This window comes from Nannobrachium achirus (assembly GCF_963921795.1).
Source record: "Nannobrachium achirus genome assembly, chromosome: 6".
NCBI lineage: Eukaryota > Metazoa > Chordata > Actinopteri > Myctophiformes > Myctophidae > Nannobrachium > Nannobrachium achirus.
In genome coordinates this window covers 26,317,221-26,419,607 of record NC_137815.1, presented here as the reverse complement: position 1 = coordinate 26,419,607, position 102,387 = coordinate 26,317,221, and the positions used below count along the sequence as shown (strand labels likewise).

At 43.8% G+C, this 102,387-nt stretch overlaps 5 protein-coding genes and 2 long non-coding RNA genes across 7 annotated transcripts; 4 read left to right on the top strand and 3 right to left on the bottom strand.

The window, feature by feature from the left end:
• Positions 1-6,189: 6,189 nt before the first annotated feature.
• camk1a (calcium/calmodulin-dependent protein kinase Ia) lies at positions 6,190-68,637 on the top strand (the record flags this gene model as incomplete). Its single annotated transcript, XM_080728890.1, has 11 exons — positions 6,190-6,275; positions 56,440-56,571; positions 58,916-58,990; positions 59,390-59,528; positions 60,200-60,326; positions 64,068-64,143; positions 65,300-65,412; positions 65,510-65,588; positions 66,980-67,067; positions 67,434-67,620; positions 68,546-68,637. The coding sequence occupies 11 exons, from the start codon at positions 6,190-6,192 to the stop codon at positions 68,635-68,637; spliced, it is 1,194 nt and encodes a 397-aa protein (XP_080585016.1).
• LOC308287658 lies at positions 19,212-24,558 on the top strand. The gene is made up of 3 exons (XR_013962152.1): positions 19,212-19,323; positions 21,971-22,110; positions 22,931-24,558. It is a non-coding gene; the product is annotated as an uncharacterized lncRNA (long non-coding RNA).
• Positions 27,149-32,993, bottom strand: LOC308287659. The gene is made up of 3 exons (XR_013962153.1): positions 32,882-32,993; positions 29,597-29,736; positions 27,149-28,776 (listed from the first exon to the last, which is right to left on the bottom strand). It is a non-coding gene; the product is annotated as an uncharacterized lncRNA (long non-coding RNA).
• LOC308286326 (chemerin-like receptor 1) lies at positions 51,434-52,573 on the bottom strand (the record flags this gene model as incomplete). The annotated part of the gene is made up of 1 exon (XM_080727324.1): positions 51,434-52,573. One exon carries the CDS (start codon positions 52,571-52,573, stop codon positions 51,434-51,436), a length of 1,140 nt encoding a protein of 379 aa, XP_080583450.1.
• Positions 68,638-80,468: 11,831 nt separating the features above from the next.
• LOC308286949 (electron transfer flavoprotein subunit alpha, mitochondrial-like) lies at positions 80,469-81,479 on the top strand (the record flags this gene model as incomplete). The annotated part of the gene is made up of 1 exon (XM_080728071.1): positions 80,469-81,479. The coding sequence occupies one exon, from the start codon at positions 80,469-80,471 to the stop codon at positions 81,477-81,479; it is 1,011 nt and encodes a 336-aa protein (XP_080584197.1).
• A 2,320-nt stretch (positions 81,480-83,799) lies between these two features.
• On the top strand, positions 83,800-84,063 carry LOC308286948 (SLC35A4 upstream microprotein-like; the record flags this gene model as incomplete). Its single annotated transcript, XM_080728070.1, has 1 exon — positions 83,800-84,063. One exon carries the CDS (start codon positions 83,800-83,802, stop codon positions 84,061-84,063), a length of 264 nt encoding a protein of 87 aa, XP_080584196.1.
• A 2,288-nt stretch (positions 84,064-86,351) lies between these two features.
• LOC308286947 (protein FAM3C-like) lies at positions 86,352-95,132 on the bottom strand. Its single transcript, XM_080728069.1, has 8 exons — positions 94,736-95,132; positions 94,575-94,610; positions 91,107-91,227; positions 90,766-90,824; positions 89,478-89,528; positions 88,893-88,971; positions 88,088-88,214; positions 86,352-86,710 (listed from the first exon to the last, which is right to left on the bottom strand). The coding sequence occupies exons 1-8, from the start codon at positions 94,818-94,820 to the stop codon at positions 86,624-86,626; spliced, it is 645 nt and encodes a 214-aa protein (XP_080584195.1). The 5' UTR covers positions 94,821-95,132; the 3' UTR covers positions 86,352-86,623.
• Between the last annotated feature and the right edge of the window lie 7,255 nt (positions 95,133-102,387).

Below are 102,387 nucleotides of genomic sequence, written 5' to 3'. Positions count from 1 at the left end.
TAGGAGCAGTGTCCAAAAATGTGTTTTACAAAAAACGGCCTGATGGTGGCACTAGATGGGACAGATGCATGTTGATGACATGACTGTAGAGATACTGTGTACCGCTTTGCATGATTTTAGGGCAAAATCTGTTGGAGCAGTGTCCAAAAATTTGTTTTACAAGAATCGGCATCATGGTGGCACTAGAAGAGGGCCATGTGAGAAATGAGGGGTGGAGGTTGTGGTTTGGCAGCGAAGGAGTGTGTGTGCAAAGTTTGGCATGGATTGGGCAACGGTGGCGGAGATATGAGTAGGGGGGCCACAACTTGTTTTTGAGACCTGCTTTAAACTGAATTGTGAACCGTGGTCTTTCTTATAGCCACCTTATTAAACTGTTTCAAAACCTAAAGAAGAGTATATTTAAGCTTTAAGCACATCATTGTTATGTAAATCAGTGATACGATGGCTGAAGGGTTTTGTGTAACAATCACATTCAACCTCAACCACTTAACCCATTTAGGCCTAGAATTATTGAATGCTTTAACCAGTGAAAAATAGCAGATATACAAGCTCACAGTGCGGCACCGAGTGCCGCGCTGCGAGCTTGTAGATCTGCTAGTCATGAAAATGTGTGCAAATCTTTGAATATATGTATTTTCAAAGCGAACGTTTCTAACTCAAATTTTGCTTCTGGGGGGTCCCTGGAACTAAATATTTTGAGATGCGGGTCCGTGGCCAAATATATAATTTTGGGGGTCCTTCACATGAAAAGGTTTGAGAACCACTGACTCTCAAGAACAGACTAACTGAGCTCCAGTTAAGTGAAAAACACCATTTCTTTGATGATGGCTAACCAGATTGCTGACATAGAAACATAGGTTTTACAAAAAACCTTAGAAGGATTCAAAAGACACTTATAGAATCGGGTCAAATTTAGAATTTTCATGATTTTTCAAAAAATGCAGATCTACAAGCTCGCAGCGCCGCACACGGTGCCGCGCTGTGAGCTTGTATATCTGCGATTTTTCAATAGTTAAAGCATAAAATAATGATACACAATATAGAGTACCCATTTAATCCCCATTATGATTGAGCGGAGTCCCTCGGGGCTCTAAAGGGGGCCCATCGACCAGCTCACTGTGAGCTTGTCCATCTGCTATTTTCAGCCAAAGCTTTCCCCACAACACGGATGCTGGGGTTTAAGTGGTTTATATTAATGGGTCGCCGACTCGCCGCGTTTGAATGAAACAGTGATACGAGATCCATTGCTACCAGGAGAACCTTAACTAGATTAAATATCAGTTTAACTTTGGGGTCCCCAATCGCCATGGGTACCAACCAATCTAGCTTCACATAATTGGTCCTCTCTAATGCTTTTTACAACATGGTACCATTTCTGCCTACTCACTCTGTGTCTCAGAGGATTGCCTTTGGACAGGTCAGAAACCTGCCTGATTGATTGATTGATTGATTGATTGATTGATTGATTGATTGATTGATTGATTACTTTATTAGCAGTTCACATTTGTGACCGGTTAGCTCAGTCGTATAGAGCTCTCGCCTTTGGACCACAAGGTCATGGGTTCGATTCCGGGCACCGCCAACTCCGCGTATGAGTAGCACGGCTTGGGTGCGGCAAGTCGTGCGGCAAGTACTGGGAGCTGATGGTAGGTGTGGCGCTCCACCTCAGCAATACATTTCCCAGGGGTCTAGCGCATTGTAGCGGGGACAGACTCCTGCGTGTTACCGGCTGATACCGACAATAAGCTCTCCCGAACCTACTTTTGCACAGGACAGTACAGTTCAGATACAAGGTCTACTAATAGGAATAATGGCTTGTTTACATTGGGGTCCTTTTGTACTCAATTCATATAGAGACATTAAATGACATAGTCAGCATAGGCAGTTTTATTAATGCTAGAACAATTGCTTCTATTTCAGCGTGCTAATCTTCCAGGAATAGAAAGTGTGTATTTTATATTAGCGTGGAATCACAGGGGGTACGGTGGCACAGTCGGTAGCGCTGTCGCCTCACAGCTAGAAGGTTGTGTGTTTGATTTCCGAAAGGGATGCTGGGGGCGTGTTCTCTCCTCCACGTCATCAGTGCCCATGCCCTATAGTTGGAGTTGGCGAAAGGGCCTTTCTGTGTTGAGTTTGCATGTTCTCCCCATGTCCCCTAGGGTCGGTACCCTCACAAAAACACGCAGTATTCCTGGTCTCTAGCAACCATATTGTACTTCAGGGTTACGTCGTTTTTGAGATTCTTCACGTTCTAAATCTCGTCTCGCGAGACTTCCGAATCCCTTTGCATCCAATAGGATAACAACAAGGTAGCAAAGCGATTTAGCACGGAATTGTTCTTTAAGGACCCCAACCCTAACGATATGTCAACCTAGGCAGGTGTGAGTTTGAGTCAAGCCAATGCAAGGTATTATAATTATATTCTCCACCTTTTTATTCATCTTGACAGTATGGTATATTCCCAGGTTCCGCAGGTCGAGCTGCACAGGTGCAATGCATTATTGTTAATTGTGGCACATGCCACGTTTAGCTGCACTCGAACAACTGTTCCAGGCTGCCATATTCAGCCCAAGAAGCCGTAGAAACGGGGGGAAAAAAAGAAAATGAACTTCTCCGCCTTCGCGCGCGTTCAAGACCCCAGTCATGTTGCCATACCTTAGCTTTTTCTGACCTGACGTGCATGCGTCACGCGTGCGTTGGCATGATGGGACAGAGCGGGACGGGTCCTGTCTTGTTTGCATGTCGATGAGGAGGACGGATGATTAACCATTCTCTGCAGGTTGGCACGCAAACTCAAACAGCGCTGAGTTGGCAGAAGTGGACTTTGCACCGCTTGGCACTGCTGCCACTCCCACTTGCTCACCTAAAGCCTCGCTCGGGGGTGTAAAGTAACTAAGCACATTTACTCAAGTACTGTACTTCAAGTACGATTTCCAATTTTCCATACTTTTACTTCTACTACAATCTCAGAGGCAAATACTCCACTACAATTATTTGAAAACTAGTTATTAGTTACTTTTTTAGATTTGGATTATTACGCTATTACAAAATATATACATGACCCACTTCAGCCCTATATACATTTCGGCCATTTGAGAATAGCTTTTCTGCTTAGTCTCCATGGCGAGAGTAATCAAAAGAAAAGAAAAGTCATTTTGGGCGTGAACTACTCCTTCAAGTAAAAAGTGTGAGTACTTTTTCCACCACTGCTGACAGGGCTCCAGTCTGCTTGACTTGTTTGAAGTGTTATTTTTAGCCAACCTATGACGAGTAGTTGGGAGTTCCCCAGTTCACGACGGAACTACTGGGAACATTGAAAAATGACGTGACAGAGGAGTCCCATATCGCATTAGAGTAGATGGGTGATTTCTTTTTTGACCCAACTTGACGTAGCGTGACAGACAACCAGTGTTGTACAGTCTGCTTCTAGAAAGTACTTTATCATGCTGCTGCGCAGGGACGTGCTGGCCATTGGGAAAAGCGGGACAATTCCCGAACGGCCGGTTCATTCCCGGCCGGTCCAGGCCGCCCATTAGGAAAAAATTAAAAATAAAATGTCAGCCTTTGTTCTATTTTGGGGGCTGAGTGGCCAACAAAGTAAATTGTCACTGTCGGGCAGAAACCTCGTATGTTTCAAATTTAATTTATACATTTTTTTCGCAAAGCAAAGCCCTGCTTCATCATACAAGGCCGTTGCACAAAAGTAGTGAAAACAGCAGATCTACAAGCACACAACGCCTCGCACCGCGAGGCGTTGTGTGCTTGTAGATCGGCTGTTTTCACTAGTTTAAATCATTTTTTAAATGATAAATACATAACAAACGGTTTTGGACATACAAGGCTTCCACCCGATAACGACAAAATATAACTCATATAATTGGCCCACTGGCGTCACTTGTCATGATCTGAAATGGTAAATCTTTGAGTAGCAGCAGCGCTATAGAGAGAGATGTCTCTCTCTCTATAGCGCGCAATGAGGGCCTCTCCAACTCTTTTTCCCGGGCTGAATCAGGGGCCCAGCACGTCCCTGCTGCTGCGTGTCTACCGGGTGAAAGAAGGGAGAGTCTACACTCGTCCGAGACAGTTTGCCCTCCTGGCCCAAAAGTTGTGGAATAAACTCCCTGTCGCACTTAGAACAACGGACTCACTCGCTAGCTTTCGCCGTGGACTGAAGACTCACCTTTTCAGACTCCACCTAAACCCTTATCACTACTGAAACACTCAATGACCATACATGAAGCTAGTTAGCATTTGTTTTTATAGGTTTTTTTAGAACCTTTTTTTTCTTGACTGATTATATTGTTTTCTAGATAGATATTCATTTGCATTTCTTATATTGCTGTTGATGTACTGACATATTATCTTGTTTATTATTGTGATGTTTTATCTGCTTATTGTAAGTCGTTTGGATTAAAAGCGCCTGCTTAAATGCCTAAACTGTAAACTGTACACTTAATAATCAATATCCAGTTATGAATAATTCATTGAAACGTATACAGTTTGCAATCTGTCAAATGGTCTCTTTCAATTCAATCACAGCGTTAAAAACATGATAACCTGGACAGTGACGGCAGACCAGGCACACACAGGCAAAACAGTCGCACGCACGCACGCACGCACGCACGCACGCACGCACGCACGCACGCACGCACGCACGCACGCACGCACTTCTGATTACAACCCAGCATGTAACAATGCTGCTAACGGTGGAATTTATTTTTCTCTCCTAAGCCCTTTAAGTATTTTGTCAATGTTCAGCGGTCCAATTAACGTGATGCTTTCATTGACAGCTCCACTAAGATAAAAAAAGCTTTCCTGTTTGTGGTGTCATTAACGGCTGCCAAAATCCAATGTTGACTACCGGTCCCTGATCCAACATTCTTATGCACTGTTCTATTGTTGTCCTGTATTTTATTTGCTGTGGTTATGGATTTTGGACCAAAACATATTTTTTTAACCACTTAAACCCTATATAGTTGACCAGGGTCCCCCAGGGTTCTATACTAGATCCGTTTTCTTTTACACCAAATCTCTTTTGATGTAATGGTGTGGTGTTGTCACGTTGTATGCTTGAAGATCGTCTATTTTGGGTGAGCTGATCAGCCATCTCTGGGGAGCTTTGTGTAGCAGAGGGGAGCAGAGTCTCTCCCTGATGACCTGAAAAGCTCCCTGAAAAGCCTGACGTACATCTCCCCCAGCCAAGGGGGAAGTCCCCTTTAGGCTAGTGGTTAAGATGTTTGGCTTTAGCACGTTGGCGGGAGACTATCTATTTTCGCCTAGTGTTCGTTGCAGAATAGGGATGCGAGGGTAGTGGTGGTGACCCGATTTGTGCAGTACACAGACATGCACACTCACTCACACGCATGCACACATACACACGTACGCATGCACACACACTATCCATAAGCTCCAAGTTTGAGAAACCACCCGTATTGTAATTGTACAGCACATGAAGTCCACATACTATCCTTGACCAGGGGTGTCACAAGGGGGGGAAAAGTGGGACTGAGTTACTAGTGCCCAAGGTGGAGGAGCCTGGAATTATGTTATACTTTAGCTATCGGTGCCGCGCTGTGAGCTTGTAGATATGCTATTTTTGAAAAGTCGTGGAAATGTGTGCAAATCTTTGAATATAGCGAACATTTGTAACTCAAATTGTGCTTCTGGGGGGGGGGGGGGGGTCCCTGGAACTAAATATTTTGATATGGTAGGTTCGTGGCCAAATACATATCATTTTGGGGGTCCTTCACATGAATAAGTTTGAGCACCACTGATACATAGAAACAGATTTTTCAAAAAACCATAGAAGGATTTGAAATATTCAAAGGCTTGTACACATTTTTACGATTTTTCAAAAATAGCAGATCTACAAGCTCGCAGTGTGAGCTTGTATATCTGGTATTTTTCAATAATTAAAGTACCCAGGGCCCAGAATTTGGGAAGTACATTTTGGTTCCGATTGCGGAAACGGTTTCAGATGTAAGGGAATCGATTCATGGGTTTGGTTCCAGATCCCAAACCTATACTCTCAACGCGTCTCATGGTGACGTGTTTCTTCAAATCAGTTTTAAGTGACAAAAGATATGCTTAGCCTTGGTGCCCTGACCCTGTTCCTGTGTGTTTGTGAATCCAGTGTCCTGTGCGGCCGTGCTGCAGTACTGGCGTGGCGGATCGGATCATCGTTGTAGAATGCCCCTCGGAGAGGACGGAATCACATGGAAGAAGAAGACATCCGACATCAAAGAACAGTATGACTTCAAAGAAGTGCTGGGAACGTAAGTCCCTGACATTGGTGTGTGTGCGACCGTGCGTGGCTGTGTATGTGTGTCAAGCTTTTCTTGTGTTGCTTTTAGAAATGGATCTTAAAGTGGAACGTTTGTTTAAAATTAGCATCGCCGTTCAGCCTATTATTATTTTAATCCCATCAGTTCTTATGTCCATGACCAGCTGTTTCCCAGATGTTATCGGTATACTACTGCACGCTGAGTTTTTGCATTTAGATCATATTAATTTGGAGGTCTATGAAATCGTCCACCTCATGTCCGTTGGTCATGCTACTGTGTCAATACACAACATTATGTTGTTGTAACTTCAGTTCCTCCCTCCCATTCCATCCATGAAGGCTGGGCACAAAAAAGTTGTAACTAACACATTGGTGTAACACTCACTCATATGGGTCTCTTGCGTGTCGCTGATTGTCTCTCTCTCTCTCTCTGTGTGTGTGTGTGTGTGTGTGTGTGTGTGTGTGTGTGTGTGTGTGTGTGTGTGTGTGTGTGTGTATGTGTGTCTTCTCGCCGTTGGGGTGTGTTACTTGTAACCAATAACTGTAACATATCGTCGTTGTCGGGTGGAAACCCTGTATCTCCAAGTTTCAAATGTGTACGTTCTTTCGCAAAGCAAAGCCCTGCTTCATCATACAAGGCCGTCACACAAAAGTAGTGAAAACAGCAGATCGGCTATTTTCACTATAGTCTAGATCATTTTTTAAATGATAAATACGAAACGAATGGTTTTGGAGATACAAGGTTTTCATCCGACAACGATGATATGTTCTATAAGGCACAAGCTGCTTAGTACAGACATGGCAGCAATACTTTGGTCATAACAGTAGGTGGATAAAGGTTGTTTGTTGAATGGGTGCCCACATGGACAGTGTGTGGGTTGGATTGCTCTCTGCAGAGGGGCAGAATTAAGCCGGGCAGAATTGAGCCCAGATGGTCCGGAGGAGAAGTGACCAAGCAAATATGCTCCTTGTTGGACAGGGAGTGTCCACGTCATAAGTTCTACCCAGGAGACAAGGGCAAAGAGACAAAAAGCTAGGGCATGGCAAAGATGGGAGTCCTCATGGAAAAGAGGCATTACATTTTGCTGCGAGGCGTTGTGAGCATGTAGATCTGCTATTTTCACAATAGTTTTTACACAGGTTTCTACGGTTTCTTGGGCTGGATATGGCAGCCTGGAATGGTTGTTCAAGTGCATGTTAGTAAACGTGCCACAATTAACAATAATGCATTGCACCTGTGCAGCTGACCTGCGGAACCTGGGAATATACCATTTTGTCAAGCTGGGAAGAATACAAGTCTGGAGAATATAATCATAATACCTTGTTAAAGTGACCATTTTGTTAAATTTTGCATTTGTAGTTATTTTACTGTAATTTAACAACATAATAACCAGCGCAGATAGACAGAGAGACATTCATGGATTTATATTTTAAAGTAACTTTTATTTTCCCCCCTGGACCCCAGGGTATGGCAGCTGCATACCCTTGCCATACCCAATTGACGCCCCTGGACCAGACATTAAAATTTCTGGTTCACATCCAAGTTCCGGAGCTTGAAACTGAGCTGAGTTAGCCACTTAAACCCTGGGACCGTAGAACCCAGCCCCAGGGATCTATAGATGGATCTTTGGTTTACAAACATTGAGACTGCACATGCCGGTGCCAGTTTCATGTAATCCCAACAGATCCCCAAAGTTGTTGTTGTGGGGAGCATTGGTTTCTGTTCATTCAACCTCCTATTGTGTGTTGGCTGGTGTGATGCCCTTAGCGAGACATGTAAAGTATACTTCACCCCGCAGCAGTATTGTGTGCAGAGAACAGCTGACATACAAGCTCACATCGTGTCACGGCTGTGACCGAGCTTGGAGGTCTGCTGTTCTCGGCCATTCTCTGCACGCAGCACCTTTGCGTGGCGAAGCATGAATTAGGTTTGAGTTGATACAACTGCGCAGTCAAGCAGGTTTTGGTGCCGTGACTGTAGGGAGCGCTCCCTCTGTGACTGGAGGTGGGGTTTGGGGGACAACTGCTTTCAGAATCGCTATTACACACAAGTTGACACAACATGAAACAAGGGTCGTCGTTGTCGGGTGAAAACCTTGTATGTCCAAAACCGTTCGTTTTGCATTTATCCTTTTAAAAATGATAGTGGTGGGTTTCTTTGGCCCCGGGTTGCGAGCGCATACTGATTCTTTTCAGTGTGATGTTGTCTGTTTCTGGATAATGCATCTATCGGCATCTACCTATCACGTTTTCCCTGGTGGTTAGATGGCGATCTTTCTGCCCATAAATGTGAAATATTATCAGACAAGACAATCCATGAACCTAAATTAAGATTCCATCTCATTATCTATAACAGTTAGCTATGCATATACGTATTCCTTCCAATACAAGTAAACGCTAAATCAGCATATAACTTTGAAGAAGGAACATAATGCTGCTCTAGGCATATCCACTGTTGCATTTAAACAAGCACTTAAAGTGACTTCAAAGCCATGCTTGTCAAATTTGATGAAAGCTACCAAGATATTAAAATAAAAAGTTACATAACAAGGATTCAAAGAAGGAATGTCCGGGAGAGTGCATGCCTGTGTTTCATAAAACATGAAAAGAAATCTTTAGCAATGCTGTAGCTCCAGTCAGCAGAGATTTAAGTCCATTTTTCCTATAGGCCAGGGGTCTTCAACAGGGGGTCCGGGACCCCTAGGGGGTCCTCAGAGTTACTACAGGGGGTCCTTCAAATCTTTGTGTGATAGAAACCTTTTTCTCTTAACCGCTTGAACCCTAACTTTAGCCAAAAATAGCAGATCTACAAGTACACAACGCCTCGCGCTGCGAGGCATTGTGAGCTTGTAGATCGGCTATTTTTGGCAAAGAGGTTTGTGTAGAGGGGAAAAAAGAGCAGACTAAGTACAGAGTGAAAGGTCGTGACGGTTCAAGTGGTTAAATATCTGAAAACACAAATTGACATGAATCCAAAATACACTGATGATTGTGCTGTCAAACAACAAAACTATATGGAATCTATGAAAAGGTTGTTGGGGTCCCTGCTTCATCTCTCTCTCAACTAAGAGGTCCTTGGCCTGAAAACGTTGAAGACCCCTGCTATAGGCCTATTGTTATTATTTATACTCCACTACCTCAGAGAAAAAAATATTGTACTGTTGACTCCACTACGATATTTTGATAGTTACAAAGTGGATTAACTTTATTATTACAATTTATTTTGATTATTATATAAAAAAATAAATCATCTATTTTGAAAATACCTCACACAACGTGTCCTGGTGCTTGGGTGTTTTGGAGGCCCACTTGCGTGCCCTCTCGGCCCACCACTGAGTTAGAGCAGTGGTTCTCAACCTTTTCAGGCTGTGGACCCCCAAAATAATCATATTTTAACTGGGGACCCGCCCCCCCCCCCCCCCCCCCTGACGAGCACTAAGAGTTGAGGAATTACATTTTGTATAACACAGTTCTATTGTGAAAATAACAGATCTTGCGAGGCGTTGTGAGCATGTGTCATGTGAGCACATTACTAATATTTGACAATTTGGCCAATGTTGAATTTTTCATTTTAGAGGTATTAAAAAGTCCTTAAATTGTCACCTTAGAAATGTGCAGATACTGTACCCTCTATACACTAAACCGTATGGTGGTTTGTTTTACTGTTGAGTGAGAAAACATTGTTGCACATTAAGCTAATCGTCTGGGGACCCCGCAAAATAATTTGGGGACCCCCCATGGGGGCCCCGACCCACAGGTTGAGAACCACTGAGTATTATGGGCCAGTCATAGGGCAGCATTAACATGTTGACAGAAAGCTCCTTAGGAAGAGAAGATTACGTAAAGGGTTTTATCCAGGAACCCCGCTGTGTGGAAAGTCAATTGATTTATGTTCAAAAACGTTATATTGGGAGCGGGCTAATCCCTGCTATTCCTCTATACTCTCTGCTTCCATACTGTTTGGAGGCAGATTTAGGGCGACCTCTTCCTCAAGGTCGACTTGGATTATTGCTGTTTCCTCGCTCGCTGTTCTCTCGTCGCATGGTTCCAGCGCTATTCTTTTGACCGTTCTGTTTTATTTCCCTTTGCCCACGTAGCAAAATCCTCAGTGTTACAGTTGCAGTATGGTTAGAATAAGTATTGAACAGTGTGGTGTAAAGTACCTAAGTACATTTACTTAAATAATGCACTTTCAATAATGCCCACACACCAAAATGACTAAAAAGAGAGAATTCTTTCCCAAAGCCAGTGACGCGCCTGTCACTCACTTCCCGCACCGCCTTGTCTTGACGTTGCCAGGCTGTCACTTGCTTTAAAGTCCCTCCCTCCCTGTAGCCTGTAGACTAGGGTAGCAATTATTATAACTCTATGGTGGCTTTTAGCATTCTTTTATAGAAATCTGTGCCACTACGCCTTTTTAGCAAACTGTTGGCACCTTACGGGTCTGTAACTCTGAGAGTGTACAAATGGAACCAAATGGATTTGGTTCCATTTGTATGTTAGCTCAGAGTTATAGCCTAATATAGCACATGGGAATTTACTGTGTGGATTGGGGGGGGGGGGGGGTCCAAGGAGATTAAAATTCTGAACAAATGGAGGTCTGGGGCCTGATGGATATCAAACTGTTTTTGTAATTAAGCAAAAGGTTGAGAAACACTGCTTTGGGAGGCATAGATGATCTATAGATTAAGCATTAAGCCCTCGGTCTAAAAGCTCATGGAAAAAAGTCTCTACGCCCCCAAATATGTTGTGAGATCATAGCTATCTGGTTGCCGCGGAGACCCAACTGTTTCCACTTGGATTCATCAGTGTTACTATGACGACGGGGAGATGTATTCTTTTTAACAAATGAATGTGTAACAGACACACTTTGAGAGATCCCCACTCACACACCCATGCTCTTAATAGACACCTCTAAAGCCCCTGAGAGTCAGTCCCAAGTGTCTCTACTCCACTTCAACACTGGAGAGGGTGAGGCAATGGTTTCTACATAAAGGTTCTACACCATGCTTTTAAATATAATAAATATCATATTGTTATGTCAAGGGTCTTCAACGTTTTCAGGCCAAGGACCCCTTAGTTGAGGTGGGAGCGATGAAGCAGGGACCCCCGCAACATATCGTATAGTTGCAGATTAAAAATGCACATGGATTATTTCTTATACAATTTAGACTTGACAGCACTATCATCTGTGTAGGCTGGATTATATTTATTTATATTTAACCACTTGAACTGTCAATACGTACTAGTCTGCTCTCCTTTTCCCTCTACACCAAACCTCTTTGCCAAATAATAGCTGGTCTACAAGCTCACAACGAGGCGTTGTGAGCTTGTAGATCTGCTATTTCTTGGCTAATGTTTCACTAAGAATAGGGATGCTAGGGTTCAAGGGATCACACAAAGATTTGGAGGACCCCCTGTAGTAACTCTGAGGACCCCCTAGGGGTCCCGGACCCCCTGTTGAAGACCTCTGGTTTATGTCCCAAAAACGAAAGGTTTGAGGCTAAATTACCACTCCTGAATGCAGAACCATCATTTCTGCCTGGCTTTCAGGGCATTTTCAGCTGCAGTACCCCTGAGTGGGAAGACTGCGCCCATAAACTGAGAAAGACACAATGGTCAGAAATAGGACTTTGAGGATAGAAGGTGCTAGTGGGACATATATACTTAAGTATTGTTATTTTGATTGACTTGTTTTCAGTCCCATGGTACAACATCAATAAAGCATGGAATTGTGGACAAAATCCATAACAATATATTTTTGGCTCAAATGCCAAATAAATAATGGACCTTGATATGAAAAAGGTTGAGGGGGAAGACTACGTAAATGGTAAAATAAATGGTAAATGGTGCATTTATATAGCGCCTTTATCCAATGCGCTTTACAGAGATTGTGCATTACATTCACCCATTCACACACACATTCATACACCGATGGCGGAGGAAACCATGCAAGGCACCAAGCCTGCTCACCGGGTAGCAACTATAGGGGTTCAGAGTCTTGCTCACTAACTCTGGGGCAGCCCGGGATCGAACGTAAAAACGTATAAATATCATGGAGATGCAAGGTTTCTCCGCCGACGGCGAGGGCACATTGTTGTGCACGGAGGCCATGCACGGTCTGGGAACAGGGGCGTCAATTGGGTATGGCAGGGGTATGCAGCTGCCATATTCTGGGTCCAGGGGGGAAAATAAATATAAATCCATGAATGTCTCTTTGTCTATCTTATGTTGTTAAATTACAGTAAATTAACTACAAATGCAGAATTTTACAAATGGTCATTTAACAAGGTATTATAATTATATTCCCCACACTGTATTCCCCCCATTTTGACAAGATGGTATATTCCCAGGTTCCGCAGGTCAGCTGCACAGGTGCAATGCATTATTGTTAATTGTGACACGTTTACTAACATGCCAAGTTTAGCTGCACTTGAACAACCGTAACAGGCTACCATATCCAGCCCAAGAAACCGTAGAAACCTGTGTAAAAAACTGACAAAACTAGTTTTTGTCAGTTGTGAGGCGTTGTGAGCATGTAGATCGTCTATTTTCACAATAGAACGTGTTACAAAATGTAATGCCTCTTTTCCATGAGGACTCCCATCTTTGCCATACCCTAGCTTTTGCTGAACTGACGCCATTGTCTGGGAAGCACTTTGTGTTGCCAACAGTATAAAGGTCAGCGTGTGTAGTAATATAAACATTGCGTTTACGCTGAACTAAATACTGTTGGAGAGCTCTCATGGGAGCCTCGGTGTGTTTATGTGAGGTTGTCTGCAGCCAAAGGCTGGGGACGACCTCGGTTACGGTAGCCACAAGGAATACAATAACACTGGCGGACAGGTCCTTGAGTGTGAGCGAGAGAGCAAGGCACTGCTGAGCCCTGCTCAGTGTGGCTGGCAGCGGCAGTGTGTGGGATGCTGGTTGTACTGGACTGCCAGTGGTTGGAAAAGTACTCACATTTACTTTAGGTAAAAGTAACAATTAACACTTTGAATACCATCATTTTGCCATACACATGTTAGGTACTCCATGTGTTGAAAAGTACAAAAAGCAGTGGTATAAAAACATACTTAAAGTAGGAAAGTACTCATTATGCAGAATGTCCCATTTCACAAGCTTTCAAATATATACAACTTTTGAAAAGAGCAGGTCGCGACGCATTGTGAGCTTGTAGATAGGCTATTTTCAAATGGCCGAAATGTATAGGGCTGAAGTGGGTAATGGATGTTTTGTAATGATAATCAGTGGAGTAAAAGTATAATATTTGCCACTTTGATCTAGTGGATTAGAGAGGTAAAAGTACTGGACATTTGGAAGTAAAAATACCTCAAAACTGTACTTAAGTACAGTACTTGAGTATTTTATGAGTCAATTTCTTCTACCCTAAGCAAAGATTGTCAAAGAACACCAGCGTTCTAATCTGGGGTAGAACTAGAATAAATAATGGATAGGAAAAAAGTCGAAATGTATAGAAGTGTATGGAGAATCAGGGTCTGGATGTCAGGATTCCTGCCCGCCTGTCACGTCCTGATTCTGTCCCCAGCCCCTCCCCTCTCCTCTCTGGACTCTGATTCCCTGGAGTGGACTCACCTGCGGGTGTCAGCCGTGCCTAGTTGGCTAACGAGCCCCAGAGACTATTTAAGACTGTCGGTAACTGCTCTCTGTGCTGAATCATCAAGTATTGTTGTTTGCCTTTCTGGGTTTCCGTGTGTTCCCCTGTGTCCTGAGTTTGTCCCTGTGAGGCGTACCTTTGTTTGTTCCTGTGTTAAGAATAGCCGTCGTTAAACTGTCCTCCTTAATTTTCTGTCTTTACTCTAAGAGCCCGTTCAGACGGGGTCCGACATGTCCCCTTTCCGACATGTCTCCTTTCCGATCTCTAACCCTTACCCTAAACCTAACCTCTATGGAAGTGTCGCCACTCTGACAATAAGAAGTCAACATGTCGTAATGGAGACATTTAACCGTTCAGACGAAGACAATTTCTATAGAAAACGTCAAAATAAAATATCAGATAATGCCTTCCGTTTAGACGACAACATTGTTTTCAGGGGTTGAAAACGCAACAAAGTGAAACCACCTCCCAGGGTGGAAATCTTGGAGAACGCCCTGCCTCGCATCTCCATTCTAAACGGTTAAAAACTGTGAAACGAGCAAAACGTATGACATCATGGCTAACGTTGGTTCAGCTTAACACTGGAGAATGTAAACAAAGCAAGCAAGACAGCTGTGATGGGAAGTAGAGCGGACGTTATGTCACTTGTCTCTCGGCAGCGTGTCGCCGCCACCTAGTGACATGGCATGCACACTACAGCGTTTCATTCATTGATGCGTCTTCCTATGAACACTGGAAAAAAAGCATCGGCACCTCGCCTTTTTCTCTAGAGATCGTTGTTGTCACCTGTGATGTCACAGTGATGTGTCAGGGGAACCACAGTGTCAGGCGTTACCTGTCCAGACGGACAAAGCTGTGTTTTACCATGAAAGAACCAATTTTCTTCTTGTTAGGAGGAACGGGACATTTTTCTATTTCTCAAAATTCTACTCTAGTTGTGGGGTTATATGGCTCTCACTGTCAAAATTGTATTATTTCGTTTTTCAACTGATTCTGACAGGAAATTAGGTCTACTAGCCAGGATAAAAAATCTACCCTGATCTGCTCACTGCAAATACCCACAGTGGCCAAATCAAGTTGGGCTCCCATCGACTTTCTATACAGGAGGAAAATACCCAGAAAAAATCAAACCTCGGTTCGAAGTGGAGCGGTGAATTTGAGCAGCTGTACCCTATGTGAGTGAGTGAGTGAGTGTAAACTGTGCCTGTGAGTGAGTGGTGAGTGTGCCTGGCCTGCACAAAACAGCGCCCCTCCTTTAACTAGTGTGTTGTGTGTGGCCACTCAAGGTATTGCCCAGGCTACGGACAGGGCCAGCCAGCCAGCCACCCACCCAGCCAGCCAGCCAGCCACATACCCACGGATATACCTGTTCATTGGGAGCGCTTTCACCGCTCCAAAAAGATCTGCTTTAAGTAGGATGTGAGGGGTCTAACTAGGGGTTTGACATGATGCTGAATCCATTGCAAGCATTTGTTTTGCACATAAAACATTCAGATTTTTTATCCTGGCTAGTAGACCTAATTTCCTGTCAGAATCAGTTGAAAAACTAAATAATACAATTTTGTCCAACCTCAGCCTTATTTTTACTGGACTATCTCACAAGTAATTCAAGTACACAAGCAGGCCAGGGTACTTAGGTATAATCTTCTTTTTTTTTTTGCGGAATTGAATTTAAAAAAATATTTTTTCCTTCAATCGCCTGATTTTCTAGCCCCCAAAAAATCAAATATTTGTTCAATTTTCCAATTTTCTAGCCCACAAAAAAATCTGGAAAATGCTTCAAGGCGATTGAAGGAAAAAATATTTTTTAAACTTCAATTCCGCAAATAACCCAGATTATACCTTAGTACCCCCCTGGCCCACGCACAGGCGGTGTAGTGCACAGTTGCGGTTACAAAAATGGATTAGGCTGCTATAAAAAGAAAGCTTTTGTGGGCCTCGCAGGCAGATTGGGCTGCAGGGAAACACCTCTCTGTCTCAGTGAAATCAATAGTCTGATGCGGGCTGTCTGCCCTCAGGTCTCTAACAGATTGATGGTCCAGCCTCTACCGTAGAACAAAAAGCCCCATCGTGTATTATTAGTAGCTGCTATATCAGCAAGCAGCCATCAATTAAGGAGATGGATGGCCTCATATTATTTTTAAAATACATCAGATGCTCTCATGTGGCAGCAGTGAGATGAGATAACATCCAATATATGGTATTTCAGTCTCTTTCGTCAAGTATATTGCATTAGCACGTGTAAGTGGATCTGACTAAGAGTGTCTGCTAAATGCCTGAATTGTAAAATCTTTATGCTGTTAGAGCATTCTGCTGTTAGAGCAGTCAATCTAGTTTTTAGTCCCATATTTGCAGCAGGGCTCCTAGGATAGCGGTGGCGGTCTGTCCATCAGTCGTCTAACTCTTTGGTCCCAATTAAGATTATGTCAAAAAGCAATGGTTTGGAATTTGCTGTGCATTTACTGATCCCCAGACCCAAGAGTTCAAATGAATTTTCCGACAGTTCAAAACAACAGAATCTACACTGGGATCACTTTGATACCCGATCTCTGATTGCAGATTTATCTCAGAAAACATTACAGTATGTCAAGAAGAAATATGCCAAAAGTTTGGTTCATCAAATAATATCTTAAACACCCGAAATTCTTATCTGATCCACTCACATAGGCATTATGGGCCCTGTTTCCATCCATACCCAGCTATCCCTAAACTTCTTTGCCTTTTTTTTTTTTACTATTTTGAACAACATGTTTAAATATAGCCTTTCTACATCGACACGTTGTGAGCTTGTAGATCAGCTATTTGAACTATTTAAAAACATTTTAGTTTTTTAGTTTTTCAAAATAAAATGCATAAAAGTTTAGGGTTAAGGGGTAAGGCGTGGACGAAAATAGGGCCCTAAATGTTTTACTCTTGGGCCCATAGGATGAAGCACGCTGACGTTCCTCTAGACCACCTTTGGGGCAGGTTGTCCACTTGCACACAAGATATCTCAAAATGTAATGTGGCGGACTGAAATGAAACTTCATGCTCCCCGGAAAAGTTTGTGATCCCATGACCATTCCTCTGACGCCACCTTCAGGCCATAAGGTAAACTTATTTTTAATTTTAAGCCCCTTGAATGATAGTGCAGGCTCTGGCTAGTGGCTACATCAATCACTTCAGTTCTAATCTGAGTTCCCAGAAGTTCTTTTTTCGCCACTAGCCTAGGGGGGCGAACTTCTGGGCTGAAACCATTATATCTCTGGGCCGGAAGATGGCCCAGCTCAGAATCTGAGCTGCACAAGTATGGGTAGCTGGAGGCAAAGAAAACCACTTTGGCCCAGTTGGGTGTAAGGAGCAGCATGGGCTTTAGGGGCTGCTAGCGGGGCTAGTAGTCTTGTTGTTTCAAGGATTTGACAGTACCTCCGTGGGGTTTTTGGCATCAGACAGAGAGAGGAAGACAGACAGACAGACAGCCAGACAGCCAGACAGACAGACAGACAGACAGCCAGACACACAGACAGACAGACAGACAGACAGACAGACAGACAGACAGACAGACAGACAGACAGAGAAAATATAAATGCACTCATTCTGCAGCTTGTAAGTGATCAAACTCCCTTCACCTCCCCAGGCTTCTCCTTGTGCCATCTATAAATCCACCATGTCAGTATGTTCATTGTGTGGATTCCTATGGATTGTATGATGTTATATCTGTATTCTGTTCTGTGTCATGCTGGCACAGATAAATCTGTAGTATCACAACAGTCACTTGCAGTCACTCCACTCATTTTAATCTAAATAACACGTGAACAAGTGACAAACATATATCTGCATATCGTCCCTGTCGGGCAGAAACCTCGTATCTCCAAGTTTCACATTTGTACGTTTTAGTAAAGTAAAGCCCTGCTTCATCATATAAGGCTGTCGCACAAAAGTAGTGAAAACAGCCGATCTGCAAGCACACAACGCCTCGCGGTGCGAGGCGTTGTGTGCTTTTAGATCTGCTGTTTTCACTAGTTTAGTTCATTTTTAAAATGATAAATACAAAACGGTCTTGGACATACGAGGTTTCCCCCCGACAAGACGATATCTATCAATAGCAGGCATGAACAAGTGATACGAGGTTTGCGTCGGTCTAACACTGGGACACTGTGATAGCAGTATAGGGGAAGGTGTGAGACAGTGTTTGCCCATGAGGACAGCTGGGATTAGATCATTACACAACGTGTGCACCATGTGTGTGTGAGTCGTGTGTGAGACATGGACGGACGGAGTGAGTGAGGAGTGAGAAAGAGTGTGCGTGTGTGTTACAGCACAGAATGTTTGGCAAAATGACATGCCCTGAAGAGGGATTGAATTGAGCACCCGCTTCGAACGTTATCAGAACATAGAATGTCCATTATCAGCCTTTATTAACTGCATAGAATGCGCCCATTATGGCCATATTGCCCATACTGAGGAACTCATTATGTTTTTATCAGACATAGTCTCTGTTGATTATGGTACGTCCCATGGAAAATGCCCATACTCTCGTTCAGGCACTATGTTTTAATCAGACATTCTGTCTGTTGATAATGTAACGTTCTATTACATCACATCGGCCGATATGTCAGTCACGTGACTGCTGTTTTTTTTTGTTTCGTTTTTTTCAACACTGCTCCCATAACCTTTATTCTCAGTGTTATATGCAATATTTTACGAAAGTTTCTGCATTATATTGTTCACTGATACAAGACTGACAGTCTTATTATAATTATCTTCAAAATAGCGTTGGTACTTTCTCCCTTTTTAGTCCTTACGTCAACATAAACATTCAGATTTCAAAGATACGGCGTTTGCTCAATAGCCAAGGATGTTACAATTATGGACGGCCCCTCACATGTACGCATAATGTTCCGTGTTGTTTAATAATAATCATTTTTGATCCGATCGGTGGCTTTTAACAACGCGACCCCATCGGCCGTTGGGGTGTATTGCACCTTATAACTCCTATCACTGATCTGATTAAAATGCTTTTTACTAAACAATACAGAATGCACTCGTGCCGAGGTTGGGCCGTATATAATTGTAACATCTGTAGCCCCGGGGAAATAACTCTATATTTGAAATCTGAAAGTCTTTGTAGATGTACGGAGGGAGAACGTGCAAAGATTATTTTTTTGAAGATATCACGTTGGGAATGCGATTGATCCCAGGCTGAGACTGACTACTGTATCCGGTTATTTCCACGCGTTACGACGCGTTGGCACAGACAGAGTATTTCCGTATCCTGTCCAGGGCGGAAGTAATGTGTAACGCGAAATTATCACACTCAGACTGAACCACCCGGGACCAACCAGGAGGCTAAAACAGAGGCTCGTGGATTGTTGTTTAACTCGTTTCACAAGAGAAAAGAAGCTCGCTTTCGTGGATATCTTCATATAGCGACTCCATTCAGGTAAGAGACAATAGGCATCATCTAGAATGACTCAATGGGGGTGTATTGTTAAAATGTTAGGCTGTTCTACAGTAGGTCTGTAATGTTTTTTCTTTACCTTGCAACACATGCTAACTCTCATGCTAACTGAAAGCTATTAAAGCTAACAACAACAACAGCTCCCTCCCTCAGCCAGGGACCCCTTCTTAGCTGAGAGAGAGATGAAGCAGGGACCCCTTAGCTGAGAGAGCAGGGACCCCTTAGTTGAGAGAGAGATGAAGCAGGGACCCCTTAGCTGAGAGAGAGATGAAGCAGGGACCCCTTAGTTGAGAGAGAGATGAAGCAGGGACCCCTTAGCTGAGAGAGAGATGAAGCAGGGACCCCTTAGTTGAGAGAGAGATGAAGCAGGGACCCCTTAGTTGAGAGAGAGATGAAGCAGGGACCCCTTAGCTGAGAGAGAGATGAAGCAGGGACCCCTTAGCTGAGAGAGATGAAGCGGGGACCCCTTAGCTGAGAGAGAGATGAAGCAGGGACCCCTTAGCTGAGAGAGAGATGAAGCAGGGACCCCTTAGCTGAGAGAGATGAAGCAGGGACCCCTTAGCTGAGAGAGAGATGAAGCAGGGACCCCTTAGCTGAGAGAGATGAAGCAGGGACCCCTTAGCTGAGAGAGATGAAGCAGGGACCCCTTAGCTGAGAGAGAGATGAAGCAGGGACCCCTTAGCTGAGAGAGATGAAGCAGGGACCCCTTAGCCGGGAGAGATGAAGCAGGGACCCCTTAGCTGAGAGAGAGATGAAGCAGGGACCCCTTAGCTGAGAGAGAGATGAAGCAGGGGACCCCTTAGCTGAGAGAGAGATGAAGCAGGGACCCCTTAGCTGAGAGAGAGATGAAGCAGGGACCCCTTAGCTGAGAGAGAGATGAAGCAGGGACCCCTTAGCTGAGAGAGATGAAGCAGGGACCCCTTAGCTGAGAGAGAGATGAAGCAGGGACCCCTTAGCTGAGAGAGAGATGAAGCAGGGACCCCTTAGCTGAGAGAGATGAAGCAGGGACCCCTTAGCTGAGAGAGAGATGAAGCAGGGACCCCTTAGCTGAGAGAGATGAAGCAGGGACCCCTTAGCTGAGAGAGATGAAGCAGGGACCCCTTAGCTGAGAGAGAGATGAAGCAGGGACCCCTTAGCTGAGAGAGATGAAGCAGGGACCCCTTAGCCGGGAGAGATGAAGCAGGGACCCCTTCGCTGAGAGAGATGAAGCAGGGACCCCCTTAGCTGAGAGAGAGATGAAGCAGGGACCCCTTAGCTGAGAGAGAGATGAAGCAGGGACCCCTTAGCTGAGAGAGATGAAGCAGGGACCCCTTAGCTGAGAGAGATGAAGCAGGGACCCCTTAGCTGAGAGAGAGATGAAGCAGGGGACCCCTTAGCTGAGAGAGAGATGAAGCAGGGACCCCTTAGCTGAGAGAGAGATGAAGCAGGGACCCCTTAGCTGAGAGAGAGATGAAGCAGGGACCCCTTAGCTGAGACCCCCCCCCCTAGGGGGTCCCCGGAGTTACTACTGGGGGTCCTCCAAATCTTTGAGTGATATAAACCTTTTTTCTACTCCTTTTTTATATTAACTACTTGAACCCTAGTGTCCATATTCTGAGAACTGTAGCCCAAAATAGCAGATCTACAAGCTCACAACGCCTCAATCAGCTGTTTTTGGCAAAGACCTTTGGTGTAGAGGGGAAAAAGAGCAGACCAAGTACAGAGTGAAAGGTCAAGTTTATTAAGTATTGACAGTTCAAGTGGTTAAATATCTGAAAACACAAATTGACATGAAAATACACTGATGATTGTGCTGTCAAACAATGAAACTATATGGAATCTAATCAATCTATGAACAGGTTGTGGGGGTCCCTGCTTCAATCTCTCTCAACTAATGGGTCCTTGGCCTGAAAACGTTGTTTAATCTGTCAATTATTTAAGCAATTAATCAGATTGTGGCATTTGTTTAGCTATTACCTTATACATTTCTGATTAAAGAATAGCTACACATTTGTCAGGCTAAATTGTAACCGTGTTCTTTTCAAATAGGTAATTTAAAAATAAATATTCAAGGCATATTTTTAGCAGGGTTCCCACGGTCATGAAATTACTGGAAATATTTTGAAACAGTCCTGGAAGGTCCAGGAGAAATAGCTATGCATTCTTTGAATATTAGAGGCAGAAATTGTGAAAATAGCCGATCTTCATGCTCACAACGTTGCGAGGCGTTGTGAGCATGTAGATCTGCTATTTTCACAATAGAACAGTGTTATACAACATTTCTCAACTCTTTAGTGCTCGTCAGGGTGCCGGGTCCCCAGTAAAAACATGATTATTTCGGGGTCACGGCCTGAAAAGGTTGAGAACCACTGGCATACACTACCTGTCTTTGGGCATTGTGCATAGGAGTAAGCAACATGTTATTGAGCTGAATTATTGTTATATAGTCCTGTATATTGGGTTAAATATTCTGGAAAAGTTTTGGAAATTAATTGGAAAACATTTGTGGGAACCCTGAGTAATGTGTGTGTGTGTGTGTGTGTGTGTGTGTGTGTGTGTGTGTGTGTGTGTGTGTGTGTGTGTGTGTGTGTGTGTGTGTGTGTGTGTGTGTGTTTGTGTTTGTGTGTGTGTGTGTGTGTATTACTACCAGCGGGGCATCCTGGCCTACCAGTTCAAAGAAAGGCCCAAGAACATTCGCTTCATCGACGAGGAAGATGCAGGCTGCCACGGTGCCCCAGCCCCACAGACCAGCTACGTCACCATCATCCCAGCCAACCCCATAAGCACCAGGTAGGCCTGTCACAATTATTACCAGGGTTCCCACGGTCATGAAATTCCTGGAAATATTTTGAGATTAGAATCATATTTTTCCAGTACTGGAAAAGTTTTGGAATTGATCAAGGCTCCTGGAAGGCCCTGGAAAAAATAGCTATGCATTGTCTTTGGTTATTGATTTGGTTAATACCTCTGAAATGGCAAATTAAACATGGGCCAAATTGTCAAATATTAGAGCCAGAAATTGTGAAAATAGCCGATCTACATGCTCACAACGTCTCGCAGCGCAGTTTTGGAAATTAATTGATAAAAAGCTGTGGGAACCCTGTTTTAGTTCTTTAGCACGGTATTAATAGAAATTCCAGCGATTATGTGCCGATTTGATTACGATTACTAAACTAGTAAGACGCCTCAGGGCGACAATTCTTGGCCATCTGGCCAGTGATGTATATCGGACCAGTTACCCATATACTATATGGAGATCCATGTACTGTACGTCCCTTTTATGCCCATACATGGAGATCCCTGTCTGAACCAGCCGCACATAATATGGGCTGTCTTCCTCCACATATGGGCAATTCCATTATGCAGTTCTGTTAGATATGGGCTTAATCAGGAATCTCCATATATGGGCATAAAAGATTCTGGGGAATACCCATATATGGACTTTTACATAGGTGATGTCACCGGATGTATCAAGGGAACCAACCCATATGTAAAAATGTGTACACACACACGTCTACACGGAGATAAGCTGTGACATTTCTCATGGCAACCTTAAGTCGCAATTAGTTGGGGCACTCCAAATTTACACAAACTCTGTTTTTCTCCACAGATGAAGCCCAAACATGCCAGGAAGGTCAACGTTGCGGCTGACTCTGGATTGCCACAGTGACCTCCGAGAGAGCAGCATGGATCTGTCTACAGCAGGATCAGCATGTGCGACCACTGGAGCACTTTTGGACTGAACTCTTTACATTTGGATTTGGTGGACAGATTTGTGGAGTATTTATCTGCAACTGCCTGAGGACAATGAAACAAAATGGACTTCCAGGAGCTGCTCACCAGCTTCTACCGGAATGGAGAGCACCTCCCACGGTCACCAGCCCATTCGCCTATAACTTATTCGCCTTAACAGATTTCGCTCTTTCACCGTGCATGGAGGAGAGTCTTTTCACGGCCGTTGAAGAGCCATTTCGCCTAAATGTTCAAGGGTCCGTCTTTTTTATCCATTTTGCCTGGCTGCCACGCTGTGGGCAGACAGACAGACAGGTAGACAGACAGACAGACAGACAGACAGACAGAATTTGGCACAGAGCAGAGGAGCGCGAACCAGACACCACTTCACCATAATAAAGCAGCAGTAGTAGGCTATCTTCCAAATCAAATTGTCAGGAGGACATCATGTCATGACTCATGACCTTGCGCAGCAGTGCACGTATCAATTAATTAATTATTTAGACACTGATTCCAAAGCTCTAATCTGTATGTCTGCTCAATTCTGCTGTAAACATAATGTTGGCCTTCGTTCCATTTTGGGGGCTGGGCGGCCAACAAAGTAAATCGTCACTGTCGGGCAGAAACCTTGTATCTCCAAGTTTCAAATGTGTACATTTTTTCGCAAAGCCCTGCTTCATCAAACAAGGCTGTCGCACAAAAGTAGTGAAAACAGCCGATCTACAAGCACACAACGCCTCTTTAATTACTTTATTAAATGATAAATACAAAACAAACGGTTTTCTACCCGACAACGACAAATTATAACTCAAGTAATTGGCCCACTGGCTTGTCACTTGTCATGATCTGAAATGGCAAATCTTTGAGTAGCAGCAGCGCTATGGAGAGAGATCTCTCTCTATAGCGCGCAATTAGGGCCTCCAACTATTTTTCCCGGGCTGAATCAGGGGCCCAGCACGTCCCTGGTTCTCAACCTGTGGGTCAGTACTCTGTTAACTGTTACTCTTGTTGCATCGAGGGCAGACGTTTTGAAAATGGTGCATTATCTTGTGGAAGAATACATGGAAAATATATATATAAGCTGTATCACAATACACAATCTTATCACGATTCTTTCTCATGTTGGTTTTTATGTTTATCTTTCAAGTTACTTAACAGTCAACCTCCTACAAGATAACAAAAAATAAAAGGGAAAAAGGATGAGGTTTGACAACTACTGATTTAGACGAAATTGCTAATTCTCTGTATTAACAATTCAACATGCATTGTATCACGATATATACTGTATATAATATATCTGAAGAGGCGTATCAACGATATGTATCACCAAATGCCAATTGTCTTTGTAAGCTTCAGGTGGTTGTTATGGTAACGCCTGCTGTCAATCAAATTGTTGCCTTCATCTGTCAATCACTGTTGGTTTTCGACCGTGTTATGCTGTGCTGGTGCTTTTGTTTTAAGATCTTTTGCATGTTACTGTTTTTGTATCAATAAATGATTTTTCATATCCAACTTAATATCTACTCTCTGGACTTACTAACCACACACTACATGCGTGTATGTTTTATGCTTGTTTATGCTTGTTTATGCTCGCAGTAGGGCTTATTGGTAAGCCGTGAGTCAGATGATAAACCTTTGTGCTGTATACAGTATGTCTGCTTTACAGTAACAATTAGTGTGCTATTACATAGTAATAATGCAGTGATACAACTAAGCAGTTAAAATTAGCCAAAAATAGCAGATCTACAAGCTCACAATGCCTCGCGCTGCGAGGCCGTGTGAGTTTGTAGATCGGCTATATTCGGCAAAGAGTTTTGTGTCGTGGAGAAAAAGAGCAGACCAAGTACAGAGTGAAAGGTCAAGTTTATTAAGTATTGACGGTTCAAGTGGTTACAGTAAATACTCTGATGATTTTGCTGTCAAATAATGGAACTATGGAATCACTGAAAAGGTTATAGGGGTCCCTGCTTCATTTCTCTCTCAACTAAAGGGTCCTTGGCCTGAACACATTGAAGACCTCTGCTGTAGAGCTCTGTAGACCCTGATATTAGATAGGTGATAGTGGAGGGTTTAGCACACAACACTGTAGAGCTCTGTAGACCCTGATGTTAGATAGGAGGGTGTGGAGTCTATGGTTATCATTCACTATAGGTTATCATTCACCATCGTCGGCAGGTTAATATTCACCAGTGTCAGCAGTTAATCATTCACCAGCGTCGGCAGGTTAGCATTCACCAGCCTCGGACTAATGGGACATCGGACTAATAACATTAAAAAACGCTGCACGCCCCATCTACTGTATCTGTTAATAGACTGAATGTCCTTTTGGACATTAGGATGTCCTAACCCTAACCCTAACCCTAACCCTGTCCGCCGTCTGTCTGCACTGATACTAAACAGTGTCACCACCCACCACCATGGTAATAGCCGCATACTGAAACAATGCACAAATTATATTTGTCATGACTGACATCACTGATACTAAACAGTGCCCAAAATGACTGACATCACGGAGTTGTCACAGACTGGCATGGGCACAGAACACCAAATATGGGCATAACAGAGAGCCAGATATAGATATACAATGGGTATTACACAACTTTATCTGAGCTTTATGAAGTTTATAATGAAGTTCATAGTGTATAATGACATCTTATCATAAATACATAAAACTTAATGAAGTTCTTTCTTTCTTTCTTTTTCCTTTATTAATTCAGGGGAGCCCATTGAGAGCAAGCTCTCTTTTTCAAGGACACCCTGATCACATCATAAAAAACCACACAAGCAATGTAAAATACAATAGACAATCAAACCACAGTATAACGTTACAGATGCAGGAAGTACATAACATATAATATAGTTCTTACACAAAACATGTGCATTCACTATGTAGTGTGCCCTCAAGGAGCACTTTAAATGTCCCTATAGAGACCAATCGAACCAGTTTCAGAGATTCCTGAAGTTTATCCCACTTGTGTGGAGCATAATACTTGAAGGCCGTCTTTCCTTGCTCACTATTCATAGTTGGACAGGAATACCTAATGAATACCTGTGAGCGAGTTGCATGTCCAGTGACTATTGGTTCTACCAATGTGGATAAATACAAAGGAAGTTTACCACAGAAGGCCTTATAAATAAATAAAATACAGTGTTGCTCTCTATGAACTGTGAGAGATGGCCAACCTACTTTTTCATATAATAAACAATGATGGGTAAGATAATCATCACCAGTTATAAACCGCAAGGCACGGTGGTAGACAGCATCAAGAGGCTTCAGTGTGGAGAGTGAGGCATGCATGTACACAGCACATCACCATAATCAAAGACCGACATTATAACAGATTGTTCAGCGAGAGAGAGAGAGAGAACAAAGAAAAGTCTGACGATTTGATAACCCTAACCCTACAGCCCATTAGTCCGAAACTAGTGAATGCTTACCTGGTGAATTCTAACCCTAAACTTAACCCTAACCAATGTAGGACTAATGAACCTTTGTAGTTATGGGTAGTCCCCTCAGATACAGGGGTCCCCATCCTAAATACTACAGGGTAGTATCAACATCTGTTGTTCATTGGCTAGTTGAAAATAGCATATCTTCTAAGGTTCTGGGTTCAACGTTAAACGTTTTCAGGCCAAGGAGGTCCCTATAACCTTTTCAGTGATTCCATAGTTCCATTGTTTGACAGCAAAATCATCAGAGTATTTACTGTAACCACTTGAACCGTCAATACTTAATAAACTTGACCTTTCACTCTGTACTTGGTCTGCTCTTTTTCTCCACGACACAAAACTCTTTGCCGAATATAGCCGATCTACAAACTCACACGGCCTCGCAGCGCGAGGCATTGTGAGCTTGTAGATCTGCTATTTTTGGCTAATTTTAACTGCTTAGTTGTATCACTGCATTATTACTATGTAATAGCACACTAATTGTTACTGTAAAGCAGACATACTGTATACAGCACAAAGGTTTATCATCTGACTCACGGCTTACCAATAAGCCCTACTGCGAGCATAAACAAGCATAAACAAGCATAAAACATACACGCATGTAGTGTGTGGTTAGTAAGTCCAGAGAGTAGATATTAAGTTGGATATGAAAAATCATTTATTGATACAAAAACAGTAACATGCAAAAGATCTTAAAACAAAAGCACCAGCACAGCATAACACGGTCGAAAACCAACAGTGATTGACAGATGAAGGCAACAATTTGATTGACAGCAGGCGTTACCATAACAACCACCTGAAGCTTACAAAGACAATTGGCATTTGGTGATACATATCGTTGATACGCCTCTTCAGATATATTATATACAGTATATATCGTGATACAATGCATGTTGAATTGTTAATACAGAGAATTAGCAATTTCGTCTAAATCAGTAGTTGTCAAACCTCATCCTTTTTCCCTTTTATTTTTTGTTATCTTGTAGGAGGTTGACTGTTAAGTAACTTGAAAGATAAACATAAAAACCAACATGAGAAAGAATCGTGATAAGATTGTGTATTGTGATACAGCTTATATATATATTTTCCATGTATTCTTCCACAAGATAATGCACCATTTTCAAAACGTCTGCCCTCGATGCAACAAGAGTAACAGTTAACAGAGTACTGACCCACAGGTTGAGAACCAGGGACGTGCTGGGCCCCTGATTCAGCCCGGGAAAAATAGTTGGAGGCCCTAATTGCGCGCTATAGAGAGAGATCTCTCTCCATAGCGCTGCTGCTACTCAAAGATTTGCCATTTCAGATCATGACAAGTGACAAGCCAGTGGGCCAATTACTTGAGTTATAATTTGTCGTTGTCGGGTAGAAAACCGTTTGTTTTGTATTTATCATTTAATAAAGTAATTAAAGAGGCGTTGTGTGCTTGTAGATCGGCTGTTTTCACTACTTTTGTGCGACAGCCTTGTTTGATGAAGCAGGGCTTTGCGAAAAAATGTACACATTTGAAACTTGGAGATACAAGGTTTCTGCCCGACAGTGACGATTTACTTTGTTGGCCGCCCAGCCCCCAAAATGGAACGAAGGCCAACATTATGTTTACAGCAGAATTGAGCAGACATACAGATTAGAGCTTTGGAATCAGTGTCTAAATAATTAATTAATTGATACGTGCACTGCTGCGCAAGGTCATGAGTCATGACATGATGTCCTCCTGACAATTTGATTTGGAAGATAGCCTACTACTGCTGCTTTATTATGGTGAAGTGGTGTCTGGTTCGCGCTCCTCTGCTCTGTGCCAAATTCTGTCTGTCTGTCTGTCTGTCTGTCTGTCTACCTGTCTGTCTGTCTGCCCACAGCGTGGCAGCCAGGCAAAATGGATAAAAAAGACGGACCCTTGAACATTTAGGCGAAATGGCTCTTCAACGGCCGTGAAAAGACTCTCCTCCATGCACGGTGAAAGAGCGAAATCTGTTAAGGCGAATAAGTTATAGGCGAATGGGCTGGTGACCGTGGGAGGTGCTCTCCATTCCGGTAGAAGCTGGTGAGCAGCTCCTGGAAGTCCATTTTGTTTCATTGTCCTCAGGCAGTTGCAGATAAATACTCCACAAATCTGTCCACCAAATCCAAATGTAAAGAGTTCAGTCCAAAAGTGCTCCAGTGGTCGCACATGCTGATCCTGCTGTAGACAGATCCATGCTGCTCTCTCGGAGGTCACTGTGGCAATCCAGAGTCAGCCGCAACGTTGACCTTCCTGGCATGTTTGGGCTTCATCTGTGGAGAAAAACAGAGTTTGTGTAAATTTGGAGTGCCCCAACTAATTGCGACTTAAGGTTGCCATGAGAAATGTCACAGCTTATCTCCGTGTAGACGTGTGTGTGTACACATTTTTACATATGGGTTGGTTCCCTTGATACATCCGGTGACATCACCTATGTAAAAGTCCATATATGGGTATTCCCCAGAATCTTTTATGCCCATATATGGAGATTCCTGATTAAGCCCATATCTAACAGAACTGCATAATGGAATTGCCCATATGTGGAGGAAGACAGCCCATATTATGTGCGGCTGGTTCAGACAGGGATCTCCATGTATGGGCATAAAAGGGACGTACAGTACATGGATCTCCATATAGTATATGGGTAACTGGTCCGATATACATCACTGGCCAGATGGCCAAGAATTGTCGCCCTGAGGCGTCTTACTAGTTTAGTAATCGTAATCAAATCGGCACATAATCGCTGGAATTTCTATTAATACCGTGCTAAAGAACTAAAACAGGGTTCCCACAGCTTTTTATCAATTAATTTCCAAAACTGCGCTGCGAGACGTTGTGAGCATGTAGATCGGCTATTTTCACAATTTCTGGCTCTAATATTTGACAATTTGGCCCATGTTTAATTTGCCATTTCAGAGGTATTAACCAAATCAATAACCAAAGACAATGCATAGCTATTTTTTCCAGGGCCTTCCAGGAGCCTTGATCAATTCCAAAACTTTTCCAGTACTGGAAAAATATGATTCTAATCTCAAAATATTTCCAGGAATTTCATGACCGTGGGAACCCTGGTAATAATTGTGACAGGCCTACCTGGTGCTTATGGGGTTGGCTGGGATGATGGTGACGTAGCTGGTCTGTGGGGCTGGGGCACCGTGGCAGCCTGCATCTTCCTCGTCGATGAAGCGAATGTTCTTGGGCCTTTCTTTGAACTGGTAGGCCAGGATGCCCCGCTGGTAGTAATACACACACACACAAACACAAACACAACACACACACACACACACACACACACACACACACACACACACACACACACACACACACACACACACACACACACACACACACACACACACACACACACACACATTACTCAGGGTTCCCACAAATGTTTTCCAATTAATTTCCAAAACTTTTCCAGAATATTTAACCCAATATACAGGACTATATAACAATAATTCAGCTCAATAACATGTTGCTTACTCCTATGCACAATGCCCAAAGACAGGTAGTGTATGCCAGTGGTTCTCAACCTTTTCAGGCCGTGACCCCGAAATAATCATGTTTTTACTGGGGACCCGGCACCCTGACGAGCACTAAAGAGTTGAGAAATGTTGTATAACACTGTTCTATTGTGAAAATAGCAGATCTACATGCTCACAACGCCTCGCAACGTTGTGAGCATGAAGATCGGCTATTTTCACAATTTCTGCCTCTAATATTCAAAGAATGCATAGCTATTTCTCCTGGACCTTCCAGGACTGTTTCAAAATATTTCCAGTAATTTCATGACCGTGGGAACCCTGCTAAAAATATGCCTTGAATATTTATTTTTAAATTACCTATTTGAAAAGAACACGGTTACAATTTAGCCTGACAAATGTGTAGCTATTCTTTAATCAGAAATGTATAAGGTAATAGCTAAACAAATGCCACAATCTGATTAATTGCTTAAATAATTGACAGATTAAACAACGTTTTCAGGCCAAGGACCCATTAGTTGAGAGAGATTGAAGCAGGGACCCCCACAACCTGTTCATAGATTGATTAGATTCCATATAGTTTCATTGTTTGACAGCACAATCATCAGTGTATTTTCATGTCAATTTGTGTTTTCAGATATTTAACCACTTGAACTGTCAATACTTAATAAACTTGACCTTTCACTCTGTACTTGGTCTGCTCTTTTTCCCCTCTACACCAAAGGTCTTTGCCAAAAACAGCTGATTGAGGCGTTGTGAGCTTGTAGATCTGCTATTTTGGGCTACAGTTCTCAGAATATGGACACTAGGGTTCAAGTAGTTAATATAAAAAAGGAGTAGAAAAAAGGTTTATATCACTCAAAGATTTGGAGGACCCCCAGTAGTAACTCCGGGGACCCCCTAGGGGTCCCGGACCTCTGTTGAAGTAAAGAACAGTGCTTTCTCAGCTAAGGGGTCCCTGCTTCATCTCTCTCTCAGCTAAGGGGTCCCTGCTTCATCTCTCTCTCAGCTAAGGGGTCCCTGCTTCATCTCTCTCTCAGCTAAGGGGTCCCTGCTTCATCTCTCTCTCAGCTAAGGGGTCCCTGCTTCATCTCTCAGCTAAGGGGTCCCTGCTTCATCTCTCTCTCAGCTAAGGGGTCCCTGCTTCATCTCTCTCTCAGCTAAGGGGTCCCTGCTTCATCTCTCTCTCAGCTAAGGGGTCCCCTGCTTCATCTCTCTCTCAGCTAAGGGGTCCCTGCTTCATCTCTCTCAGCTAAGGGGTCCCTGCTTCATCTCTCTCAGCTAAGGGGTCCCTGCTTCATCTCTCTCTCAGCTAAGGGGTCCCTGCTTCATCTCTCTCTCAGCTAAGGGGGTCCCTGCTTCATCTCTCTCAGCGAAGGGGTCCCTGCTTCATCTCTCCCGGCTAAGGGGTCCCTGCTTCATCTCTCTCAGCTAAGGGGTCCCTGCTTCATCTCTCTCTCAGCTAAGGGGTCCCTGCTTCATCTCTCTCAGCTAAGGGGTCCCTGCTTCATCTCTCTCAGCTAAGGGGTCCCTGCTTCATCTCTCTCTCAGCTAAGGGGTCCCTGCTTCATCTCTCTCAGCTAAGGGGTCCCTGCTTCATCTCTCTCTCAGCTAAGGGGTCCCTGCTTCATCTCTCTCTCAGCTAAGGGGTCCCTGCTTCATCTCTCTCAGCTAAGGGGTCCCTGCTTCATCTCTCTCTCAGCTAAGGGGTCCCTGCTTCATCTCTCTCTCAGCTAAGGGGTCCCTGCTTCATCTCTCTCTCAGCTAAGGGGTCCCCTGCTTCATCTCTCTCTCAGCTAAGGGGTCCCTGCTTCATCTCTCTCTCAGCTAAGGGGTCCCTGCTTCATCTCTCCCGGCTAAGGGGTCCCTGCTTCATCTCTCTCAGCTAAGGGGTCCCTGCTTCATCTCTCTCTCAGCTAAGGGGTCCCGGCTTCATCTCTCTCTCAGCTAAGGGGTCCCTGCTTCATCTCTCTCAGCTAAGGGGTCCCTGCTTCATCTCTCTCTCAGCTAAGGGGTCCCTGCTTCATCTCTGTCTCAGCTAAGGGGTCCCTGCTTCATCTCTCTCTCAGCTAAGGGGTCCCCTGCTTCATCTCTCTCTCAGCTAAGGGGTCCCTGCTTCATCTCTCTCTCAGCTAAGGGGTCCCTGCTTCATCTCTCCCGGCTAAGGGGTCCCTGCTTCATCTCTCTCAGCTAAGGGGTCCCTGCTTCATCTCTCTCTCAGCTAAGGGGTCCCTGCTTCATCTCTCTCAGCTAAGGGGTCCCTGCTTCATCTCTCTCAGCTAAGGGGTCCCTGCTTCATCTCTCTCTCAGCTAAGGGGTCCCTGCTTCATCTCTCTCAGCTAAGGGGTCCCTGCTTCATCTCTCTCTCAGCTAAGGGGTCCCTGCTTCATCTCTCTCTCAGCTAAGGGGTCCCTGCTTCATCTCTCTCAGCTAAGGGGTCCCTGCTTCATCTCTCTCTCAGCTAAGGGGTCCCTGCTTCATCTCTCTCTCAACTAAGGGGTCCCTGCTTCATCTCTATCTCAACTAAGGGGTCCCTGCTTCATCTCTCTCTCAGCTAAGGGGTCCCTGCTTCATCTCTCTCTCAACTAAGGGGTCCCTGCTTCATCTCTCTCTCAGCTAAGGGGTCCCTGCTTCATCTCTCTCTCAACTAAGGGGTCCCTGCTCTCTCAGCTAAGGGGTCCCTGCTTCATCTCTCTCTCAGCTAAGAAGGGGTCCCTGGCTGAGGGAGGGAGCTGTTGTTGTTGTTGTTAGCTTTAATAGCTTTCAGTTAGCATGAGAGTTAGCATGTGTTGCAAGGTAAAGAAAAAACATTACAGACCTACTGTAGAACAGCCTAACATTTTAACAATACACCCCCATTGAGTCATTCTAGATGATGCCTATTGTCTCTTACCTGAATGGAGTCGCTATATGAAGATATCCACGAAAGCGAGCTTCTTTTCTCTTGTGAAACGAGTTAAACAACAATCCACGAGCCTCTGTTTTAGCCTCCTGGTTGGTCCCGGGTGGTTCAGTCTGAGTGTGATAATTTCGCGTTACACATTACTTCCGCCCTGGACAGGATACGGAAATACTCTGTCTGTGCCAACGCGTCGTAACGCGTGGAAATAACCGGATACAGTAGTCAGTCTCAGCCTGGGATCAATCGCATTCCCAACGTGATATCTTCAAAAAAATAATCTTTGCACGTTCTCCCTCCGTACATCTACAAAGACGTTCAGATTTCAAATATAGAGTTATTTCCCCGGGGCTACAGATGTTACAATTATATACGGCCCAACCTCGGCACGAGTGCATTCTGTATTGTTTAGTAAAAAGCATTTTAATCAGATCAGTGATAGGAGTTATAAGGTGCAATACACCCCAACGGCCGATGGGGTCGCGTTGTTAAAAGCCACCGATCGGATCAAAAATGATTATTATTAAACAACACGGAACATTATGCGTACATGTGAGGGGCCGTCCATAATTGTAACATCCTTGGCTATTGAGCAAACGCCGTATCTTTGAAATCTGAATGTTTATGTTGACGTAAGGACTAAAAAGGGAGAAAGTACCAACGCTATTTTGAAGATAATTATAATAAGACTGTCAGTCTTGTATCAGTGAACAATATAATGCAGAAACTTTCGTAAAATATTGCATATAACACTGAGAATAAAGGTTATGGGAGCAGTGTTGAAAAAAACGAAACAAAAAAAAACAGCAGTCACGTGACTGACATATCGGCCGATGTGATGTAATAGAACGTTACATTATCAACAGACAGAATGTCTGATTAAAACATAGTGCCTGAACGAGAGTATGGGCATTTTCCATGGGACGTACCATAATCAACAGAGACTATGTCTGATAAAAACATAATGAGTTCCTCAGTATGGGCAATATGGCCATAATGGGCGCATTCTATGCAGTTAATAAAGGCTGATAATGGACATTCTATGTTCTGATAACGTTCGAAGCGGGTGCAATTGAGCAACGTTCGAACCCATCGATTGATTGATTGATTGATTGAAGACTTTATTAGAAGTTTGCATAGAAAAAGGTACAGTTTCATGACGTTACAGTTCACTTGTACAAGGTCAACTAAAAAGAGATCCTAGAAAAGACTACGCTTATTTCCATAGGAAACCATTGAAGTATCTCATATATAACATTGAATGACAGACGGATAGAACACAGTACTATGCAGTAGATATAGTAAAAAAAAAAAAAAGTAAATAAAAATAAAATAAACAGTGCAAAAAATATATACTGTAGGTAAATACAAAGAAGGGTCAGGGGAGGCTGGGCTAGGTTTGTTATTGCCAGTTGCGAATGGCTGCCGCCTGTAAGTGGTTTTTCACTGAATGAAATCGTTGCTGTGCTCAAATGTCCTGTCGTCTGCGCTGTTATTATTAGCACCAATTGCTGTGGAAGTTACACAGCGATATGTGCTCAATCTATTGTCCTTGCTGATTGTAAATCACTCTGGATTAAGAGTGTCTGCTAAATGCCTAAATTGAAAATTGTAATTGAAATGGTAAATTGTATGTGAGGCATAGACTTTGCCTGCCATGTGGAATTTATCTAGTGGACTATGTGGTCAAACCTGACACATACTGATACATAGGCCTATGCGCCCTACGCTTATACTCGCTTGCACTTGTGCTACCCACCTGTCTGTCTAATCTTATGTACAGTACCTTCCGTTTAACCTCATGTACATACTGTACCAGCTGGATTAGGCTATATGCATATATTTTTGATGTATGCCTGTCCTCTACATATTCCTGTGTTTTCTTTCTTTACTCATTGCTCTCCGTGCCCCCCCCCACCCCCTTCTTTTTCCTGAAAAAAAAAAAAAAACGTTTTTACAACTGTAAGCATGCGATGTGACGGTAAAGATGATCCTGATTGTCATGATTCCGATCCTACAGTATAGCTGAAACAGCGCTTAAAACATGGCCTTCTCATGGTTGTGGTGGTAAATTATTCAATGTCAGGGTCATAAAAAAGGCTAAATCTAAAGGCTAAAGGCCAAAAAATAAAAACTTTTTTTCAGGACCCAGCCGGGAGGATCACATTCTCTGCTGTCGAAGCGACCAGCTTGTGCTGAAAAACAAAACACAAAAACAAGAAAAACACTGGAAGCGGAGACGGAGAGCGCTGCTGAAGCCCTGGGAAGAGGAGAGCTCCAGCACGTCATTAGCATATCGTGTCTGTCGGGCAGAAACCTTGTATCTCCGAGTTTCAAATTTGTACGTTTTTTTTCCGTAAAGTAAAGCCCTAATTCATCATACAAGACTGTCGCACAAAACTAGTGAAAATAGCAGATCTACAAGCAGCACACAACGCCTCGCCGGCTATTTTCTCTATTTTCAAATATTTTTTAAAAATGATGAATAAGAGCCGGTTTTGACATAAAAGGACATACAAGGTTTCCACCTGACAACAACGATATCGTCTCTGTTGGGTGAAAACCTCATCCAAATTTAAAACTGTTTCTTTTCAAGATTCAAATTCCAAATCATCAGAAGTATCAGATCCGCAAGCTCAAAACACGTCACGAAAAGCACCGTCTTTTGAGCTTGCCGATCTGATACTTTTTGGTTCTTTTGTGTGAGGCTCTATAGTGCATGCATCCCTGTTCTGAGTGGAACATTGGCCAAAAAATAGCCGATCTACAAGCTTACATTGGCTATTGGCTATTTGTGTGTTTAAATGTCTGAAAATACACATTGCTCCAACACGATGACAGTACGGTCAAACAAGTCTACACTGTCTAAGAAATCTAATGAACATTTTTAATCTGCAACACAATTTTATACAATAATAGTGGGGGGTCCCTGCTTCATGTCCCTCTCAGCTAAGGGGTCCTTGGCCTGAAAACGTTGAAGACCCCTGCTCTAGTGTGATCAAGTAGGGTGTTCATTTTACGGAAAAACACATACTGTAGTCAAATTGTTGGAGATAAGAGGTTTCTCCATCCGACAGCAACGACACAGAGATGCATGGCAGAGAGGAGCTGGAAGCTCATGAAAGGCTTTTCGCTGGACACGGCCCCTTATGTGGATAACTAAAGCTCATGACAGCTAGATAGATCCCCCCCTTCTCCAACCCCCCCCCCCCCCCCTGTAGCCCCCTAAAGCCAGTGAGCTGAGCCCCCCCCCCGCCCCCGCCCAGTCTGATGCTCTGTCTCCAAGGAGAAAAAGACACACTAGATGGCCGGGTAATTACAATGTGGCTCACGGCAACACTGGAGCTGTGTGTGTGTGTGTGTGTGTGTGTGTGTGTGTGTGTGTGTGTGTGTGTGTGTGTGTGTGTGTGTGTGTGTGTGTGCGTGCGTGCGTGCGTGCGTGCGTGCGTGCGTGCGTGCGTGCGTGCGTGCGTGCGTGCGTGCGTGCGTGCGTGCGTGCGTGCGTGCGTGCGTGCGTGTTTGTGTACTTAGAATGGTTGCTCTATGGTTCCTATATTAAACGATATGAAAATGCGTTGGGGAACATTCACGCATCAAACACGTTATGTATGTATGACTATTGGACTGCCGGTCAGCCCCCAGAATCATGCGGTTACGGTGCTCGCCTTCGCTGTGGTACAAACCAGTCCAGTGGTTATGGCTAGGGTCATCAATATGGCTGTGGTAAAGACTTGTCCTTGTCCGTAACCAATTTTTGATTTTCTGTTTTACACACCATTACAATGTTTTTACTTTGATCGTGAGACCCAAGTACTGTGTTTCTGGTAATATCATTGTCCAATGTCCAATGTCCACACATTTTATGTCTGTGGCAAAATAAATATGTTGTCAAAAATTTCCACCAATGTACAAATGTACAAACCAGGGCTTCTTCACCTTTTCTAGATCAGGACCCACTTGAAAATCTGGAAAGTGTTTGCGGCCCACCCATCTGACCACTTAACACAGTGAAGTGGTCAGATATAGGTGGGCCGCGTGCCTTTCCACTCTCCAGAGCACGTTTATTTGAATGACTGATCAGTCGATAGTGTTGCGGCTTGGAAAAACAGTGACGGGGCACCCTGGGGTGCCGTGACGGCAGTCCAGGGGTGCCGCGAGATAATTTGATAATAATTGGAATTTATTTGGACACTTAAAACTATTCAGTATCATTTTAAACTTGAAGAACAAAGTTATTTTCAGTCAGTTCTAACCAAAATGGCTATTATCTCAACATTTTCCTCGCAACATAATCGCTAAAATATGCCATAAATATGTAGGTGATGGGAGTGAAAATTATGAATATAATGTAGGGGTTCCTCGGATGAAAGAAAATATTTATAGGGGTGCCCTGAGCCAAAAAGGTTTGGGAACCCCTGCTTTATGGATATCACAATGAAAGGTTCTGAAGAAGAAAACTTAATGATGTTTAAAAAATATTAAATCATTAATGTGATAGCCTATTATCATTCATTTCAAATCGTCGTGTTTGGACAATTATCTGGAGGCCCCGCGGGCTGAGAATGGCTGGAATAAACTGATGAAGTATGAAGTGCACACTGCCACAGGGGAGAGAATAATGTGCAGTCATCATGACAGACTCTTCCTCAGTGTGTGTGTGTGTGCGTGCGTGCGTGTGTGCGTGCGTGCGTGCGTGCGTGCGTGTTTATCCTGTCTGTGCATCTATGAGCTCCATGATGCACAACTTTCTTGTCACACCCTGCTCCAAGTCTAATTAGTTAGGCCAGGTGTGACTGTAAACCATCAGCCACCCTGCGATTGCTCTAGGCCTGTCACCGTCATGAAAAAGTTATTTTGGTATTGGACATCGGAACATAATACAAATCACTTTTCTGTTTGCCTCATAGGCTTTGTAAATACAAATTGCACAGGACATTGTACAAATACTCAATATAAAAATAAATGGCTGACCAATGACTGGAACCAATAATTAACAAACAATGGACAAATTGACCTTATTTAATAATGACACACTTTCAAAATGTATAAAGCAATAGCGGAAATAGCAGATCTGCTGTTTTTGAAATTGTTTTGAAATATGAACATCTTTCAACGTGGAAACAATGCTGACAATTATGTAAAAATAATTGCGACATGGCCTAACGGTTGCGTGTTGAAAGTATCTTCCGCAACACTGCTGATGGCATTTGTGTGGTCTCAGTTCACAACTTGTAGTGGTCCCTTCAACCTGTTCTGGATGAGGATCTTGGAAATGTCGAAAAGCTTTTGCCTCAGATGGGCGATCCGTGTGCATTTTCTGTTTATCTTAAGCCGGATATGAATTCATTAATTCATTAGCTTCTGCCACGTTATTTTCAGTGATTTTACCTTTATTTTCGACGGCAACAGTAACGCACCATGTGAACAGATGTAAACACAAGCTGTCTGTGGGGTAGCGGCAGTCGCCAATTGTCTTTTCTTTCACCCGGAAAAGAACATTTATTTAGTTAGGGTCGTTAGAAAAGGGCTCGTTTTGACCAAAAACGCAATCTGGGAAAATAATCAGAGATAGATGCATTTTTCAACTATTTACATGGAGAGGACAGAGCAGAGAATTTTGGGATGACCTCATTTCCAGGTGCATTGTGGGAATCGTAGTCGCTGCATGACTCACAGTCTGGGTAAACGACCGGAAAAGCTGTTTGACGACTTCAGTCGTCCATGGTGGTGTATGTGTTTAACGTTATATTATCAACAACATTGTAGTGTTCTCCGAGTGTTGTGGGCAGGGACATGCTGGGCCCCTGATTCAGCCCGGAAAAAAAGAGTTGGAGAGGCCCTCATTGCTCGCTATCAGTGATGTTAATAGGTTTTTAATGTAATGAGTCCCGGGACCCAAGAAGGGTCTTTCGGATGAGTCCCAGGGATATTTTATGGGTCCCACAAAAATTCAACGCGTCATGTCGTTTTTGACGAAGTGCAGCATTTAACTTGAATTGGTTATTATATGGTTATGTTCATGTTACGTAGAAATGTGTCTGAAAGAAATTAACCACAATTCAAAATCTTACAATTTTAATACTTCCAAAGAATGCAGACTAGGGATGTGAAAATAAATCGACTCGAAAATCGACTCACGCTCACCGCGACTCAAAAAGTACGAGTCGACAAATAAAAAAATATATATATTTTTTTATTTTTCAAAAGTTTTTCCCCCAAAAAAGGTTTTAATCGTTCAAAAATGTTATAAGCGTTAATGTTTTCCATATGTGAGAGACCGTGTGTGTGTGTGTGTGTGTGTGTGTGTGTGTGTCGGAGACAAGTGCATGTCTGTGTTGTGCATTCGCATGCATGCGGCGCTAGTCAGGTCCGCGGACTACTGGTTGAGAAACACTGCTGGACCGGGCTGATGCGCGCGTCATAGCAGTGCGCGCTGACTTGCCTGACTGTATCAACTCTATGGACTGGATGCTTTTGTTTACCTCCTGCCTCTGCATGCATGCTTGACACGAAAGCTCGCTTGTTAATGGCAGCGTCGCCGTCGTGTGCGATGATCGCAAAATACACGTTAATGCGACACTCGGGGAGAGAGCGAGGCAGACACTGCTCCACATTTGATACACTAGCCTTAGCTACACTAGCCTGGGGTGCGCTAGCCTGAGCGCCCCCACTACGTTCCATGGACTCTGTAACTCCGCTTCTAGTCTCTAAAGAACAGACTCCATGCTAACGCAAGGAAGAGCAATTATTTATTAGAATTATTATTAGGGCTTTGATGCAAGTTCTGAAGGGTGCAGCTGCATACGTTGTGTTGCTTGTTGTGTCGCTGCAGTGTAGACTGAGACGTCACGTTTCTGCGCCGTGCCATACACGTTCTGTGGGGGAACCCTTTTTGGTGTATCACCTAACATGCTGTGCCACTATGGTCAGAGAGCGGCCCGGTGCTACGCTAAAACTCAGGCACCAATTGAATTCTGTGACCATCTACTGGCGCACAAAATGGCGTCGGTGGACAATAGAACGCACTGTCGTTAGTTCTATCGTCTGTTTTAAGACTTTCTACGCGGATTTCATTTGTGTTAACGTAGGGTAAAGTAGCATGCCTTCACCCATGAACAATGGTGGCGTCTGTGGACTTTTTAAAATATTTTTCTTTTTCGCGACGTGGTAAATTATTTTAACGTGGACTCCAATGGAGGCGATGCGTCCGTGGGACCCCAGGACAATGACGTGAATGCGTCTCTAGGCAACGTGAATGCGTCAGAGACGCGGGACGCGCACGTAATGACGTCACTGCGCTATAGAGAGAGATCTCTCTCTGTAGCGCTGCTGCTACTCAAAGATTTGCCATTTCAGATCATGACAAGTGACAAGCTAGTGGGCCAACTACATGAGTTATATTTCGTCGTTGTCGGGTGGAAACCTTGTATGTCCAAAACCGTTTGTTTTGTATTTATCATTTTAAAAATTATTTAAACTAGTGAAAACAGCCGATCTACAAGCACACAACGCCTCGCACCGCGAGGCGTTGTGTGCTTGTAGATCTGCTGTTTTCACTACTTTTGTGCAAACAGTTTAATTTTTACTTTTGTGCAAACAGTAAGATTTTTTCCTAATGGCCGGCCTGGACCGGCCGGGAATGAACCGGCCGTTCGGGAGTTGTCCCGCTTTTCCCAATGGCCAGCACGTCCCTGGTTGTGGGGCCCACTTGCAGCATCCTCGTGGGCTGTAATACGACGGACACACGGCGGCCATAACCTCTGAACCACTGCTGTCAGCACGAGAGTCTGAACGTTCTGCTGGCGTTGCTTTTCTATCATCCTATTGGCCTGTCTGTCTCTCTCCCTCTGCTTGTCTCTCTCTCCCCCTCTGTCTGTCTGCATCTCTGTCTCTCTGCCTGCCTATCTATCTCCGCTATAATACTTGTCTGTCTGTCTGTCTGTCTGTGTGTGTGTGTGGTGGTAGTGTGGTCTTGTCTTTGTGTTGGCCATTAGCGCTAAATGGATTTTCACTGACCAGTAAACAGAGCATCGGTACCCTTGACCCCGGGATGAAACGGAGAGTGTAAACATGTTGCACACAACCGTTCCAAAAAAAACTAAAACACTTTTCACGGGTCGATGGGAGGAGATGTGATTTAGTAGTGAAATCGTTTTAAACAGAACAAAGCAAAACTGGCAATGTGTGAAAATAGACTGTCTCTCTCCCTCTGTGTGTGTGTGTGTGTGTGTGTGTGTGTGTGTGTGTGTGTGTGTGTGTGTGTGTGTGTGTGTGTGTGTGTGTGTGCGTGTGCGTGTGCGTGTGCGTTGGAGTCAGCCTAAGGCTTGATTATGCTTGGTCGAGCGCCGTGCCATGCCCCCGAAAATAGCCGGTCTACAAGCTCTCGGCGCGTCGCAGTGCAATGCGTTGAGAGCTTGCAGATCGGCTATTTTCCTGCCAGCGACGTATATGAAGCCCTTTTACCATGCAGTTGTTTCTGCAACACTGCTTCGTTGAGCACTAGACGGTATAGGCCAGCCCTGTGGAACACACACACACACACATACACATACACATACACATACACACACGCACGCACACACGCACTCACGCACGCACGCACGCACGCACACACACACACACACACACACACACACACACACACACACACACACACTCACACACGGCCTATTTCGGTCTGATAAGGGGTTCATAATAATGAATAGTTTATAACCAGTGAAAGCATGGGGATCATCCTCCAGCCACACTCAGCTGCTTGCCTTCGCCATGGTGCAGTCGCTCCTCCTCTCATGGTGTGGTAAACCCATTTAGGCCTAGAATTATTTCATGCTTTGACTATTGAAAAGTAGCCGATATTCAAGCTTGCAGCGTGGCGAGTGCTGCGCTGTGAGCTTGTAGATCTTCAAGATTTGCTTCTTGGGAGGGGGGGGGGGGGGGGTCCCTGGAACAACATATTTTGAGATCGGGGGTCCGCGGCTAAATGCATGTAATTTCGGGGGTCCTTGACATGAAGACATTTTGAGAACTACCGATGTAGAAACATGCGTTTTTCAAAAAAAAACTTAGAAGGATTTAGAAGACAGTCAAGACACTTATAGAATGGGGTCAAAAATATTCAAAGACTTGTACAAATGTTCAAGCTTTATCAAAGATAGCAGATCTACAAGCTTGCAGTGTGCCACTGTGAGCTTGTATACCTATCTGCTATTTTTTAATAGTTGAAGCATAAAATAATGGTTAAAGTGGTGAAAGTCCAAAGTGACACAGATTTGCGTTCAGGCCTAAATGGCTCTCATCGTGTGGTTGCTCGCTGTTGACAACTCACTGTTACAGAACCGTGAAGTCCATATTATCTTTAACCATTCAGACCTGTTAAACATATACCTTTGTTATACCTTTGAATCCTGGACAGTATCTGTGTCACATTAGTTGGTACTATAGTATCTAGCAAGATTTTGGTGTGGACAGAAAAAAGCGGTCCAATTAACTCATTTTCAAATGTGCCATAAATGGATTCTGTGTATGGTAATGAATACAAATACTCTACAAACTCCTGAAGCCTGAATCAAGAATTAACTTTATTTTCACATCACTGGTTTACATGTGTATAGAAGTGGGTGAGATACTATTGTTTGCATAAGCTCCATCATGTTGTTATTATTCAGCAATAAAAGGCAGAAGAAATAAATGGAGAGCAGGGAGAAATATAAAAACTCAAACTTTAAAGATGCACGTCAAAGAGAACCTCCAAACAATTAAAACTGTTACTCCTACATATTATTTTGGATATTTTTCATAGTCATTTCAATCTTGGAGAACGAAGTTCCACATACAAAGTACATTCAAAGACAACCCAAAACCTAGCAGACGGTCAAGACAAGGCAGTCCGTCTCTTCACGGCGACTCCCGAAATCATCCTTGAAATCCTGACCCATGACCACGTACAGCAGCGGGTTCAGGCAGCTGTTGAGAAGTGCCAGGCCGGTGGTTATGGGGATCCCGATGGCGAGCACATGATGCATTGTTTGACTGTAATGAATCAGATCCATGATATGAATCAGATCCATGATATGAAAGGGGGCCCAGCACAGGAAGAACGTGGCGATGACAGCTGCTATGATTTTGAAGGGGACGGGGCGACCTGATTGGCAGGCCAGCGAGCGATACTTGATGATGACAGAATAGCAGGAGACGATGACAGTGAAAGGGCCCACGAATCCCATGAGGAGGCGAAGGATGCTCATGGCCCCAAATCGAAACGCCACCAACTGATGCACTTCAGGTGTGCTGTAGTCATCGGTGGGCGCAAAGTTGTTGTAGCACCGGACCTCACCATAGCCGGAGGGCCGTGTTTCCCTAAAGATGAAGTCAGTGGAGCTGAGAGCCAAGGCCAGCACCCAGACACCCAGACTCACCAAATACGCCTTTCTGACGCTGCGGTGGTTCTGGGCCCACACTGGAAACACCACGCATACACATCTGTCAACACTGACGACCACCAGGGTGTAGATGCTGGCATACATGTTCATGAAGAAAACGGTACCTTCCATTTTGCACATGAAGTTTCCAAAAGGCCAGTGGCGGTCCAGAGCTGTGTGTGTGATTCCCAGGGGCAGGGTCGCTGCAAGGAGGAAGTCGGCCACGGCGAGGTTGAGGTACCAAACGGTGCTGACGGTCTTCTTCATTTTGAAGCCCGTCACCCAGATGACGACACCGTTCCCCAACACGCCGAGCACAAGGACCAGGCTGTAAATGACGAGGTTCATGATCTTGAAAGGATGGGTATGTTGTTCAATCTTATAGTCATCCCCAAAGTCACATGAATACCAGTCGTCATCTTCCAGATAGTAGTCTTCCCAGGAAGAGCTGTTTCTACCGGACAGGTCCACCTCTTTATTGTGATCAACAGGGCTTGTGGTCATAATCTCCATTATCGTCCTAAAACCTAAGAAAACACAATCTGGGAACCCATCGTCAAAGAAGAAAGGGCGACACCTATCGGTCTGTCTCTCTTCCTTTGAAGTAGCGTAGCTTTCTCTGAGGCTGTCTCGAGAGATTAAAGAAAACAAAACAAAGGTACATGCTTTGTTTTAACACGCCATCCATTATTATTAACATACACAAACAAATCTAAGAAATTCCATAAATTAAAACAATAGTAAATAAGAAGTAGTGAAATTAGCTGATCGACAAGCTCGCAACGCAATATAATCATGATATAATATAATCATGTTTTTATCACAGTATAAAAAAGAAATGTGTACTGAAATGTGTAGAACACAATTCTTTTATTTTGTGAAGTCCACATATGTGTTGACATGCACTCTGTTTGGTTCAGGGATGAACCCATAGACCTGGAAAGCCTTTATATTCTTATACCCTTCAATCTGGGAAATGTTGTTTGTCAAGGACCCCCATATTGATTTATATCGATCTGGCTGTGGACCCCCATCTGAAAATGTTTTGTTCCATGGAGGGACCCCAAGAAGAGAAGATTTATGTAACAAAAAAACAAACATAATTTTTTCTATGTTTTTCTTTTATTGTGTGTGTGCACTTTGAGTTGCATTCTATGAAAGGTGCTATAGATAAAGATCATTATCATTACCATAAGCCTTTTTTTTCTGTTCATTCAGAGCTGGCAGACTAACGCCTGATTTACCTACAGTACTTCTTTCTGTCAACAGCATACCCACGAGGGCTTGTAGACCAGCCAAGCTAAAATAGCGCTAAATACTAGATAGAGCTGATGAAATTTTCAACAAGTGTTCTTATTCATGTTCACTCTTAGGATTTAGAACAGTGGTTCTCAAAAAGTAGCAGACATACTAGCTTGCAGCGCGTCCCTTCATGTCCTGCTGTGAGCTTGTACATCTGCTATTTTTGAAAAAGCCTTTAAACACAAATCTTCTCTGCTAGGGGGGGCAGCCAAATACAAATAATTTAGGGGGTTCCTTGTCCCAAAAACATTTATGGAAAAAAAAAAAAAAAAGAAAAAGAAAAGAATACTAATAATGATTTAGAAGGCATTTTATAGAATTGGCTTCAGGTTTTCATGGGTTAAATAGCTCTATATTCTAGATCATTGCATGTCTACATAATAAAGACACTAAAATAAAAGCATACATACCTTTCAAAGTCTCTTCAGAGTGTTGAAGAGACGTCCGTCAGAGAAGTGTCTTGTTCAAACTGTGGTCCCTGAGCACTGAGGAGCACCTATACACGTAGGCAGTGGTGGAAAAATACTCACATGTTTTACTTGAGTAAAAGTATCAATTCTGCAACGTCGCATTGTCTTCGCATATTTGCCTCTGAGATGTAGAGTAGAAGTAAAAGTACTGAAAATGTCTGTGACATTCTCCGTGAACATGTATGTTCATGCAGTGCTGTCAGGCAGAGACCTCCTATCTCCGTATTTAAACTTTTTATCTTATTATTTCTTTTGTAAATTAACACCTTCTTGTACTAGTGAGCTTGTAGATCAACCATTTTTAATGATATCTATTATTATTTTGTGTGTGAGCGTGTGTGTGTGTGTGTGTGTGTGTGTGTGTGTGTGTGTGTGTGTGTGTGTGTGTGTGTGTGTGTGTGAGCGTGTGCGTGGGCGTGTGCGTGTGCGTGTGAGCGTGTGCGTGTGCGTGTGCGTGCGTGCGTGCGTGCGTGCGTGCGTGCGTGCGTGCGTGCGTGCGTGTGCGTGTGCGTGTGTGTGTGTGTGCCTTTTCATCAATGAATATTGAATATTGATCCATTGGGACACCAGGTCCTTTCTTCCATTTTCTGATAAGTAACCGTTTTGGACTGAGGTATATTTTTATACCCCTTTATAATTGTGCCCAAAAATAAGCCCGCTTTTAGGTTAAAGTTCACTCTTGTATATAGCCGGGGGGAGCATTCTGTGAGACAAGTGTTTGTACCCAGTAATTAGTCTGCATTCTTCCAGCCTGAGCTAGCCTGGCCCTCTGACTAGATTGACAATTCTGGGTCTCACCTGTGGTTAGAGAAAAAGATGACCAGCAGTCAAATACTCACCCCCAAGCTACTTGCTACAGTTTTTGAAAGTTAGGCTTCTTGCGGTCTGGTCAAGAAGGGTCACGCACGCACACACGCACCGATGTACCACTGCATATACAGTATACTGTACACACACTGTACATAAATAACTTCTAAATAAATACCTACACACATCTATTTTGCAAATACACACGTACAGTACATACAGCTTAAATTAACATATTCACACATGTATCCAACATGAGACATTTAATCTACTGTATAGATGAAAATATTCATAACTGTTCTATTCTTTCTTAGAACAAGCTCATCTACAGGCTCACAATACATCGCGATCATGCGACGCATTTCCACCACAGGTTTCCATCCAACAGTGTCTAAATATGGCCAGAACGGACCAATGCAGCTATAGTCGTAACTCCTTTCAGCGCCATTGGGGATTTCCATTCTTGCAAGTATTTGCATGTTGCAAGTAGTTGCATGTAGCAAGGGGTTGCGTTGGGTGGCCTGGCCTTAATGATGTATTCTCGACCCCCAGATGACGCACAGGAACACACAAAAAGCAAATCTTGTTTGCATCATTTTAACCATTTGAATGACTAAAACAGCTATCCGTTGGAATGAAAACCTTCTTCAACATTCATTCAAACTGTGTTTACCCATTAAAACGGGGAACGTGTCTGTCATTTTAGATTTTAGTTAAACGCGTTATTTTATACTTTGGCATTTAAAAAATGTATCAATTTATGTAAATCTTTGAATAAATATGTTACAGTATGGTTAAAAACTCCTCCTTGAACCGGCACCTTATCGTGGTGGAGGAGTTTGAGTGCCCTAATGATGCTAGGAGCTATGCTGTCGGGGGCATTTTGCCCCCAGAAGGGTCACCCATGGCAGATTGGTTCTAGTTGACTGGGGCCAGACAAAGAACGGTTCAGAAGACCCCTTATGATGAGCAACAACATGAGTCCGTGTACCCGGCCCGGAGGGTTACCGGGGCTCCGCCCTGGAGCCAGGCCCGGGGTTGGGGCCCGTGGGCGAGCGCCTGGTGGCCGGGCCTTAGCCCATGGGGTCCGGCCGGGCCCAGCCCGAACCGACTACATGGGCACATCCCCCAGTGGACCCACCACCCGCAGGAGGAGCCAGAGGGGTCCGGTGTTAAACGGATCGGGTGGACCAAGGCGGGGGCCTTGGCGGTCCGATCCCCAGTTACGGAAACTGGCTTTAGGAACGTGGAATGTCACCTCTCTGGCGGGGAAGGAGCTGGAGCTGGTGGAAGAGGTTGAGCGTTTCCGGCTAGATATAGTCGGCCTCACCTCGACACATAGCTCCGGCTCCGGAACCCAAGTCCTTGAGAGTGGTTGGACCCTCTCCTTTGCTGGAGTTGCTCCGGGTGAGAGGCGGAGGGCTGGGGTGGGCTTTCTTATAGCCCCTAGGCTCTCTGCCTGTACGTTGGGGTTTACCCCAGTGGACGAAAGGGTTGCTTCCCTGCGCCTTCGGGTTGGGGAACGGGTCCTGACTGTTGTTTGCGCGTATGCGCCAAACGGCAGTACAGAGTACCCACCCTTTTTGGAGTCCTTGGGACGGGTACTTGATAGTGCCCCGACTGGGGACTCCATTGTCCTACTGGGGGATTTCAACGCTCACGTGGGCAACGACAGCGTGACCTGGAGGGGCGTGATTGGGAGGAACGGCCTGCCCGATCTGAACCCGAGTGGTGTTCAGTTATTGGACTTCTGTGCTAGTCGCAGTTTGTCCATAACTAACACCTTGTTCAAACATAAGGCTGTCCACTTGTGCACGTGGCACCAGGACAGCCGAGGCCGGAAGTCAATGATCGACTTTGTAGTCGTATCATCTGACCTACGGCCGTATGTTCTGGACACTCGGGTGAAGAGAGGAGCAGAGCTGTCAACTGATCACCACCTGGTGGTGAGCTGGATCAGATGGCAGGGGAGGACGCCGCGCAGACCTGGCAGACCCAAACGAGTAGTGAGGGTCTGCTGGGAACGCCTGGTGGAAGAACCTGTCCGGACGGTCTTCAACTCACACCTCCGGCAGAGCTTCGACCGCGTCCAGGGGGTGGAGGGGGACATTGAGGCCGAGTGGGCCGTGTTCCGCTCCGCTATTGCTGAGGCGGCTGTCGCGAGCTGTGGCCGCAAGGTTGCCGGTGCCAGTCGTGGCGGCAATCCCCGAACCCGCTGGTGGACACCAGCGGTAAGGGATGCTGTCAGGCTGAAAAAGGAGGCCTACAGGGCGTGGCTGTCGTGTGGGTCTCTAGATTCAGCTGATTGGTACCGACGGGCCAAGCGGTGTGCAGCCGCGGCAGTCGCAAAAGCAAAAACTCGGGCGTGGGAGGAGTTCGGTGAGGCCATGGAGGAAGACTATCGAACGGCTCCGAAAAGGTTCTGGAGTACCATCCGGCGCCTCAGGGGGGGGAGGCGGCAACTTGCCCACACTGTGTACAGTGGGGGCGGGGAGCTGCTGACCTCAACTGAGGAGATAGTCGGGCGGTGGAAGGAATACTTTGAGGAGCTCCTCAATCCCACCAGCACGCATTCTGTGGAGGAAACAGAGCCGAGGGGCTTGGGGCTGGGTTGTCCAATCTCCGGGGTGGAAGTTTCAGAGGTGCTGAAGCAGCTCCGCGGAGGCGGAGCCCCGGGGGTGGATGAGATCCGCCCTGGGTATCTCAAGGCTCTGGATGTTGTAGGGCTGTCTTGGTTGACACGTCTCTGCAACATTGCGTGGACATCGGGGGCAGTGCCTTTGGAGTGGCAAACCGGGGTGGTGGTACCCATCTTTAAGAAGGGGGACCAGAGGGTGTGTTCCAACTACAGGGGGATCACACTCCTCAGCCTCCCCGGTAAGGTCTTCGCGAAGGTACTGGAGAGGAGGGTCCGGTCGATAGTTGAACCTCGGATCGAGGAGGAGCAATGTGGTTTTCGTCCTGGCCGTGGAACCATGGACCATCTCTTTACCCTCTCTGGGGTGCTAGAGGGGGCATGGGAGTTTGCCCAACCAGTCCACATGTGTTTTGTGGATTTGGAAAAGGCTTACGACCGTGTCCCCCGAGGTATCCTGTGGGGGGTGCTCCAGGAGTATGGGGTTGATGGCGCGTTGCTAAGGGCCATTCAATCCCTGTACCGAAGGAGTGTGAGTCTGGTCCGTGTAGCCGGCAGTAAGTCGGACCTGTTTCCGGTGGGAGTTGGACTCCGCCAAGGCTGCCCTTTGTCACCGGTTCTGTTCATAATTTTTATGGACAGAATTTCTAGGCGCAGCCGGGGGGCGGAGGGTGTCGAGTTCGGTGGCGGGAGGATCTCATCCCTGCTTTTTGCGGATGATGTGATCCTCTTTGCTGCTTCGAGCAACGACCTCCAGCTCTCCCTGGGGCGGTTCGCCGCCGAGTGTGAAGCGGCCGGGATGAGGATCAGCACCTCCAAGTCCGAGGCTATGGTTCTCAGCCGGAAAAGGGTGGAGTGCCCACTCCAGGTCGGGGAGGTGGCCCTGCTTCAAGTGGAGGAGTTCAAGTACCTCGGGATCTTGTTCACGAGTGATGGAAGGAGGGAGCGGGAGATTGACAGGCGGATCGGGGCAGCGTCCGCAGTAATGCGGACGCTGCACCGGTCCGTTGTGGTGAAAAGAGAGCTGAGCCGCAAGGCAAAGCTCTCGATTTACCGGTCAGTCTACGTCCCAATCCTCACCTATGGTCATGAGCTTTGGGTAATGACCGAAAGAATGAGGTCGCGAGTACAAGCGGCCGAAATGAGTTTCCTCCGCAGGGTGTCTGGGCTAAGCCTTAGAGATAGGGTGAGGAACTCAGACATCCGGGAGGGACTCGGAGTAGAGCCGCTGCTCCTACACGTCGAGAGGAGCCAGTTGAGGTGGGTCGGGCATCTGGTTAGGATGCCTCCCGGACGCTTCCCTGGGGAAGTGTTTCGGGCACGTCCAACCGGGAGGAGACCTCGGGGTCGACCCAGAACACGCTGGAGAGATTATATCTCTCAGCTGGCCTGGGAACGCCTCGGGATCCCCCCGGAGGAGCTGGTGGAAGTGGCTGGGGAGAGGACTGTCTGGGCTTCCCTGCTGAGGATACTGCCCCCGCGACCCGGACCCTGACCGGAAAAGCGGAAGAAGACGAGTACGAGTACGGGTACGAGTACAGTATGGTTAAAAAACAAGCTAGATTGAAAAAAGAAGCTCTTGTTTTCTAGTTGTAGGTATTTTCTATGAACCCCCCCCCCCCCCACACACACACACACACACCACCCGCTTCACCCCTGTCATGATTAGCTACCCATTGACACCTAGTGCATAGTTAATATAATACACGGTGCTGATATGTGTAAGCAACACTAAAAGGTGACAAATATGTGACAAACATCTGACAACACAAGTGTTAGGTCAGCGCTAAAGCTTCACAGTGTTCACAGAGACGGCACACCTCCGACAGGGTCAGAGTACTTAAAGGGCCACTTCACCTCTGGGACAACCCTATCTTATTTTATTGTTGTTTGGGACATGATCAACACAATCCTGTCCTTTAAGTACAGTACTTGAGTAAATGTACTTAGTTACTTTACACCATTGGTGGTATGTAAGTGTGGCGGAGAGAGTCGCAGCCCCAGCCTGAAGCCTCAAAAGTCTAGTATCTGCTCTCGTTCCATAGGGATGTCCCTTTGGAGTGATGGTTAAGATATTGGACTTTCATGCGGGAGACCCGGGTTCGAAACCGGGTGGGGAGGTCTGGATCACCTCTGTTACATTGGTGCTGTGACCCGGATCCGGGCTTCCCCATAGGAGGAGGTCAAAGGGGGGTGAGTGTGGCGGAGAGAGTCGCAGCCCCAGCCTGAAGCCTCAAAAGTCTAGTATCTGCTCTCGTTCCATAGGGATGTTCCTTGGAGTGATGGTTAAGATATTGGACTTTCACGCGGGAGACCCGGGTACGAAACCGGGTGGGGAGATTCGGATCACCTCCGTAACATATGCATCTATGAATAATGTTGGCAGGTATGCTTTGAAACATTCTTTACAGCTACCCAATTTAAAATGTGCCATACATGGATTCTGTGTATGGTAATTAATACAAATACTGTACAAACTCCTGAAGCCTGAATCAAGAATCAACTTTATTTTCACATCAATGGTTTACATGCATAAAGAAGTGGGTGAAATACTATTGTTTGCATAAGCTTCATCACAGGACAGGGATCCGGGGCCTTTTCCACCAACAGAACCTTGGTTCAAGAACCAGTGCTGTTCAACTTTCTTGGAACCTTGGTTCGTTCTTGCGAACCGGCTTGCGTTTCCACCAGATTGAACCAGATTGAACGAGGGATCAAGTATTTTGTGGTTCCCGTTCCGAACCAACTTTTACGGTTCGGAACCAACTCGGTTCTCGGTGGAAAAGCTCACCTCTGGTTCATCCCATAGGCGGGAGAAAGAACCTGAACCGGTTCTTTGTCGGTCGAAAAGCGCCCAGACTGAGAAGAAAAGCCATTTACAGTTCCATAATTAAAGTATATTCTAAAGACAACCCTAAACCTGTCTATCAGACAAGGCAGTCTCTTCACCGGTGCTCCCTGAGATTGTGGAAGTGTTGGTCTGAGGCAGCTCTTCAGTGAAGGTGTTCTCCATCACCTTTAGGATAGACTTGCACCTGCAGAAACCCTGGCCCAAGACCACGTACAGCAGCTGGTTCAGGCAGCTGTTGAGAAGTGCCAGGCAGGTGGTTATGGGGATCCCGATGTCGACAACGTGAAACATTGTATCACTGTAATGAATCAGATACATGATATGAAAGGGGGCCCAGCACAGGAAGAACGTGGTGATAACAGCTGCTATGATTTTGATGGGGCGGCCTGATCGACTGGCCAGCGAGCGATTTTTCCTGAGCTTGTAGATGATGACAGAATAGCAGAAGACGATGACAGGGAAAGGGACTACGAATCCCATGACGAAGCGAGAGGTGATTATGTCCCTGAATCGAAACCTCACCAACTCATACACTTTGGATCTTTGTTCACGTGTAGTGTAGTCACCGGTGGGCGCATAGTTGTTGAAGCACACGACCACATAATACTCATAGGGGGAGGGCCGTGTGTCCCTAAAGATGAAGTAAGGTAAGCTGAGAGCCAAGGCCAGCACCCAGACACCCAGACTCACCAAAGACGCCTTTCTGACACTGCGGTGGTTCTGGGCCCACACTGGACACACCACGCATACACATCTGTCAACACTGATGACCACCAGGGTGTAGATGCTGGCGTACATGTTCAGGTAGAACACTGTACCTTCCACTTTGCACATGAAGTTCCCAAAAGGCCAGTGGCCCAGAGCTACGAATGTGATGCCCAGGGGCAGGGTCGCTGCAACGAGGAAGTCGGCCACGGCGAGGTTGAGGTACCACACGGTGCTGACGGTCTTCTTCATTTTGAAGCCTGTCACCCAGATGACAACACCGTTCCCCAACACGCCGAGCACAAGGACCAGGCTGTAAATGACGAGGTTCATGATCTTGAAAGGATGGGTATGTTGTTCAATCTTATAGTCATACCCAAAGTCACATGAATACCAGTTGTCATCTTCCAGATTGTAGTCTTCCCAGGAAGAGCTGTTTCTACCGGACAGGTCCACCTCTTTATTGTGATCAACAGGGATTGTGGTCATAATCTCCATTATCGTCCTAAAACCTAAGAAAACAAAACAAAGGTACATTTCATTCATTGGGTTAAATTGATACAGATTACGACACAATATGAACACATTTAGCTGGGGACCCCCTGGAACCCATGCACTAAAGCACTTGCAATGATCCAGAGTTTCCCAAACAGTCATTACAAAAAAAAAAAAAAAAAAACGTATAGAATTAATGACTTAAAAGGCATTTTATAAAATTGGCCTCAGGTCTTCATTGGTTAAATAGCTCTATATTCTAGATAGCTATCATTGCATGTCTACATAATAAAGACACTCAAATAAAAGCATAGATACCTGTTTCAAAGTGTTGAAGAGACGTCCGTCAGAGAAGTGTTTTGTTCAAACTGTGGTCTGTGAGCACTGAGGAGCACCTATACACGTAGGCAGTGGTGGAAAAAATGGTTTTACTTGAGTAAAAGTATCAATTCTGCAACATAGAAATACTGTTAAGAAAACAATTTAGAAAGTGTTGAACATGTTGGTTCATGCAGTGCTATTGGACAGAAAAATATGGAAATATGTGTGTGCGTGCGTGCGTGCGCATGTGTGTGTGTGTGTGTGTGTGTGTGTGCGTGCGTGCGTGCGTGCGTGCGTGCGTGCGTGCGTTGGTGCGTGTGTGTGTGTGTGTGTGTGTGCGTGCGCCTGTGAGTGAGCATGCAAGCTTGTGCGTGTGTGTGTGCGTGTCAACAACAACTTGTGACCAAATAATAACTACGTCAGATCCATTGGAACACCAAGTCCTTTCTTCCATTTTCTGATAAGTCTCCATTTTGGCCTGAGGTATATTTGTATACCTCTCATAATGTTTTAATATTAGACACAAATCAAAGTGCACTGAAATAAGACTATTTATTTCTGCATTCTTCCTCTCACTCTGACTAGATTGACCAATGACCATTCTGCGGTTAAGAAAACAGACGACCATATATAATAGATTCCTAATCATTGGATTTCTCCAGAGTTGAGACGTAAGATGACACACCCTCTCAGATGATAGCATGCCAGCCAAATAAGGACATACGTAGGTATTCAAAGTCCTTTATACCTCAGGGTAGGGTGAGCTTGAATTTAGCAGTGAAAAACTATGACGAAAAATATTTTCACTAACTAAACTAAAACTAAGCTATGATGACTAAAAAGACGCCAAAGATCATGCCTGTCACAATTATTACATAATTGTCTAATCGCAATGATTTGACATAATTGCAATTATTTGACATAATCGCATAATCGTTTCCATGTTCTTTCATTTCATTTCATTTCAACTTTCATTTATTTTCAAACTTAATAGCAGAGCTCCCAACGTGTTGTGATGCTTGTAGATCGGCTATTTCCATAATCAATGTTATTTTTTTAAGTATAAAGTTGTTAAATATGTCAGTCATTTCTTTGTATATTTAGGTTATGCGTCATATATGCCATGTGCAAATTCAAAGCTTATAGAAGCCAAACATAAATGTAATTGTCTACGACAAAAACACAATTAAATCGTTAATCGCAATTATTTGAGTGACAATCAATCGTCACGTAAAATGCCATAATCGTGACAGCCCTAGTATGCGTTTGTGTGTGCGTGCACGCACACGCGTTTGCGTTTTGTCAGATATACCACATCTGACAAGAAGGCTCCGAGGAAAACAGAATAATGTTGGGAACGCAGCGCGTTAGGCAAAGTGAAGACATCAGCCGTGAAGCCTGATCCAACCGCCCTCGCACACTCTGCAATGTGATGAGCGGAACAGGGAACACTTGCATTTTACATAAGAAACTGTTCCTTCTGACATGCAAGCTGGGCCCGTGGGGGTGGCTGCAAACCACGCACTGCTAGATGTACCCAAGTACATTATACTCAATTACTAGCTGGACTAGACCTGGAATTATTCTATTGAGAAATAGTATATATATAAGCTCATATAGCGCAGCATTCCGTGCCGCGCTGTGAGCATGTAGATCTGCTATTCTTGAAAAATCTTGAAAATGTGTGCAAATCTTTTAATATATAATTTTCAATGCACACTTTTGTAACTCAAATCTTTGCTTCTGGGGGTCCCTGGAACAACATATTTTGAGATGGGGGTCCGCCCTACAGCAACGATATAGTTGTATTGCTACCTTTACTTAAAGGGGTACTGTCACCTAAAAGGGTACTGTCACTTTAAAAAGTCATCTTAAAATATGAGTTAATATTTTTATGATGTCATTAGCAGTAATCCTGGTCTCTATATACTGCCTCCCCCTGACCAGCCCAGGGCGCCTGACGGAGGGGAAAGGAACTGGTTGGAATAACGTGTTCCTTCCACGCGCTACGTCCATTCCGGGGAAATCCCCGCTGTCAGGTGAAAAGAAACAACTTGGACTACTCATGCATTGAAGGAAGCACGAGGTCAGTCCGTAGTCTCCCCAGGTGTCATTGTGGGAATGCGCAGTTATAAACCAATCAAATTAATTGACTGTACTTAGACTACTTACTGTACTGGTCAGCTGTTGTCGGGGGGCTAGGGGCAGATTACACTGTGACATGAGTTTCAGACTATTTCAGAGCGTTTTCAGAGAGACCACGTGACCTACTGTATCATAATAATTTCAGGCGTAACAAATCTGAGTCCACTTCTTCCACCTCTGTAACCACGTACATTCTGTCCACGCCTCCACCTAAGGACAGTACTGCCATGTTTCTGCATCCGGAGTGGTCGAGCGTCTGTACCAAACATAGCCGGCCATGTTCGGGGGAGGGGCGCCGGGGCGGGTGGGGAAGGTCATGCCACAGGCTGGGCGGGCGGTCAGCTGGGGGGACTCCCTAAACTCAGTAAAACTAACGCTGGTGAATGCTAACCTGCCGACGCTGGTGAATGCTAACCTGGTGAATGTTAACCTGGTAGGACCAATGGGAGGTCGTCTCCACCTTAACCGAGGTGCTTTTTTGATACACTCGGACTGAAAGACCTTCAAAAGAGGGACTCCCGTCGGCTGGGAGTGTGGAGCGGCAGTGAGGTGGACGCAGGTGATGATGTCCTCCCGGTGGGGGCTCCACACTGCTGGCAGGTGAGCCAGCGTAGGCCATGACAGCACTGGCAACACAGAGATGGGTGGGGAGGGATTCATTGGCACGACGGATAAAGTTAGGAGGAAAAAAGGGTGTCAAAATAAACTCTAAAATAAAACTCTAAATACAAATAATAAGCTGAGTTTTTCTCTTGTACAATTTGTTTCTTTGGCAAGCGACTCGGTCTGATGGTGATAGCATAAAGTTGGCTTGCTCGAGTGCATGGGCATCCTCCCAAGCACAGTAAAGTCCTTGATTTTTCCATTTGTATTTCTGAACGTGTAAATGTAACCAAATGGACCCTTTGGTCCCTTTGAGTTCAATTAACAGGCTGTACTGGCAACAGCGATCCATAATGGAGTCCATTTCCCCCCTAAAAAACAACTACAAAGATGCACCCTGCATTGACTGAAGCCATTATGGATAAAAATAGGGCTGTTATTTTAGTGGCCTGTAGTGCTGTTTCTGTGAACCTGACTTTGTACAGAATGTTGAATTCTACGGTAAAACGCCCTGAAAGCACTGTTGTTAATAAATAGTCACCATGTTGAATTATTCATCTTCATGACCCTCACACACATGTTGCACGCACGCACGCACACGCACACGCACACACACACACACACACACACACACACACACACACACACACACACACACACACACACACACACACACACACACACAGATGTAAACTAATCTCTCTCTTTCTCTCTCCTTGTTTCTGTGTGTGTGTGCATGTGCGTGCGTGTGTGTGTGTGTGTGTGTGTGTGTGTGTGTGTGTGTGTGTGTCTCCCACCAGCGGTGCGTTCTCGGAGGTGGTGCTAGCGGAGGAGAAGAGGACCCACAGACTGGTGGCCATCAAGTGCATCCCCAAGAAGGCCCTGGAGGGCAAGGAGAACAACATAGAGAATGAGATCGCTGTGCTGCACAGGTGAGAGAGAGACGATGTGGGCACTGGGGGTGTGTTTTCTCCTCCACGTCAAACTGGCCTTTCTCTGTGGAGTTTGCCTGTTCTCCCCGTGTCTCCTAGGGTAGGTACCCTCACAAAAACATGCAGTAATCCTGGTCTCTATAATGCCTCCCCCTGGCCAGCCCGGGGCGCCTGACGGAGGGGAAAGGAACTGGTTGGAATAACGTGTTCCTTCCACGTGCTACGTCCAACCGGGGAAACTCCCCCCTGTCAGGTTATAAGAAGCAACCTGCTCACTCCTCATGCATCGAGTTCAGGGCTCTCCCCAGGTTGGCTGAGGAAGTGTAGAGCCCAGGATTACAGCTTAATTGGCACCAGGTGAAAAATGGGTTGCAAAATTGTGGGATTAAAAAAATCTATTTAATAATATTAATTGTGAGGACCATTGTCCTGGTTCTCACTATGTTTGTTTTATGGGTTAACAAAAGATTTGTGTTGGTAGGCTTAGAATTTGGAAAAGATTCAGGTTGGGGTTGGGGTCGCACACCAACCACAGCCGATCTACAAGCTCGCATCATGTCACGGCGCAACGCGTTGTGAGCTTGTAGAGCTGCTATTTTTAGTGCAAGTCAATTATACTGTACGTATACTGTACTGTATGCGATGCGCTGTCTGGCTACACTGAGCCTGTGGTATGCGCCTGGACAGGTAGGCCAGAAGGCACCCCAAGATTTTTTTAAATGGGTAAAAATCTCATGTATAAAATTGCCAGTCTAGAACGTGAGTGCGTGTGTTCATGTGAGTGTGCATGCGTGTGTGTGTGCGTGCCTGCTTGAGTGTGTGTGCATGCTTGAGTGTGTGTGTGAGTGCGTGCGTGCTTGAGTGTGTGTGCGTGCTTGAGTTTGTGTGTGTGTGCGTGCTTGAGTGTGTGTGTGTGCTTGAGTGTGTGTGTGTGTGTGTGTGTGTGTGTGTGTGTGTGTGTGTGTGTGTGTGCGTGCTTGAGTGTGTGTGTGTGTGTGTGTGTGTGTGTGTGTGTGTTTGTGTGTGCGTGCTTGAGTGTGTGTGTGAGTGTGTGCACCGGAAATGTCAGGAGTAAAGAAGATAGACCTATTTTTAGTGTCCCTGTTGCCACAGCAACTGCACTCAGAGGCGGAGTCACTGTGGAGTCCCCTGCAGCACGCGCGCACACACACACACACACACACACACACACACACACACACACACACACACACACACACACACACACACACACAAAGCATGCACACGCACGCACGCACGCACGCACGCACGCTTGTGAGCTTGTAGATCTGCTATTTTCATCTGAATCTGCTATTTTCATCTAGATCTGCTATTTTCAAACATACTAATAGCCTACTTTAAGTATAGTTTGATGCCAATACTTTCGTACTTTACTCAAGTTCATTTAGAATGTCTGACTTTTACTTGAGTATTTCTATACTGCAGTATTGATACTTTTACTTGGCAAAAATACATTGAGTACTTTTTCCACCACTGACTGTAGTGAGTCAGATAAACACACAGACAGGATGGGGTGAGACACATAAACAGACAGACAGACAGACAGACAGACAGGTTTGTAGGGTGGGAGGATGGGGGTGAGACAGAGAGAGCATGGGGGGAGGGGATAATACAATTAACCACATGAACCCTAGCATCCCTATTCTGGGCTTTCTGTCGAAGATTTTTCACCCTTTCCCCCCTTTTCCTCTCGCTCCATTGGATCCCTGTCTAGTGTCTACATTGCAAAACGCTGATGTTGATTGGCCTACAAGGTAGCCAAAGGCAACCCTCAGAAGTGCAGACTCACTACCCCTTTTAAACCATAGTAGTCGGACTCTGAATACTCTTCAGACTCCACCTCATCCCGTAGCAGTTCTCATTCCTTGTATCCCTTCTTGCTACCTTACTCAAGAGCCTGTATAGAACTTCCAGCCGTGTACATGTACAATCTTTACTCTAAACATACCCAACATCATCTTAATACATCTGTCACTTTCTCCTTTTGCATAAATCATTTCATGCCCGTCTCACTGTTATCACGTCTCTGCCGCACATCATAGAGGTTATTGTTCCGACATTAATCTCACTTATTATTCTTTCAAACAATACAGATTATTTATTTTTTTGGTTTGTGCTTGTTTGCCCATCATTTATTTAAGGTTAAAAGTTCAGGTTTCTCTCATTCTCCAGTTCTGACCAGCACCTTGGGGGTTCCCACGGGTGCCTTGCATGCCTTTCCACCAACCACATTTCTTACTTGAGTAAAAAAGTGGTGCTTTTCCCACCACTGTTCTCTGTTGTATGACGGTGTATAATTAAATCAGGCTGTCTTCTGCTTCAGAATCAAGCACCACAACATTGTGTCGCTGGAGGACATCTTTGAGAGCACATCCCACCTTTATCTTGTCATGCAATTGTGAGTACACTTTATTCTCCCTGGTTCTTCGTTTTCTGTTATATAGTTCTTATTTGTATGGTATTGAAGGAAGCAAACATTCAAATATACTCACAGTTTGGGCTGGGCGAACGTTTGGAAATAGTGCAAATAGTAGATCACTATTTGTGTATGTCTATGCCACAATTGTACAATTACATTTTGTCTAATTTGTCTAATTATAAAAAGACTATTCAATTGTTTTCATGTCAATATTAAGGTATGTGTATAGAAAACAAAAATGCTTACCTACATAAGCAAAATTAAGTCGGGTTGTGGTTTACATTTTCGGTTAATTGTCCAGCCCTATAAGGCACATTGTCTTCAATCGGGTGCAGTTATTTGCAACAGTGAGTGTGATGCTGCGCTGTCACCTCGCAGGGTATCGGGAGGAGAGCTGTTTGACAGGATCGTGGAGAAGGGGTTCTACACAGAGAGAGATGCCAGCCAGCTCATCCGCCAGATCCTGGATGCTGTCAAGTACCTCCATGACATGGGCATAGTCCACAGAGACCTGAAGGTACACTACCAACATGAGTCCACACACTTGAACCATATGTCAAATCGACCGGCATCATCAGGAATCATGTGCTTCCATTTTTCTAAGAGATATATTCTATCGTTTAATTCATAATTCATTTATTAGTGAATTAATTTTCCACGTTCACCTGAATGGGAAAATGCAACAACTATTATTCTTCAACGTTATTCTTATTTTTCTCTCAGAAACCGTAGAATTGTCATCTCCACTCCATCCACTTCCTATTTTCAAATGGCAATAACTATGGATTGCAATGGCCAAATGAGATGCGTTTCTTTTTCTTTTTTTCATGAAACCAGAGAAAGCGTGTGCTTGTCCGCGATTGATTGGGGGATTGATCGAAAATTTGAAAAGAATTCTGTGACTAGTTGAAAGGGTAAAAGAATCGCTTCTAGTATTTTAAGGCCATATATCACAAACGCAGAATCCGATCAGCACCACATTTGGATCATACGTTGCATGGCATCCAACGCTATTCCTCCCAGTGTGTCCCTCAGGTCGCGGTGGCCGCAACCCATGACTTGCATCAGTGCAACCACTCTTGCGATTCCCCAAAATTGCACCTTTCTAGTTTAATTTCCTGTCACTCACCAATTCCAGATATTTGCCATTACTCCGAGTCCTGTCTGATGCCCTCCTCTTCCTTGTAGCCAGAGAACCTGCTGTACTATAGCATGGAGGAAGACTCCAAGATCATGATCAGTGACTTTGGGCTGTCCAAGATCGAGGACACAGGCAGTGTCATGTCCACCGCCTGTGGGACTCCTGGATATGTGGGTAAGATCTGCACCCATCTCTCTCTCTCTCTCTCTCTCTCACTCTCTAGGTCCAGCTAATATAGCTCATATTCAGTGTAAGTGTGGAGCACGTAGAGACTCTCATGTTGACCATAGAGTCAACTGCTAGTGCTTCACAAGTACAGTATATTGCTCTTACTTTAAATGGGTCAGTGACGTGACGCCCCAAAAAACATGTTTTTTAAAAAACTTTAAATAGCAGGCATAAAAATTATTTACTTTTGTTCTACTCACTCTCAACTTTATGGAAACACATTTTGTTTTTAGATATTTTATTGGAATCAGACTTTATTGAGCAGTTTGTTGTACTTGTGCCTAAAACCGTCATCTGGTGTGACATGACAATAATTGTTCATAAAATGAAAATGGAGTACACCTTTCTTAAGTTACTCACTTTATCAAAGTCCTTTATCATAACTAACCTGTGATCCACTATAGTTTTGTGAAAATTAATTGAATCTGTATATTTTTTTCATAATCAACACTCTGTGTGAGGCCCATGTTGTCGATCTTTCAACATATTTTAATTTTATTCTGACAAAAACTTTCTTTAAAATTACACAAATATTTGTGACTCTTCCTGATACTATTTTCTATGTAAACCATACACATTTTTTCGGTTTCATCATTAATAAAGGTATGATTTCTCACTATTTGGAATGTCACACCAGATGACTTAGTGTCACACCAGATGACCATATCTTCATGTGTCAAAGCAAACTGTGTTTTAACCTACCTATTAGTGAGTACTGAACTTTACTGATTGATTAAACAATTACCCAGGAAAAACAGCAACAGTAAAATTGCTTTAACATTAAATAACATGGCCTTAATATTTCTGAACAGGATAGTATTGTTGGGCCTTAACATAGGATAACAAAGAATTGTAGTAGTAGATGGATGATGAGGATGTGCACAGGAATGCTACGCACACCTAAGTCTTCTGCCGGCCCACGGCAGAAGGATCTTAAAGAGACAATAAGGTGCATAGCCACACTGGGAGCCAAGGCAACATTTTATTAACACCAATTATTGGAAACAACTCAGCATTCAGGTGTATTACTTTCCGAAGTCTCCTGAACTTGAACACAGCATTTTGAGTTGAACACATTTATTTACGAATCATGTCGTTACACCACATCTCCACTAGCTAAAGAGTGCTGGGTTGTGCAACTCCGAAAATAGCTGATCTACAAGCTCTCGCAGCACAATGCGTTGAGAGCTTGTAGATCAGCTATTTTCACTATGTTTGTCTCGGGTCCTACCTTATCTCATTGTCCAGTCCAGTGAGTGAAAGTACAAAAGTATTAGATTAGATTAGAATAGACATTTAGACTGCATTGTACATCAGCCAGTCACATTTGGTGAGGGTATAGACATTTAGACTGTATTGTACATCAGCCAGTCACATTTGGTGAGGGTAGCAAACCGTTTGCCCTGTTGCGGTTCTGCTATGCCACAGACAACTTCCTGCTCTTTGTAGAAAATGCAGTCTCGCCCCTTTGGCCAGACAAAACCATTTTTCATTTTTCCAAGTTGATTCATGCAGTTTATCTCTAGCCCCTCCTTATTAATGGTAACAATCTGCCCCACATATGGCTTTCCCTCATATTTGATTATGACAAACTGTCCTTGTGTGTATTCATCTGAGGAGGTGTCTGAATCCTCAGCTTGGGCCTCTCCAATAGATGCACTTGTGTCCAGCACCTGAGTAGAAGACCTTCAGGAGGAGACATTTAAATGTAATTTATTTGTCAGGTAGATTGTTTTTAGTAGTAAAATGTAATTACTAGCAAGTCCTCAAGTTTGCCAAGTATGTTATACTCACTGAGCTCCGGAAGCTGTTTTGGGCCTGCAGCTGACCTGGGAAGGGGGCAGTTCCGCAGATGGGCCACCACTTAGTTAAGGAAGAAAAGGAATGAATGGATGACATAAGTTACTTTATTGTCATTAAACAGGTACAATTACAGGTATCATAAAATTGGCAAAGAGAATGATTTAGTTATACTTACTCATCACTTGTCTTGTCACCTGGCACCTCAGCCCTGGAGACTTGGTCGAACTGTAATTTCCGTGGGTTGTGACAGGTGCAGATCTGAGGAAACTGGCAGAAACAACTCAGGTCTCTGTAAACTATCTTTCCCGGGAAGATAGAAAGAACCTGGTGCGTAGTGCTGATGCCAGTCACTGGACGCACTGATGCAGGGTGTCAATTGCATTGTCTTGTTTTCCTCGGAAATCATCAATAACTGGCTTGATGTGTGCCCACACAGCACGCTCATCATGGCGTAAGGACTGTGAAATGGTGGCATAGCACTGGGAGCCACTGACTGAGTAGGCAACTCCGGTATGCACTGTTGCCTGCTGCCTATTGCCACCAAAATGAAACGCCTGAATCTCTGTGTTTAGTTTACATGCATAGTTCTCATTGATTCATTCGCCCTTCCTCCATATCCATTCATTCATCACTATACAGTATGTTTGTGTATTTTGGAAATAATAAAATCACATTTTCTGTACCACCCATTTTCTGTTGTCAAGTGTCTTATATTAACTGCTTATAACGGATAGTTATTATAAAGTGTTACCACAATATAAGGTTTAGGTTTCTGTGAAGGGGTTTCTGCTCTGTCTGATGAATTTGCTGTATCACCGAATGAAGCTAAATTAAATTATGTAAAAATGTTTAAAACGTTGTTTTAAACATGTTAAAATGTTTTAAATGGACAAAAGAAACATGGGACTTGTTATTTATTGTTATGTCTGTAGGAAAATACAGTATATATCATCTGGTGTGACAATCAAGTCATCTGGCGTGACAAGCAGATATGTCACACCAGATGACGAAGTGTCACACCAGATGACGTTTTCTGCATTTAGGACTACCTTGAGGCTACCAGGTACACATTAGCATGCTAACAACATGCTAGCTATAACAAAACAACCTAGATTTACATGTAATTATGACCAAAGTTTCAAATAACTTTTGCTTTATTAATGAAAAAGGTGTCACACCAGATGACATCCAGAAGTGCCACACTTGTCAAAGTTTCAACAAGATGGCATTTCATGAAAATGTTAAAATCATAACTCACCTCAGACACCTGTCTTGCAGTTGTGCTGGGAGTGCTGAATAGCCTTACAGAAGAAGGACCTCTCTAGCCCAGTAGGTGTCCAAATTATTGCCTGTTTAATTTTTCCAAACTAGTGTCACACCAGATGATTTTGGTTTGGGGGACAAAATCTTTTTGATCAGAAATGACTGAAAACATTATGCTTGGACTTTGAAAAGATATAGGCTCACAAATAGACATTTTTTTTTGCCTAAATTCATTTTTTAGCAATTCTTTTTCTTAGTTTTATTCAAGTTCCCACTTTGAGAAACAAGGTCGGGACAGTCACACCAGATGACATTTACCATGTTTGGTTGAAGATTCTGAAGAAATGAGGAATGAAATGTTTTAATCTTGAGTAAGTTCACATAAAGCTTAATGTCCTGCACAATATTCAGAAGGTTTTTGACAAATATATTTTTTATTTATACATGTTTGACACCGAGGACAGCGAAAACGCTACGTCACGTCACCCACCCAAATGCAGCAGAGCTGCACACACTGGCTAAGCTGACCTCAACAGGCCCTCACCTTTTACATAACCACTACCGTTCTCTTTTCACGTTTTGTTGTGCGTGCGCGTGTGTGTGTGTGCGTGTGTGTTGCAGCTCCTGAGGTACTGGCTCAGAAGCCCTACAGCAAAGCAGTGGATTGCTGGTCCATAGGGGTCATTTCTTACATTCTGTGAGTCCAACAGTTATCTATCTATAAATGCATGGCATCTCTGTTTGTCTGTCTCTCTGTCTGTCCCTGGCAAATCTTGGGATCTGTCCAACCGATCGACTTCAAACGTATTATTTATGTGTCGGAAAGGACCTGAAGAAGTGTTGTGTACCCTGACAATGGGTACTCTGACAAGGGGTACAATGTTGTGAACATTGGATATTGCATGCCTTTCCAATGGGCATCAGCCTATAGTAATTGATGGACATTGATGGACATTTATCAAACAACAACAGGCTTACAGTGGTTCTGGATAACAAGTAAGGCTATAGGTACACAGCTGCCCCAAGACTCTGGAACAGCTTGCCCTTCATATCTACTCAGACCCAGGGTTGTCATTTGGGACATCAGGGGTTGGCAATCGTCACCCCCTAGTGTTCACATGTAACCTCACATGCAGTTAAGTCCCCATCTCTGAAGTGTTTTAGCAGATTTCTTCGCAATCGAGGCCCGTCCACCTACACGTGACACATACAATTTGGCCTTTTATTGTATGCAACCATTGATCTATTAACCACTTTCAACGTGGCATCCTAATTTCGGGAATGTCATTATGGGTGAACATTTTCTCCTTTCGCCCCCAAACAAACAGCGAAAATAGTGGATCTGCAAGCTCTGAAAACGTCGCTTGGCCATGCGTATAGGGCTTGTAGATCCACTATGTTCTCTATTTTAGAAATGAGGCTATTGTAACTTACCACCCTTTATTTATTTCAGAATTTACTGGCCTTCAATTCAAGTGGAGCTCGACACCATGGCATTTGACATGTTCTGTTGCTGTACACCCTTGTTTCTTCCTTGTGTGTTAAGCATGCTTTTTGAGTCATGGATATCGTTGCCATCAGGGCAGAAAGCTCTTTTCTCCATATTCAAACGTTTTGAGTTTTATGTAAATGAATGCCCTACTAGACCATACTACAGCGTCACACAAAAGTATCATCAAGTACAGACACACAAGCTCAAAATGCAGCGTGAAGTGACACGTTTTTAGCTTGTGAATCTGCTACTTTTCCTATTTCTTTATTTGAATCCTGAAAAGTAACAGTTTTGGACATGTGAGGTTTCCACGTGACAAGAGACGATTTGCATTTTTAGACGCTGTGTTACTCTTCTTCAGGCTATGCGGGTACCCGCCGTTTTACGACGAAAACGACGCCAAGCTGTTTGAGCAGATTCTGAAGGCAGAGTACGAATTTGATTCTCCGTACTGGGACGACATCTCCGATTCAGGTACCCACAGATCTCTGACATAAAGCAGAGATATATGCACTTGTGCAGGTCGTGAGAGTGGATTGTTTGTGAGGACAATTCCTTTTTTCGTTTTCAGCCAAAGACTTCATCTGCAACCTGATGGAGAAGGACCCCTTGAAGAGATATACATGTGATCAGGCCCTCCAGCACCCATGGTAATAAGAGTCACGTTTGTTATACCCTCTTCACCAAAGTACATGATTAGTCCAAATTGTTGCCCCAACTCATATTTGGTTTTCTGATGCCACTAAAAATGAAAGGTTTCATGGTCATGATTCACTAGGATCCTGGGTGGCTTGATTCTAGGCTTAAAATAATTCATATAAATATTTTAGCACTGGTCAAAATAGCAACAATAAAACATTAAAGCACATATTACCAGTAGAAAACTCACAGAATCATAGGCCTAAAGATAGCTCTCCACTAAATAGACTACTACAGATTACTACAGGCAGCAGTCTAATTGAGTTGCTGAATGCACATGGGAGCCGACACCGACAGACGGCTACTATGTTGCTAAAAATAAGCTTCCCTACAACCTGCGACCCGAAACGACTCATTGAACAGCAGATTTTCGGCACACAGATGCTTTTAAACACTAGTCAGTGTGATGGATTGCTGCTACCTGAAGTCATAGTGCTTTCTTGGGTTTAAAATGAGTAGACCCTGTATCTGATTTGTACTGTCGTGTCTTTTCCTATGCGAAATCAAACAATCAATCAAGCAAGCAGTTTCCAATTGAATCCACCACCAGCATTTCCTCTAAGTCTATCTCGTTGGAAATCTGCCTGTACAGTTGCTTCCAGGCTGTGGAGGCAGTAAGATAAACGCATATTTGCAGAGTTTGGTTAAAACCTTAGTCATAGGGTGTGATTATTAACCCATTTAGGCCTGAACACATTATGACGCAATATTTTATGCTTTAAATATTTAAAAAAATAGCAGATATACAAGCTCACAGCGCGGCACCGAGTGCCGCGCTGCGAGCTTGTAGATCTGCTATTTTTGAAAAATCGTGAAAATTAGAATTTTGACCCGATTCTATAAGTGTCTTTTGAATCCTTCTAAGATTTTTGGAAAAAACCTATGTTTCTATGTCAGCAATCTGGCCAGCCATCGTCAAAGAAAAGGTCCTTTTCACTTAAATGGAGCTCAGTTAGTCTGTTCTTGAGAGACTACTATGTCAGTGGTGCTCAAACCTTTTCATGTGAAGGACCCCCAAAATGATATTTAATTGGCCACGGACCCGCATCTCAAAATATTTAGTTCCAGGGACCACCCAGAAGAAAAAATTGAGTTACGTGAGACGTTCGCTTTAAAAATACATACCGGTATATTCAAAGATTTGCACACATTTTCATGACTTTTTTATAGCAGATCTACAAGCTCGCAGCATGGCACTTGGTGCCGCGCTGTGAGCTTGTATATCTGCTATTTTGCACTGGTTAAAGCATTCAATAATTCTAGGCCTAAATGGCAACACGTATTCAGTGGTATAATAATGTACTGGGGGAATAGATCCATCTTACCCTCTACCTCTTTGCAGGATCTGTGGAGACACCGCTCTGGATAAGAACATCCATGAGTCTGTCAGCGCTCAGATCAAGAAGAACTTTGCTAAAAGTAAATGGAAGGTCAGTGTCTGACACTATGGTAAAAATACATGTCCTCAAAAGATTTATTGGGCCATATCAAGTATGTGAACATGTTTGAAAGTGAATTATGCCTTTAAACCAGTGGTTCCCACTGGTTTACTTTTTTAGCTCAAGACCCAATAGAGAAATTATTACTGACGAGCACTAAGGGTTGAGGCATTACATTTTGTATAACATGTGAAAATTGTGAAAATAGCTGATCTATACACAACGCCTCACGTTTGATCTGCTATTTTCACAATTTCTGCCTCTAATATTTGGGGGTCCCGACCCACAGGTTGAGAACCAGTGCTTTAAAAAATCCTCTGCCTCCGGTTGTCTCTCCACACACACACACACACACAGCAAGCCTTCAACGCCACAGCGGTGGTCCGTCACATGCGGAGGCTACAGCTGAGCACCAGCCTGGAAGGCGCCAGTCACATGACCCCCGGCGGTCACATGAGTCCCGGCAGCCCCTGCCGTGGTCACCTGCTCCCCGAGGAAGAGGAGGAGGACGAGGACGAGCTGGGGAACGGGGAGGAGGAGAGCTGTGAGTTGTACCGCCTTGACAAGAAATGACAGGATCGCAATCATGATCATTTTGGAAAATAAATATATATGAGGAATGTTGATAATAATATCCTCTTGGCATATGCCTCGATATTATGAAGTCACTCCTCTCTGATTGTCTACAGGCCCACAGCTTGTGACCCCTGATTGGCTGCGGGTATAAACACAGACACACAGACAGACAGACAGACATAGATTTGGCTAATTGATAGATAGATAGATCCCAAATGCTTCTCCAATGAGCGCGGGGGTGGGGGTGGGTAGAACTTTGTACTGCCTTTGTACTGTCTGCGGCACAAATATGCGAACTCACTATATATATATAAATAATGAGGATAACATAGTGTTCTCGCCTTTCAGGCGAGAACACAACTAAGGTTTTCAAGTAAATGTAGTGGAGTATAAGTACAATACTTGGATCCGAGATGTAGTGGAGTTTAAGCAAAAGCACTGGAAATTGTTAACAGTCAAGTAAAGTACAAATAGCTCAAGATGTACCGTATTTTCCGGACTATAAGGCGCACTTAAAAGCCTTTAATTTTCTCAAAAAACTACAGTGCGCCTTATAGTCCAGTGCGCCTTATATATGGATCATTCATTGACATTGACATTCCCTTTAGCACAGCTCCATCTGTTTGATGCATAACGCAACGGTAGCGTCTATTATGTGCGCCTTATAGTCAGGTGCGCCTTATATATGAAAACAGTTTGAAAATAGACCATTCATTGACAGTGCGCCTTATAGTCAGATGCGCCTTATAGTCCAGAAAATACTGTACTTATAGTTACTTTGCACCTCTGCTAATAACCCATTGTCTCAATCCGTCCTGTTGTTGTTGTTCTCTCTGCCCCATCTCGTCCCCCTGTCCCTGTCCCCCGTCCCCCTGTCCCCGTCTCCTGTCCAGTGTCCCACTGTGAGGACGGGCGTCGAGGCAGCGTGGACCGGGACAGCCTGCGGAGCTGCACCTACTGCTGCCGACCGGCCAGCCGCGTCTGAGGAGGACACCGCCTCCCTCCGTCCCTCTGTCACTGTGGTGGATGGACACACCACCACCTCCTTCCAAATGGAGCCTCCTGTCCTATAGCCCCGCCTCCAGCCCCGCCCCCTCAGCACACCCACCAAGTCTTTGCCGGGATTGCAGAGTAAGAGCCCCAGGCAGCGTCCACAAAGTCAGCACTTCCCAAACTCGCGGGGTCGGGCCCCCGGTTAGGAGGGGTCCCCAAAGGATTTTTTGGGGGGATGATTAGCTTAATGTGCAACATTGCTTTCTCACTAAACAAACCAACGTACGGTATAAGTGTATACATGGTATCGGCACATTTCTAAAGTTACGATTTAATGACTTTTGAAACGATTAATACCACATTGGACACATTTGTCAAATGTTACGTAAGAAAGACGCAAACGCTGTCTCTACAAGCTGACTGTTAGCTTGTAGTTTGGCTTCGGTTTTCACAATATTTATCAGAGTCAAACTAAATGTAATGCCTACAATTCCAAGTGCTTATCAGGGTGAGGGGGTCCTAAGTTCAATTCTGATTCTTTTGGGGCGTTTTGCGGCCTGAAAAGGTCGGAAAACCCTACACTAAGTCAAAACCTGGAACAAAAACACCTCCTGGATGAACATAAAAAACACACATTTCCTGTTTTTTTTTTTGGGGGGGGGGGGGGGGGGGGGGGGGGGGCTAATAGCGCCTGGGTTCTGGGCATGTCATTGACAGGCGAACATTCTGCAAAAAGCAGCCAATCTACCAGCTCACGACAGCGCCAATGTGTGGCTAGCTTGTAGATTGGCTATTTCTTGGCAAAGCGATTTGGTGTAAAGGGGGTAGAAAAAAAGGAGGGGACCAAGTACAGACCCCTGGGAGACCCCACAGTCAACAAAGTATATCATATCGTCGTTGTCGGGTGAAAACCTTGTATGTCCCAAACCGTTCGTTTTGCATTTGCCATTTTAAAAATGATTTAAACTAGTGAAAACAGCCGATCTACAAGCACACAACGCCTCGCACCGCGAGGCGTTGTGTGCTTGTAGATCGGCTGTTTTCACTACTTTTGTGCGATGGCCTTGTATGATGAAGCAGGGCTTTACTTTGCGAAAGAACATACAAATTTTAAACTTGGAGATACAAGGTTTCCACCCGACGACGACGACGATATGGGTTGTTGCTCGGAGCGTCCACATCAGGTGGCAAGACGTGAATGAGGTTAAAAAACGCTGGTCGCTGGTTAGAAAGTACACGTATAGCAACGCCACGGTATCGAACACAGTCTCAGGAAGAAAGCAAAACCATACAGCCGTATCACGGACGAAGAACAGGCCCGGAGGCAAGTGTTCTCTCAATTGTTTTCCCATTTATCTCTCATATCTACCTCTATTCATGTGTGTCATTATCTAGATCCATCTGACCCATATACAGTAGGCTCTGTTGCAGAAACCAGAGGAAGAATGATTGTGTCTCTTCCCGCATGTGTGTGTATCCACTTACCAACAGTCTTCCTACAGTATATAGGAAAACCAATCACTGAGCTTGTAGTTATTGCCATAAACAGAGTTAGTGCTATTGTTTTTTGTTTGTTTTTCCTCCTCCATTGTCAACGCCACTGACACCTTTCAGTTTGTTCAGGTTCAAGTCCAAGTTACTTTTATTGCCACACAACCAGGTTGGTGGTATTTAGTTTCAGCACATAAAATGTTGCAGCTCTGACAATGTAGACATTTGCACCCATTGTCACTTGACAGTGGTGGACAGTAACTAAGTACAGTACATTTACTTGAGTCGTACTTTGTCCAACATGGCTCACTGTCTTTTTTTTGAGCGGTGGTCACACCGTCTCCATAGCGTGGCCGTGTGTGTATCCGTGTCTGTCTGTGTGTGTGTCTGTCTGTATGTAGCCTCTGGTGTATGTAGCCTGAGTAGTACCCTGGGTGACCAGAGAGGTGCTGTTGAGTCTAGCCTGGCCTGTGCATCAACTGCAATACACACACACACACACACACACACACACACACACACACACACACACACACACACACACCCCCCCCCCCCCCCCCCCCCCCCCCCCCCCCCCCCCCCCACCGCTCAGTTCACACGCGTGTGATTTTTCCTTTTTTTTTAGCCTTCATCATCATTGTCGTCAAGTATTGTTAAAGGGGTATTTCACAGTAAAACACTTCTGGGTTCATTTTAACGTCCTACTCGTGCTATTGTGTGCACTCCAGACAGTTTATAAGTTGCCTGATTCAATATTTAGATATTCGATATTCATTATGATCAGACGTGCCCCTCTCCTATATAAGCCAATTCAACTTCAAACTTTTTAACCATGTAAGACTAATTGAAAACACATGTCCATGGTTCTGGTGACTGAAACCAGGATTTTTTTTTCTATTGTTCTTTTTCTAATCCTAGACATTTAAAATTGAAAATGTTAATGTGGAGAACATTTCAATAGGCTTATATAGGGGGAGGTCTGGTCTAATAATAATAATTGAATTGAACGATGTCTGAAACTGTCTGGGTTGCACACAAAGGCCTGAGTAGACATTAAAGGCATAGTGTGTAACTTTCCTGTGCTTACATACAAAACAACAAACACATTATTACCAATCATTTCCCTCTGTACCAGCAGTCATCAACTACTAGAGTAGTGTGGTGGGCAGTGTTGATTTTGACAGCAAATGTTAATTTAGTTTTAGTCTTAGTCTTTTGAATTCAATTTCATTTAGTTGTATTCATATTTTAGTCGTTTGAAATATTTGAGTTTTAGTCATATTTTAGTAATTCGATTTTTTTTTTTTTTTTTGTCAACTAAATATAAGATTTTAGCCGACTAAATCTACAGTTGATTTTGTCGACAAAAAAATATTTTGGCAGGCCTTGATGGTGTCGTAATGCCTAATTTTACACTTGCCGGTGTGCTGAAAACAGCAGATCTACAAGCTCACAACGCGACACAGTGTTGCGTCAGAGCACAACACCCGAGCGCAAACCAGGCATAAAACGACTTGTTCCTCCCTAATGTTTTAGTCTAGTTTTCATTTGCTGACATTTGTTTTTCGTCATCTTAAGCCCGATTCACTTATGTAGGGACCTCTGGTGATTTGTAATAATCACAGAGATTTTTTTTTTAAGTAACACAGGCCAAAGGTTCATAATATGCCTTTAAAATGTAACCTATTTAGCAAACCTTTAAGGTTTAAAGCCTATAGTAAAAGGAATGCTTGCGGTCACATTGATGATCAGCCGTTTGTTTTTAATTTGGCATACAATAAAGAATAAATCAGGTTTTATGGGTATGTTCCCTCTATTCTGTCTCAGTCTGGGTTCGTGAGGAACGGTTCTATGGCTGCATGTCTTTGCTGGGAGTGGGGTGGGGAGGGGAGGGGAGGGGGGCTAAGGGGCGGGGTGCTGGGAACAGTGAAACGTATGAATATCATAAAGGGAGACTTGTTTTTTTCTTATGGCTGTTCTGTTATCAGAGGTTCAGACTGAAGTCCCTGTCGGAGCCTAGAGGAATGGGACATTTCCTTTGTGGGCTTGTGGCCACACACAGACTTTAAGGGTTCAATGTCTATAGCGCCCTAACTATAATAGTTATCGCTTATTAATAGTTATAGTTATATAGCAAATTGCTTGCTCAGGGTGGGGGCCTCAGACCTGTGAGGTATCCGCTCGGGTTCACCTCGGGTACAGGTTCTGCTCGGGTTCTCTCTCTCCTCCCCCCCACCCCCCCTCCCCTTACCTCCCCCTTTCCCTCCCCCCACCCCCCCCCCCCTCCCCTCCCCCCTACACGCGCATGCGCATGCAGCGCCTGTGTGTGTGTGTGCGTTCGTTCGTTGCTTCGTTCGTTCGTTGCTTCGTTCGTTCTTGCACATACGCATGCAGGACCTGTGTATGTGTGTGCGTGTGCCCCTTGTCTCTCCCTCCCTCCCCCCCTTTCCCTTGTCTCTCCCTTGTCTCTCCCTCTCTCCTCTCTCTCTCCCATGGCTCTTTAGCCTTTTTAATGTGTCTTGAAATAACTTGTTATGATTTGACACTTTAATAAAATTGAATTGAATTGAATAGTCAAAGATGATCATGTGAGCGTCCACACGCGGTTGAACGATAGTGTAACAGTGGCACCGAACATGCTGCAAACACAGTCCAGCTGTGTCAGAGCCCACACACAGAAGCAGAGAGAGAGAGAGAGAGAGCGCTTGTGCATCTGCTTTTTTCATTTAATCTCCCCTTGCCAGCGATTTTGAGCGTTTTTACTAAGCTTTGAAGATCCATAGACTTTTTTTTCTAACTCGCATGTAAACAAAGGAGGTGACGTTGGAACCTTCTATTTTTCTTAAAAAAACAAAACAAAAACAAACATATCCGCATTCATCCAGTCTTTAGTTAGGGTCCGTAGAAAAAAGCTTATTTTGACCAAAAAACCCATCTGGGAAAAGATAAATAGACTTTTCTAAATCCATTTGCATGGAAGCCCGGGTAAATTTCTGGATGACGTCATTTTCCGTTGCATTCTGGGATTTGTAGTCCTGGTATCACTCACGGGTGCAGGGGAGCGCTCGCTAGCTATCATAATCCTGTATGAAATTTAAAAAATTGGCGCGATGGACAAAGGACAAATTGACACGATTTCTCGTCGTTGGCATTGAATGACTTTGCCTATAATTTCTCATTAATCGTAAACACGGCAAAAGTTTGGATTCATGGGAAATTGCCAGTCATAAGGCCCATGCTGGATCTGACAGGGGGCCGGGGGCCATGATGATGCGTGGCCCCCTGTCCAAGGGACAGGGACCTCAGTGTGGACTCTGGGCCTGATCTGTACGGTGCACCTCTAGTGGAAGACATTTTTGGTCTATACTGTTTGCATGTCAATATGACCTGGTTAAATATGTTTACAATGAATGACGATGATCAATAAGTATGAACATGACATGAATATTATTACTCTGTTGTATTGAAAAAAAAATTATGTGATACTGTAACCTGAAACTATATAATGTGAAAGTGAGTAAGTCCAGAAGTAACGTGGTTTGACAGAAGTACAACACAGCACAGTCTGGACACAGAGGTTGGAAGGAGTACAACCATTTGCGTTTCTTTTCTTCTTCTTCTTTTAATTTTACTGGAGTGAAAGTAGCAATACCACAATGTAGAAACACTCAGTTACAAGTAAAAATCCTGTATTCAAATTTTACTTGAGTAAAAGTGCAAAAGTATTGGCATCAAACTATAAAAGTAGTCATCATGGAGAATGCTCCATTTCACACGTTCTTTTCAAAATTTGTCAAAATCTTTCTACAAACTCACAACGCGTTGTGAGCTTGTAGATCGGCTAATTTTCAAATATAAAAAGTATAAAATAGGGTTAATGTAGAGTATATTTTGTAATAATATACATTTGCAAAGTAACATAATTCTTCAAACATTGTAATGGAGTAAAAAGTACAATATTCGTCTCTGAGATGTAGTGGAGTGGAAGCATGAACCATTGAAAAAATTGACAATCTCAAGTAGAGTAAAAGCAACTCGAAACTATACTTAAGTACTGTACTTGAGTAAAATGTACTTTGTTGCTTTCCACCACTGGAAGCTAATCCATAAGTTGTTGAATATGACTTAACCATGGGTTATTTCCACTTTAAAGACAGTTACCTTGAGTCAATCTTGAGCAAAGCATTCATAGGGAAAGGTCCACTCCATAGTACAATACAGTAAAAAAGTAAACAAAAAGGCAATCGCTCTGGATTTACATGACTATAGTTGTGTAAAACAGTGCTTCTCAACCTCTCCTGGGTCAAGGCCCACTGGAATAGCCTCCGCGGCCCACCCATCTGAACACACTTAACACACTGCAGCATTTCAGCGCATGTCTATTTGTTTCCCGGCTTGGATCAATGGAAGTAGCATTAAAGGTTCACAAAAAAGGTCTACTTCACCTATTTTCAACTTTATATCTTCAGTTGGTCCTCACTAATGCTCATTAAAACATTGGCACCATTTCTGTCTTCTGTTATGACATTTATTTTTACATTAGTTCCTTATTATAATGCTATTAATATTGCAATACCCCCCAGGCTCAACAGAGGGCCCCGACCCACAGGTTGAGAACAGCTGGTGTAAAATATGCAAACTGTGTTTGAAGGGCTTTGTGTCAACTGTAAGATAGTGATGACTTTGATGTTGTTGCTGTCGGGTGGCAACCCTGTGTGTCCAAAACCCTTACTTTTCAGGAAGTGGAATAAAATAACCTCTGTTCCAATGTAGTTATTATTCAGTCACAAGCTCTTGTTAAAGGAGAATTCCGGACAAGCCGGTTGCTTTCCGTAATCTGATGATATAATATCCCAGAACAAGTGGCCTATAAATAGGCTATTATTTTCCCACCGCAACTCTGATTGCGAGCAGTTGGGTTTATCGGTAAATCTCTTATTTGTATCGCTCGATTTCGTGTTTGTAGATATCTATACTTGGTAATGACTACATAATGTCCACAGTGTTTTTACTTCCTGAAGTCTTGCTGAACGAGATTTCACCCATGACTATGGCGGCTCATTTGGAACACAAACACTGTGGAGAGTATTTAGTCCTTATGAACAATACATATCTACATAATATACAAATAAGCGATTTACTGATAATAATACTCTTCACACTTGTATTGGTTCAATATTCATTTTCGTTACTTTTGCAGGCCACTCTTTTACGAAGAAGTATAGGGTGTTAATTTACTAAAAGAAAAATACACTAAAGCTGGAGATACAAGGTTTCTGCCCGACAGCGATGATAACCTGGCTATTATGTTATGTTTGGTCATTATGTTGAACCTTAGGATTGGTTTCCACTTATTTCTTTCTAAGGGGCTTATTTAACCATTATAAACACGTATAAATAGATTAAGGAAACACATGTATATTATTATATATATACTACAAGTATATATTGTATATCCTTTTTTTGTAAAAGCTGTTTTGAGCTACAAATGTATGGATGCAATGCATCATGGGTTATTGATCAACACGGCAGAAGAAAAACAATGATTTGTAAACACAGGGACATGATTGCAGGAAATGAAATAAAACTTCCTTGTCTATGCATTGTGTGTTCTCTCCCACTGTCTGCCTCTCGCAGGGAAGCTATATATTCTGTCTAGTAGCTATAGTGTGGGAGTACAAACATTTAATTTGTACTGAAATTAAAATGAAACTATCTTCTGTACTCTCTGGGCGCTTGGGTGACGCAGCGGTAAAGTAGCTAGCTATCCACCGCCACGGAGTCTGGGGGTTCGAATCACCGTAGTGAATCCGGCTTTGTCGGGTGTCTATACAAACACAGAGGCTGAGCTGGGAGGGTGATGTTTGTCACTGCATCTAACACAGTATCTCTGTAGCCATTAAACAAAATGGGTATTTCTTACATTGATGCTCCTACATATTATCATGCAAGCACCAGTTAAAGTTACTTTCCATCCCACATCCCATAACCCACACACTGCACATCATTTCGGAGCTCATATCTTTGAACGGGTAAGGGCTAGTGTATTATTATTTACATAAGCAAGGCCTGCTATGAATACATATGAAACGATTTCAGCTGCTCAAAGAATGTACTTACAATACAGTACAGCACCCAAAACCACGGTGACAAACAACAGTATCAGATATCATAGTGGAGGAGATTACAGATAATCTCACCCGGCCCATTCAGGTGTGGCCTACTTCCTGGAGCCAAAGCCTGGTTCAGGTTAAAGTTGCGCCCGTGCCTGTGTGTGTGTATGTGTGTCACCAACACAATAACCAGGCATACCAATACGGACAGACACACAGTGCTGAGGCCATAGTAGGATGGCAACTACCGGTACCAAGTCGGGGAAGGTCACAAAGTACATTTTTACTCAGTACAGATTTGAGGTACTTTGTGTGTCCCCCATGTCCATATATGGTCATTTCAGTCCAGAATGAACAGGTTTTATCTGTCCGTAAATGTGTGTCCCATGTCCCCCCCCCATGTCCATATATGGTCATTTCAGTCCAGAATGAACAGGTTTTATCTGTCCCGTACGTCCAGAATATGTGTGTAGTGTCCGTCCCGGTCTGATGATTGGATGATTAAAAATGTCCCTAAAAATGAGGATTGGTCAAGCACATGACAATCCGGCCCTCCAGATAAAATCATTCATTCATTCACAATTCTGAATTCTGTAGCTCTAGACAATTTTATACTCAGATTCACCAAATTGTCATGTGAAGCTTGACCAATCCTCAATTCTGCATGCACGGGACACGGGACAGACACAATTGACCAATCCATGCTCAGTATTTAGTCAGACGTGTACAGGACAGACAAAGCCACACCTTGGAAGCGGCGCTTCACCGCTTCAAAAAGTAACTAAAATAAAAACTCTTAATCAAATAAATTGTTATTTTTCCTTCATTTCTTATGTACCACTTCTTATGTTCCACTCCCAGATGTTTTTCCGCCAATTGCACCTCATTGGCTAAGGGCCCTGCCTTTGTACTGTCTGAGGCGGACTTGGTAAATAAATAACGAAGTAGTGTTCTCGCCTTTCAGGTGAGCCCTCAACAATAAAGACATGGTGTGGCTTGCGTGTATCAAAACAGCAACCTGGTATCGCAGTGGAAGCTTGTGATTGGCTGAACCGGAGGTACGGAGAGCTCCGTTGTGTTCACCTGGACCGCGCGGAGGTGACGAAAATTCGGGGGGGCTGAAGATTTACTATTCTGTCCATAACGGCACATAAGTCGGTAACGGCACTAATTAAGAACCATTATCATAGTTAAAATATTCCTACATTTACAGTAGTTTAGGCATTTTGGTTTGATAAGGTTGTGGGCAGAACAATTTGTCCTTGTTTGTTATTTGACTATTTTTACTTTAATTATAATTAATAAAGACACTTCATAGTTAATTAGTGATTAAATAGCCTATGTCATGATTGCTAGATCAGATTGTGTTTATAATATAGCGCCGGCGCATAATTAAAGACACTTCATTGTGAATTAGTGATTATAATAAATAGCCTATGTCATGATTACTAGATCAGATTGTGTTTATAATATAGCGCCGGCGCGCCTCCGTCATCTCCACCGAAAACAAGCGCTCCCCCCTTGTTCCATTGTCGGAACCTGGTTGCTGTTTTGATTCACGCGTGTGGCTTCCATGGTCTGCCGTCATGGTGATGATGTTATACTGATGACATCATTGTCGCACATCGGTGTTGCTAGGCATGCTGGCAACCGATTGTGTAGTGTGTGAGGTCAGAGCAGAGCTCTGCTCAGCATATATGAGGTGTGAAGTCACTTCGTTCCACCGAGACTAGAAGATTAAGTGTCCCCGTGTACAGTATATGAAGATAGTGTTGAGAGGGAAAAGCATACAGAACTTTGGGAGACAAGGATTACAGGGAGCCTCAACAGAACCTACAGCTCAGTCCCCATCACAGGCCTTGTATAGCAGCAGCTTTGACCATGAACCGCCACTCCCAACCTTCCCAGATGAAGGTCTCCTGTTCTGAGTGCACTTTTGTGTCCCATCCGAGTTGCGACGACATCTACTGCCAAACACAGAGGGATCATGGAAAAATCTGTTCAGAGGCAAGTCTGCAAAAGGTCAGCCCCGTGACCAGCCGTAAAGAAGGAGACACAGACCCTAAAAAATCTCATCGAAGTCATCAACAGTTGACAGAGAGTTCAACTCAACCAGCATATGTAAAGGCACATCAAGAGGTTTACACCGGAAAGAGGGATAACATCTGTAAACAGTGTGACAAGAGTTTCAGTAATTTGAAGACACACCAGCGTACCCACACAGGAGAAAAACCTTACCACTGCAAACAGTGTGACAAGAGTTTCAGTCAGTTAGGTGACCTGAAGACACACCAGTGTACCCACACCGGAGAAAAACCTTACCACTGTAAACAGTGTGACAAGAGTTTCAGTCGTTTAGGTGTCCTGAAGAGACACCTGTCAATCCACACTGGAGAGAAACCTTTAACCTGTGAACAGTGTTACAAGACCTTTAGTCGGTTTGATGAACTGAAGACACACCAGCGTATCCACACAGGAGAAAAACCTTTTCACTGTAAACAGTGTGACAAGGGCTTCAGTCAGTTAGGTGGCCTGAAGAGACACCAGCGTAGCCACACTGGCGAAAAACCTTTCATCTGTAAACAGTGTGACAAGGGTTTCACCTCCTCAGGTAATCTGAGGAGACACCTGCCCCTCCACGCCGTAGAAAAACCGTACCCCTGTAAACTGTGCGACAAGAGTTTCAATGACTCAGGTAATCTGAAGAGACACCTGCGTATCCACACAGGAGAACAACCTTTCCGCTGTAAACAGTGTGACAAGAGTTTCACTTTCTCAGGTAATCTGAGGAGACACCTGCGCCTCCACACCGGCGAACAACCTTTCTGCTGTAAACAGTGTGGCAAGCGTTTCACTTTCTCCGAAAATCTGAGGAGTCACCTGCGCCTCCACACTTGAGATAGACGTTCCATTGTAAACTATGTGACAGTTTTAGTAGGTTACATTAAGACACACAGGGCTCTATTTTGACTTGTCTTACCCATTTAGTGCCCTTACTTTGAAGGGATGAAGGGGCCCAGAGTGCCCGGGACTTCCTCCCATAGGCCGCCTCTCTTATTTTGAAGTGCCGGGTGGAAGTTGCGCAGATATTTTGTTATTTCTTTCTTTCAACATTCACCCGGATCTAGAGTAGAAGCTGCGTGTCATGGCGGCACTCGGTAGAAAGCCACCATGCGATCGCTATTTTGCCATGATAAATGCCAGCCTTGGGATCAAAATGTCTTATTTTGAGTAAATGAGGATTCATTGTTACAAGATCAATGGATTTCTATCGAGGAGCTTCACTTCGCGTGCACGCCAACGTGCATGCGTTGTAAACAACCCGCCGCCATTACCGATGTTCACTGGACAACACAGACCCCGCGGTAAGGAGAAACAACTTTAATGTATTTACAGTATATTTCACTGGCATCAGCACTGGCATCACAAGGAATGCTGGTCCCTCATTGGCTGTTGATGATGATGTTGCCAGAAATGCTGGTCCCTGATTGGGCTACGGGCTTAAATACACACAGCTACCTACCTACTGTACCTATTGACGTCAATGGGGTCTGCTGTTGATTACCATTTACAATGTAGATAATGTAGTAGGTAGGGTGGTCTCATGTGGCCTCCGGTCAAAAACATGTTGCGATAGTTACTGGTCAAATAAGCCAACTCTATAGTTTTCTTGGCTCTGACCTTTATTGGTAACTAAGAAAGCTAACCTGACTGGGAATTGGCGTCTGCAAAGGGTGAAGGGTGAAGGGAAGCTCTTTACTTATGTCATGGTGAGGGATTCTTGGGAGAAAGACCCTTGTTTGTCCCTACAGCAATCTTACACTCAATGATTTTGGCTATCATGTGCCACACTACCATTCTGGTGCCGTTCTTGAGAGTGCCATGCCATTAGGCCATGAGGTGCGCTCACCAAGTGACATCACCACTGGCATCATCAGGAATGCTGGTCCCTCATTGGGCTACGGGCTTAAACACACACAGCTACCTACCTACATACCTACCTACCTAGCTACATACACAGCCGAGCGCAGTACTTGCGTGCTCTGCTGGCGCAGGTAATAAACAGGTGTTTGGCAAATCGCAATTGCCAGACATGCATGGCAACGGTTTGTGTTGTGTGTGACATCAGATCAGCCTATACAAGGAGACTGGCACACAGAGATAGGGAAGTCAGTCAGCCAGACAGACAGACAGGGAGACAGTAACCAGTCACACATCCATGTATACGTCATTAAACAGGAGTGTGTGGCGGCTGAGCGGTCTCTTTCGGAGGTGTCAGAGCACCCTAGTGGTGGCAGAGCACCACAATGACAAGCTGGCCCCCATCACCCTGAACGCCATCACTGCCGCCAGCACAGTGGGACAGGACGTCACGTGTCTGGTAGCCGGGACCGACTGCGCCAAAGTCGCCGAACAGATCGGTGCGGTCAAGGGGGTCAAAAGAATACTAGTGGCTCAGCACGACTGCTATAAAGGGCTTCTGCCGGAGGAACTGACGCCGCTGATTCTGGCTTCCCAGGATCGGTTCAACTTCACGCACATCTGCGCCGGAGCCTCCGCCTTCGGAAAGAACCTCCTCCCCAGGGTCGCCGCCAGGTTGGACGTCGCCGCCATCTCGGATGTCGTCGAGATTAAATCCCAGGACACCTTTGTCCGGACCGTCTACGCCGGCGCCGCCTTGTCCACGGTGAGGTCCGGCGACGGCGTCAAGGTGTTCACCGTGAGGGGGACCGCTTTCCAAGCCGCGCCCACCGTGGAGGGAGGAGGAAGCGCCGCCGCCTCTGAACAGGTGTCTCCGCTGCCTCCCCCAGTGGGGACGTCCCAGTGGGTGGGACAGAGCCTGACCAAGAGCGACAGGCCCGAACTCACCAACGCCAAGATAGTGGTATCTGGAGGCCGTGGCCTGAAGAGCGGGGACAACTTCAAGTTGCTCTATGACCTGGCGGATCAACTGAACGCCGCGGTGGGGGCGTCCAGGGCCGCGGTGGACGCAGGCTACGTCCCCAACGACTTGCAGATCGGCCAGACGGGGAAGATTGTCGCGCCCGAGCTGTACATTGCGGTCGGCATATCGGGAGCCATTCAGCATTTGGCCGGGATGAAGGACAGCAAGACAATCGTCGCCATTAACAAGGACCCAGAGGCGCCGATTTTCCAAGTCGCCGACTACGGTTTGGTGGCTGATCTTTTCAAGGCTGTCCCAGAGATGATTGAGGCTTTGAAGAAGTGAGAGTTGATAATTGAGGCGAATCGCTGGCTGGCAAATCCGAAGATTAAAGAATAACTAGAAAGAAGCAATTGGAAATTGCAAGTGTGGTTGCCGTGACGTGAGTCACACTTCCCATTCAAGTCAATGGGGAAAATGTATTAATTAATAAATTAATGGCCATATACTGTATATAGATCTCTGTGTCAGTCCTTGTCACTTTTATGCTCATATAAGGAGATCCCTGATGTCATCAATATTTAGCCCATATCTTGGAATTAGCCTAGCTGCAGCTAGACATCCCCACACGTTAAAACAAGGAGGGGATGTATACTGCAGTTACTAGTTAGCTGCATTAGTATATAGGCTGGCCCCAGGCTATCTTGGAATGCCCATAAATGGACATAGTCTATGACTTCAGACATCTATGATCTATGATGTCAGTCATCTCCACATTTTACCATTCAAGTAAAGGGAGAAAATGAATACACTGTATTAATATAAACATCTAACTCTATAATGTATCTCTTAGCATAATGCACCCTGACGTGTCCCGATGAAGCCGGTCGATTCGGCATTATGGCTCAAGTGCATGCTACCAAAACCGGGAGGAGTAGCGCGGCAAAATAAAGTTTATCTGGAAAGTCGGACAAGTACTAGTCTGGTTGCCCTGTGAGGGCAACTACTCTAATTAGGATAATTCCTGATTTAGGATAATTGTCTCTTTTTACCCCAGGGCATTTGGTCCATCTTGCCCCATGGCCACCATTTTGGCAAAACCTGGCTAGCTTAATGCTTCAGGCTGACCTTTATCTAAATGATTCACGCAGTTTTATACATTGGAATATCAACAACATGCATGATATACACGTTTAGATCTCTGTACATTTTCTTTAACATAAAATCATTATAACAGAAAAGTAAAAAATCAAACCTCGGTTCGAAGTGAAGCGGTGAACTTTTATTCTATGTGTTCTAGAGTTATGAACTCTGTGATCTAAACATTCTTTATATTCTGAATGAATTAATGATTTTATCTGGAGGGCCGAATTGTCATGTGAAGCTTGACTAATCCTCAAAGTATCCAATCATCATCAGACCGGGACGGACACTACACTACACACATACGTCCGTCCGTCTGTACGTACGTACGTACGTACGTACGTACGTACGTACGTACGGACGGACGGACGGACGGACGGACGGACGGACGGACGGGACAGATAAAACCTGTTCATTCTGGACTGATATGACCATATATGGACATGGGACACACATTTTGTTTTTGAAAAACCCTATTCATTCTGGACTGATATTCTGGACATACGGGACAGAAAAAACCTGTTCATTCTGGACTGGAATGACCATATATGGACATGAGGTGACAGACATTTTGTTTTTGATAAAACCTGTTCATTCTGGACTGGGATGACCATATATGGACATGAAACACACATTTTGTTTTTGAAAAAACCTGTTCATTCTGGACTGAAATGACCATATATGGGCGTGGGACACACAAAGCCACTCATTGGAAGCGGCTTTCACCGCTTCAAAAAATAATAATCTTTGACCAGCAAAAACACACTCATGTGTCTGTCAACTCCACAGCCAGGTGGAAATGATGGTTGTGTCCTTATTTTAAGGTCACATGACAATTCTGGAGTATAGTTTTAAAGATATAGGGGGTGGTTCACCACAGGTTCAACTTACCCTGTTCTCTCCTAAATGTAGTGGAGTAAAAGAAAGTACAATATTTTGATCTGAGATGTAGTGGAGTAGCAGTTAAAGTACTGGAAATTGGAAATACTCCAGTAATTTTAAAGTACCTCGAATTTGTACCTACCTTGTACCTACAGTACAGAGTAGTTACTTTACACCACTGTGTTCAGGACATGCCTGTGCAAATCAGCACTGATTGCGACCGTAGGTTGCATTTAGTATGAAAAGCTGCAGATCATGTCATGTCACGCTCCATACAGTATATGGCCAAGATCTGGGAATGCCCATATAAGGACATAATTTTGTCAGTCTCATGATAACCTGTATGGTTGTTGTCGCGACACGAGACACACTTGCAAATTAATTCTTGTCCCTTTTATGCCCATATTTGGAGATCCCTGATGTCATCAATATTAAGCCCATATCCGATAGGCAGTGTGACGTCAGACCAGAGCTATATATAAACAGTATATTGTTCTGTTCACAAGAGATTAGAAAACACTAGGATTGATGAGTTGCAGGCTATAGGCATTAGTCATGAATATCTATCATCAATCTAACTGTGTGAATGTGTTGTGAAAGGCATCAGTAGTTGTCTCCACAATATACACATTGAGCAAACATGGCGGCTGACAAGGATCCATTGAAAACGTTGAGGGATCTGGCTCAGGGTTCCCTAGGCGTTCCCCCGGGGGGTTCCGCGTTGGACTCTCCCTTCCTGCAGGGGCTCCTGGCCGGGTACGTGGTCGCCAAGCTCCGTGGCGGTGTTGTTGTCGGAGCGGCGCTGCTGACCGGGATGTACGTGGCACAGACCTACAACGTCCCCAACATTGAGAGCACCGTAAAAGACTGCTTGGACAAGTTGAAGGAATTAGGACCAAAGTAATTTTGGAGGAAGAATGAAGAGATAGTCTAGATGGACAGGGGGGTCCGCGCGTATAGGGTGGATTTTTTTTCACCACCAGTTTTTTCTTAATCCTTGAAGGGTATATTTTAAGATTCTGCCAGGTACCAAGCTGAAATATGTTCTCATGGGGTTCATTTTTAATGATTTCTTGCACCTACCCATTCACAGTACTATACAGGAAAATTGACACCCCCAAAAAGATCTTCTTTAAGTAGCATGTGAGGGGTCTAACAAGGGGTTTTTCATGATTCTGAATCCATTGCACGCATTTGTTATGCACAAAGAAACATTCCTAATGCTAAAAATGGACTCCACATAACTGTGAAAAGTGATGACTTATCAGTTTTCATCACAAAACCATAGTTTTGTGGGGACGTTTTTAGCCCAAGGACAAACATTGAAGACCGCTGCCCTAGATGCCTCTACAATGGAACTGCCTGGACTGGGATTATGCAGAGTTTCAGCAGCTTTGACATTGCTTTATCTAAGCCTTAGATTCTAAGGGAACTGTGGCACAGTCGAACTGTCGCCTCACAGCTGGAAGGTCCTGGGTTCAATTCCCCCTGGGGACGCTGTGAGCCTGTGAAAGCTGTGGGCGCTGTTCTGTGTGGGTAGGTGCCCTCACAAAAAACATGCAGTAATCCTGGTCTCCATACTGCCTCCCCTTGGCCAGCCGGGGCACCTGACGGAGGGGAAAGGAACTGGTCGGATGTTCCTTCCTTGTGCACTCTGCTGGCGCAAGTAACCACACAAAGTGTATATATATATATATATATATATATATATATATATATATATATATATATATATATATACTTTCAACCAAACCCGCCCTCCCTATTTTCCAAACTACAAAACCTTCTAAAAGCAATGACAATGGGAACCGCTGCGGCTCAGCAGCTGCAAATCCATGACGCATCCCACTGCATGCAGGCCGAGTCCATTGCTCTCCCCAGGTTAGCAGAGGGAGTGTAGCGACGATTACAGGATTACTGTATACCAGTAAGACTCCCTAATCGGGAGATAAGCGACCAACGTCACACTGCTGACATCAGTATGACATCACACCGTACACAAATGACCCTTATATAAGACCGGCATTATCTACCGACAGATTAGTAACAAGATGTCAAAATCGTTTAAGGTTGAATCTCCAGATATGGAGATAACCAACACATCCCTCCATATATGGAGATAACCGACGAATCTCACTAAGTCTGACCTCACAAGCCCCATATTTGGACACGAACAACATATAACTCCATATATAGAGACATAGCTGCTGACATCAGTATGACATCACACTGCTGACATCAGTATGACATCACACCGTACACAAATGACCCTTATATAAGACCGGCATTATCTACCGACAGATTAGATGCAAGCAGGATCTCGACTCTGACACAACTCATCGGCTCATAAGCTGGTTCTCCCTCCATATATGGAGATAACCGACGAATCTCACTAAGTCTGACCTCACAAGCCCCATATTTGGACACGAACAACATATAACTCCATATATAGAGACATAGCTGCTGACATCAGTATGACATCACACTGCTGACATCAGTATGACATCACACCGTACACAAATGACCCTGACGGCACACACCAAGCAGTGTGATGTCATACTGATGCGGAGATATGAGCAGGGCAAAGGTGTGACGTGTGACCGACGGACGGACGGACGGACGGACGGCCGGTGGAGGTTTTGATACTAAACTGCGACCTAACGGTCGCAATTAAACAATTGACACCGGGTGATAAAATTGCTTTATCCTGCAAAGCAGCCAAAGTGTGCTTTGTTGTTGGAACAAGTGATGCTGGTCCCCTCTCCTGACTCCCACCATCACTTCCACTTGGCCACCAGTTCTTGAACGATACAGCAAGAGGCCTCCTGGCTGCTTACCTTACATCAGGAGTACGGGATGACCACATTATGCTGCAATTATACGTTTATGTTTAGTTGTGAATCTGTCAATGCAAGAACAATAATGATCATTTATGTGCAAAGGAGGAGGGGGGGAAAAAAGAATGTCCTCATAATATTTATTATTTGGCCGTTTATTTGGCACTGTAAAAAATACATTCCATAAATTATATAAACCACAATTGATTGATGTTTAACCCTGAGTACTTAGCTGGCCAGAGTCCCCCAGGGGTCTGTTACAGGCCCTCTACACTAGATATCTTCCTACTTTCTTTGAATTGTCACTCTGGAATAGGAATACAATAGGGGAGGTTAAGGCACTGGCAATGGCTTCTACTGCTAACCTTCCATGAAGAGAAAGGCTGTAGTTTCTATTGGCATAATAATACGGTCTTGATGGGTAAAAAAATAAAAAAATAAAAAGTATTGGTTCTCAAAGTGGGGCCCAGGGACCCCCAGGGGTCTGTAACTCTGAGAGTCTACAAATGGAACCTACTCTCAGAGGTATATGGTGGGGTATGAAAAGGTTTGAGAACCAAAGGTTTGAGAAAAGAAAGTTTGTGAGGTATTCCTTCAGTCGTTGTCTTGAAGAGTCTCTCCTTTGGGTTACAGCTTCCTGGGAAAGCATCCTCCCACCTCCACCACTGCCGGCCACGCCCCATAGATGTTGGTTTTCGGGTCACTGGCGGCTCGCTGGTTGGTGGAAAACAAATAAGACATTAGCTTAACGTCCCTCTGTGTTCATTACATGCTTTTAGGTCAGTGGTTTTCAACTTTTTTTCATATCAAGGTCCATTATTTATTCAGCATTTGAGCCACAGACTACCATTTGATGAGATTTAGCCCCAAACTTGTTATCGTTGGATTAGATTATTTTTCCCACAATTCCATGCTATAATGATAAAATAGTTAGCTACAAGTAGGCTTGTGCACAAGCCTACTTGTGCGTCAGTCACCACTAGCATCACCACTGGCGATGCCAGTGACATCACCACTGGCATCACCAGGAATGCTGGTCCCTTATTGGCTGTTAATGATGTACCTACCTACCTACCTCCATACGCAGCCGAACACAGTACTTGTGCACTCTGCTGGCGCAAGTAATCACACAAAGTGTGAAGTGAGCGGCGCCTTTCAGTAGTTCATTTCATTAAGCTATATACAGTATATATATATATACTGTATATATACTTTCAACCAAACCCGCCCTCCCTATTTTCCAACCTACAAAACCTTCTAAATTTAAAGCAATGACAATGGGAACCGCTGCGGCTCAGCAGCTGCGCATTCACGACGCATCCCACTGCATGCAGGCCGAGGGAGACGGATCCGGGTCGGCAGAAAATGAGCAACAGACCGTGGGAACACTTCTTGCCACAACTCTGCAAAAAGGCGACGAATGGTACCTGATAAATTACTGGTATTTCAGGAAGTGGAGGGAATATGTGGGATTTTATCAGAACATGTACAATGTCGCGGAGCACAGCAGCCTCTATCCAGGACCTATTGATAACTCTGGGCTGTTCTCGGACCATGAGACTCAAGTGTACACTGTAGATGAGCAGGACTATGTTCTACTTCCCACTGACGCATGGAACAAGCTGGTCAGCTGGCACTGTATGGTTGTCTTGAGGGCTAGAGAGCCATTAGTGGCGAAAAAAGAGACCTCTGGGAACTCAGATTGGAGAGCCATTGTCAGGAAGGTAATTGAAGGCATGTTTATGAATCAATGCAAAGTGGAGGTCTATTTGTTGGAATTGAAGTTGTGTAAGATGGACAAGATGGACAAGGTGCTGACGCGTCATGTCAGTAGAGCTGACACAATAGGTACCTTAGAACCTTTTCTAAGGTACCTATTGTGTCAGCTCTACTGAGGAGATGAGGAGGCTTTTAGAAGCACAGGAGATGTGCCTTAACTGTGTGTCTGCGGCCTAAATGTTTTGGGTTTCCATCCTGACAACATACGATATGTATTAATCGTCAACAAATATGTCAAAGTCAAAAGACATTTTGCCCATTTTGTCAGTGTTGATTTTAGACAAACATCAAAGCACAAACAGGGGGACTAACCTTCTCAAATGGACTTTTCTCTCCAGTCCCGGCGCCTCCAGCAAACACCCAGCTGTCTCGGTATTTCACTGACTTGATCACGGTGCTCCCCAGGCCATCGAACATGTCCCTCATCTCATCTGTCATCCTGAAGAGAAAGAGCAGTTGGTGGTAAAAAGTACTCAAATGTTTTACTCTAATTAAAAGCATCAATACTGCAGTGTAGAAATACTCTGTTAAGGCAGTGGGGTCCCCAAAATAGTGATAATTGACCAGGAGTGTATACTTTCATTGTGTGGAGTTGAGTACTGCGTCTACCATTGATCATTGTGGGCTCGCCTGAAAGGCGAGAACACTATGTTATCTTAAAGGAGTCAACTTTTTCTTGAAAAACGGATGCTAAAATAAAAATAATGTTTCGAAAATATTTTATAAAAAAATAAGCTTCATATATGTTTCTATTCAAAAATGACCACAAAAAGCGTAAAATAATGATAAAATAATCATTTTGGCCATTGTCAGACCGACACTTTGTTTACATTCTAGTCTATAGACTAGGATGTAAACAAGGTGTCGGCCCTACAATGAAATAGTTGACTATAGCTCCTTTAAGTTCTGTCGCGTGAGTTCCGTCGCGTGAGTTCCGTCGCAGACAGTACAAAAGGCAGGGCCCTTAGCAAATGAGGTGCAATTGAGGTTTGGAAAATCTGGGAGTGGTGTTAGCTGGAGTATTGGTTGAGCTTCACATGACAGTTAGCACGCTGTAGAATATAGTCACAAGCGAGCTACTATGGTAAAAAAAACACGTAGTTATGGACTCACATACTTTTTCGTCACGTCGTCGAACGATGCGACCAAGACAATGGTTCCTGGTTGAATCGCCTTGAGGTACGCCAGAACGCCTTCTGTCAGAATGAACCAGAAGCACATCTTATTGTCTCTGTTAGGTGGACAGCTCATTATGTCCAAAACTGTTCACCTTTCAGGATTCAAATTAGTAAAGATCTACAAGCTTGCGGATCTGCTACTTTTGATGCTTTTGTGTGCTGCTGTAGTATGATCAACTAGGGCACTGGTTCTCAACCAGTGGTCCTTGAGGGGGTTCCAGGTGGTCCCCAGCTAAATGATGGAGAGTTAGTAACCAAATGGACCCTTATAGATCTTTAACCCTTGAGAGTGTAAAATAAACCAAATAGGACCTTACAGGTTAAAAATCTGCATTACTTAATTTACAATTATCTACTTATGTCATCAAATGGTGGTCCGTGGCTCAAAAGCTGAATATATGAAGCTGATATGAAAAAGGTTGAAAACCACTGAACTAGGGCGTTAAACAATATCCTCATTTACCGGTATACAACATTCATCTCACGGCGTTGAATTATAAAATAAACTCTGGTTATCATCTTACCTCCAGTGTTCATGTTAAAGGTGGAAATGTTTTCTACTCTTCCATTTTCACCTGTAAAAACAATTGTAAAGTTGTTGCTTGTGATGACACTTGTGCTTCAATGGCTGATTGAGGGGAGGACATAGTTTTTAAACGTCATATTGTGTAACATTTATTAATCTTTTAGGCAACACCTCTATATTTTGGAACGCAACAGACAAAAAACATTTAAAAAGAGTGAGTTAGATAGTTGAAAAAGTTTAGTTTTTAGAGAAGTTGTAAAAAAAAAGGATTATATCAAAAATGAATTTTTGTGTAATTGAAAAGGTTACACAATATGACTTCAGTACTTCCTCCTTCAACAAATAGCTAAAATAGCCAGTCTTAAAGGAGTAGTTCACCCCCAAAATGACTTTTTTTCTATTGATTACTCATGCCATGGAGACTAGAGTTAAATAATAATAATTTATTTAACTTTTTTTTTTATAGTTTTTAGTTTTTTGTCGCATTCCTAAGACATAAATGTGATAATAATACATTTACCCCCATTGATTCCGGATGGTGACCCGTTTCGAAACGGGTCACCATCCGGAATCAATGGGGGTAAATTTACTCAAATCAAATTTTTGTATTAGGAATGTGACAAAAACCCAAAAATATTATTGAACTCTAGTCTCCATGGCGTGAGTAATCAATAGAAAAAAAGTCATTTTGGGGGTGAACTACTCCTTTAAAGCTCACAACGCGTTTGTGAGCTTGTAGATTGGCTATTTTATTTTTCAATTAATGTTTTTTTTTTTTAATTATTATTATTATTATTTTCTCCAAATATGCCAGGGTTCAAGTCGATAAATAAATATAAAGTTGAATTAAATAGTTAAATAGTTATATTATCAAAACATAACCATCAAACATATCAGATTACCAGAAGCAGGGATCATAAAAATAAATGAGATAGGCCTATCAAAAGCAGAAGCATGGATTCCCTCCTTACTCCACGCAGCATATCTCTGTCGGGTGGAAACCTCATATGTCCAAAACTGTTACTTTTCAAGATTCATATAAAAAGAGCAAAAGTAGCAGATCTACCAACTCGTAACGCATCGATTCGCACCACGTATCGACCTTGCAGATCTGCTACTTTTGATGCTTTTGTGTGACGCTGTAGCATGAAGTAGGATGTTAATTTACGGGGGAAAAACACAAAAAGCTAGATTATGGAGATAAGAGGTTTCTGCTCGACAGCAATATCCACCCTGAATAGACTCATGCATTTCTTGAGGGCTCCAGCCGAGCGTAGGCTACTCACCATTTATTAGCACTATGTTCAGTCCATGTGCCACATTGTTGTACACATTACTCATGATGCTGTTGAGATAAGAAGCAAGATTAGATTTAATATCATCAACAATCACGGTCAATTCTTTAATCAATAACTAAAGTATAATTGTGGCTGTCAGGTGGAAACCTTCTATGCCTAAAAAAACGAGTTCAATAATATTGTTTGGTTTTTGTCGAATTCCTAAGATAATATTTTGATTATGGTAAATGCATTTGGGTCCCCATCCGGAATCAATGGAGGTACATTTATTTCAGGGTGAACTACTCCTTTAAACACGCACTCAGGGTTTTGAGGCGTGCAATACGTACGTTTCCCCATCGAAGCAGATCTTTGGGCCCACGACGTCTGCCGCTCCGCTGCTGATGTGAAAGGCAAAGTGGTCTACAGGACAGCGCCTGGACAGGTTGCATTTATGAGGGGTTGATGGAGCTGAACAAAACACATAGAAACACACGGGGAGATGATAAAACCTTATTCCAACCAATCTGTAAATATGCTAGACCAGAGTTCTCCAATTAGTTTTCCCAAAGGGCCGAATCATGTCTAGGGTACCAAGCCGAGGGCCACAACATTGCAGGGGACGACGGTGGCGTTCCCGCTACTCCAGCGACAGTTCAGATATCGTCGTTGTCGGGTGACAGTTTTGTATGTCCAAAACCGTTCGTTTTGCATTTATCATTTTAAAAATGATTTAAACTAGTGAAAACAGCCAATCTACAAGCACACAACGCCTCGCGGTGCAAGGCGTTGTGTGCTTGTAGATCTGCTGTTTTCACTACTTTTGTGAGACGGCCTTGTTTGATGAAGCAGGGCTTTACTTTGCGAAAGAACGTACAAATTTGGAGATACGAGGTTTCCGCCTATTGGGGAACCCTGTGCTAGAGTCTAGCTGTGGTTCTCAAACTTTTTTCATGTCAAGGACCTCCAAATTGATATTTATTTGGCCACGGATTGATATTTATTTGTCCAAACATTCTTTATATTTTTCAAAACATCTTCTTGTAGCTTGTAGATCTATTTTTACACAACCAACGTACAAATGGATAAAGTGGTCAAAATGATTGCGATGCTACATTAACTGCTTCCGCTGGGGACCCCCTGGAATGCCCCACAAGGACCCCTTTTAACCAATCTGTAGTGGTATACCACAGTGGTAAAGTATGGGGGTGGCTGTAGCATAGTGGGTTCCTGCTAAAACTTCCCGCAATCTCCAAGTGAAGGGAGGTTTGAGTGGTTGTCCATGACAGCGTCCAGTGTCCTCGCTAAATGCACCCAACGAGGGAGCCAGCTTTCTTCACCAGCCTGTTCAGGTTGCTTGTGTCCCCATGGCATTAATGTAACGTCCCCAGCATGTAATCGCAAGGAAGAGGGCACAAGCCATTACAGACTGATAGAACATCTGCAGCATCCTGTTACACACACCGAAGGGCCTCAGCCTCCTCAGAAAGACCAATCTACACAGTCCCTTGCTGTCATTGTCATTCCAGTTCAGATGCGTGTTCAAGTGGACTCCCATAAAAGTCTTGCTATATCCACACCCGTGAATGACACTAGGGACCGCGTCTGCAATAATCCACAAACATCTCCTCGGTCTTGCCGGAGGCAGTTCACCTCGCTCCACCTAACAAGGCTCCCTTACCACGACTGTTGTGTTTGTCACCTGTGATGCGAGCCGACAACGACAGTGTCATCCGAGATCTTCTGGAGGAGGTGACAGGTCTTGTGACAGAGGTGTAGACCAGGGGTCTTCAACAGGGGGTCCGGGACCCCTAGGGGGTCCTCAGAGTTACTACAGGGGGTCCTCCAAATCTTTAAGTGATAGAAACATTTTTTTTTATTAGCCACTTGAACCCTAGCATCCATATTCTGAGAACTTTAGCCAAAAAGAGCAGATCTACAAGCTCACAACGCCTCGCAGCGTGAGGCGTTGTGAGCTTGTAGATCGGCTATTTTTGGCAAAGAGCTTTGGTGTAGAGGGGAAAAGAGCAGACTAAGTACAGAGTGAAAAGTCAAGTATTGACGGTTCAAGTGGTTAAATATCTGAAAACACAAATTGACATGAATCCAAAATACACTGATGATTGTGTTGTCAAACAATGAAACTATATGGAATCTATGAACAGGTTGTGGGGGTCCCTGCTTCATCTCTCTCTCAACTAAGGGGTCCCCGGCCTGAAAACGTTGAAGACTCCTGGTGTAGACGGTGAACAGTAAGGGTGGAGGAAGGGTGTGTTGCTCACAGACACATTAGACCGACATCGCTGCGTTCTTCTTACGTATGCTGCGGTCTACCTGTGAGATGGTCTGTGACCGACCCGTGTTTGGATGGTGTTGGAAAGCACTGGGGAAGTCGAAGAATGATGATGATTGTTGTTGTTGTCCTCTGTATCAAGATGGCTGTTGGTGGCATATCGTTGTTGACGGGTGGAAACCTCTCGTATCTCCAAGTTTCAAACGTGTACGTTCTTTCGCAAAGTAAAGCCCTGCTTCATCGTACAAGGCCGTCGCACAAAAGTAGTGAAAACAGCAGATCTACAAGCACACAACGCCTCGCGGTGCGAGGCGTTGTGTGCTTGTAGATCGGCTGTTTTCACTAGTTTAAATCATCTTTAAAATGATAAATGCAAAACCAACGGTTTTGGACATACAAGGTTTTCACCCGACAACGACGATATGATTGCATCCTCAACCCCCATGTCCGCCTGGTACGCAAACTGGAGCAGATCATGGTGGGACAGTGTATTTTGCAGCCATCTGAATTTTGTTTTGACATTGGTCAGCGACCCCCATAAGAGATCGGAATACATCCCTATTCTGTGGTTCGCAGCAACTACTGTCCACGGTGAAAATAAAATGTTTTTCAAAAATGTTATACTACCTATTTCTACATTTTATTTAACTATTTCTAAATGGGCTGTATTCTGATTTTCTTGAATCTAATGTGAGAACAGAATTCAGATGGCCGCTCACCAGAGGTGTCTGGTGCTGCATGCAGTACGAACCACTCGAAGGCCGCCATGACCAGTGAAGTTAGGGCGACAGGACTATTAGTAGTCGTCAGGGATATTCCGTGGTACACACCTCCTTCTTGCCAGCACTGGCACACAGGACCTCACACAGTGGTACTGTAGGGTGGTCTTGCAGCGCTTTATAAGGTTCGGGGTGAAACCGTACGAGTAACCCGTACGTGTTACTGGCCAAACTGTCTATGGCATTGATTCTCAAAGTGAGGTTCTGGGGACCCCCAGGGGTCCTTGAGGAGGCTCCAGGGGGTCCCCAGCCAAAGTAGTTAACATAGCATCACAATCATTTTAACCACGTTATCCGTTTATACATAGGCCATTGAAAAATAGAAGATCTTTTTCACAAGCTTGTACATTTGTGAACATATTGTTGTTGCACATGGTCAGTATACTGCCCTACATAGGCAGAGTGCTGTAACTACGTACAAGAATTTTAAAAAGAATTGACTTAAGAGTGTTACAGCTGATCAGCCAAATGGCATTAAAGTGATATTACACTGATTGTATATCTGTTCTTGAGCTACTTATCCCCCAATATCATGAAGGCTAATTTGACCTTTGGGCGACACAAATAAGTCGGTGTGTTCAAAAACGTAGTTACTGCACTCTGCCTTTTTAGGACAGTATAGGCCTATGCATTTTTTGTCAATAAAAACATCAATCAATCAATAGCATCACTTTTTTCAAAAATACATAATTGATTTGTGCAATTCTGTCCTGAAACTCAACACATGCATGAATCAAAACACTCACTGGTGATGACTGGTGGTGGCGTTGGGTTCGGAATCCCTATACATCAAAGTAAAACAGTCAGGAATCAGGATGCCAAATATTAATTATTAAGCTATTACAATGCAAGCAAAAAGATATGCATACATAAAAATAAACACGTAGCTCAAGACATGTATCCTCACCCAAAAAGTTCTGAAAGTTTCTTGCGGTGGAGTGTATGTTTGGTGGTCCGGCGGAGATACCCCAGGCCACCAGAATGGCAACCATCACAGCGACAAGACACACCAGCCCTGCCAAGTACACAGAGCATCAGTGGTGGACTACTGATGTTTGAAAACAATGGAAATTCAGTTTTAAACAATTTTCAAAAATAGCTGATCTCCAAGGTTGTGTTGGCACACTGTGAGCTTGTAGATCTGCTCGTTTTTATGAATAGCCGAAGTAGAACATTTCCCCCCAAATAAAAACAAAATCAAAGAACTTTATGAAAAAAATACTTAAGGATTAGTGGTGGTCAATTCACAATATATTTTTGTAAATTGTGGGTCCTGGAGGTCCCTTAATTCCTAGAAAGAGTCAAAAGTACAATACTTTAAAATTGTGTAGCAAAGTTACTATAGCCTACTGTATACTGTTGTGTAATGTGAACCTCTAAAAAAACGTTACCTCTTCAAATACAGCCCAAAGAACTTTGTACTGTATCTCCAGATCTTAACTGTTCATGTTTCTTTCATAAATGAATGCCCTACTTCACCATCAAGACTGTCGCACAAAAGTAGTTCTTCATGCTCAGCAGTTCTTCATGCTCGCAACTCGTTGCATCGCGGCGAGTTGTGGGTGTGTAGAACTGCTATTTTTAGTGGAAATGGTTGAAATGGTTTTGGACAAGGTTTCCACCAGACAGCAACGATATAAGGAAAGCATCCTCCAGGGTTCCCACACATACCAATTCATTTCCAAAACTTTTCCAGAATATTTAACCTGATTGCCAGGACTATATAACAATAATTCAGCTCAATAACGAGTCGTTTACTCCTATGCACAATGCCCAAAGACAGGTAGTGTATGCCAGTGGTTCTCAACCCCTGAAATAATCATATTTGAACCCTGACGAGCACTAAGAGTAGAGGATTTTGTATAACACGGTTTTATTGTGAAAATAGCCGATCTACATGCTCACAACAGCATGTAGATCTGCTATTTTCACAATCTCTGACTCTAATATTTGACAATTTGGCCAATGTTGAATTTGTCATTTCAGAGGTATTAACAAAATCAATAACCAAAGACAATGCATAGCTATTTTTTTCCAGGACCTTCCAGGACCCTTGATCAATTCCAAAACTTTTCCAGTACTGGAAAAATATTTTTCCTATTTTCAAAATATTTCCAGGAATTTCATGACCGTGGGAACCCTGCTCCTCTTACCTCGTTGTCTCATATCTGCTATTCCAACCAGATGGATTCAGCTGCACTGCTCCACAATAACGCCAGAGATGCTGCTCCAGGTACGGGTACAGTATTTATGTGTGATATTGTCAACAGAGCAGGGCAGGGTGTGCGTGGCATTTCACACCGTGGTTTAAGTGTGACAGACACGGTTCACAGGAGAATATCATGTGTTGTGGTCGCATTGTGAATGGAATCCAGGATGCTGTATTGTGTTGTGTACACTCACTCACTCACACACACACACACACACACACACACACACACACACACACACACACACACACACACACACACACACACACACACACACACACACACACACACACACACACACACACACACACACACAGATACTAGATGATCAGGTTCCTTCTCACTCCGTTGGGAGAGGATGAACCCAACGTAAACAGATACGCTTTGGATTCTATAGTGAAGGGAAGTGGATATTTATGGTGTTCAGCGCGCATTTGGGAGCAGCAAGGATCAAGCGACAAGTAGCTACATCTTTTACTTTACTTGAGTAGTAAAGTATCTCAGAAGAAAATGTAGCAATTTTGACTCCATTATAATTATTTGAACACTTTAGTTACTTTGTAGATTTAAGTTATTATAGAAATCACAATCACCCAATCAAGCCAAAATAGCCAATCTACAGGCTCACAGTGCTTCGTGATGCGACAGGTGAGCTTGTAGATCAGCATTTTTTGATAGTTTGACACATTTTGAAAACTTCCAAAGAATGTGTAATTTTGGTACCTGATATTTTTAAATGTATTATATAATATCTTACTTATAGAAGCATTATTGCTTTACTGATTTTCATAACTATTTTCTCTATTGATTAGTTTTACTACCACTGGTTCCCTTTATTTAAATACCATTGCTGTGGCTGCCCTCTAGAGGCCACTTCAGACTCTACATGGGTGAACCCTTCCTTCTTGTTATGCCCTGGTGAAGACAACCTCACAAGCTGTGTGTGTTTCAAACATGTTGGCTTGAGTCTTGGTTGTGGGGTTTGACTTGCAAAGTACACTTTGATGACATCATCAAAGTGTACATTTTTCTTATTTCCACTCAACAACTCCAAGGTACAAAGTTCATTGTTGAAAATGAGTGGTATTCCCCATTTAAGTGCAACACCTTCTTGGATCAATGGAATGAATGTATACTTCAAGTTCCTAGTTATCAGTATCACATGTTTGTGTTATCCTTTTAGCATAACTGAGTGTAAACGGACTCTAGGCCTACTACTGTTATTAATCTTGTTAATAAAGTATGCAATATATCATGGAAACTCAGTTTTCTAGGTTTTAAAGGGGGAAAATACCATACCGTTGTTTTACATGTATCATTTTGTTACATTATTATCAATACAATCTTAGGGGTTTACCAACTATTTGAGGGCCCACTTGCAGTGTACTCCCGGCCCACCAGTGGAGAATCACTGCATTAGACTGTCCAACAGGGCCTGAACACCAGCTGTCACAAGGTTCCGATGTCTCATACCGGCATGTTAGACTATTTGTACAAAGACCTATGTTCTATAGCTGTTACTGTTCTATTGCTACACCTTATGTCTACATAAGCTTTGCTGCTATTTTTAACCCTGTGTACATACTGTACCTGTTACTATGTACTTTTTTTCCCTTCTTTTTCTTTTTTAACAACAGCCTTATACCATTTCCATTCTCGTCCGGGAAAAGCTGACCTGCTTGTACAGTACATACAGTACTGCACTGCACATACAGTACTGTTTTTCTCTCCACTCATATCGGGAATATGCAAATATCTTGTTCTTGACCTGTTTTTATCCTTGTTTTCCTAGTTCTTTGTTTCTATAACTATTCTACTTCCCTCTCCTGAAAAGTACAAATGATGAAGGTTGTATGAAAAATGATTTCACCCTCTTCTTTATACTGTACCTCTAAACCTGTGATGTGACAATAAAGATGATGCTGATGCTGTAAAGAAGTGCATTAAGTGTGTTTTACTGTAAACCAACTAAGGCATCTTGAAGATTACTTAAAACCCCTGGATTATCTTACATTTCAACTGTTCACGTACCTATATATAACTTGGTATTTGGAAAGTCAAAAGAAGTTACATAATAAAGACTAATGTAGACAAGTTAAACATATGTGGACCTAATCGTCATACATAACAGCTATTCGTTCAGACCAAGAGTCACCAAAACAATGAGGTTTTGACTTTTAATGTCAGATCATGTCACCAAGCTTTCGATTAAAAACACACCCACAGAATGGAAGACATAATCATGGGACCGTTCAACCAGTGTTTTGAGGTAAATAGAATGTCGGTTAGGGTTGTATTACAAAGCAGATGCAGGCATGCAAGATTAAGGTAATAAAGAATTACCAGAATAAAAAAAGTACACAATTCGTGCCCCAAACCATACACCTTTTAGTTTTTCTAGGTAACACATCTCCGTCCAGTCCGAGAGCCGTCCCCGGCGATGAGATTTACTCCAAAAGTTCCTGTCAGAAAGAAACGTGGCGTTAGAAAGTCACGTGATCGTATAAAGATTCTCCCCGCAAAGGACTCTAAATCCGGCGTTCCCAAACTCTTTAGCTCGAGACCAAAATAAGAAAAGTTTGGTATCTCCAAAAATCGCATTGTTAGCTTGTAGATCAGTTATTTTTGGCAAGCAACACTGCCATACTATGGAGTTAAAGAGGATTGGGCTAAACTAGTGGTTCTCAAAGTGTGGTCCAGCAAACATGAGTTAAAATAGCACAACAATCAATTCAACCACGTTAACCCTATATACCGGTACGTTGGCAATTTGAAAATACAGGATCCACAAGCTCACAGTGCATTGTGACACGTTGCGAGCTTGTAGATCTGCTATAAAACATTATAATAAAAAATAAAATAAAAAGTCTTTGATGGGGACGGTGGCCAAATACATATTAATTTGGGGGACCTTGACATGAAAATGTTTGAGAGCCACTACGGATGGGACGATGATCGTTATTATTGTTTATCGTGATAAAAAACACTAGCAATAATCATATTGTAGAGATTTAAATGTATCATGAAATTGTCTTTCTTCATGCACTGGGATCAATTCACCTTTTATTTGCCGAGCTGCATATCTGGTACCACTTAAACCCTCTATAATTGGGAAAACTGACCTTGAAATAACATACAGGTACTTGATACATTTTTCACTCTCTACCAAATCTCTTTGCCAAAAAATAGCCCATCTACAAGCTCACAACACGTTGCGTTGTGACGCGTTGTGAGCTTGTAGATCGCCAATTCTTTGGTAAATGTTCCGCCCAGGATAATGGATGTTGGGGATATTTTGATTATCGCGATAACATCGTAAATCACAATTTCTTTGGTCACAATAATCGTGGCATGAAATCCCATCCCTAAGAGCAGGGGTCTTCAACAGGGGGTCCGGGACCCCTAGGGGGTCCTCAGAGTTACAACAGGGGGGGCACCAAATCCTTGTGTGATAGGATAATTATTTTCAATTAAAGATCTTGAACCCTCGCATCCCTATTCTGAAGAGAACTTTAGCCAAAATTAGCAGATCTTACAAGCTCTCAACGCCTCGCGCTGCGAGGCGTTAAGAGCTCGTAGATCGGCTATTTTCAGCAAAGAGGTTTGGTGTAGAGGTCAAAAAGAGCAGACCAAGTACAGAGTGAAAGGTCAAGTTTACTATGTATTGACGATTGAAGTGGCTACACGAATCCAACATCGACTGATGACAGTGCTGTCAAATAAGTCGAAGAAAATCTGCATAACACAATTATACAATATGTAGAGGGGGTCCCTGCTTCATCTCTCTCTCAGCTAAGGGGTCCTTGGCCTGAAAACGTTGAAGACCCCTGCCTAGGAGCCACTGGGCTGAACTCCAATGCACACTGACCTCATCAGACTCCTCGTCTCTGGCTGAGCTGGGCCCCTGGTCGTCTGCAGCAGCCTCCTCCTCCTCCATCTTCCTCAGCGAGGAGTATCTGTACGAGGCCTCGCTGAAAGCACATCATCACCCACAGGGTCATGCTTTGTCTCACTTACAACCAGACCAACAGAGGGATCTCTGCCAATTGATACGTCTGGTGTTGACATCTAATTCAATCAACAGGCCAAACAGTTGAAAACAGTTCTGAAATGTTGAAGAAATAACATCTTCACAGAACCAATGCAAAGACTATTAGGCCTGTCACAATTATTACATAATCACGTACCGGTATTTCAGATAATCACGATTATATTGAATTGCCATCATAATCGTTTCAATGTTGAAAACAATCCATACATTTTCAAACAGTAAAAAAACTAAAACAAAAAAACAGCCGAACTAAGCTCACAACGCGTTGCTGTGCAACGCATTGTGATAGATTGTGATAGTGTTTTATAGCCTAATATTCATGTTGGCTTACTTGACAGGGTAGCAGTATCTTTTGATGATCAGCACAGCTGCAATAATTGCTGACAAAATCACAAAGACCACAGATGCAATGATTCCAGGATGCAGCCTTGGTCCCTCCTAGAAGAAGAAGAAGAACAACAACAACAACACATGCATTTCATCATTTATAATAACAACACATATGATAATATATATAATACCAGTCTATATGTGGCGGAGAGAGTCGCAGCCTCAGCCTGAAGCCTCAAAAGTCTAGTATCTGATCTCGTTCCATAGAGATATCCCTTTGGAGTGATGGTTAAAATATTGGACTTTCACGCGGGAGACCCGGGTTCGAAACCGGATGGGGAGGTTCGGATCACCTCCGTTAAATATACATGATCATAACAATCAGAATCAACTTTATTGCCAGCCAATCAGCCATATCACAAGTTGGCACGTGTAAAGAAGAGGTGTGAAATACTTTTTTTTGTGCAAGCTCCGTCATGCATAGTTTTCAGGTCAGGAGGGGGAGGGGGGGGGGGGGGGGGCAAAGAAATAGGTCAAGATTATGTATTATGTACAAGTACAAACCTGCATTAAAGCATAAACCATGTGTACATTCGGTTAGAGGTGCAAAAGGTAGCAGGTATGTGAGGTTAGACATTAGGTGCACTGCAGAGGGTGAGGTGAAGAAAGAAAAGCTAGCCTGTTGCTAGCTTTTTTTTTGTGGTATGTAAGGTGTAGCACTATGGTAACAGATATGGGGCACAGGCCTTTGTGCAAGACAAAATATATGGTCTTATATGTGCTGGTGAGTGACACAGTGACAGTCCACATGAGGTTAAAAGAAACCACTGACATGATTACATACACAGTGTAAAAGAGTTTTGGTGAAAGCTCTCAACATTGCAGTTACAAGAGGAGTACGGGAGAATAGAGAAGTCACAAGAGGAGTGAGAATAGAGAAGTTAAAAAGACAATGAAGAGGAAAGGAACACAGAACACTGTCAACAATAGGTTGTGAGCTTTTAGCTCGGCTATTTTTCCTATGTTTGTTTGTTTTTGAAACTTTTCATCTATAATGTGATGCCCAATATAGGGATTTGTTACTATTCGACTATTTTATTAAATGATCGATAATTGTTTTTTTATATATATATATATATATATTTTTTTTTATATAGCCTATTTTAAATGACTTGTGTTACTAGTGTATGATTATTTGATATTATGTGACAGCATAAACAAATAACCCAATGTAGTTATAACTACACTGTACAACTCCATTTCAATACAGCCAAAGTAACTTTAGGCTCTATGGTATTTTATTTTACTTTTGAAATGGAGTTATACAGTGTCCCTAAAGGGACAGAGTGTTCTTTCTTCTTTTTAAATTACTTTAACGACTTAAGTCAACACTATGTCCTTTCAGGGGCTCCGTAGTTAGGCTTCAGGCTATTTCTAGGCAGGTCGTTTTAGTAGGAAAATACGTTGTTACACGTTAATACAGTACAACAGTCAGACAGACTTGTCCTTTCATAACTTAACCTTAAAATTGAATCCAACATTTACCTGCAGGCTGGACATCGTTGAGTTTTACAGAAAGCGGGCTAAGTTGTTCTCATTGCCCTGCTGCAGTCATTTCGATCCAATTCTTTAGATTATTTTAATTTGTTAATGTTTCACGGGTGTTTTCTGTGTTGCTGCTGCGACCTCGTCCATTGTTTACTTCCTGATCTCACCTGTTGAAACCCCGCCCATTACTGGGTTATACTCCGCCGTGCGACGGTGTTGCTTGCTGAAAAGAACAGATCTGCAAGCTCTAGCTTTGTTTTTGTGGATCATCTGGGGCAAGTGACATCCTCGTGCAATGTGTGAAAGTTTAACCCTTGGCTTGCCATTCACTTTCGTCAAGCAAACTTCCAAAATGATTGAATAAGAAACTTTTCTAAAACATTGTTTAGGCTGCTACATGCAGAACATTAGACATAATGT

Coding starts and splice junctions, on each gene's coding strand:
- LOC308286947 (XM_080728069.1), bottom strand. CDS start 94,820: ATGGTTGCCATTCTGGTGGCCTGGGGTATCTCCGCCGGACCACCAAAC. Junction 94,611..94,735: donor AAACTTTCAGAACTTTTTGG/GTGAGGATACAT, acceptor TTTGATGTATAG/GGATTCCGAACCCAACGCCA. Junction 91,228..94,574: donor GCCACCACCAGTCATCACCA/GTGAGTGTTTTG, acceptor TGTTTTGTTCAG/CTCCATCAACCCCTCATAAA.